Genomic DNA, 144,179 nt, shown 5'->3' on the forward strand with positions numbered 1-144,179 from the left:
TTCTTCCAGGCCCCAAGTGACTCCGAGGTCAGCGCAGTATACCCTGCGGCCGCCGAGTGCTACGAAAACAGACTGAATATGCATATGACGCGCGAAAGACAGCAGCACGAACTGCAAGTCAAACACCAGGAGCGCCAACTGGAGCAGGAGGACGCCAAGCGAAGGCACCTGGACGAGGAGCACGAAATGAAGATTGCCATTTTGAAGCAAGAGCTCGAGTACTGGGAGAAGAAAAACAGTAGCATAATGTAGGTATCGCTAAAATCAGTTACCCACTCTTCTATCAACATAAAGTAAGCTGCCTTTTGGACATTTATATTTCTTTGGTTTTTATAACCATTTTTTTTCGTTTGTATTCTCTGTCAACTATACTAAAGACGTGTTCCTCCAGATAACAAATTGTCCATTTCACTTTCGCTTATTTATACCTGCCATCCTAAAAATAGGAAAAAAAAATTTAGTGCGTTGCCGATATTTCAATTTCGAGTAGTCATCAAGTGATTGTAGAAAAAAGAAAAGTTTACAGCCTTCCTGAACAACGACAGTGCCCGCAGGCTATTGTAGAACATAGGCTGTGCATCCCTAATTAGTTTGCATGATAGCGTCCATTCATCGCAAAATTGTTTCGTTGCACAATGAATTGGATGTAGGACAAGGTAGCATTTTGGCAAAACGACGTTTGAAGAATAATGAGCACACTACAACCTCGAAGTGCGTCCGTGTCAATAGACCAAACTTTTGGCAAGTCGGCCGTTTTGCGGCCACCGGTGCGCCATTTGACGGGCATTTCTTAGGGTCTGCGCAACGAGCAGACAACGACGCAGTCACACGTTGTTGTTCCGTGCCGCGCGTGCATATCAGACGTCCCAGCGGCATCAAAAATCGGTAAGTGCCATTTATTCAGTATGTCAGCAGCGCGAAGTTTAACAGTGCTTTAAGGAGAACGTTCAAAACGTCCGAGAGCTGTCAGGTTTGCAAATAAATTCCGTTCTCAACACGCTAAGGTGGCGTGCCACCCTACGCACGCTATGCCTTCGCGGGGGTTGCCTATGAGACTACGTTTCGCCGCGCCAGCAGGACGCCCGACTTCATTCTCAATGATGTTTATATTCTTAATTCTGGGCAGGTTGTTGTAATTCCCTTTACTTTCGATGCAAAGAATCTGCTCGTCGTGGCGTCACTACGCCGTTGTTGGCTGCATCAACAATCAGCGTAAACGCAAAGTGCTCATACAAGAAACGTGCGAAGTTCACCACGACAAAAGAAGTGTTTGCATGAGCGGAATCTATTCGCTGCACAAATTTCCTGCGTCCCTTGAGTGCCGCCGCGAATGAGTCGTCACGCTGAATCGGAAAGATTTCGAACCTAGCAAATTTGCGAGGGCAAGTATGCTCGTACGCTCATTTGGGAAGCGCTGTTTATTCACCCTCATGCTTAATCCCTATCGCGCATTTCTGCGCTCTGGAGGCATTCTCTGTTCATTTTATTGACGGGAAGCGAACAAAAAAAAATTCCCCCGCATTTCCCCGAGGGGGAGAATGTGAAAGTGCGAATGCACGGTTGTCGGCCCGCTTGCGGCGCTTGCGCTCGGCCCCCGCAGCCCACCGCCTCGCCGCCTTCTCTTCCATCTCTTCCATCAGGTTTGTAGTATCACGTGTACACCACGCAGTTATCAAGCCGCTATAACGCCGCTGAGTCGCCAACGCACGGCGCTGACGACGTAGTTTGAGTGCGTTAAAGATATAAGGCGCGTTCTGACACCGATATCAGCGTCGCGTCCGTGGCTTATTCGGTAGAGCGTCGGGCTGCGGCCCGCAAAGTCCTCGGATCGAAACCTGGCGCCGGATGCTGTTTCTTTCTTAAATATAGAGGAGCACTGCGGACGCCGACGCCGCCGGCGGTGGATGGTTTGGGGTCGCTTATAAAGAGCATTCGCTCTTAAAAGGCGAGCCGAAAGTGCAATAGCAGCGTCGCGGTGGCGGAGCACGCCCGGTCGTATTGGTAATTACATTGCTGTTGGCGGTTCCCACCCGCAGCTGAAACGCAAAAGTTCTTTTCAGCAACCCGTGAAATCTTGGTGAACCTAATACGTTACTGCTGTGTTTGTAGCCGGAACTTGTGTTATGTGGCGGCAAATACATATCTCACGCTCCCGCACACTCAGACGTTAGTGGTTCGGTATATTCAGTGAATGACTCCGATCGCGTAGAGCAAATTGATAAGCATGGAATCCTGCTGCTGGTGTGCGAACGTGCGTCGGTGCTTAAACCAGGCCATGATATATTCGATTTGCCTGTGCAGGTCGTAGACGTTACTTGCTCACAAAAGTAAAATATGTTTTAACAATATCTGCCACCGCATAACAAGCTTATAAATTTGCTCTACCACGCGAACAGAGGCATTCGCTGAATGTACCATACCACTGACTTCTGGAAAACGACAACAGCAACTTAATTACCGACACGACCGGGCGTGCTCCGGCACCGCGACGCTGCTAGCTATTTCGCTTTCGGCTCGCCTTTTTCGCGTACCTGTGCTGCACCATTTATGTGTCGGGTTGTTTCTCTTGGCTGCCCGTCAATAAAATGAATAGAGAATGCCTCCAGAGCGCAGAAATGTGCGATAAGGATTCAGTATGAGGGCGAATAAACAGCGCTTCCAAAATCAGCGTTATACCGTACTTGCCCTGGCAAATTTGCTAGGTTCCATACTTTTCCGATTCAGCATGACGACGCATTCGCGGCGGCACTCAAGGGACACAGAAAATTTGTGCAGCGAATAGATTCCGCTCATGCAAACACTTCTTCTGTCGTGGTGCACTTCACACGTTTCTTGTATGAGCTCTTTGCGCTTACGCTGATTGTTGATGCAGCCAACAACAGCGTAGTGACGCCACGACAAGCAGATTCTTTACGTCGAAAGTAAAGACAATGACAGCAACGTGCCCAGAATTAAGAAAATAAACAACATTGGGAATAAAATGTCGGGCGTCCTGGTGGCGCGGCGAAACGTAGCCCCACAGGCAACCCCCGCGAGGACGAAGCGTTCGTAGGATGGCACGCCGCCTTAGCGCGTTGAGAACGGAATTTATGGTCAAACTTGACAGCTCTCGGACGTTTTGAAAGTTCTCCTTAAAGTACTGTTAAAATTCGCGCTGCTGACATACCGAATAAATTGCACTTACAAATTTTTGATGCCGCTGGTACGTCTGATACGCACGCGCGGCACGGAACCACAGCGTGTGACTGCGGCGTCGTCTGCTCGCGGCGAAGTACCCAAGAAATGCCCGCCAGATGGCGCACCGGTAGTTAAAAAACTGGCGGCGCCCACTGCACAGTGGGAATTCTTGTCTATAGCGCCCTGAGCGCTGCTCCACTCGGGTAGTCTACCGGCACACCAGAGCTGCCATTGTCGCCACTTCCTCGAGGTGCCTGGCTGACATGTACCTCCTCGTCGGAGTCCTCCAAATTGTCATATGCATCTTAAAAGGGAACAAAACGAATTATCACCGGCTAGTTTTGTTTGTACTGAACAAAGATGTGAATTTTCGCATTAGTGTTCCGCAATTTGGCGATGTTATGCAGAATGCACGTTGCTGCGATCACAGCCTTCGATGTTTCAAGGCAAACCTCCATTTTCTTGATCAGGCACCGGAACCGGTTCTTCAGCTGCCCATTCACGCGTTCGATGCCGTTTCGGGTGGACTTATGCGCCCTGTTGTACGCATCTTCGGGAGTGCGCGTCTGGGCTGAAAGCACGGGGGTGAGAAGGCGCTGGAAGCAGGCGTATCCGTTGTCGCCCAGGAGAACAACGTTCACTTCTTGCAAGGCTGTTCGCTTGACTATATTCCAATGAAATGCGCTTTACATGCACAGAGTGAATCTCGATCGAATGTCCTAAAAACTACGCACTGGAAGCTATTCAGCGGAGGTGCCGCGCTGAATGAAAATAATACATTATAACCTGAAACAGATTCTCTTTGTAGATTAAGGAAATCATCGTACTAGCGAATACTAAGCAGAGCAAGAAATAAAACAGGCGACGAAACACACGCTAGCGTGTGTTTCGTCGCCTCTTACTTTTGTCTCTGTTTAATGTTCGCTAGTACGATGATTTCCTTAGTCAGTAACCAACTCGCCCAACTTACCGCCTTAGTTGCTCTTCGTAGATTTTGTTCCACTTAGGGCAAGTAAGCAAGCCAGAAATTGGAATATTGCGGGAAGAGGGGGAGAGAAAGGGCTCAAAAGTGGGTGGCGTTAGGAGCCGCCACCTCATCAAGCCCAATGGCTCTACGGGGATGGGGGCGTAAATATAGCCGGGAACGTGTGAACAGCAGGTGCAATTTACGAAGAGAACAATAAAAATATCTGCATGGTGGCAGCTCTGTTGCGAGCGCAGGCATGTCGCCGCCGTGCGAAAGGAGGGAAAATTTAGGCAAAGGGCCCTGCAACAGCGACGAGAAAAAACTGGGAAACAAGACGGGAATAGAAAGTTTGGGGCAGACGTTCTCCACCACCGACAAAGGAGAGGAGATGGTGGACAGCTGGGGGGGAAAAAGTATGGCGGGCGCTAGCCACCGCGAGAATTTGCACTCAAATACAAAATAGATGGCAAAAAGAAGGCCCAGGAGATCAGAATATGCTCTGTGCGTCTGTTGTGGGTGGGAGCCCATTACTGATTTACATGACATATGTGAGGCAGTGCAGGTGATTAGTGGCAACGTGTTGTAATTTTGCAGAGGGCGTTTTGTGCGAAACAGGTTTACTGAGAAAAAGAATGAACTTTTACGGTTCAAATGAAAAGCGCTGCCCGCATTCTAAGATTCAAAAGGGCCGGCCCGCCTCGACCCACTGTTGACCAGAAGCTATGTGGCCAGCAGAGGGCCCGGCCAATACTCCTCCTACGCTCACTCCTCCGGCTACTGGTCGATTAATTTAAATTTAAATTTAAATTCCGCGCCTGGACCTGATGGTATTACGACCAGTATGTTGGCCGTTCTTGTTGGGCATGCTTCCCCGTTTTTGCTGTCCGTGTTTAATGCGTGCCTATCCCTCGGCCATTTCCCGTCGGTCTGGAAAGAAGCGAGGGTTATTTTTCTTCTGAAACCGAACCGCCTGCCGCAAGACCCCTCTTCATACCGCACCATTTGCATTTCATCTCTACTCGGTAAGTTACTGGAACGCATGCTGAACGGTCGACTTTACTTTTTCCTGCACACGTCCAGCCTACTGCACGAACATCAGTATGGATTCACTCAGGGACAGAGTGCGACATCGGCGCTGCACAACCTGCGCTTGCGTCTCCAGGCTTGCCGTGAAGAGGGATCGTTGACTCTGCTCATTTCATTGGACTTTAAAGGAGCGTTTGACTCAATTTGGCACCCTTTCTTGCTTTACTTCCTGCGAGCCCGCCGCTGCCCTTTTAACATTTACCGCTTGCTTGAATCCTTCTTACATGGAAGGTCGGTGCACTAAAGAAGTCATGCGGGGAGTGTGCGTGTCCAGACAACGATGGGCAGCCCCCAGGGCTCACATTTGAGCCCGCTATTGTGGAACATCGCGATTCATGACCTACTGTGCCTTCCTGTACCACCTAATGTGCATATTCAGGCCTACGCTGACGATACAGTAGTCGTAATCAAGGGAGGTACACGGCGGGCGCTTGAGAATCTCGCCAACGAGACTCTAGAGAAAATATTAAAATGGACGGGTGCTGCGAAGTTAAAATTGAACCCCACCAAGTGTACATGTCTGCTGGTATCGAGAGGACAGAGAGGTGCACAGCGGAAGCCGACCATTAAGCTGTGCGGCACGACTTTGCGGCAAGTCACTGAGATGAGGTTCTTGGGTGTGGTGTTCGATAGCCACTTGACCTTTGTTGCCCACACGAATCATTTGCGGAACCGCATTGAGAAGATGTCCGCCGCCCTCATCGGTTTTGCGCGTCTTCATTCCTTTCTGGACCGCAGTCACCTTCGCCTTCTTTACCACAGAGCAATTCTGCCGACTGTAACTTATGCTGCAGCGGCATGGTGGGGTGATCATCACCACCATTTGTTAATAGCTAAAATTCACTCCTTGATGCGTTCGTCACTGTTTGTGGTCACCGGAGCTTACACCACAACTAGAACCGCGGCGCTGGAAGTATTGGCAAACTCCCTTCCGCTGTCGGTCGTCTTGGACATCGAAACAGGTTTTTTCGATTTGTTTCACCGGCGGCAGTCCACTGAGCTGCATGGAACACGCACTTCTCTGGACCTGCTGTCATCCCGCTCTACGCTTGGCGATTCCACACCGCAGGATAGACTGCCGTACAGCTGAGAAGATAAAGCTGAGCCCTGGTTTACATGCGTACACAGACGGCTCTTTTACCACGACATCTGCCGGTGTAGCGTTCGTTGTGCTCAGCTCGTCTGATGAGGTTTTGGTGACGCAAAGGTTTCGAATTTTGCCACCGACCAGCTCTTATGGCGCAGAAGCTATTGCCTTACACCGTTTGTTCCTCTACCCCAACAACAACAAGCCCTCCTGTCCCGTTTTCATTTATTCTGACTGTCTGTCTTTGCTTTTGGCTTTAGGAGATCCTTTCAACCCCTCGGAAACTGTTCATGAAATTCAAGTAAACTATCAATCACTGGCTTCTTCCGTTCCAGTCTCCCTCTTCCACGTTCCCAGCCACTCCGGTGTGTGGGGCAATGAGCTCGCCGATCTCGTCGCTACAAGTGCGGCAACTAGGGGTGCAGAAGTGGAGGGGCGTACTTCGAAGCGAATTGTAAGAGCACGGCTCTTGAAGGTAGGTCGGCTGGAGTGGCAACGTAGGTGGAGCTCCGACAACACAGACACTGAGTTGTTTCGATGGGTACCAAGTGTTCTGGCCATACCGCCATTCTTTCCTCCGCCCCGAAGACTCGCCCAACTTTTAACCGGACATGGACGGTTTCCCCATTATTTCCACCGGGTGGATCTGCTGCATAACAACACGTGCTTCTGCGGACTCAGTGCTCCTTCCATCAGCCACTATCTCCTGGATTGTGCAAAAACAGTTCCCTTTGTGTCCAGATTAAGTCGCCTCGTTCGCCTCCCACTGGAACCTCCTTATTTGCGTCAGGCACTGGACAACGCTGAAGCGGTGAAAATTATAATAGGACTGGTGGAGTTTGTCGGTAACAGCATGCCGGACATTTCGCGACAGTGAATTTGGCATCTAGTAGCCGATACCTGTTGGCTCTGCACGTGACATCTGCCTTCCCCTACGACCTTTCGGGCGACGCCTGAAGGTAGAGACATGTGAAGAAGACGGAACTCAAGTTCTACAGCTTCTGGAACTTTCATGGTGTCAACTGTGTCTGTACAGTCATCCGCTGCATAATTCTTCCCGACGCTGCTCCTTTGTGCTGTGCTCCTGCTGCCGTGTGTTCAAACAGTGCGTGCCGAAAGTGTACCAATATGGGGGTGTATTTAATTTTGCATTCTACAAATTGGCTTTTACTACAAAAAGTATGTTTGGGTTATAACCCCTGTTCATTTATTTTTGATTGGCTGCAAACCTGCCATAGCGTTGCTGGAGCGGGTGTTGTTCCCCAGGTTATTCTTTTTATTTTTGGGAGGGGGGGAACATGGAAAAAGAATTGGAAGAATTGGTAAGACGCATGAGGAGACTTGAAAAGTGAAGTGGGAATATTGACACTCTTGACTTGAAAATGTACCTGGGCGTCGCCGAAGCACACACGCGTGTGTAGGCTGTAGATGACAGAGTGGAGATTGGTTGAGGGGCGGGTGAAGAGTGTGGGAAGCATCTCGCGCTGCTGCTCTTTCGCAAGGGCGTGCGCAACCTGCCGAGTTTCACTCACGCTCTACAGACACGCTCGGTATCAGAGGTCACACAGGGGCTGGCCGCTCTCAATGGGGATGGAGACGGAGAATGCTGAACGCACTTGAATAAATTCCCCACTGGTGATTGCATGGGGCAGATATGTCGCAGAATGCAGCGTAGCGGAGCGATTAAGGGCTCCTAAGTGTTCGATTTTTTCTTTCATTATAATAGCTAGCGCTTCCATCGCTTCGCCACTGGCAAGGGGTGCGGAAAACATGGAAGTGTAGGGCTCTATGTCGGGCGAAAGGAAGGAGCCTCGGGCAGGACGACCGTTCGTCGCAAGGCAAAACCAGATTCTATTTTGTCAGAACCAGTGCGACCCCCGTGTCCTCGTGCGCTCGCGCGGCCACGCAGCCTGTGTCCATGTCCATCGGACTGCTGCGCGAGGAGCGGCGCTCGATCCAGCGATGTCGCTGGAGCTGCCGCTACAGGGCTCCCCCCCAAGAGAGGAGCGGGAGTGACGAGCGAAAAAGTCATGTATGTTTCCAGTGGACACGCCGAGGTCGTTTTGTTAAAGGGGGCAGAGCAGGTTCCAACGAAGTGACTTCGGGCGGCTCGAAGTACGCGGGCTTCAGGCGTTCGATTGCCACGGTGTCTGGAGAGCCGTTGATGTCCAGTACAAAAGTAGTCGAGTGACGTTGAACGACTGGATAGGGGCCGAGGTAATGTGGGCGCAGTGGTCCTCGGACGGGTCCGTAGCGCACGAACACATGCGTGGCAGTTTTGAGGCCAGGGTGCGTGTAACTCGTCGAGTTCTTTGCAAGGCGTGTGGGCTGAGGCCGAAGGTGTCGAAAAACCTCTCGTAGGTTATCAACATATTCACTTACAGGGACAGGTTGCGGAGACTCATCGAACAAGTCCGCTGGCAAACGCAGAGGTGTACCGTAGACCAGCTCAGCAGACGTGCACGAGAGGTCAACTTCGTACGCGCTCCAGATTCCGAGAAGCGTCAGTGGTAGCCGTTGGACCCACTCGGTGGGGCAGCCGTGTGCAGTGAGTGAAGCCTTGAGGTGTCAATGAAAGCGCTCCACAAGGCTGTTCGACTGCGGGTGGTACGCAGCTGTTCGCAGACGAGTCGTTCCGAGAAGACGAAGTAGTTCGGTGAACAGGGATGACTCGAACTGCCGGCCGCGATCGATGACAACGGTGGAAGAACATCCGTAGCGCGACACCCATGTAGACACAAAGGCTGAAGCTACTGTGGAGGCCGTGATGTCGGGAAGAGGGCAGGCTTCGGCCCAACGGGTGATCCGGTCAACACAGGTTAGAATGTACCGGTAACCTTGGCAAGGGGGTAGGGGGCCAATGATGTCAACGTCAATGACAGAAAAACGTTCATCGGGACTGAGGAATGGCTTGGCAGGGGGAACGGAATGGCGTTGAACGTTTGAACGCTGGAACGGCGTGTAGGCTCGTACCAAGTCTCGAATGTCAGCGTTCATACGGGGCCAAACGTAGCAGGACGCAATGAGTTTTTGAGATGCCCGAATGCCGGGGTGGGCCATGTTGTGTATGGCGTCAAACATGCGGCGACGATGTGAGGCAGGTAGGAAGGGTCGAGGAACACCTGTGGACGTGTCGCAGACGATGGTTACACCACGAAACGGTACATCTTCAAGCTTGAGTGCGGTAGGTGCTCCACGTAGACGGGAGAGCTCATTGTCGTTGTCTTGCGTCGTAGCCAGTTCTTGTACGTCAAGCGGGTCGGTAACTGCTTCCAGCGTTCCTGGTGAAATAGCATTTACATCGTCCATTCGACTCAGTGTGTCTGCAGGGGAATCGGCCACACCACTGACGTGCTGGATGTCGGACGTGAACTCCGAGAGGTATGCTAGTTGACGCACCTCTCTTGGAGTGTAGAGGGTGTCAGGGCGGTTCAAGGCGAACGTGAGCGGCTTGTGATCAGTGAAAATCGTGAACGTGCGTCCTTCGAGGTGATGTTTGAAGTGACGAACAGCGAGGTACATGGCTAGCAGTTCGCGGCCGAAAACGCTATATCGTGTCTGAGCCGGAGTCATGCGCTTGGAGAAAAACGCTAGCGGTTGCCATGCACCTTTAACTTGCTGCTGAAGGACAGCTCCGACGGCAGAACATGACGCGTCGGTCATGAGTGCCAACGGAAAGCTCGGATTTGGATGAGCCAGCAGTGCAGCGTCGGCGAGAGCGCGTTTGATGGCCGTAAATGCCCTTCCAGCAGCATCGTCCCAATAAAGTGAAGTGGATGACCGTTTTGGTGGAAAGCAGCCTGTCGAGAGGTTCGAGCAGCGTGGCACAGTTCCTAATGAAGCGGCGGTAGAAATTTGCCAGCCCTAGGAACTGGCAGAACTTTGTCACTGACGCTGGCTTGGGAAAGTCGATGATTGCATGAGCCTTGGCGGGGAGTGGACATATGCCAGTGGCGTCCAAACGATGACCAAGGAAATCGAGGGCAGTGGCACCAAACTCGCTCATGGAAACGTTGATGACGATGCCGTGAACAGCGAGACGCTCGAAGAGAAGGCGAAGATGCTTCAGATGCTCTTCCAGGGATGTGCTGGCCACCAGAATGTCGTCAACGTAGGCGTGGACGAACGGTAGCCCTCGTGTGACGGCATCAATGAAACGCTGGAATGTTTGTGCAGCGTTGCTTACACCAAATGGCATGCGCAGAAATTCGAACAGGCCGAATGGGGTTGTGATGGCAGTTTTGGGGATGTCTTCTTCTGCCACGGGAATCTGGTGGTAAGTACGAACCAAGTCTATCTTAGAGAATATCGTGGCCCCGTGGAGAGTGGCGGTGAAGTCTTGTAGGTTGGGTAACGGATAGCGGTCAGGAACGGTCTTGGTGTTCAAGGACCGGTAATCTCCGCAGGGGCGCCAGTCACCAGTTTTCTTGGGCACCATGTGCAGTGGTGATGCATGGTTACTGGATGATGGACGGATGATGCCCAGTTCCATCATGTGCTCGAATTCCGCTCGGGCGACTTTGAACTTGTCAGGCGCAAGCCGCCGTTGTCGAAAGAAAACAGGAGGGCCAGTGGTGATGATGTGATGACGGACGTCATGACGAACAGGCTGAGTCCAGTCAGGTTGTGCTGTCATGGTTGGGAAGTCCCACAGCAAGGTGGCGAAGGGTTCATCGGCAACTGTAGCACAGGATGGTGCTAAATTAATGGCTGCCTCCGCTGACACACCTTGCACTGAGAGGAGTGTGGTAGCATCAAGTAGACGCTGCCGCTTTAGGTCGACGAGAAGGCCATGTTTTGCGAGGAAGTCGGCACCGAGGATGGCGGTGCGAACGTCGGCGACGAGAAAAACCCACCGGAAAACTCGGCGGAGCTCCAGGTTTAGAGTGAGTGAGCGTTGCTTGTAGACGGGTATGCGCGTGCCGTTCACTGCTTGTAAATGCGAGGTGGCACGAGAACACGATCCGAGCGTGGAGCGGGCAAAACGCTAACCTGGGCACCGGTATCCACGAGAAACCTCTGTCCGGTGGTGTGGTCGGTGACGTGAAAGACGCGACATGCCTGTGTTGGGCCGAGATCGCTTGTCGCCGTTAGCGGTCGGCCAGGCCGTTTCCCGCCCAGGCGCAGGGCAGACGGCAGTGGCGGGCATCAGCGCCGAAACGCCGGTGGTAGTAGCAAATGCCCGGGTTAGGCGATTCACTGGGTGGGCGCTCTGGGCGCCGTCGCTGCGACGACGAGCGACGGCGTTTACGGGAACGTTGCGGCGAGACATGGCGGCGTGTTGCGGCAACGATGATCTTCTCTAGACGATCGCAAAGGCTGTCGAGTCTAGATGAAGCGGCGGACTGACTGGACGCTGAAGCGGGGTTCCTGGGGCAGGGAGGAGACGGAGGCTTAGCCGATGCAATAGCGGTCACTTGAGAAAAGGGGGTGGCGACCTCCATGACTTTGTCTGCCAGCGCGGCGAGTGCCTGCAGGTCCATGGCTGCGGCAGTGGCGAGCACCATTTGGACGTTGGAAGGTAGGCCCTGAAGGAGAGCTCACGCAGCAGTGTGTCATCCATGGCGTGAGAATGCTTGCCAAGGAGTTGCTTCATGTGCCGTAGCAGTTGGCTTGGCCTGCGGTCGCCGAGCTCCTCGGAGGAGAGAAGCTGCTGGATGCGCGTGCGTTCCGAAGCAGCTGTGCGCTCCAGGAGTGCAGCCTTGAGCTGGTCGTAAGGCGCTGCGGGGCGGGTGTGGTTGAACGAAGCGAGGATGTCGGGCGAGAGGAAGGAGCCTCAGGCAGGACGACCGTTCTTCGCAAGGCAAAACCAGATTCTATTTTGTCAGCACCAGTGCGACCCCTGTGTCCTCGTGCGCTCGCGCGGCCACGCAGCCTGTGTCCATGTCCATCGGGCTGCTGCGCGAGGAGCGGCGCTCGATCCAGCGATGTCGCTGGAGCTGCCGCGGCAGAAGTAATAGAAAAAACAGAAGAAAAAGCAGGCATGGCCGCCGTTTTATTTTTATTTATTTTTTGTTCTTTTTTCTGCCACAGACCACGCCGTCCCGTGATGTTTCGCTGAGGGTAGCGACCCCGCCACAGAAAAGAAAGAGCGGGAGTGGCCAGCAGTCTGGTGAATTGGGCGAACACCGCCCCGGTGAATTGTCACAGGACTGTGCGGGCGAATTCTTTCGGCTACGAGGGATGACTCATCCATCCGTTCAGGAGCGGGCATAAAATATTTTGCGCAAACTGTGTGGATGTCAAAGCTGTGATGATCCTCGTTCCCGTTTGTGAGCCGTGCGACGGTTTTTGGTGGCCCTTGGGAAAGAACAGCATGCAGTCATTTCTACGGCATTTTTTTATACTGTTTGTTTTGACAAAAGCAACGCAGGAATGCGCACATGAAATGTGTTTCTGCTATCACCGGACATCTCAGCGGCATACGCTGATTTCGTTTCCCTAGGCTTCGATCGTGGCGTTTCATAAGTGGTGCGCTGAAACAGATACATTCGCGAGGCTCTGTTCGTCTCGAGTGACTCTTCCGGAGTTCGAAGACACAAGAAAAAGGTAACGTTGCAAGCACGTGAAGGGTTCTTTGAGCGAGTTTTTATCGCTCCTGCCGTACGCGGCGCGTGAAATGAACTAGTTGGTTCCCAAAGCCCTTGCTTGACTGCTTTCATTGCTCTCTGTTTTCAAATTATTCAAGTAGAAAAGTTTGATGCGTACTGCGTTAATTGATTGTGTTCAGCTTTCAACAATGACTCGCACTTCATTACAGCGGTGTTGCGTTCCTCCCTAGGCACCCTTTGTGTTTAATGGTGCAACATTAGTGAGCCTTGTATTTTAAGTCAACATACCCATTGCGAGAGCGTGCAAATTTTATTTACAATGGCAACAAATTTCTTACGGAGGTTGGACTCCTCCCAGATATGGTTGTCGTGCGCGCTGCCCCGCTACCGCGCAACGACGTTCGGGACCTTCTCCTCTGCGTCGCAGACCAGCTGAAACAAAAAATTGTCTGCGATGTATTGCGCTTTTCAGCCAAACTAGTAAGTTCGGTCACCTGACCCTTCAAGGAGAGGAGGTTTTCGCGGCAGATGTAGAGGGCCTGTGTGTTTTCTCCGGGGTTCTTTATCGGTGTGTGTGTTCCGTCGATAGCGCCGACGACAACGGGGAAACTGAACTTCTCGAAGAATACTGTAGCGGTCTCTCTTTCTTACGGCCGGCTGGTCGGGAAGTGGACGAATTGCGATCACCGCTCACGCACCACCTGCAAAACTTAGAGCACAATCCTTGACTGCGTCCTTCTGCCGTGAATGGCCACCTCGTAATCCTGGTAAATGCCCTTCGCAAAGTAGACAACGAATAGAGAAGTTGTAGAAGGGGCGGTACGGCACCAGATGTCACAGTTCTTGATTCCAGTCTTCCGCTTAGCAAATCCGTCAAGCTCACGACAGCCTGCTGACTCACACGTTAGCGTCGACGAAATGCTTCCTGGCTCCACCTTTCGAGCGGTTTGAGGTGCTCCCGCAAGAGTCGAGACGCCTTTCAACGATGAAATTCATCGCGAAATTCATTAAAGTGGCGGAGCTCATCTAGATGGCGTAGTTCGGCCATGTTTAGTCACTGCGAAAACAAGCCCAGAGAAAGACAAACATTTTCCTAGTCGCGCGCTAGTTAATCACGGCTGCTGGACCCTAACCACGATCTGTGAATACGACCAACGCTAGTAGAGCCGATTAAAGGGGTCAGGGGATCATATTTAGTCAGTGACGTTGATTAGTCGGCCGCTAGTCAGGCGTTAGTGACGAGATGTGAATAGACGGGCTGTTTAATACGGACTGCCCTGTTGGGAACTGCGGCAAAAGAACTTGAGAGAGAGAAACAACTTTATTGATACTTCAGGATCAGGAGAGGGGGGGGGGCGGTCCAGAGGGCCACCACGACTGCCAGGGCGCGGGTGCTCACCAAGTCTTGACTCAATGCCTCCGGGTCGCCCAGCGCCTGCTCCCAAAGGGAGGTGTAAGGAAGGGGACGAAACGGGTCTGCTGGGCGCTCGCACAAAGAATGATAGTGCCTGTTGAGGGCCCCGCAGTCAAGGCATGTTGGGGAGTCATAAAGATTGGGTAAGCGTGAGAATGCTGCGTAGATTGGGGGATGGTGTGGGTCTGAGGACGCACAGGCAGTGAGCTGCGTCTAGGATGAGTTGGGGATGGGGTGGAGGGTACTGGCGGCGGTTGGTATCCCTCGGTATCATGAGCATAATTCCTGTTAGCGAGGGCCGAAAGTCCCGCCAAAGTCGCTCATTGAGCGGAACTCGCCATTCTGCGCCCGCTCGTTAGCGATACCGGAAGCAAAATCTCCTCCTCTTCGACAAGGTCGAAGTAAACGCAGCAGCAGGTACCGATTCGCGCCGTACACCCAAAACCCAAACGTTAGGTCTACGCAGTACACACCACAGTACCTGTGGGTATTCCAGAAAAGGGGTGCGTACCTCCAGAGTAGCACATACTCGCCGTGTGAAACTGTCGTAACAAAGAATCAATCATGAAAAAGGTTTGCGTTCAGCCATCGTCATCGTTAGACGGAGGGGGCACGATTTTTTCCACCTCTATCGTTTCCAGCATAGTAAAGAGAGGACGCGGCCCTTTCAAACTACATGCTCAAGCTTCCAGGTGCTTGGTAACTGTCATGAGTGATGGAATGCAACACCATCCTCCCCGTCACCTCTTACACTTTCTGCCATCGTCATTGGTGTACAACCATCACCACTTCAACATGCAGCAGCGTCTGGTAGCGCTGAAAGTAGCGGGAAAGAAGGCGCGCGGGCCTTCGTTTCACGCAGAAGTATTAGCAACTGTCTCTGCCCTCCTTAAGCAAGATTCTACCGAACAACAAGCAACAGCCTGAACTGATTTCCTCTATGTTTACGGTGCTGTTAGTCGTACGACAACATCTTCCTACCTCAGCCTCTTGCTACGTTTTAGAAACCCATGCTCACAAGAAGGTTGTTTAGTTAGGGTGACCGCAGACGCATAGATGCGCTTGATCGAATTGACGGACACTCTCACAGGAATGGCATGCGATGGTCCGATAGTGGAGGTTCTACCGCCCATAAATTTCTAACTTAGGAATGCTCCCGTAGATTTTTCCTACTACAAAGCATGCTTAATTCCACTACCGCAGACTGCGGCTCGAGCACCTCTGCTGCTCATACAACTGCAGTATAAGCGAGTCGCGAGCTTGGGAAGTCACCGTTACGTCTATTCGCGCATTATGGCGTGCCAAATTGACATTATTACTGGCACCACTAAGGCCTGTCCTACGTGAAACCAGAAATAACCGAACGTACTGTTCGTCTGTTAATGGTTTTCATCCATTAACGAGAGTACATAGAAGTGACGTGCAATTTGTTGAACCTCTGACTTCCCGCTCCAGCAATTTTGTAGTTCGAGAGAAAGAGAAAGAGGCAGAGAGAGAGGGACCGTGAGCAAACATTTATTTATGAAAATCGGGGGAGGTTAAAGCAGCGGTTAAGGAAAGCGGTCTAGGGCAGCCGTCCTATATTCCCGTAAGCCACGTGTCACGGGCGCTTTGCTTGGTCCGTTCAACAATGCAGTGCAGCCTGGCCGCTGTGCATCACGTGCTCCCAGGGCTCGCAGGTGGATGGTAATTGGATTTATGCTGCAGAAACTTCCGATACCCTGAAAATTTGTTAACTTCAAAACTAGATCGTCTCCTGTGCCAGCTGCCTTGTGGCCTTCCCCTCATTGTTCTCTAACCTGCGCGAATTTACACTCATTGCGGTGTTTCTCAGTGCCTGTTCTGCGCCACCTTCTCTTTTTCTCTTTCGATACTAGAATATTCTAATTTGTATAATTTTATTTCGCATTTCTTTCCCACTCTTTTAACTTCTATTTCGCTAGGCACCAACATTTACTGCCATGTCGGAAATACATTCAGTTCTAATTTCTTTACATACAGAGTAGCGTTTTCCTTTCTAGATTCCAGTTCTTGCCCAATCCCTGGCCAAGCCTGTGGTTGTGAGTCTTTTTCCGGGAACACCAGCGCCGTATACATTAAACTATTCCCGTAAACACTTCGGGAACTGAGAATTCCGCGGGCAACTGTAGACAAGGTCGGTTGACTGTTTTGAGCAGCGGAAAGCTACCTACCGTCTTCGACATGGTAAAAAGAGCGACAAGGCGATTACACAAGAAGAGGGAGTTACACAGGATGAGGGCTAGACATCAACTAGGACTTTATTGACGACAAAGGCGGTATACACATAATTGGGCAGAAGCGCTAAAAAACACAGATGGTACAACTTCCACAAATAGTGGGACTGTAGCTGTAGATATGCTTTTTTATTGTGTGCAAAGCCAGAGAGGCTGTGCTCACGCACTCGTCATTTTTCTTGTTCATACAAAACGCCTCAAAGATTTTTTTGCTGTTGAGTTTCAGGGCTGCTCAGGACGAATGTTTCCTGCAAGTCCGGAAAGCAAGAACAACACCGGCAGTGATCTGCCATATTTCCTCCCCCCAGACCAGGGCAGGGCGCCAGGCAAAGGGCCAGGGCAAGCTTGAATCAACCTGAACGCAAGAAGGAGCGGCCTGTGGTCGTGCCACACGTACACAACGTGACCCACCGCCTCAAAAAATTGACAGGAAGATGCGGAATTCAGGTTACGTTTTCGCTCCTATGCACGTTTGCACGTACGTGCACAATCGTAAACAAAAAATGGCTGCGGGATACCTCAGCTAACATTGAATATGCACAGCAAAAGATTGGCTTAGTCTGGGTGAGGCTTCGTTTCTCCTGGTTAAACTTTGATTTAGCTGTATTCCCGACCATGCCTCAAAGCTGTTCGGCTCCGTGCAACTCTCACTGAAGGAGGCCTGGTGAACGCGGAGTTCGTTGGGGCGACCGCGGCGAACATGGCGTTCATTCACGACGAATGAAATCGAGAGCTTGACGGAATCCCGTCTGGTCGGGAGGGTACAGTAGCAACAAAAAAGAGACGCCGACCATTCCAAACAATATGTACTGACGTTTCGGATTTCAGCACGGAAGCCTTGTTCACAATAAATGCATCACCAGAAGTGGATCGTTTCAGTGGGCTTGAATAATCGCTGCAAAGAGCGTGCGTAGATGGGGTTTAGATTTCCGTCGTTACGATTGACCGTGTTAGATTGGTCTGAATGATTATTGATTACAGATGTAGCCATGATGCTGTCACTTTTTTTAAACCAAATCTTTTTAACTCTACCCCCAAGGGTTCTATACCGACCGTTGGTGTCAACACGAAACTCTAGCGAAGAAATAAAAGAATGTACTGGCACCGCTGGTAATCGAACCTGGAACTACTACACTAACAAAGCGAGAGCCCGTTGTCTTACCGATTAAGTAATGAGCCCACGCAAACACGGGGAAGACAGGTGGTGTTCTCACCCAGCACATCTACGGGTTAACCCCCTGCATTCTCGCTGAATGCAACGTGAAAGATTCACGCGACCTCTCGCGCCGCTGTGCGGTCCGTACACGTCCCGTCTAGCGGCCCTGTGCGCGGCTTGCGCATGTGCTGAGTTAAAAAATTAAAGAAAGCTCGCACCAATGCATGGCATCTCACTTCTAGTACGCCAATGTGCTAACGCCGGCGGCCTCCAGAGTTCACGTACAAAATCACAGCTCCTCTTCGCCCGCCCTCACGCCAAATCAAGGAACACATTCAAATACTCCTTGATGGCCAGGGCTTCACCCCAGCCCAGCATAAAGATAATGGGCCTACATCTCCAGGCCAATACCAAAAGTGACGTATCCTTGCAGCGCCTCAAACACATCATTAATCAGATCATACACATGCTAAGGTGAGTTGCCACAAAGAAGCGAGGACTCAAGGAATCCGAAACCCTAATTGAAACCTCTGTCCTGTCGAGAATCACTTACGTCAACCCCCTGTCTTCCTCAGCAAGGAGGACGTAGAGATGCTTTACATAATGATTAGAAAGGCGGTAGAGTAGGCCACTGGCCTTCCCATGAGTGCGTCCACGGAGTGGCTGCTTAGCACGGGGCTCCACAACACGGTAAAGAGCTGATAGAAGGCCATCTTTCTAACCAGAAGCTCCGACTCAGAACTGCTTCGGGTTGCCGCATGCTTCACCACATTGCCTGGCTAGCACAGAACGTTCCTCCGATTGATGTACTCCCGGATTCTTGGCGACTAAAACTAAAGATGCTCCCTTTGCTTAAAAATATGAACCCCTCACATGACGAGGGTCGCCAAGAAGAACGGGCTCAAGCGCTCAGCAACACCTTCGGTGGTGATCATGCAGTTATCTACACAGACGCCTCCCAACATCGAGGACAGCAATACGCCATCATTGCGGCTACCCCCACAAGCAACATCTTTGCGTGTACCTCACTCAAGACCCAAGAACTGACGGCAGCATAAGAGGCAGCCATCACCTTGGCTCTCACTCAACCAGGGGTTCGGAAGGTAGGGACCGATTCCCAGCCAGCCTCCCGGAAGTGCTAGTCGGGTTGGGTGCCCCGACCTGATCTGCTGTGTGCTAAAAAAACCACTCCCGAACCGGTTCCGTTCAGGACATCCGGACACCCGCTCACGCTTCCATGGAGGGCAGCGAATACGCCCATCAACAAGCCTGCGCCTTTACCTCCCGTGCTATGGAGCTGCACGAGGACAGTCAGCCGCTTGTCTCGTTCAGGGAGATAACCCAGCATTATCACCTTTAGAGACAGACACTACCTTCGCCTTACCCTCACCTTTCTGGTGAACAACAAACTACCCTACGGCTCATACATCCGGCTTCTTCCCACACCCGACGCGTATTCACTAAATCCACCTGAATCGCTACGACGCTGAATGTAAATTTTTCTCAGAAGTAGGAACACTCCGCCACATAATCAGGGTGTGCGACTTTAGCCCTGAGCTCCGTCCTCTCTTTCCGTGAACTACCCCATAAGGGAAGGGAGATAGTGTTGTCTAGTACCTCTTTGCCAACCCAGCTTCAGCTGGTGGACAGAGCGCAGGCGGCGCGGACTGCATATGGGTCCCAGCGAAGAAGGAACCACTCCCCTGGGTCGCACTCTAGGCCGTACATAAATCTGAATTCATGTATTTCCTCCCCCTTCTCCTCCTCCTGCTCTTCGTCATCCTCCTGCGTTTCTGCCGCAAATCTCGTCGCCTGCATCCGCGGCGCAGAAACGGAGAAGCAAGATCGTGTAACACCGGGTTTCATCTTCATTTAATTTTATAAAAAGAGTTTCCACTCATGTGCTACACCAATACAACTCAACCAACCACCGTTCATGCATCATGGATTGATTTACCCTTACCAAGAATATCTCTTTGAAGCAATAACTTGTGTGCTTGAGTGCATTTCACTTCCCTCTGGGTTCACTATTTGTACACCGACGTGAGTAAATATGAGTGACGTTGCATGGGTAATCATTGTGGGTGCCGTTTACAGCTTTGCTTCAGAAGGGTTCTTTCGCGACCGTTGATGTTAAAAGAAAACTCGAGCTAACAAATACAAGAATCTACTGGCACCGCTGGTACTCGAACCTGGAACTAGTACACTAACAAAGCGAGAGCCCGTTGTCTTACCGATTAAGCTACGAGCCCTCGCAAACAAGGGGAAGACAGGTGGTGTACTCACCCAGCCCACCTATGGGTTAACCCCCTGCATTCGCGCTGAATGCCACGTGAAAGCGTCACGCGACCTCTCGCGCCGCTGTGCGCTCCTCCGCCCATGGCCCATGTAAGGGCTCTGTGCGCGGCTTGCGCATGTGCTAAGAGTTAAAAATTGAACGAAGCTCGCACCAATGCATCGCACGTAACTTCAAGTACGCCAATGTGCTACAGCCTGTGGCCTCCAGTATTCACGTACAAAATCACAGCGCCTTGTCGCCCGCCCTCACACCAAATCAATTCAATTAAATTCAATTTGTTCAGCATTATTAACAAAAAACAACAAGAATAATAGGGCAAGAACAAAAAGCCGCCATGCAGCAGCTTGACAAAGGTCCTAGCCCCTGAGTTTGACAATCTGCACATTGGCAACGACCACTGAAAACACACAAGAAATGAAACCAAAAATTTCTAATTAGACAACTAGCAACTAAATATTCAGGAATATATAGTTCTATGTAAGCAAGGATACCAGGATATACAAGTACAAAAGGAATTTCACATGAATTTCCTCAAACATAAATTACACAAACTTTAAAGTTTGGCAACAAACAAAATTACTGCATTAACATCATGCAGACCGCGATGTGCAATATATTTTAGTATCGTTAGCCAAATACTGTAGAGAAAGTGGTTATAAATTACAAAGATATTTCCTGAATTCTTTAAGGTTGTAATTTGTTAAATGTTTATATTCATTAAGAATGTGTGGCAAGTTGTGCTGCAGAGACTGCAATTTAGAGTTATTACGAAATTTCGGCATGGACCAGATATCGCTATTCCGCGTACACAACGTGCTTGTTCTATGCTTAAGGGAGGCCATGGTCGTCAAAAAATGTTTAAGAGAATCGGAACTAAAATAAAATGCGCGTAAAATTGGAAACCGGTACATGTGTTCTACTTCGACTAAACTGAGGTCTTTGAAGGCTGTGTCAGTTGAAGCGAGATATTCCAGGTTAGCAATGTGGCGGACAAATTTCTTTAGAAACGTAAAAATTTTGTTAATATTCGTTTTGCTTGTAGTTGCCCATACCAAACTGCAATAGTTAATATGCGACATAAACCAAGCATGGTAAATTTGAATCTTCGCCTTCGCAGGCAAAAGCCGTCTACAGCGAGATAACACTCCGGTAACTTGAGCGAGCTTTTTACAGATTGTTACTACATGTGAATCCCAGTTCAAAAAGTAAAATTAATTCCTAGAATTTTGTGTTCTTGGCTAATAAAAATTTCATTTCAATCGTATTCAAGGACATGATTAAGTTGTACAGGTTTATTCTTTTCCCGAAATATCATAACTTTTGTTTTATTGGAATTGATTTTTATGCGATTTATTTCTGACCAAATAGAAAGCTTGCGTAATATTTCATTACATTTCATTCCTAAAGTATTAACATCAGGCCCAGAGATTATTATACTTCTATCGTCTACAGAAATTACAAATTTTACGGTGACATCAATATTCACGATGTCATTGATGTACACATTAAATAGAAGCGGACCCAATACGCTTCCTTGGGGTACGCCATGTATGACCAGTAAATAAGAAGATTTGTAACTGTACAACTGAACAAATTCTTTTCTGTTCTTTAAATACGATTTCGTCAACGCGAGAGGTATACCATGAATTCTACTAAATAATAGCTTATCTAATAAAATGCAATGGTTGAGATGGTCAAATGTTTTACTGAAGTCTATAAAGATACCAAGAGTAAAAAGATTGTTTTCAATGTTTTCTAATACGTGTTCTTTAAGTGTAAGTAAAGCTGTTTCCGTTGATTTTCCTCTTGTGAAACCAAATTGTGCATCTGATAATATATTTTTAACATCAAAGAATTTTGATATGCGAGTAATCAATATTTTTTCTAGACTATTAGAATATACTGGTATGACCGATATTGGTCGATATTTGGAGGGGTTATTCGGATCACCGCTCCTGAAAAGTATAGTCACCCTGGATTCTTCATATCATCTGGAAATACGCCTGACTGAATGATCAACTAAAAAATATGAGTCACAACAGCAGTGATAAGCGGCAAAACGTATTTTACTGATTTTATTTGTATGCCATCTGCGTATAACGCTTTACTATGGTTCGAAGTCATAAATGTTGTGTATATTTTTATTTCATTCGTGCTCTGCAAGTGCTACGCCGGACAACTCGCAGTTATTGTGAATTATCTTTGTGGGTGAAGGCTTTTCTGTTGGCGTCCTAGCACGTCATTTATCAGCTTCCAAACAGCGTCAGGGTGTTTTTGCTTGATATCAAAAAGCGTTGTTAGTAGTAGGCAGTCTTTGCGGCTCTAAGTTCATCATTTATATTGTTTCTAGTTTTTTTTAACTTTGAAAGATCTCCCGGCAATCGAGTGCGCAAGAAGGTATGAAAAAGCTTGTTTTTGTTCCCTATCAATGCTAGCATTGAGAGCGTAACCCATGGTTTTTTATTCTTTTTGACTGCTTTATCTTTCTTAGGGGAAAATTTGCTGTGCATATTTCTATGAACGCGCGATAAACTTCGAGTAGGCCGTAGTTGCATCTCTTATTTCAAACAAGTAAGACGAGTCGCATGCACTTATGTCTTGTTTGAAGGATTCCATGAGCAATCAGTTGTGTGTAGTATGGTCAACGGCTCATCTCGATGATGCCTAGTTTTGCCTTCAGTGTAGGACATAAAAATAGCTCAGTGGTCACTGACGTCTGATGAAATTGTACCGGCTTCAAGGAGAGTATCGATATTTGCGATTAAAAGATCAAGGCAGCTGCAGGTGGTTTGTGTTACGCGGGTAGGCGTATTAATTACGTTAACAAAACCGGCACAGCACAACCTGTTTGTGAAGTCATGTACATTAGGGTTGCTGTCAAATAAAGGGACACATTCAATACTCCTTGATGGCCAGGGCATCACTCCAAGCCCCAGCATAAAGATCCTGGGCCTAAATTTCCAGGCCAATACCAAAAGTGACGTATCCTTCCAGCGTCCCAAAACAGCAATAATCAAATCATACACATGCTCAGGCGAGGTGCCACCAAGAAGCGAGGCCTCAAGGAATCCGATACCTTAATTGATGCCTTTGCCCTCTCGAGAGTCACTTACATCAACCCCCTGTCTTCTTCTCAGCAAGGAGGACTCAGAGATGCTTTACATAATAATTATAAAGGCTGTATAGCACGCCCTTGGTCTTCCCATAAGTGCGTGCACGGAGAGGCTGCTTACCACGGGGCTCCACAACACGGTGGAAAAGCTGATAGAAGGCCGTCTTTCTAACCAGAAGCTCCGACTCAGAACTGCGGCAAGTTGCCGCATGCTTCACCACATTGGCTGAGTAGCACAGAATGTCACTCCGCTTGATGTATTCCCGGACGCTTGGCGAACTAAAACTAAAGATGCTCCCTTTGCTTAGAAATATGAACCCCTCACACGACGAGCGTCGCCAACAAGCACGGGCTCAAGCGCTCAGCACCACCTTCGGTGGAGATCATGCAGTTATCTACACAGACGCCTCCCAACATCGAGGACAGCAATACGCCATCATCGTGGCTACCTCCAGAACCAACCTCCTTGCATGTACCTGACTCAAGACCCAAGAACTGACGGCAGCATAAGAGGCAGCCATCACCTTGGCTCTCACTAAACGATGGGTTCGGAAGGTAGTGACCGATTCCCAGCACGCCTGCCGGAATGGCCAGTCGGGTTAAGTGTCCCGACCTGATGTGCGTGTGCTAAAAAACCACTCCCGAAACGGTTCGATTCAGCACATCCGGACACTCGCTCACGCTTCCATGGAGGGCAGCGAATACGCCCACCAACAAGACTGCGTTTTTACCTCCCGTGCTATGGAGCTGCACGAGGACAGTCACCCGCTATTCTCGTTTAGGGAGATAACCCAGCATTATCGCCTTTAGAGACCGAACCTTCGTTCGCCGTACCCTCACTCACCTTTCCAGAGAACAACTGCCCTACGGCTCATACAATGCGGATCCTTCCCGCACCCGACGCGTATTCACTAAATGCACCCGAATCGCTACGACGCTGAATGTAAATTTTGCTCAGAAGCAGGAACACTCCACGACATAATCAGGGTGTGCGACTTTAGCCCTGAGCTCCCTCCCCTTTTCCGTGAACTACCCAACAAGAGAAGAGAGATGCTGTTGTCTAGTACCTCTCTGCCAACCCAGCTTCAGCTGGTGGACAGAGCGCAGGCGGCGCGGACTGCATATGGGTTCCAGCAAAGAAGGAACCACTCTTCTGGGTCGCACTCTGGGCCGTGCATACATCTGAATCGAAGTATTTCCTCTTCTTTCTCCTCCTCCTGCTCCTCCACATCCTCCTGCGTTTCTGCCGCAAATCTCGTCGCCTCCGTCCGCGGCGCAGAGACGGAGAAGCAAGATCGTGTAACACCGGGTTACATCTTCGTTTAATTTTATAAAAAAAGAGTTTCCACTCATGTGCTACAGCAATACAACTCAACCAACCACCGTTCGCATGATGGATTGATTTAACACTTACCAAGAATATATCTTTGAAGCAATAAATGGTGTAGTTCAGTGCATTTCCCTTCCCTCTGGTTTCACTATTTGAACAGTGACGTGACTAAAGTTAAGTTACGTTGCATGGGTAATTATTGTGGGTGCCGTTTACAGCTTTACTTTCCGACCACATTCACAGGGTGGATTGGCGCGATTTTTTTGCAATAAGTTTCGTATCCATATTTCGGTGCCTCTGCAAAGATAGCCCAGTAATAATTCCTCAGGAATCTTGGCCCTGGATGACTGCATCAAAGGAATTCATCAGTTTGCAGGAGTTAATTAAAAAGGCAGTGAAAGGGATATGTCCTAGTTTCTGAAGTCATTGTCAGAGGTTGCAGACTTACGAGATCAAGGAATCGCGTGGGTCAGTGGGGATCGAGCTTGTGATAAAGTGGTGCCTTATTCCTGGCGGAGTTTGTGGGTGTAAAGAGATAGGGGCGTGATTCATTGGGCTGGCTGAAGATGCTTCTAGGTACTTCAGGCATATGAAAAAGTGGATTGTGGTCTACCTTGCATGGCGGTAGTGAGGAGTTCATTCGGGGTGATAGACAGATGTGATTCGGGTCGACTGTGTCACTCTACAAGATGGGAAGAAATAAAACTTGAACATTTTTGGTGCGAGGAAAAATGAGGTGATGAGTTGGCGTTCCAGTGAATTTTAGTAAGCGAAATCCCAACTGATTAGAAAGTTGACTACCGTTTGTTAGCAATACGTGTCATACATAGGTGATCCCTTGGAACTGCGGGAGGGTCACGTTTTTCAATGAGGGTGGCGCGAAGATTAGTTCAATGTGTTATAGAAACTTCGCGCTCAAACTAAGCAACGTTAGTTGATTAGACCCTTGTGTGACTCAGACTGCCACTGCCCAGTTTCCGAGATATTTGTATTTAAGGTCTTGAACGCATTTCCAGAGTTTATTTATGTCGGAGTCCATATACTTTGTTTCAGTGGCGTACAATACAAATCTGAGTTTTAAAGTGGTCGACGTTTGGGGGAGATACAAGTTCTTTCGAGGATATCGTATAGGTTGTGCATCTAAAGCGTACTGGAAGAAAGTCCAGTGGAGACGAGGATTTCTTTTTTCTGTTCGTCGTCTTACAATAAGGGGAATTAAAATCAAGAAATGATCTGTTCACCGCGTGGTTTTGTATGAAGCTCAGTTCTTCGTTAGTGCCTTAGGGAAACAAGCTACATCCGCGACGTACGCTGTTGGGGAGCATGGAAACCAATATCGGTGATACTCGTTAACTCATCTCAAGTTCTAAAGCTGGTAGTAGCTGCCCCTCCACTTCATAGTGTGGCACCGAGGGCTGTTGTGACAGAAACTCATCTCAAGTTCTAAAGCTGGTAGTAGCTGCCCCTCCACTTCATAGTGTGGCACCGAGGGCTGTTGTGACAGAAACCACAAAAATTGATTTGTACATTACAGTCCCAACCGACGATAAATTGGGTCCAAGGCAAATGACACAAAGTGTAGCCATCCAGCCACCATTGTATGCTTGAAACTTTAATAACTGATTTATTGTAGGGTGATGCAACAATTCCGTTGCCAGTTCGGTGATTGAAAAGAGATCGCTACTACTCCGTGAACACCGACTTCCACATCTCGACATTCAACTATTTTACTGCCGACAAGAGTCGACGAGAAATACAGAAATACAAGAGTCGACAAGAAATACAGAATAGCCAGCAGCGTCGGCCATGGACATGTAGCTTGCTGTTTACAAACTCAACTTTGAAGAATATTGGAAGCGTCGGGCCTTGTAACAGTACAGATGCATCGGGTATGTTGTAGCAGAAAGTTCAGACGTTGGATCTGATGTTCTTTTTGAGCGAGGATAATACGCTCATGTTGGATGCCACGATGGTTTCATTGAAGAAGACCTCAGAATAGATTCATTGTCTAATACCGTATGAGAACTTTACGGGAGGCATCTTCCAATAGTCGCTTTGTGAAATATTTTGTTTATCCAGTAGTATGATGTTACACGTTGGACTTATCTTTGAGTTTGGACATATTTGTGGTCTGTTTCCGACAGCTTTGCGAGCTAGTCGCTCCCAGTGACCACCACAGCAGACTGCCTTCGCCGCCTAATGCAGGTGGCATTCTGAATGTGTGTGCGATGTAGCAGTGCATTTAGCTGACGATGCGACAGGTTCTAGTGTTACTAGAGGACAGAACGATCAGAGGCAGGCGGGTGGGTTCCCTCTGAAATTCTATCAGTTGAACAACGTATTTAACACATCAGTCCACTTCTCTGAATTGCTGGTTTTGAATCTAAAGTTGTAAACTTCCTGGAAGCATTGCTATCTCAGAAGGAAGAGATGTCTTGGTGTTGGTCCTAAAATGCATTTGCTTAACTGAACCGGTAATGGGCCCGTTTCCGGTGATTTGAACCTTATCAGACTATATGATGCAACGCGGAGGCTGTTGTTGGGAAGAAGGGTTGGGTAGTGCTTCGGGACACAACTAAGCTCTTAAGCGATGCGGCCCACTTAGTCCCATACAGTGCAAAATAATGTTGTCACCATACCCGTTAGGTACCATTGCCACATAATTTGGTGATTGATTGAGAGGGATTGTAACTGGCTATTTCCGTTGATAGAAGGCACCTATAGTGGTCATGTGCGACCTAATGGTGTAGGCACGTTCTGCGTGGTATGCAAAGCAGTACTGGCTGGGTTGATAGCGTAGCGAGCACAATTTTGTATGCTTTTTCATCCATGGTACCGCATGGCCTCTAAGACGGATGTCTTCAGGTGGTGGCGCGCAACTTGAAGTGGCGTGTCTACGCCGTGTCCTGATTGGCAGCATTGAGAAATGGGGCTGGACTCCTTTCAAGATGATGTGAAATTAACAGTGCTGGCAGCGTCCAGACAGAGGGCACCGACGGAGGTAGCTGAGCCTCCGCCAGCTGCCTCCCAAAGGCGCAAGCTGTAACCAAAAGGCGCGGGCAGTGCCATAGGCACCAATTATGAAGGCGCGTTGGTCTAAGGCTTAGCGATGCATAGATGCTTCAATAGGCGCCCTAACATGCGAGTTAGGATTCCACGGAGACATCTTGTGCCGACAAACGAAGGCCTTCACATGGTCGACGACACTGGTTATTAGTGTGCTGAAGAGGATGTGGCACCTCAGAGGGATGTGTCAACAGCGACGAGCCGCCCAGCACCATTCTGCTGGTGTCTTTTACAGAAGAATGTTTTGATTATGATTTGTACGAGATGGGCAAAGCGCATACTTTTTGAACCTCCTCACGCGTGAAGGAATGAACGAATATTTTACATAGCCCATGCAGATGGCAAACACAAGCTCAAGCAGAGCAACTTCGTACGTGCTAAACGCGTTTGACAATTTGCGGATTTATCTACATCCTCCCCGCCGCAAAACTACATGATGTAGTTAGCCCCGACCGAATTCGCAAATGTATGACCAATAAAGTTCGCACGTTAAGGAGCAAACCGGCTTCAACCTCCAACAACAATAATGATATCACCTTGTCTATAGTCGAATTAGAGATCATTTTCACCATAACAGGAACCCTGTAACTACCCTCATCTTGGGAGAGTACTTCAAGTCTTGCCCTGCATTGACTGTAGGATTTGCACGTATTGTTATCGGTCGCCATGGTTCAATGTTTGAGTCTTGCTAACTTCCCGCTGATAATAATAATGTCTGCAGTCTGTATGTGATAAATTGCTCCATGCCAGGTTTATACGTTTCACTGCCTTTTACGATCAGTTTGTGCATTTTTGGTACATCCACTGTCCATGAATTTTCTTGATTTTGGCAGGACCGCGCATGGTCACGCTGGGCCATGGCTGTGGTTCTCTCAAATGCTTACCCGCTTACAGTGAGCTTTTCCTATTAGTGAGAACTACTTTAAACCCCCAACAATGCAGCAGGCAGTTTGCGGAAGAATATATTTCTGTAAATTTATGATACCATGTTCCAATTACTTCTGACTGCAGCCTGGCTACACTTTCGTCCTCCATACATATGGTTTCGCAGCACCGGGATGGAAAACTTTCGTCTCTAGTATGACGCAAAAAGAGGAAAGGAAATGTCTGGTTCTTTCTCACCGTGGGTGTATTGTGGTGCAGCGTGCTGGGAGGGCGCACGCTCCAAATGTTAGGAAGCAAGAGAGAGACAGAACTACGCGTACAAAAACGACCCCGTGAACAGCACCGAGTGTCCGCACGCTGCCACCATGCTGCCGGCGCAAGTGTCAACGGCGGGCGAACCGTGCAGCCCGTCCCTTGAACTGGCTTTGCGTAGCCACGTGGGTGGTATGTAAATTACTATTCTCATCATCGCAAGACACGCCTGGGTATGTCTGCATTGCTCATCATAAAGTGGTGCGTCAAGTGGCGCATACTTGCGTAACACTGTTCAGAAACACCCAATTATACCCGCGCGATAAACCAATCCTCCATCCGCCGCATTGGTGATTAGAGTTTCTTGTAGTTAGATTGAATAAATGTCGATCGGAAAAATACAGCGCCTGTCAACATTTAGATATCCTAATCTACCAGTTCAAAAATACACTTTGAATTCCACATTCAATGCGTTAATGTACAGCAACGAGTCGTAATCTGAAATCTAGGAGGCACAGTATTCAAACATTATCACAAAATAAACAAAAAACATAAAGCTGGTGCCTTCGCAACCTGCGCACAAGTTGATATGATCCGTGAAGGGGGACGCTCCCCTGTTATTGTAAGCACCATTCGATCAAGCGTGCTGCAGTTCAGGGAGCTATCCCTCCAACTTCGCAGAAACCCCCTGTACGGGGCCTACGAAAGATTCACAATAGAGAACTGTCGGCTCTGTTCAGCCCACAATTTAAACTGCTTTTTTTGTGTTTGAAGGATTGTATTGTTTCTGCACATGCAGCAGGAAACAAAACAATACCTTGACCCAAAAAACCATCTTTATTCAGTCCGGACAGTTGAAAACAATCATCGCAGCCGCGAGACCTACTTGACAACTAATCCTATATTGGGGAGGATTCAATTGCGCAATAACAAAAAGCATACAAATAGGGCAGAAGCAAACAACACATTCCATCGGGCACCATAAGCATCTTCTTGCGGATCTCAGTATGTTCGATTGCCGGTTGATTTTGAAAGAGCTGCGCCCTTTCAAAGATGTATGATAGTGAAACCTGTGCAGAAACAAACGCGTGGAAAAAAATAATCAATTTTCAATGACCGGCGACGAACCAGAGTATTACAACACTCCTTATGTGCTCTCCTGCCAGCAAACACTGCTGATGTAGAATCATCGAAGTAAAGTTAAGAAATGCGGCTCCCTTCTTTGCTGCCGTAGAGGGTGAAGTTACATGAATCATTTGCAAATAAAGCTAGAAATGTTTACTCATACCAAAAAACTGGCTGCGCTGTCGCCATATTAGAGAGTTATTTAGGGTAGTAACAGACTCATCATGAAATATAAAATGAGGTCTAATTTATGAGCATAGTTTAAAACATTACTTTAGTGACGGGATGTTTTTGTGGAGCAATAATGAAGTATTCAATCGACACAAATATACGGTCTATATTTAAAAATGTATATTTACCGCCTCTCAGCGATTAATTCAGCATCACTATCCTTCTATACAAACGTCTATAACCAGGCGTTTGTGCACCACATTATAGCGGTGTGCTGAAACAATGATAAAATATCCGTAAAGTGAAAAAAAATGTGAATTTTTATTATGGAATTTTCGCCCTTTTGCAATGATTACTCGAGTAAAGTGTGTAGCGGGCGTATTCGTGCGCATCACTCTATACAATAAGTGCTTCATTGGTAAAAAAAGCGACTTCATAGATTTACGTCCCAAAAAACAGTGTTTTGGCATTGATATTCCCTTTGGCTGCATTTAGCCTACAGCCCTTAATAAAACAAAATCGCGCCAATCCACCCCGTGAATGTGGTTGGAAAGCAAAGCTGTAAACGGCATCCATAACGATTACCCATGAGAGGTCTTTAAATTCACTCACATCGCTCTACAAATAGTAAAACGAGAGAGAAGTGAAATGCACATAACCACACCATTTATTACTTCAAAGAGATATTCTTGGTTAGGTTAAATCAATGCATGATGCATGAACGGTGTTTGGTTGAGTTGTATTGGTGTAGCACAAGAGTGGAAACTTTTTTTATAAAATTAAAGTAAGCTGCAACACGGTGTTAGACGATCTGACTTCTCCGTCTCTGCGCCGCGGACGGAGGCGACGAGATTTGTGGCAGAGAAGGAGGAGGAGGAGAGGGAGGAGGAAGAAATACTTCTGTTCAGATTTCTGAACGGCCCAGAGTGCAGCCCTGGGGAGCGATTTCTTCTTCTGTGGGGCCCATTGGAGTCCGCGCGGCCTGTGTTCTGTCCACCCGCTGAAACTGGGTAGGTAGAGAGAGCATGGACAGCAGCATCTCCCATTGCTCTTGTTGTGTAGTTGACGGAAAGAGAGGAGAGTGCTCAGGGCTAAAGTAGCACACCCCGATTACGGGGCGGAGTGTTCCTACTTCTGAGCAAAATTTACATTCAGCGTCGTAGCGATTCGGATACATTAAGTGAAGACGCGTAGGCTGTGGGAAGGAGCCCGGATTGTATGAGCCGTAGGGTAGTTTGTTGTTCTCTGGAAAGGTCCAGGTAAGGCGAAGGTACGGTCTGTCTCAGAAGGCGATAATTCTGGGTTATCTCTCTGAACGTGGCAAGTGGGTGACTGTCCTCGTGCGGCTCCATAGCACGGGAGGTAAAAGCGCAGGCTTGTTGGGCGGGCGTATTTGTTGCCCTCCATTGAAGCGTGAGGGGGTGTCCAGATGAGCTGAATGGAACCGTTTGGGGAGTGGTTTTTTAGCACGCGCAGTGCAGGTCAGGACACCCAATCCTACTGGTAATTCCAGTAGGCGTGCTGGGAATCGATGACTACCCTCCGAACCCCTGGTTGAGTGAGAGCCAAGGTGATGGCTGCCTCTTCTGCTGCCGTCATTTCTTGGGTTCTAAGCGAGGTACACGCAAGGAGGTTGGTTCTGGAGGTAGCCACGATGATGGCGTATTGCTGCCCTCGATGTTTGGAGGCGTATGTGTATATAACTGCATCATCCCCACCGAGGGTGGTGTTTAGCGCTTGAGCCCGTGCTTTTCAGTGACCCTCGTCATGTGAGGGTTTCATAGTTCTAAGCAAAGGGAGCATCTTTAGTTTTAGTCGCCAAGAGTCTGGGAGTACGTCAAGCGGAGTGACATTCTGGGCTGCCCAGCCAATCTGTTGAAGCATGCATGCGGTTACCCACCGAAGTTCTGAGCCAGACCTTCTGGTTAGAAAGATGGCCTTCTATCAGCTCTTCCACCGCGTTGTGGAGCCCCGTGCTAAGCAGTCTCTGTGTGGACGCACTCATGAGAAGACCAATGGCCTGCTCGACCGCCTTTCTAATCATTATATAAAGCATCTCTATGTCTTTCTTGTCGAGAAGAAGATAGGGGGTTAACGTAAATGACTCTCGAGAGGACAAAGGCTTCAATTTATCGAAAGGCACCGGATTCCTTTAGGCCTCGCTTCTTGGTGGCAACTCGCCTGATCATGTGTATGATTTGATTAATGCTTTTTTTGAGGCGTTGCAAGGAGACGTCACTCTTGGTGTTAGCCTCCAGATGTAGGCCCAGGATCTTGATGCTGGGGCTTGGAGTGATGGCCTGGTCATCACGGAGTATTTGAATGTATTCCTTGCTTTGGCGTGACGGCGGACGGCAAGGAGCTGGGATTTTTTACCTGAACACTGGAGGCCGCAGGCTTTAGCACATTGGAGTACTAGAAGTGAGATGTCATGCATTGGTGTGAGCTTCATTTAATTTTTGTAACTCTTAGCCCATGAGCAAGGTGCGCACAGGGCCGCTAGACGGGCGTGAGTGGTCTCGTGACGCTTTCACGTGGCATTCAGCGAGAACGCAGGAGGTAAACCCGTAGATGTGCTTGGTGAGTACATCACCTGTCTTCCCCGTCTTCACGTGTGCTCGTAGCTAAATCGGTAAGACACCGGGCTCTCGCCTTGTTAGTCCATTAGTTCCAGGTTCGATTCCCGCCGGTGCCTGTAAATTCTTTTATTTGTTCGCTGGAGTTTTCTGGTGACACCAACGGTCGCGAAAGAACCCTTGGGGGGGTAGAGGTAAAAAGCTTTGCTTTAAAATTGTCAGTTGGAGCGAGGGCAAGCGACGCACTGTTCCTCGTCGACTGGTAACTGACAACGACAACATCCTTCATAGTCTTATGACCGTAGCCCTGAACATAACTCTGAACAGCAGACATTTGAACAGACTATTTCAAGGCCTAACGTCGTCACCCGGAACAGGCACCTTGACATCACCGCGTACGCCGGTACGCTCAACGTATGAACAACCAATGTTAACGCTAAATGCGAGGCTAGCACCACAGCCAGTATTATGAAAGCCCAATGAAAAAAAAGGCTCTAACATAGTGGCTGGCATGCGCTACGCTTCCAGAGGCCGGTGCAGGGGCCCGAATACGCAGGCGCGCGGGCAAGGTGAGCCCAGCGACCCCTCACCGGAACAAATGCGCACATGCCCAATCGGGTCCCGGTAACTGCCTCCGGGAGCATAGGCCGCGCCGGGCACTAAGCTAAAACTCTGTCATGACAAGTGCCACGTGAAGCTGACCACCAATTCCCTAATTTCAATGATGGATGCGATGTGAACATCATAATACGCCAATCTCACAAATCCCTCAGAGGGATTATCTTGTCACAACAGCTGTGAGAGGTTCCTCTGACCATAGTCCGCATCAGTAGTGTCTTTCCCCTCCCCCCCCCTTCACCCATATGATTGCAAAACTGAAGAAAAAGCGGTGGTCCTTTGAGAGTGTACCGTGGCCGTATCATCCGGGCGGTTGCTTGCTGAACGTGTCCGTGAAAGAAGTGCACCGTTTCAGCTACGATATCCACTGGCGCCCAAGCGGGGTCTGTGGTTTGAGGCACGACAGATCACTGCCTTCCTGCTGGGCAGTGTTGACGAGAGGGTTGAGCGCTCTCTTACCATACCGGTATTGTGAGGCGTCAGATGATAATTTTTAGATGCGACTGCATCTCATTCACTCGCCTTGTCCCTCCATACGGCGTTGTTGTCCGTCCACACCCCTCCCCCTTCACTAAAAAAAAATAACTGTTAGCGGCTCCCGGATTCGATCTCACGACCCTGCGGGTGGAACGCAAGGTACATGGTGCTCTTCCCACTGCTCCACAAAACCCAGACAGCATCGAATGCTACGAACACGCCTTATATCCTTAACTCATTCAAACTGCGTCAAGAAGCTACTGATAGAACGCATGATGGGGCAATGATTAACACTTGCAATAAAAGAAAAGAGGCTCCCACTTACAGCAACAATGATGGAGTAAAGGTCGTTGCGACAGCGAAGCCCCAAGCATACCACTTAGAGAGATTGACCAAGCTTGACCAATAAAACATAATAATAATCATAAAACAATAATCATGCGCGTTCCGGACACGTTTCACGCGATTTCAGAATCAATCCAACGGAAACATCAAGTGAACCCCACGATGCGTCGCATCTACACAGGGTTCCCCTCGCGGGGACGTGGGCGCAATTTTTTAAGTGCGAATGCACTTCTTAAGCGAGCCTGAATCGTCCGCCGCCGTCGTCCGCATAGCAACAGCTGCGGGTGCGCGCGCTCCTCGTCTTCCTCCTCGTCTTACCTAGCAACGGGGGGAGATGGGCGCGCGCTACTCTCCTCCTCCTCTCTCCGCTCAGTGACTGCGGGTGTTGGGCGCCTCCTCTCCACTTCGGGCGGGAGAGCTCTCGCTCGCGTAGCGGGCGCTCCGCATTCCGACGCGTGAGGGCGCTCGTGTAGCCCTCGCCGTAACGGCGGGCGCTACTCTCCTCCTCCTCTCTCCGCTCAGTGACTGCGGGTGTTGCGCGCCTCCTCTCCACTCCAAGATCACGATATCCACCGTAATCGCGCAATCAACAACCGTGCATTCGCACTTACACACTCTCTCCCTCGGGGAAGTGCGAGGGAATTTTTTTTTGTCTTTCGGTCCATCTCCCAATCCGTGCACAATGCTTTCCGTTGAGAACTCAGGAATCCGGGGCCGCTGGCTAAGGACTCGGTTGCTACATGTTCCTTCTACAGTCCAGCACCAACGGGCAACGATGTTTGCGTCGACTGAAAAGGGAGCAGCCGGGGTCCACCGGTCGTTGGCATGCTTTCCTGAGTGACTGGGATTATTCTGGAGACTGGCACACCCGGAATGTGTTTGAAAGGTGGTTATAGTGAGACCATCTTAAAGCGAAGCTGGACGAGCATCTTGAAGGCCAGGTCATTGAGTCACACTAAAGCTTCGAGATTGGTAGAATCCACTGTTATACTGCCTGAGAACTCACCGTACAATTTGATGAGCTCGGCATTGCTGCAGAGATGTCGATCACCGGGGAGTTTCACTCTGTCGTACTTGTCGTCGAGCATTTAGCGATCCTCATTTAGCAGACTTCTTAGACCGGGTATTCGAGTCGAAAGCTTGGGTTTGAGAGGATTCATTGTTGTGCCATTCGTTCTCGATCTTTGCCGTCAAGTTTAGGACCGTAGGTTCCAGACGATTTCTTCCCTACTTGCGGCGCGAAGTGGCGGAGTAGACAAAAGGTTAAGCTCTACCATTTTTGCGTAGAGAGTCCATACCTTTTCGCTCGGGATTTCAGCACCAAATGTTAAGAAAGGGACGGGCGAAGAGAAAAAAGACTGGAGGCCCTCGTTTTGAGCTGCCACTACTTCTCTTCCTAATACGATTTCATTCTTGTTTTGAACATCCAGTGTCATATTCTGGTTCAGAAGGAACCATGACCTTTTTTAACGCCATTAAATCATGTTTCAGCTCTGTGCCTGTATATTTCTCAAAATTTTACGTAAGGAGAGAAAATAAAAAGCGCAGAATTCTCTTTTTAAAGCTGAAAATTATGTCTGTATGAAAGTTTTGCACCGCTTGTAGATGTCGTTTTACGACATCAATCAAAATTTCAAGCTCATGGTATAAAAAGTAGCAAAGTTAGCCGTGGACACCCATGAGCGGTATGTATCATCCCTAAATAAAAGTACTCGGCCTTGTTGCTCCCTTCTAAACTATGCTGTCGCCGGTTCCTCATCTATGTGCACCGTATGACCTTTGCACAATCTGCGCCCCTCCTACTACACAACACTTCAACAAGCCGTTCTGAACACAGGCCTTGCGATTTCTCTCCTGGTCATATCGTGCTTGGGGAAATATAACTAGCTACATGGCCAATTTAAAGAATGTTTATCCTGATATCGGCATCTCTAGGTCTTTGTGCCGCATGCGGTAAAATGTAGGCTCATTTCTAATCTAACTGTTCTTTGCTATCAAATATGAAGAAAACACAACAACTGGCGAATCTTTCACTATATCGCGCACGGCTTGAACGATAGCGATGCTGCAGCATTTATTTATACGGGAGCATGTGAGGCCACCGCCACGCATTTTTTAAAAGTTTGAAATTGTTTGATTGATATCATCGTGTTCTTTATGTCAAGCATTACATCGGCGGTAGCACATTAACTGAGCTGGGGCGCAGCGGCGGCGCGCACTTGCACGACGCAAGCGTAGCGTTCCTGGAGTAGCGTCGAGGTTCCGCGGAGCAGGTGCTGAGGAATCGCTGTGGCGTTGTTGGTTGCTAGACAACGCGATGCCCTTCTTGTGGTTTTTGCCAGTTTATTTTTTAAGTGCGAATGCACTTCTTAAGCGACCCTGAATCACGCGTCCACCGCGGTCCGTCCGTCCGCAGCCTAGCAACGGAGCTAGCTAGCGTGCCTAGCAACGGCGCCGGATTTCCGACGCGTGAGGGCGCTCGCGTAGCGCCTCCTCTCCCCCCTCGCCTACTCTCCAGCTCGCAACACCCTCTCTCGGCGCGCCAGCCAGGCCACTACACTATATAAAAAAATAACAGCATCCGGCGCGCGGTGTTGATCCGAGGACGTTGCGGCCGCAGCGCGACGCCCTACCGACTAAGCCACGGAAGCCTTTTTTTTCTTTAATGCCGGTCTTCGACACAACACAGAAACACAAAACAAACTTATTCACATGAGCAACTCGAGCGACAAGCCACCAACCTATATAAAGGCTGATGTCTCTCTAAAATTCCCTAAGCACAGTCAAGGGCTCTATCCTTGACAGCCACTTAGGAGTATATGCCTTGCGCTTCTGGACTTCTACGTACTGGGATATAGACTCATGAAAACATTGCCGCGTAGGGCGGGCCTCCACATCACCGTGGAGCCAGGCCATGCGCGAGCGCCATATGCTATGCAAGGCCACCAACATAACGAGGTCCAAGGGCGCCCCCTCCTCGTTTTCGACCGCTAGATAGTGTATGCCATGGGGGCTCAGCGGGAAGTCTTTATGAAGGGGCCTCTGGAGGACATCCCACAAAAATACCGCAGCCCAACAATGCAGAAAAACGTGCTCTATCGTTTCTGGTTGTTTACAAATTGAACACTGAGTTCCCCATGGCACAGATATCCCTCTATCCTGCATCCAGGTTCCAACAGACAAGGTGCCTGTGTGTAATTTGAAGAAAAAGGTTTTCACACCAGAGTGAACCTCCATTCTTTTGACGCGCTTTAGCACATTTTGGCCTGGCCCAGCACGGTAATTATATCTATACATAGGGACGGGGAAAACAACATCGCAAATGTCCTTATACAGTTTTTTGCGTGTCACAGAGGACAGGTACTCGCCAGAAAAACGTGCGAATAGAAAACGGGCCGTCATAACTATTTCCTTAAAATACCCATACACGCCACCTGGCATGCACCATGTTGATACTACATATTCCGGCATAGCACGCGCCAGCCGTACTTGCATGACACTCTGCAAGAACGGGTCACGAACATCTCGCCAAAACAAAAACCGGTTTACCAGCTGTCGCACATAAAGGTGCGCCAGCCCCAAGCCACCATTTCGGACTCTCCGAAACAGGTTTGTTCTGCTGCACCTCTCCCATGTTGAGCCCCAAACGAACACCGCAAATACCCAAGCCACGGAAGCCACGCTGATTTCAGAGTTAGGAACGCTCCTTATATCTTTAACGCATTCAAACTACGTCGTCAGCGGCGTTGCGTTGGCGACTCAGCGGCGTTATAGCGGCTTGATAACTGCGTGGTGTACACGTGATACTACAAACCCGATGGAAGAGATGGAAGAGAAGGCGGCGAGGCGGTGGGCTGCGGGTGCCGAGCGCAAGCGCCGAAAGCGGGCCGACAACCGTGCATTCGCACTTTCACATTCTCCCCCTCGGGGAAATGCGGGAGACTTTTTGTTGGTGTTGTTAAAGCCACTGCGGGAGCCGGGGACGCTGGGTGGTCACGGCGAGGCACGCACCCACTGGCGCTAGGAATTTTCTTAGTAATTTTGAAGCATTACGCTCCAATCATAACGCCAAGCTACAACAGCTCCGCTGTGAAAATGCGTTTGGGTGACCGAGTAGCGTATGTGAACCCCTTCCCTGGCCGTGGGGGGATTTAGTAGTGGCTATTGATAAAAAATGGGGCCTTCCTGTTTATTCAGGACCTCCTTCTTTTTTTCTTTTCATGCACAAATTTTGTTGCAATTACCGCAAGCTGTCTAAATTTTGAAATCACGGTGCGGTCACAAGGAGGGAGCGCTAAGCATTGCAGGCACTTAAAATAAGCAGTGTCATAACAAACGCAAAACATTTCAGCACAGGCAACCAGCCGGCAAATCAAAAGTAAACAACGGCTTTCATGAAGCCATATCTGGGTTAAAAATAACGCACGTCTGGTGTACTTTGGAGGTGTCAGCGTGCTTAGTGCAGTTGATTTTGAAACGCCGGTGACAAGTGGCGTGACAGCCAGAACTAAGGTCCATGCGGAGAAACATATAGCGTCACAGTCCCCTTTGCGAACGCATGCTCCATCGCACAACCAGTTCTTCACATGTGCAGTCATAAGTTAAAATAGGGACACTGAGAAGACACACGCCGTAGACATCTTTCTTCAAAGCAGGCAACCCTCGCTTCGCCAGTGTGCAAAGGTCGACGCTAATGCCTCCGGTGAAACCAACGGTGTTTCATAGCTGTTCTCGTAACCGAGAATCGCATCCACTTGTGCATACAATCGAGGCCATGGCGAAGAAGCCTTTAATAATAGTTTTCTGTTGCCAGCAACTGATGCAAGGGGTGGCCAGAGCATTGTCCTCGTCCCCAGACTGCGCTTGCACGACTCCCGCGTCGACTTCACCCTCAGCGAGAATATGCTCGGTATCTCTGTTTCCTGGCAACGACCACATAACCGGGCCGGCCGGAAGATGCGCGGCAGTCTCTTCGAAACGTGTCTGTGGTGGTGCCGGCCGTGATAATAAAAGCCTAGCACCATCTGCTGGTCCACTACAATTGCAAGCTAGGCAACACGGTTAATATGTATGACCGAAGTGTCTGTCTTCCGCCTTTGCTTGATACATTTTTAGAATTTCGATCATCCGTCTGGTGATGTCCTTAGAAATCAAGTGACAAGCAGCATGGCGGGCCAGGCTCTGTGCGCGAAAGAGCGCAGCCGCGCCGTACCCGACCACCCGCTCTGGAATAAGACCACTGCAGCAGTGCTGGTAGCACCAGCAGTGGTAAGCTGCCACTAAATAAGAAAGCGAGCAAGCAACCAAGCAACAGCAAGCAAACAAGCACGCAAGCAGCATAACCAGCTGGGGCCCCATCGAGCAGCGGCAAGCGACACCAGCACGTAGCAAACAGCAAAAGCAGCAGCAGCAGCAGCAGCAGCAGCAGCAATAGAAGCAGGAGCAGAATTAAGCAGCTGTAGCACCAGCAGCAGCAGCAGCAGCAGCTGCAAGCAAGCAAGAAACTAGCGGCAACCAACAGCAGCAGCCGCAGCAGCAGCAAGCAAGCAGCAGCATACGCAGGTAGGTACCATGCAGCAGCTAGCTGCTGCAGCAAGGGAGCAAGCAGTTCCTTACCTAGCAGCTGCCGCAGCGGCAAGCCTGGAGCAGCTCCAACAGCATAAGAATGCAGGTAAGCCAGAGCGGGAAGGGGGAGCAAGCAGCAGAACCGGCATTAGCAGCAAGTAATCCAGCAAGCAAGTAAGCCGTAGGCAGCAATTACCAGGCATGCACACACCCCTGCAATCAAGAGCAAGAAACGTAGCATACAACACACTAAAAATTTTTACGCCCAAAAGGGTGCTTCAGCTTGTCGCCGCAGGAGCACCCTAAAAACTGAATATTTTACGCCCTTTAGGGTGCTTGGATTTTGTCGCCGCAGGAGCACCCTTTGTGAAGCACCCCAGAAGACAGGTGCCTTATAACACCCTTGTCCACCTAAAAGTATCCTAGGGTGCTACTTAGCACCCCAATCTGTAGGAGCATCTTCTGCAAAAGCACCCACATAAAGGGGTACAAAACGGGTGCGTCATCCTCGGTTCCCAAATGGTGCAGCAGGTGTGAGACCACATATTGCACAATATCACACACGATTATGGTATGAAACATTCGTGCTTTCCAAGCTCGGTTCTGTGAGACATTCCATTGAAGCTCAACATCAGCTGATAATTTCCTTGAACTTGTGTCACCGATTGTTAAAACATCAATTTAAAGAGTCAGGAGCCACATCTCAGTACAGAGTTATAACTTTAGAGGTAGTTGATTATCCAAAGCTTCGTAAAAAACCAATTATATGTTCACTTTGCCGAACAGCAGTACACATCCTTCGAGATTCACTGCACAGCCTAACCATGCTGTGCAGTGAAAGCAATTAGGTGTGCAACACTTCAACCACACAAAACTTCCTTGAACATTAAAACCCTTGGCTTCTTAGTATTGCATCAAACTTCCAATCAAGGTAGCTACCTGCAATGTTTAGTGCCTTATTCTTGAGCTGAGCAGGAAGGTTCAATATGAAGGAAGACCAAATGCAAAATGTATAGTTTCCTCCGTAATGCGGCTCATAATCTACTTATAAAAGTTGGGTACCCAAGCCATTTATTTTCGTTTGCATTATTCTTTTTGCTTTACAAAAAAATATTCATATGGTACAGCACTTGCAAGGTTTGGTGGTATATGGAGATTTATAAGCATACCTTTAGTCTAAATGACCCCACATAGCAATAACAAGAACTGCAAACATCACAGAACAATGTATACAAGTTCCCTGGTGAAGCCCATGGTTGAAATGTAATGTCATTGTTCAGAAAACATTATTTTATCATGAGACTAGCTTGTACATGGTGCCTTGCATTGTGTCCCTGCCAGTGGATGTGGGGTCATTTGTCACTGTTGCAAATGAAAAGCCAACAGCCAGGGCCCATTAGTTTTGGCTAGTATTACGAGGTGCCTCACGGTAAGCATTCTACGTCGATAGACTTTTTTAGAGTTGACTAGAACTGAAATCAGCAAAAGATTCTCTACAAAACATGCAGTCTATCCACAGCTTTAGGGTTTGCTAATTTCCATATTTGGGTTTCTTCTGCCTTTCTTAACATTTTTCTTTTGATAAGAAGGTGCACAACCAAAAGCAAAAAGCTTTTCTGTAAACCTTTGGTAGCTATATAATTGTTACAAAATATTTTACTCTAAATATGGCAGCTTAAACTGAGAATATTTGCATTTAAAAACAATAAAATAAGTTTAAATTGATCATAATTTTTTAGCTGTTTTTACACAAAACTGTACATGTGATATGAAGTCACCACAAGGAGGGCTTTGGATTAGGTTTAGCAAATTTGGGACATTTAAGGTGCACTGAAATCTCTACACATGCACTTTTTCACTTTCTGTATCCACCAGAAAAATGGCTGCCAATTCAGACCGCGATTCTAAATAGTAGTTGACGTGCATTTTAAAATAATCTCAAACATTATAGCCACAAAATTGATTTTTACAAGTTGTAGACATTGCCCGTTACACCAGACATTGGACTACACTGTCAAGAGCTTTGACATCTACAATGACGTCTACAAAGCAAGCTTATACTGGTAGAATGTTTCATACCATAATTACTGTGTGTTCAGAGCTCACGTGTGAAGTATGGATACTGCTGCTTCAGCAAGAACCGAGGATGAGCACCCTTACTGTTTCTGAAAAAAAATAACAGAGGAAACAAATATTTATTTCAACTTCATTTCTACAAAAGACCACCTCATGAAGACTGGTGATGGGGTATTGGCTCAAAAAAAAAGCAGTGAGCACTTATATAAATGCTACAGGGAGCCTTCGCAGCCAAAAATTGTTTGAGCACCTAAACTAATCGCTGTTCAACAAACTCAAAAAATGTTTCAATGCATAAAAAACCAGTGGTAAACACAGGAAACAGTTAAAACAGAATGACGGCACAAGTTTGTCCCGTCGTTCTCTTCTGTGTCCTGGGTTTTCCTATGGTTTTTCATCCAGTCAAACATGTACCAGCTAGCCCAGACCAACACCTTGGTATCATAAAAATATGGATAGTCAATCCTTACAGAAAGTTGAAAACAAAAAGAAAGTATAAAGTAGGTGACAAAATTAAAACGACAGCAAATTCGTTGGCTTTTAATTTTAAATACTAATATAAAAAATAATGGCATGAATGAAAGTGAGCAGCACGCGAAGTACCTTGTTGCTAGCCCGACATTCCACTTTGAAGCAAAATGTCCGCTTTCAACACTACATAGGCTAAACATGCAATGAGGCATTCATTTAGGCACACAAAATATACCATAATTGTTAAAAAAGCTACGAATTAGTTGAAAAAACCTGACCACAACAAATTGGAATTAGTGACTAGATACAGTTTCAGAAATACACAGCGACATCATATAAAAATATATGGTTCCCATACAAAGATTGATCATGACAAAAATTCAGGATTACATTTATCAAACTGGCATCAATGTGCAAAGCAGCTTAATGAAAGAAGACGGTCTTCACTAAAAACGTGTTAATATTGAGAGCTCATGTGCTTCCCTGCAAGTTGGGTGTGTAAACCCACCTAACTAACCCGCTAACTAATCCGCCTGAATCATCACTTGATAGACATTGAGGAATTTTACGAATTGGTTTATTGTAGCGAGCTGTCTAGTTTATTTCCCTATTTTTCTTGGCATTTCGTGTCTAATTCTAAATTTGGTGACTAGATAGCTTTTACTATGGTCATGCACTGGTGACAACGAATATTTGATTTTACTTTAAAAAAATTTCAGTTTTGTTTTATTGCTCACCAGCCAACGATCTGAAATATCAGAGGCGCTTAAAACGTATGTTGGCATTTCCTTCGTGCACTGTAGTACAACTAATCATGACTTTTACCATAATTTGTTCCCAAATCGTAATATTTGGAAAGTATTCAGCCGAATGAAAATGTCATTTCACAAGCATGCACAATCAACAAGGCCTCAATGACTCTCACGACGTGGTCCACTTGTTTCTGTCACAAATAACCTGAGTGCAGACACATTCCACCGAAGACGAAGGTAACATGCCCCTCTTGGGTGATGAATATTTAAAAAGCCTTACGAGTAAATTTTCTGCTGAGCACGTGAAATTGTGGCATTAAAACAAAAAATCCCTCTGCGGCATCTTTCACTTGGAGGAGCGCTTGGCCACAAACTTTGAGAAGCTGGAAAATGCTCCATGAGCCGCTCCAGCCAGCAGAAACGATGCAGGACACAAGTTGGTAGGCGGACAGTTGGCATCCTGCGATTGTGAAGATATTTCTGTTTAGTAGATGCTCTTCTTTTTGTACCACTGTTTATTTCACCTTTAACAAGCAGCTGAACTCCTTAACGTTCGCATAATGAAATGTTGCAATGCGGAACAGTTAGCAGGGTTACCTCAATTTTGCTTTTCTACGAATTAACACAATGTAGGTAATCTGCACACAACTACAATCAAACTGCAATTTTCACCTACTTCACTGCTAACATCAGCGTTTGACTGCTCAAGCACAAATACACATCAGACATGTGAGCAATCTGCTAAACTTATCCCCACAAACTGAACAATCAGGCATCAGAAATCGGCAAGGAAGGAGGTGTCACGTTTAAATGGCACTTTTTTCGTTCAAAACATAAACAACACCTGGAAGCTTGAAGCGTGAGAGGGGGTCTTTCACGCTGACAATGTCAGAACATAGCTTGCTAGTGGACACGTGCACGAATGTGTTTCTTGAAAATGCGTGCGAAAGCTTGATTGATGTGTAGGACGGGAATTGCAGCAAGTTTTGACACAGGCCTTGTGGACGCTTCTGCCTGCTAATGTCAATGTATATTCCTGCTAGTCACCCTCTTCGCTTCTTTGTGAATATAATGCTTTAGGCATTATATTCAGGACAAGGACTGCATCAAAACATGCAGCAATTACCTACGTCCCACACATCGGTGAAACTCTCGCACACATTTTCAAGAAACGCAGTGCATACATCGTGCATGTGCCCACTAGCAAGCTGCGTTCTGACATTGTCAGCGTGAAAGACCCCCTCTCACGCTCCAAGCTTCCGGGTATTGTTTATTAGATTCCATGCGCTGAATGCAAATCAGTGTACATTGCCGAAACGGGCAATCTGCACAGAAGATTAACGCAGCACTGGAACGAAGTGAACAAGGGCCATGCAAAAACAAACCCACTGGCAGAGCACCATGAGAGGACGGGACACGTGGTCGATTGGAACAAGACAAAATTACTGACAACTGAGTGCAATCTATCTTCTCGATTACTGCTCGAGTCCCTAATCGTTCAGACGACGCCCAACATTATCAACATAATGGATGGCTATCTGCACCATATCTATGCAAACTCATTGCGCCGTGTAATGCCCAATATATAGCTTCGTTTTCCACGACACATCCTCACCGTGAACAAGCACCAAACCGTTAAATGGCTTTCTTGACTTGGTCAGTGACCTACGTTTCATCATTGCAATAATGCTTTTTTACCTGCCTACACGGCATTCCGTCAAACACTGGACTACACTACATGAGCCATTGCCGTTCTTAACCTGCACCAGAGTATTTCACTACTGCTATAAGATAGACCCATAAACGCACTTCAATATGGCCTTTATATTTAGCCCTTGGAAACATTCTGTATAATTTCACCTTTATGTTGCATCTGCTACAGCAGCTGGTAATATATCAAAAACATGAAAACAAACTGTGGTTTAACACGCCAAAGCTACAGTTGGGATATGGGAAGCACTGTAGGGGAAGGCTTCGCATTAATTTTGACCACCTGGGTATTTTTGTGCACAACAAAATCTAAAAACACGGGCGTCTTTACGTGTTGCCTCCATCTGAAGAGTGGCCACACCAAGCGGTATCTAACCGACATTCGCCTCCACAGCACACCCCCCTAGCCACTGCAGTGGGTTAAACATATAAAATAAAGCGAGTTATGGAGTGCAAATGAAAATATTAATCACACGTCTTATTTTCCCAATCGATCTACCTTTTGAAATTCACCATGCAATCCCCCCTCCCCTACCGGCCTACCAAAACACCTTTGTCTCAAGAGGTAATCAGGCTGTTGTTAATGAAGTAAGTATTTACAATTCGAGACTTGCCACCGTTAAAGTCATGCACTTTGTTTTAGAGATAAGTGACATTAGCCATTTGCAGCACCAGGAGTTCATTGTGTTAAGATCAGATTGAAAGCATTGACGGTAGTAGTTGAAAGAACTTGTGTGATAAATTACAACATCATCTGCAAATAGACCTACATGGGAGGATATGCAACATGGAAGATAGACAGGGCCAAGCAACCTGCCTGGGGGGACAACAAAGTGGCACGAGCAAAAGAAGTATATAGTTATTAGAAGTAAACTGCATTTGAAAAGAATGAAAATCTTTCACTCAAGTGAGGACATTAGGGTGAAGTTTGAGAAGTAGTCTGTGGTGTGCAATGCGATTGAATGCTTTAGAAAAATCGAGAAAAACTACCGCAGTTTGTAAGCCTGCGTCAATGGATCAATGTAGATCGTGAACAAATCCTGAAAGTTGTGTTTCTCAAGTAACCCTTATGAAAACCTGGTGATATTCGAATGTGATATTGTGATTTTATAAATAATTAGCGACCTGGGAGTGGATGAAATGTTTCCCGACCTTGCATATGGTGCTTGTTAGGGATATTTAATGGTGAAGTACCGTCTCCTGATTTAAAGATTGGTGCTACCTCGACTATCTTCCAATCATTGACAATAGTGCCTGTCATGAGATACTGCGAAAAAAGCGCTGCCGGAATTCTACAGACTGCGGGATGTACTTTTCGGTATAGTATGATTAATACCAGTATGATCTGAAGTAGACCAGTTTGTATTGCAAGTTCAAAACCATATCGAAAGATCCTAAATGTTTGCTTGGCTTCATTACACACGAATACTTGATTCAAAGTCAGTTCAATTTCTCTTCTTGCCCTTTAGTCATCGGCCCCAGATTCTCTTCAATATCTCTGGTAAGCAATGACACGCTCCAAACGCACAGCACTGCTTCATGAAAATGTTTCAAATAATCAGAGGCCACAGCACTGCTAACAGGTATACATCATGGCAGGTTCCACAACATGCAATAACTAACCTGAAAGTACATAATCGGTGGGTGCACCGATATGGCAGCAGTGCCTGCACTCTAAAAAAATGGTAGTCAGTAGTGACTCATTATACAGAGTCATTGGCTTGCTACAGAATTGACTACCTTTGGACTCTTATGGGGAGGGTCACCAGACTCTCTTTCAAACAGAGTCCTGGGACTCTTAGGGAGGGAGTCGTGACGAAGAGTCAAGAGTGAGTCTGCAGGACTCCTGAAGATTAGTCACGGTGACTCCAATATAGCAAACAAAAAGAGTCCGCTTGACTACGTTATGACCCAGTAATAAGAGTCGTCCTGACTCTGTTCGGAAAAGAGTCTTGTGACTCTGTTAGACAGAGTCAAAAAAGGGTATGAAGGACTCTGTAAAAGAAGTCACCTCGACTCCTAATTTTCAAACGAAGAGAGTCGTCATGACTACTTTGCGACCAGTAAAAGTAGTCACACAGACTCTCCGTTTGGCTAGAAAGAGCCCGCTTGGCTACTTTGGCTACATGACCCCAGCCAAGTTGCCCTGACCTGCTGAAAGGGAGTCCCGTGACCCCTGAGATAGAGCATGCAGGACTCTGCAGCACAGTCACCGAGACTCAAAATCTGCACAGAGAAAGTCCAGTCGACTATATTGCGAATCGACCAAACAGGATCCCTTGAGGGGTCGAAAGGGTATGCATACATCCAAGAAACATCAATGCAAAGTACCAAAAGAACTATTTTATTGAAATAAGGCCTACAACCCTTTAAATAATGCATTGGCTCAATGACTAGAAAAAATGTTACAAGAAATAAAAATCATGGGTTTTTGTCTTAGACTACATATACACGACTAGAAGCAACTGAGAAATACAAGATTCAAAATTATCGACTTGACAACATTTGTCTCAAATAACAAAAACTTGTAACATTTAACGGGACAGGCAACACTTGAGCTCACATATACAAAACACAACCCTACAACAGTGATCAGCCATCTGCTGCTGGCTCAACAACTTAACAAAGTGATAAGTGAATATGAACACAAATTTTCTTAAAACCCCATTAGAACAAATATTCGAAAATGTCACTTTAGACAACTAAGTGAAAAAAATTGTAGAACAATACAACTCACAAGTCGAAAACACGGCAATAAAATACACAAAACAGAGTTCGGGAGTGTTATTACTTAATAAAATAGTAATCTTGAACACATTCATATTTAATGCTTACAGTTTGGTTCGGCTTAATGAAACGGCCACTTTGACCACTCATACCCAATGCAAATGAACATTTGCTAAATAAAAGCACAGAAAAACGCGGGACATAGAGAACAACCACACAGGACGAGCGCTTACTAACAACCGAGTATAATGAAACCAAAAACGACAAATCCCGACACAGCGCACCCTTGTGCCGCTTCATACACACAAAACTGACGTAATTCAACAGCAATCGGGAAGAAATCAGCGATCACATGCGCCGCAACAAATTGCCCGATGATCCGCGCGAATGTTAACAGATCGATAACATCAGCACCAAACATTGCGAATCCAAGAAAAGCCTTTTCACTGGACGCTGTCTTCAAGACAGGCGAATTCCTCATTAAGAAGGGCGACGGATGTGGCGCTTACACAAGTTACATTCTTATAGCACAAAAAGATAAAGTAAGCCTCTGCTACCTCGGGTGTACGTTGCTGAGGGTGCCCAAACAGGAATTGTTTTTTCCAGCAGAGGCACACAATGGTCAGATAAATGAAAACATGGGGTCCTCTTCAAGGAAGACGAGTGTTCTCGAAGGCGGATGTTCAGGCACCTGCCCGCCTGGACTACGTAGGATCCACCGCAATCAAACGGGATTCGGTAACCGACGCCTTTCGCGCATTTTACGAATTGTTTTTTATACCTGACCCCGCACCTGTCTGCCCGATTTTCTTTCGTTTGGTTGACTTTTCTTGCAATAGCCCCACACAAAGCGGACAATTTGTTTGGTGCCGAGAACACTACCTTGACATCAAACCTCCCCGCGACCTTCTTTATTCGGTGAGCCACGCGATGGGTGTAAGGTACAACCACCTTCTTCTCATCCCGACCGGCCACTTCACCATCTCCCTCAGTGAGTACACGCGGGCGCTTGATGTCTTTTACAACGCGTTGCAATTTATTTTCACACGAACTGCCATGTTCACCCTCTGCCGTGTTCCCTGGCATCACCTAAAGAAGAGAAAAGGAAACAAAAAACCGCAAGAGCAATTAGCCACTTAACAAAAACTAAGAGCTAGATTCATTTGAACCTTTGTCTAATAAACAGCCCTATTAGAAAAGCCTATTTCTTAGAACACCTTTGAAATGTGGGCCCTGTCAACTGAAAAAAAAAAATGTGGTTGATCCCTCTCATAGGGGTCGGTAAACTCCTCATAGGAATCGGTAAATCGGTAATCAGTAAAACACAAAAGTGATCGACACGATCAGTTGAAAGTCTGAATCGATATGAACTTGCACATCGTTATTTATATTTCTTCGGTATGGCACCGTCAGCCTTATCAACCTGGATTGCACACAGGATTGGACACTGGATCGCACCCAAATGAAACCGCACGTGCTCGCAAACCATGCGAACGAAACCGAATGGGTTGCCAGCGAATCGTTTTGCCAGGTGTTTTTAGAGTGGCTTTTTTGCATAGCTTGTATCGCGCAGAAAGCCAACAGGGTGTGTTCAGATAAGGACAGCCAGAGTGTTGCCATGTCCATTTTTTGTTTGAGATGAAACTTTAATACTGTGTAGAACATTGTATTTTCACCATGGAACTGGCATTAGTTCAGTGAGAAACACCATTTTTGATTTATTAAAAAAATATTTAGAGCGCGATCGGGCCGGCTACTTTCCACATTGCTTGGTGTGCCAACTTTGAGGACCCCTAACACGAATCGAAATTTTTTCCAAATTTTTCTAATTTTTTAAACAAATATTTGCAAACTTTTCTGCTGGATTCGGGAAAATTGAATTTTCGATATTTATATTTTTTGGAGAAAACTTAGTAGCGAGAGCAATGTCGTTCAAAAGTGGCACTTCTAAAACTTTTTTTTTTACGCATCGCCCTAAAGTGTAGTTTTTTAGACGTGTTTACGAGGGGCTGCTGAACACTTCATACCCTTCTCAATGCTTTACAAAGAAAATTTATTAAAATACCGCTCCATGAAACGCGACCAAAAATGAAAATTTGGAAAAAAGGTCCACACCTTTCGACGTCATTTAAAAAAAAAACGTTTCTCAATTTTCGCTATATTTACACAAAATGGCACTCAATTCCTGAGTATTCTAGAAAGCTAAACATTTGTTGCATTATGTTTCTTCTAATTCGGAAAAATGATTGATGGATTCTGGGGTTTAACGCGCCGACGCAACGCAGGCGATGAGGCGCGCCGTAGTGGAGGGCTCCGGATTAATTTGGACCACCTGGGGATCTTTATCGTGCGCCGAAATCTCGTACACACGGGCGTTTTTGCTTTTCGCCTCCATCAGAAAAGCGGCCGCCGCGGCCGGGAATCGAACCCGCAACCTCGTGCTCAGCAGCGCAATAATTCGGAAAAATGAGGTCACAGTCAACACATTTTATTAATGTCCAATCAACGGTTGGGTAGCAGTTCGCAGTGAAAAAAGACAAATAATTATGGCTGTTTTTTGCAGTTTAGAAAAAGAAAGCGACTGATATAAAGAAAACTGATGATCATAGTATTCATATTTACCCATTCTTCAACTTGTTAGTTGCGGTAGGCATTAAAATAATTGTGAGGCTTCTGAGCTTGTTTCTTCCATCAGAGTAAGGCTACCATTTTATTTCGTTATCGCATTGCCCTAGCTGCGTCAAACCCATATGTTTCATATTTCTGACGCTGCTTAATCGCACATTATTGGTAAGTTACCACATTTATAAGCAAGTAACCTCACTGCTGTCACTGAGAATATTTGACATGCGATCGTCATAGTCAAATGTGTATTTCCGTTCTACCTTGTACATGCGAAGCGCTAACTGCAAAACAACTTCGTCTTCCCAACTGTCCGTCTTTCAGCCTCCCGGGGATAATAAATAGATGTGCTTCTTGAACATTTTGTTTTTAGCTGTTGGAAAGATAAACTTTTATCCCACTACAAAATCTGCCATCCATTACTTTGGACACTTCAAGGTTAAGGGGAAGGTGCAGCTTTCTAGTTCCAGAGATCTTCAAAGATCCGACAAACAGTGGTCAGAAGCTTTGCTTGTGCTGTAGGAATTACTTCCCGACGAAGATAGAGGATACTATTGACCAGAGGCAAAAAAGTGTTCACGTGCGTTGCGATGTCGAGAAAGACTACGACTCTTTGAGGAAGCACAGCCTTGATTCGGCTCATGCATGCTTGGGGTTGGTCGAAATCAAGCGACTTCTTGAAGAGCATGCATCAATATGCGCTTTAATAATGAGTATAAATAACGGTGGTGCCACCCTATTTAGGCATCAGTTCCTCGAGGTGCACAGAAGTGAATGTAGGGTCACTAGTGTGACAAAGTGGCTTTTCTCTGGAACCGGACATGACAAAAGTGCGTACAACGGCGTGGAGAGCCTTGTGAAGCATCAAGCTGCTGTGCATATATTGCGTTGACCTTCAACCGAAGCCGCACAAAGTACAAAACAGTTCGTGGACAGCATCCTGAAAAAGTGAATTTTGTCGTGCTATATCTTGACGATGGCGATATTGCCACATGTGAGAACAAAGAAGAGAAAAGCAAAAATGTTCCGCCGGTACTCGGCATCCCGTATTATCCCGGAAATAGCGAACTAGAAGGCTGCACCTTCCCCTTAACATTGAAGTGTTCACAGTAAAAAATGGCAGATTTTGTAGTGGGACAAAAGTTTATCTTTCCAACAGCTAAAAACAAAATGTTCAAGAAGCACATCTATTTATTATCCCCGGGAGGCTAAAAGACGGACAGTTAGGAAGACGAAGTTTGATTGATTGATTGATTGTAGGGTTTAACGCGCCGACGCAATGCAGGCGATGAGGCGCGCCGTAGTGGAGGGCTCCGGATTAATTTTGACCACCTGGGGATCTTTAACATGCTCCGAAATCTCGAACACACGGGCGTTTTTGCTTTTCGCCTCCATCAGAAAAGCGGCCACCGCGGCCGGGAATCGAACTCGCGACCTCGTGCTCAGCAGCGCAACGCCTTAGCCACTGAGCCACCGCGGCGGGTAGGAAGACGAAGTTGTTTTGCAGTTAGCGCTTCGCATGTACCAGGTAGAACGGAAATACACATTTGACTATGACGATCGCATGTCAAATATTCTCAGTGACAGCAGTGAGGTTGCTTATAAATTGAGTAACTTACCAATAATGTGCGATTAAGCAGCGTCAGAAATATGAAACATGGGTTTATGACACAGCTAGGGCAATGCGATAACGAAATAAAATGGTAGCCTTAGTCTGATGGAAGAAACAAGCTCAGAAACCTCACAATTATTTTAATGCCTACCGAAACTAACAAGTTGAAGAATGGGTAAATATGAATACTATGATCATCAGTTTTCTTTATATCAGTCGCTTTCTTTTTCTAAACTGCAAAAAACAGCCATAATTATTTGTCTTTTTTCACTGCGAACTGCTACTCAACCGTTGATCGGACATTAAAAAATGTGTTGAATGTGACCACATTTTTCTTAGTTAGAACAAAAATAATGCAACAAATGTTTAGCTTTCTGAATACTCAGGAATTGAGTGCCATTTTTTGTAAATATCGCGAAAATTGAGAAACGAAGCGGTATTTTGATAAATGTTCTTTGTAGAGAATTGAGAAGGGTATGAGGTGTTCAGCAGCCCCTCATAAACAATTCTAAAAAACTAGACTGCTTAGCCTTTAGGGCGATGTGTAAACAAATTGTTTTTTAGAAGTGTCACTTTTGAACGACATTGCTCTCGCTACTAAGTTTGAGAAATATTTTCTCAAAAAATATAAATATTGCAAATTCAATTTTTGCGAATCCAGAAGAAGTTTGCAAATATTTGTTTAATTAGAAAAATTTTGAAAAAATTTCGCTTCGTGTTAGGGGTCCCCAAAAGTTGGCACACCAAGCAATGTGGAAACTAGCCCGGCCGATTGCGTTCTAAATATTTCTTTTATTAAATCAACGATGGTGCTTCTCACTAAACTAATTCCAGTTCCATGGTGAAAATACAATGTTCTACACAATAATAAAGTTTCATTTCAACGAAAAAATGGACATAGCACCACTTGGGCTGTCCTTATCTGAACCCACCCAACATTAAAACGGGTTTCACGAAGAAATTTAACGTACAGGTCATGCAGCAAAGCCACCTTTTCACACTTCCAGCAAGGTTTAGCAGAAAGAGTGAATGGGGTGGGAAGGTTCTTGGAGAGCATCAGGGAGAGCTTTGCAGACCCCTAAAATTCCCTCGCGGACCCCAGGGGGTCCAAGGACCCCTATTTGAGAATCACTGCATTACAGAAAGGATTTTTAACAGAGTACCGCAACCTACGAACTGCACTCCGTTCTTGCAAACTTCTTAGATTCTATTGAGTCTGTATGCATAGACAGCGTAAAATGTAGTAAAAATTTTTAAATTGAAAAACATTACAATCAATTATTTGAATGCTGCAATTATTATTTGTGCAATACCCAATCGAGCCACAGCTAATGTTGTACAAAGCGATGTGGCAGTCGTTGCACCATTTCACACTCCAAAGCACATGCTCACCCCGATCATAATTTAAATAACGTTGCTATCTTTAGCCACCTAGCTTTTGGCATTCCATTTCACTGCATGTACAAGACTCGTGCAACTAGCCCAACAATCAGGTAAAAAGTACCCAGCACACCTCGCAGGGGTGCAGTGTGCGCCGTAACCTAATGGACCTTTTTCCAGTACCGGTCCCCCAGCGGCCACCAAGGTTAACCTGAACTGGCAGTAAGGCATGCCCCAAAAATGCTTGGCTTTCAAGGAACCTGAGCACGAATTATCCTGGTCCTGCAGTGCCTCCCGCACTCACCCGTCACCCGCGCCTTTCACACTGATGTCACGGTAACAGGCGCACGCTCGCGTGACTAATCTGCAGTGGCCGAAGCACCCCCTTTTCTTCACTTCTGTTTTCATTTTTGTTGCTCCCTCACTGGTAGCCAAGTGCTCGCAGCGTCGTCAGCCTGAAACATTTTTGCCCCTTTCCTTTAAAAGACTTTTTGTGCGCACGTATGAACCCACATCAAACTTCCCAACAAGAGCGAATGATGATATATCATCATACCCAATACTTACACTATGAGCTTGTTTTTTTAAAAAAACTTATTCTATTTGATTTTTGGACTTGCTGTAACCAGTTGCTGGCAGCCTGCCTGGCAGCAGAGCCAGAATGAAAAGGTTGTTGGTGCGTCTTAAGGTCTGTTAAACAAATACCGGTATTCGGTCTAGCTAGAAGACACGTTAAATACACCCCCATGGTCATGGTGTGCCGGTGCTGAAAGTGAGGTTCTACGATTCTATTTGGCCCGACGTCCTCTTCAGCGGTGCTTTACCTTCATGCTCTGTAAATTGTGTGTTCCCTGTATTTGGTTGTAAAATCAAAGGCCCTTTAACTTGCAATGTCAACAAGGGCCACAAAATTGTGTTACACTCGTTTTTTATGCCCATCATGTGCACAAGAAAGCTTGTAATCTTAGTAAGGCTACATTAATGAGGCTAGACAGCTCAATGCGAAGAGAATAAAAAGAATTGAAATAAGCAGGTAAGGCAGCCGGCCCTGCTGTACAGCTCCTGAGGTGGTTGAATGTTCCCAATGTGCGTAAAGCGGACTGTGCACAGTCAGAGTTAGCACCCAACGCAGCATTTCTTGCGTTGGTATAACCTTTAAGCATCACGGGCATAACTAGGATGCGAAATGTAGTTTGACGCATTAATGAGAACTGCTAAAATTTTAGTCATACTGGCAAGATCATATGTTTAGGTAATATGCGTCCCAGTTTTGATAAATTCACTGCTTGAGCCTGTTGGTTCATTGCTGCAGAATGCTATAACACCGAACACAAAAAATAAACAAGATGACTGGCTAGCTAAAAAAGAGGGGTGATTTGCCTTTTGTAACCACTATGTTAAGGCCTATTTCCCGATGAAAAATTTTGTTTATGGTTATTCGAAGTTGATATATCTTGGGTATAAATGGTTTGGCCAGATGCTTACCAAAATAGAGGCGCAACTCACTATTTCTCCAACATTGAATTGCTTTTTTTTAATGTCTGCAGCTTCTTAAATGCTGAGCTTTGTGAACAACAGAGCAGACAGTGCCTTTTCAAAGTCTGAAAGTGCTGATGGCATCACGTCTTTATACACACGTCTAACAGATACACATGCTATCCTCTCCTACTAAAATTGTTTTATAGCGCCATAAAAGAATATGGCTTAATATGAGAAACTGACGTATGTCAAAGGACAACAACAAAGAAAAAACACCCAGAAGGCTTGTCTTCTGTAAGCGCTTGTTCAAACCTTCAAGTGTTATACACTGAAAATTCATTTAAATTGCAATATTTAGCCTGACAAATAGCTTATAAGCTATGAAAAAGTGCGAATTTAAGAATGGCTGCCAAAAGAAGCATCATATAAAACAAGTAAAATACCTGCCGTCAGCTTGATTCACTGGTCCGCAGCCTTTGCACCAACTCCAAGTGCACGCTAGTGCACATACTTTCCCTGCCTGTTTACTTGCTGCCCGTGGCGGGTTGACCTTGAACAGCTGCCTGGAAAAGAGGGCAGGCACGATTGATTTTCTTCATGCTGCTTACATTCATGCTGTACTGCCTTCTATACGGTGTATGCACTGGCCACTCAGCCACAAAGTGGTGCCAATATTATTTGTGTGGTTTGAGAGCTGCCCTAGCAGTGCAGTCGTTTTGCGCTAGCTCAGTATCATCCCCGAACGTCCGCTTCCTTATTTCTTGCCTTGATCCAAAAGACCATGTCTGGAGTTACAAAACTTTTTCTACCAAAGCTTGTGACAATATTGTATGTGGTAGGGGCATGTGCAATGAGCCATTCATATTACCATTTCCCCAAGGCCTGTAGCGTGCTTCTTATGGAGTGTGAGACGTTAAGGAGCTCTAGCAACAGTATTCTGATGCATTGAACGCGCGACCATCCTCAAACTGGGTTTCTAATGACGTTAAGCGATTATGCAAACGGTCTGGGTTGAAGTGCTTGTGAGGTGTGTATGCATTATAAAGTGCGGAAGGGACAATTCACTAACTTGAGGTGACAAAGATTAGGCCGATTGTTTCCAAGTGTTTTTTTTCGATGCACATGAAGCGGAAATTAGAAACAGAACACGCTCCCGGAACAGCCTTGGTCATTTGAAACAGTCGAAAGGAAATGGTTGGAAGCCCACATTTACTAGTGGCCTTGTATAGCACATTCACTTCAAAACACTCAAATAGCCCAGGGTGATGCCGAATGCCCGAATGGGTGCGCATAATCCATAAAGTACACTGCATGAACTAAATAGTGAAAGTTTCACGCACTAATTAGGGTTTCAAGCATGTGGCGCGGCGCGAGATAACAGTGTCAACGTTGCATCGTCCTCACCTGCAATTAAATGTGCACAGAAGACTTGATATTGATTCACCCCATCATCAATGCCTTCTTTGTGAATTCGTTGCATGCGGCCATACCGTCTTCGAACGGTACCCTATTCTTTGCTTTGAAACAGTCGAAAACCTGGCGTTTGTTTTCATCATGCGGCCTGTTTCAGGCCCGCGGTTCTAGAAGCATGAACATGCAGTCTGGCATCCCGAAGCAAAAGAAAAAGCCAGCTACTCGTTACGACAAGGCATTTGCAAACCGACGAATGAAGCAGAAAAAAAAGCGCCACACACAGTGGTTTTTGCGAACACCTAGCCTTATACCATGTTTTGCGTCGGAGAATGCGCTGTCTGTGTGGCAGCGTTTCACAGTAAAAATAAAGTCAGCCTCCTTGCGAGTGTAGCCCCGCCGTGCGTTTTAGGGGCCAGTGCATACACCCTATACGCTACTAGATGCTCTTTTTTTTTTAATCTGAGTTCTTATGCCTTCAGCTAAGCCTGTGATATGTCCCACACAGGTTCCATTTTAGGTCCCATTTTAAATGAGATAATATGAACACTGCACGTCCGAAGGCGAGATAACCTTCGGTCATTAAATGTAACAGAGTGGGATCCCTAGAGCAGGGAAGCGTGGCAGGGGCAGCAGAAAATTAGATGGGCAGATGAGATCAAGAAGTATGCGGGGATAAATTGGTCGCAGTTAGCACAGGACCGGGTTTTTGGAGATCTATGGGGGAGGCCTTTGACCTGCAGAGGGCGTACATAGGCTGCTGCTGATGATGATGATAAATATGAATAATTTATTTAAATATACCCACGGCACTCGAGAACCCCATAATATTTTGCTCAGGAGGACAACAGGTTTCTTATTAAACAACCCAGGTTATTCTATGTTCTTTGTTTGTCTGGTTCATAGTTTTCATACGAAACCTATCGGAACTACTGAAATTCCTGCGCTCTACTGCTGATTGAATATCGTGGCAGACACAATACCTAAGAAAAAAAATTTGTTAAAAATTTAAGAAATCGTGTCTGCCCTACATGTCCAAGCTTTACCAAGAAAATTCCGGGCATGATAACAAATGAACTCAGCACCTAAGTATACGGCAAACAAGAAAATAATGCTGGGCCTGCTGAAAAAGTAAGTAACCTCTGGAGAAATTCAACTGTGGTAGCTGCTGGCTCAGCCTACTCCAGGTCGAGTCCACAGCACACGAGTACCAGCAGGCAAGTTCCCTCCCTAAGGATCGTCAGCCCCGTGTATGGTGCCTCTTGCTACCAAAAAACAGCGGCGCCACTATTAGATGCTGCCTGCAAGCAATTGAAAACACTTGTGATAAACCTTGCCTTCCAGTGTTTCGGTAGTGGTATTTAAAAATAAATCCCGGGCTCAACACTCGACAACTTGCTACAAGGTGGGCAACACTCCAGATTAAAAGCCAACTGCACTCAAAAATGTGACCTCTTGAAAACCTAATTTCTATTTAGTCTGCCTAAAAAGACAGCAAGATACAAAATATGACAGCTGACATACGCTTATGCATGGCACAAATGACCATAAAAAATCAGCGACTCTGAAACCGAAATTGAGAAGCGTGCAGACATTACAACCAGGCTGAAGTAAAGTCGCAGACAGCAAGCCAGAGCAAACATGCGCACAACAGCTTCACGTCTGCAGCAGGTCTAGGAAAAGCCCACCCAGCAGAGCTTGACTGGTTCCCCTGGCTGGCTGGAGGACCAATCGCCTGGTTGGCTGCAATGTCACTTCCGCTTCATCGCTGTTTGCACGATCCGCTGGTAGGTCTCACGTTGTCTGCGATGAAGTTTATTTTCTATTTTTTAAACATTTCCAACTGATTATCAAGGAATTTCACAGGGCTACGAGTAATGTCGCAATTGGTTTGTTGATACGCACTGTACGTCCAAAATAAATTTTGCCGATGCGAAATTTGAATACAGTTGGCCTTCGATTGGCCCACCTGGAGTTTTTTTTAACATGCACATAGCATGTACACAATCCTTTTATTACTTCACCATCAGAAACACGTGTTACAGCCAAATATCAAACCTGTGACCTTGTGCAAAGCAGCAGCACGCCTTTGTCTCTGCGCTACTGGCAGGTCAACGAACTATTCTGAGTGGCTTGAAGGAAACATGCACGCAATTCACTATTTAAGCAAGTCCCCAAAACAAATCTTAGAAATGTAAAAAAACAAAAAAAATGGGTCCATCTCTCCGCGAGGGGGACTCGAGTAAATGCGTCGCATAGGGGGTGGGTGTATTGCGTTAACGTTTGTGTTTGGGGGGTTGGTGGTATCACGTGTACACCACGCAGTTATCACGCCGCTAGCACGCCGCTGAGTCGCCAACCCACGCCGCTGACGACGTAGTTTGAATGAGTCAAGGATATAAGGCGCGTTCGTAGCCTTTGATTCTGTGTCGGTTTTGTGGCGCAGTGGGAAGAGCACCATGTACCTCGCGTTCCGCCCACAGGTAGTGAATGCGTTGTATCAGCAGCTTCTTGACGTAGTTTGAATGAGTCGAGGATATAAGGCTCGTTCGTAGCCTTTGATTCAGTGTCGGTTTTGTGGCACAGTGGGAAGAGCACCATGTTACTTGCGTTCCGCCCACAGGGTCGTGGGATCGAAACCAGGCGCCGGTAACTATTTTTTTTTGTAGTGTAGGGGGAGGCTGGGTGCGGACAACACCGAGGGACGACGGGTGACAGTGCGAGTTAAAGAAATGCTCTGCATTTAAAAAATTATGGGGTTTAACGTATCAAAGCTACACCTGTGCTATGCGGTGTGCTTTTGTGCAGGGCTTCGAATTAATTTTGAACACCCAGAGACATTTCACACGGTTCTTTTTTAACAGTCATTGTTTACACAGTTCCTTTGAAAATTAGATCTGATAATCTACTGTCACGGACAGCCTAAGCTGAAACGGCAGTACGGGAGCCACGAGATGCAAAGTTGGCAGGAGGTAAAAGAACAAAGTAAACCCCACCTCGTGCCACCAACATACACCTACGGGTTGCGGTTTATTTTGTTCTTGTTCTCAGTACTTTTGCTGTGCAAATATTAAATAAAATACCTCTGGACAGCCATTACAGCATTTCTTGCTGGCTCTGCAGCTGTAGTCAAACAGTGCAAAATTCGCTGTGATAAGGTCGACATCTTTGCACTGGCTAACAATAGGCTCTCATCATGAATCAACGCAAATGGGCAGGGGCCCTGTAATTGCTCTGGGGCAGTTACTGGTTCCATTTAAATATTGTTGTTTAGGTCGTCAAATTGCACTGATATATCCTTTGCTTCTTTGTGGCACCTAGACTCGTGGGTCATAAATGAGCCAGCTGACTTCAGCACGCTGACACAGCCTATGAAAGAATGCACAACAGACTATCCTGTTCTTGAAGTGGTCCACAATGTGTGGGATGGGTTTCATACGTCTTGATTCGTCGCTCCCACATGACGGCAGAGAATACAAAAATGCAACATTGTTTGTTCGTCCATCCTGATTTTTTTTGGTGTCTGAAAATATGGCTTTTGAAGGCTTTGTATTTCCTGAAAACCACACCGCGCAAGCTAATGGGACAAGGCACAACCCTAAGTACACTGCTGTGAAATGCAAAATGTTCAAAGCAAGCGAGACACGCAGGAAAGGTTTTTCTACACCAGTTGCAGCTTTTCATCCTGCATTGCTATCTGGACATGACAGTATTATTAAAATGTAAAAAGCACTGCAGCCTGTATATGTTCTGTTCTTCTGTATATGTTCAGTACGTGAGCACTTTTCGACACCTGGGAGACATTTAGCTGTATAGTTACATTTTTGGCGCACCTGTACCTTGGTTAACACAGAAATGTGTTGCGCTGGTTCCGATAGTGAGCTACGCCTTGGACGATTGAAAGAGATTCGTAAAATCAGAACTGGCAGCTTGACTGCCGCAAAAGATGTGCGAGTAAAACTTATTACAGAGTTTTAGCATAGCGTTATCGTGTTTACGTTACCGTTTACCGTGTTTGTGGGAATAGAGTGCGCAGCGCGAGAGTTACCGCGAACGGTAAATTACCGACACAGGCTTCCCCGTCGCCAGCGGCTTCCGGTAACACGGTAAACGGTAACGCAAACACGGTAACGATATGCTAAAACTGAAGAAGCAACAGCAAATACTCGCCGCATGCTCGTAAGCGTGCTTCTCAAAGGACTTTACACTGTAATGAGAACTGAACATGAATGTAGGGCTCGAACAATTTTACTGGACTGCAAAATACACCAGAAAACTACGCGCCAGTTATGGCCAGCGTAGGTTTGAAATGGACGCCAATTACAACCTCCGGCTGTTTAGAACCGCCAACCAATTTGATATGCTCTCCCGTGCCAGATGAACTAAGCCCCATAGGCATGTTTTACAGTACAGCTTGTCAAGTCATTTCATGTTTCATTCGCCCAGTTATGGCCACGACGCCGATAACTCGTGTGAGCGTGCGAAGCTCGTAAATGTCGCGCTTGCACCACGACCAGCCTCGAGGGGAAAGTGTTAACACTTCAAGGAAAGAAAAACAGCGCGCTCACCTTCTCTAAATGCACGACGGGTGTCTCGCGGCGACGTGTCAGTATCCGCGCGTTAAAACACGGCTCTGAATTAGGGGAGAACAAAGCCAGGTTCAACCAAGGCGTTGGTTCAATGCGCCCCGCGACGCAGTACTTCAAAACATGCAATGAAATGACGCTTACCTGCTGTCACGCTATCTGCCGACCGAGCGATAACTGCAAACGTGCGAAAGATATCAAGAAAACACCGCAAACACAGCGCGAACAAAGACTTATCGCGCCCAAACCCCATGCCACAACCGCCAGAGGAAAAACAACACATACCACGCGCGATGGACGAATGCGGTGCCGTGCGCACGACGAGTCCTTGAGAGCAACCAGTGATGAAGTGCGGTAACTAGCGCCACCGCGATTGCAGGTCACGCTTGAATTTTGTTTCTGCGACGCATTGTAGACAAAAGATACTGCCGCGAACCATGCATTGGATATGTTTATTTATGTTTTGTTTTTAACGATCGGCTGTACCCGTTTGTGTTATCTGCATCCCAAGATAAGCGCGTGTTCCACTCTTTCTTATGCCGTGCGGGTTATCCTATTTCATCAGAGAAATTCATTGCCGCACCTTCCTTTTTAAAAGATCTTTTTTTCCCACGCACAATTGGCGATTGGAATAAGCTTCCCGAAAACGTCGTTTGCGCATCTGGCGTTCGATTTGACACAGCTCTAAGGTGTTATCTGCGTGGCGACATTGAAACCGGTGTTTCTTGAATTGCCGTGATCTTGTTGCTGTCAATTATTTGTTTTTTGTTTTTTTATTCATTATTGCTGCTGCGTGTTGCTGCCCACTGCAATGTGCGATGACCGCTGTGACTCGTTTTATAGAATGTCCATTTCTTTTAAATCTCGCCTTTCGTCTTGTTTCCTTTTTCTCTTTTATTTATGTTGTTTGCCTCCGGCTCTGTTGTCGTTTGATGTTGTACAAGGTTCTTTGCTGCAAGCTTTTAAAAGACGCGTCTGTTGATTTTTATTTTTGTATATTAGGAGATTCGTGATCCCGTTTCTGCACTGGACACTTTTTATGTATCTCCTACAACAATGCTCTCTGAGCGAATGTAGTAAGCTGAACAAATAAATATTGATAGGGAGAATTTTTCGCCCTAACGTCACTAGCCTACAATAGTCTTCTTTGAGCTACAGTGTTCTCCGATGTAATTCGACGGTTCCAGCAACACTCTCGCGATAAGATAAATGCCGCAGAGCAGACGCCGCGGCATTTGATTCGGTGACACTCTCCTGCGACGTCACGACGTCACTTTGTTGACGGCAGCTTTACCGCTTGTGTATTCATTGAGTTGTTAGGGGAGCACAAGTTCGCTCCAATAAACCGTTTTGCCTTCAAGACAACCGAGTCGTTTGTGGCTACGTGACAATACATTTAGGAGGTCTCCATCACGACTGCAGGTGACGCAATTACGTTCTGCTAATATCTCAGTTAAGCCAGATTCAATTTTGTTTTCCTCACTCTTTTTGTTGAATTACGGAAATTGTCTTCGTTTTCTAAAATACGGAAGTTGTTTACGTTTGCTTATGGACACTCCCTACGTTTTCTCAAATACAAAGCAGCTTACGTTTTTTTTCATGTAGGCTTTGTCCGTAACAATACGGAATTTTTTAACAGTGTATGCCGAAATTTGGCAATAAGATAGACGCCGGCTTCACAACGCGATAGACTCGACGTTTGATTCCGTCGACGTGAAGCGCTTTTTACTTTCACTTCGACCAAGATCATTCATCATCATCGTCACAGAAAGTTGGCTTTCCTGCAGGGCGAATTGGCATAAAACGGCATCAGTTAGGGCACTGAGGCTTCGCTTTCAAAAAGTCTCGAAAACATTGAAAACACGAATAAAAAATCGTGAAAGCGAACCAACTGCGTAATGCCCTGCTTCCGCACAAAAAATACGAGTTCGCGGAGTTAACAGGTGTAATCGTGATAATAACGTAAATGAAGACCATTTATAGAATTATCCATCAAATATAAAAAAACAAAAGATACGTGAACATCAGAATGAAATGATAACAGTGGAATAACGAAGTAACTGTATGCATATCTTATACACGTGTAAACCAATGTACAGTGCTCAGCGATTGAAACGCGATACTGGGAGCGCGTGGCTGCCGGTGCTTGTTGCGCCACAGGTGAGCGCTTGTGAAAGCGAGCTGATGCATTGTGGTATACGGTGAGGATGAGAGCGTTCGTGACGCATGCTGACTGCATCCGGCAGACAGCCCTTCAGTGTGTGGTTCTTGGCGGCGTCATAGGGGTGCTACATGCCATGACTTCAAAACGCTGCGCCTGCGTGCCCCGCCGCGCCGCGCGAAGCTGGGTGAGCTGGCACCGCGCGCGTTATATAAGAAGAATTTGAATGGGCATTTATCGCGATGTGTTATCGTGGCGCGCATGGCACGCAGGCGCAGCGGTTTGAAGCCATGGCATGTAGCACGCCTATGGCGGCGCCAAGAACCACACACCGAAGGGCTGTCTCCCGGATGCACTAAGCATGCGTTACGAACGCTCTCACCCTCATCGTATACCACAATGCGCCAGCTCGCTTTCACAAGCGCTCGCCTGTGGCGCAACAGGCAACGGCAGCCACACGCTCCGAGTATCGCGTTTCAATCGCTGAGCACTGTACGTCAAAGCTCTAAAACATGCATATTATATGTATGCCTCAAAGTATGCATGCATGCGAGATTCTTTCGGAAGCAAACGAGTCAAAAAAGAGTCGATGAAACGACGACTCTGTTGTGTGACTACCTTTAATCGTTTACCGGAGTCAGCAAGTTCCAAGAAGAGTCGTCGTCGCTTTGACTCACTTTTGACCACCTTTTTTCTTAGAGTGTGGACCGATGTGTCGAGCAAATGCGCTGACTTCTGAACGGTGTGGTCCAAGCGGCCAGATGATGGATGAATGACCATTCCTGGCGGCAAAGCGTACGGAGCACGAACGAAAGGCCAGGCAGTACTTGGGTACAGCAGGTGCAGTGTCGGTTGGCGAAGGGAGGCCCTGGCAAAGCCTTTGAAACTGGACTGGAAGGCAGCTGACCCAGGACAGCCAGCAGCAGAACCTGCAGGTGCATAATCTGTGAGTGTGCTGACACTTGCTGAAATACAAGAAGAGCACACACAAAGCACAAATGCTTACATCAAGTAGATTTTTAATCGTTTAAAGACAGTAACCTCCAAGACACTAATAAGAACATTCCCAGAACACCCCAAGTGAAAATTAGGTCACAGTAAGAATGTATTAGACCCGCAGGTACTGTGAGTGGGGTATGCATGATATATGCAAAGCTCACTGCTGAGCTAATTTGCAGGGAACGCATGCTAGCAGCTCATCTGTATCCCTTGCTTTCCAATCGGAACTGGTGTGTGATAGTTGAGGCTCCTCCATTTCAATGTCTGACTTGTACCTGCACGTTCAATTCTCCAATATAAATCGAGTTGAGTGAGTGCCTACAGCTTTCTTGTTAGTCTCTGTATGGCCTGCGGTTTTACGAAAATGAGAACTTGCGAATTCGCCAATTTTCTGCACTAATTTAAACAATACATTTGCCTCTGATATCAAGCCCCAGACTTCCCGAGAGCTACTCTGACGGAATCAGCAGGCGTCTCGTAGGCGTTGTGAAATCTCCCCCACTGCCCCGAGACTATGCTAACTCCCTGCGAGGCCACATGCGCGCATTTCACCTTCAATTTGCACGTATGTGAATTCTTCGCGGCCCGAAGACCGCGAGGCGTACGGTCGCCGGTCTCGCGAGCGCAATAGCTGCGAAGCGCAGCGCACTGCACGGAATTCGTGTAGGGGAGGGGGGGGGGATTTCAACCCACCTACGAGACGCCAGCCAAGGAATCAAGTGTACGCTTTTTCACATGCACTTCCAGGGAACCTCCTGTTCATGTTATTTCTTGTTATACCGCGGGTATTCACGAGGGAGGACTAATCACAGCGTTGTGCCACTCACGCGAAATTGCGACTGCGATCTGCAACCGCAAAGGCACTGTTTGAGAGACACATAAACAAACGCCCCGGTGTTAAAGAGCCTTGCGTGATGTGAAATTATTAGCAGCCGTGTACCACAGCGCGAGCATCGTAGCCAAGGTCTAGCTTCAGCGTAAATTGATGCTGACATCTGCGGAAACGGTGGACTGGGCGCCACAGAAGTATACTAACTCACGTAGGCTCTCAGAGCAAACGAGATGGGGGTCTAGCGAATTACTGACCCATAAACACCAGAACTCGTTCCAACCAAATACAGAATAATAAAAAATGCGTACTTACCCGAGAAAAAACGATGTTTCCAACGTACAATTCTCCTTCACTGTCGTATTCATCTCCGGGACACGCTTTGTTCAGATGCAATGTGATCCACTTCTGACGCGCAGTATTTTATGCGGCGATGATCGTTCTTCCGGAGTCCCCATGTTCAACACACGCGTAGGTTGGAAGGGTAGACATCACCCATAAAGCTTTTATAACTAAGATTAAGGCTTGATATAAATAAAACTGATCAAAGCGCGTCAGCGACCACTCGGCTCAAAACGCCATGAAAAAACACACAGAAAGTGAGAGATAGTTGCCAGACTCAAAATGCAGCACCTCTATGTTTGGCGAAAATTGTGTTAGTATTGTAATATTGGTAATTATCTTTATGCTTTCAAAGTCTGAAATGTGTTTATAACTTAAATTTAACGTTTTTAAACGCAAAAGTGAATACATATAAAGTAACTGACATACATACTGATACTGTAAAAAGGTTTTGACGTTTGTTTTGGTTTTGTTTTCACGGCGGGCTTCTCAAGAGAGAAGGTGCGAGAAAACGAGCTACGTTTGGTTTAGAAAGAGGGTGGTAAATGTCGGCGTGATAGAAAGCAAGGAACAGGCGCTTACCCTGGTCCTAAAAAAAGAGCTAATGTAACCCTCACATAAAAAAAAAGCTAGGTTCGACGAGGATTCGAACCAGTGACCTACGAAACAGCAAACGGACGCGTTAGCACTCAGCTATCTCGGCGGGAGGTAAGAAGACGCCTAAAACTACTCTATACTTACGTAAGTTGTCAACGAATATTGTCCCTTGTGTTTAGTTTATGCGGCATTTTTGAAATTCTGGTTGTCCTAACGCTTGTTTCTCACGCACCGGTCTTGCGGACGAGGCCGCATTGCTAGCGCTGCAAGCGATTGAGCCAAAGCTCCCTTATTTGACTCAAGAAAAGCTATCGCAGTCAACCCGACCTTTCCTGCGCAGGCCACGGTAGCCACGAAATAAATGGAATGTGCCGTTAGAATTATGGCGTTGATAACGCTTGTTTGTCCGGCACCGTCTTGCAGACAAGCAACGTCGCGCTAATACTACAAGCGATGTCACTCCTGGCATGTCAGGCGCAACAAACCCGTCTTGTAAAACGACTGTAACAGTGCGAAAACCTCTGAGTTTGTAACAAGTGGGGATTATTAGAAAGCGACCGAAGCATGCGGTGGCGGCGACGTAATAGGTACAGCAAACAGGTAGGCAGAACGGCAGCGACGAGCGAAAATGATTTTACACGACCGGCCCCGTCGGTCTGCGCAAAAAAGGAAGATAGAACCCCTGCATACCCGCCCTCGAAGAAAGCTGTACAGCCGATTCAGTTTGTTGTGGACGAAGAGCAACCGAGGCTGCAGCCACCAACGATTGTGCTTGCCGTGGTATGAGCCAAAGCATATCTTTACATCGTTATGTTATCGTCCGTCTGACTGTTACTTATTGAAGGGAAAATTCAGAACACAAACGTTGACGTCTAGCGTCTATGCCCGACATAGACGCTGCTGTTTAGGCCCTAAAAACCACCTTCAGGGCGTCTGTCGGTTCTGTCTGATGGCGCGCTCGCGCCGCTGATTACGAACAAGGCGTCTGTTGGCGTTCACTGATTGTGTTAGCGAGCCGGTAAACACCATCATGGTTAAACTCCCTGTTGGAAGACTACGCTGTTGGGACGATAGAGTGCCGACAGAGCTTCTTATTGGCCCCACAAACGCCATCAAGGTTAAACTCCCTGTTGGAAGACTAAGCTATTGGAACGATAGAGTGCCGACAGAACTTCGTATTGGCCCCAGAGGCGTGCTGTGAGCCCAAAGAGAAAGTCTTGTTGGACTTTTTGCCCGGGGCATAATAATACGGGAACAAATTCTTAGGTAAATTCGATTTCGTTGAGGACACCGATGCCTCGCGTAGAAGTTTTATTTATAGGACTACAAGAGGCATTTTGTAGCCTTCCCTTCCCGTGCACCCAGACATCGAAACGAACCTTGTGATACACTCGAAGAAGTAGATTAGTGCAGAGTGGAATTTAAACATTCAGCACGTTTTGTTCAATTTACGAACAGCAATTTTAGAGCATTTCCCCTGGTCTATGGGGAGAGTTCATATTTAAACCTCTCAAAGGGAGGTGAAATCATTAGCGCACCCAGGGTTTTTGTCTAAGGGGGGTTTGAAATTTTCACAATATAAAATATAATATATATTAATGTAAAAGAACAAATATAAACACAAATGTAAGTACTACAAAAAAATAAAAATAAATAACCACAAAGAATAAAATATATAAAACTATAAAGAGCAGCAGAGTTTTTATTAATTCTTACGCGAAAAAATTACGCAATAAATCAGCCGCCATAACCTATACAATTCGCCTGCAGAAGAAATATAATAACGGATGCCCCTTCACATAAAAATAGAAGATACGCGAAGCCTTTAGCCATTGCCCGAAGCCCCGGACCCAAGGTTAAAAGTACAATTTGAAGGAAAGGATGACGGGAGATGAGGTTTGGGAGGAAATACAATTAATGCCTTCTTCACTGGTGAAGTCAAGCCAAGAGTAATGCACGAAATCTGTTCGTATAGGCTGGCACAATTTGCACTGAACAGTCCAATTAACACATATTTCCGAAAGCCTATTCAACAAAACATCATTGTTATCCGTGATCACAGGTTCACAGGTATATATATATATATATAAAACTCAGGCGATATATATATAAAGGAAAACCGAACCCTTTTTATTCAACAGGAGAGGGAGGGCTCGTACAGTGCTGAGTGTTGAAGGAAAAACAGTTGTTTAAGCTTTCAAATGAAATAAAAAAACTTCGATCTGATCTTGTTAGATTTGATTTGAGGCCAGAAGGCAGGCTCGACAATACTGAGTCCCAACCTATGGGAAATTTCAGCGTCTTTTTTTCTATAAGGCGACGAATGATTCAAATCTCGTGATGGAAATTCAGCACAGAAGTTCAGAAAGTGGTATAATCTGGCCCTACAAAAATTGTGCGACTATTTGCGGTTTAGCGTGGGCTATGAGGCGTGACGTAGGGGGGAGGGGGGCTACGGAATTATTTAAACCCCCAGGGATTCTTAAGCATTCAGAAATTTCCTCTCCAGGGACACTTTTTGTGTCATTAAAATTTTTTCTCATTATTTTTCTTAAACTACTTCAAGTTATACGCAAGTTGGTCCGCACTGTCTTAAAAGCAGAATCCTAAAAGCTCGTGCTCTAGTTTTATTTTTTAATTCCGGTCATACAATCTTCTTTTTCGAGATTTAACTGCGAATGTTCAACAATAAGAGCTTCCGCTACTACACACTGCGCTCGGTGAACTTCGGTTTCGGTTTGGTGGGAGAGGCGTGCGGAGGGGATTGGGTCGACGGACATCTGGGGGGGGTGGCAACCCCCAAAACACCCCCCGTGGGTGCGCCACTGGGGGAAATAGTGCGATGTGCGGTGTAAACATTCAGCCTGTTTTTGTGCAATTTTTGCATGCTTGCATTCACACACCGTTCTTTTGGCACCCTAACGATAGGGTGCCGTGGTAACACCCCAATCGAGAAGAAATACTTTTTAGCACCCTTTATCGGTCCTAGCACCCTTTCAAACTGTTGATTACACCCCTGAATTTTGGCACCCTCGATGTGGGGTGCCCGAGCAATATTTGGGTGCTTGAAAGGTGCAAAAAAGGTGCAAAATGTTCAGTACACCCTTCTAGCACCTTAAAGGCTGTAAAATGTTAAGATTTGCACCCCTTAATTTGTGGCACCCTCATGATTGGGTGCCGGAGCAATGTTTTGGTCCCTAAAAGGTGCAAAAAGGGTGCAAAATGTGGAGTGCTTCCTCTTAGCACCTTAAAGTGTGTTAAAAAGTTTAGTGTGTGCAAGCAGCAGCAGCATCGGCTGTAACGGTGTAAGCAAAAATGCGGTGGTGGCGGTACCAACAAGACAGAACGAGGAAAGCAACGGCAAAATATGGAGACGAGGAAAAAAAGGGTCGCTTTAAAAATGTCGGGTGGCCAGTTCCTTTCGCCTGTCCTTTTAATCTCCGTTCGCTAGACACAGATGGTGCTTTGGGAAAGACACTATCCATTTATCCCCCGAGGAGCTGCCTTGACGGAAGCGATAAGCACGGCCTGATGTCACATTTTAATGGCGCTTTCTACGAGCCATACAGCATCCATTTAGGTTCTAGTCTGTGACAGGCGGAAGAAGTCTTTCTGTGGCCGCATGTGTTATGTTCACTATAGAATACACATAACCAAACAACAAAGAATCCTCTGATGAGGATCGGCCTCTTGCCCTTTATAAACCGTCGCGGGAGGGATTGCCGTTCCTTGACGGAGGATGGTGTGCCATATCGTCCGAAAAAGTGCCGGGAACCTGATACCCAAGCCGAAGCCTCCTAACGAACAAAAATATTCGCTGATAACGCGTGCCTAAGGAAAGCATTCCGGGATTTTATGGTTCAAGTTGCTATTCAAGCTAGCTACTTCTGCGCCAATGGTCGAGCATCTCTCAGAACCACCCTAGGTTAGCGCGCCAGCAAACAGATTTTATCTGCCACCTGGGCAGTCGCAGCCAATGCTCACTACGAGAAGACCGCATGCAGTACCTGCGATGAATTACTTTTAGTCTCCAGCACCTTTCGCGCCTCACCAGGCGCTTCTTAGCGGCACATACCTAAGGCCATACTTCGGAGCTTTCGCATGTTCTTCCCCGTCGCGCCTCAATAACCCACCGAGGCGTCGCTTCGAGAAGCTGATACAAGTACGTACACCGGCACCACTCGGGGGTTCTTTCCACCTCACCTCTTCTCATCACAGGGTTGTTTCGCGGCATTGCCGGAATTCCTAAACGCGGTAAAAAAGGCCTGCATAATTCCCTACTCATATCAAAATAACCGTGGACACTTTCGACAGCTACGTATCGGTGACTAGTGTGCCGTTGTCTTTTGACGCCTACTCTTCCTGGGCTCTTGAAGTTTCCATCTTTTGCACACACTTTCCTGGCGAGTATTTCTTTGAGGGTCCGCACTTAGCGGGAAATTCCTGTAATGAAGTCCTCTCGTGAGTTTTACGAGGGCCCTGAAAGAGGCTTTGCCGTTACTTGCGTGTTCACATTTTCAGGTAAATCAATGTTCTGTATTCACATTCTTCAAGCATTTTGTTAAAGTGATGAGTATTAGTGGAGATATTGTGAACCAAAACACCTCATTTTCGACCATGCCGGGTTTTCCCCTTGTTTCGTCTTTCTCGCGGCAACGCGTGGTCGCTCCGCTCTGATATTGCCCATGATGCCTGCCTTCTCGGTAACGCCTGCAACATCAGGCTGCGTGCGGCCGCTACTGCGATATTCTGCGCCGTCAGCACGGCTTTTTGACGGGGTCGTCGGCCTTTCTGCGTTGCATTTTCGCGATTTTTTGTTATTTGGCATACTGCTTATGAATCCCGCAAAATGCTCATGGCTTAAAAAGCAACTAGAATGAATGGGGCGGGACTTTACACTCCCACAACAAATTGAAATATCCCACGAGAAAAATACACGGCCACGAGACAGTGACCAAGCGGAAACTGCGACATACGTATGGGCCTCGTGTGCTCGTATGCCGGTGCCACTGATTCGCTCTGTTCCGTGCCACGTTGTGGACAACGAAGACAGAACTTCTGAATTTCGCGAGCCAGCGATGTCCGGTAGCGTCTCGTTCGGCAGTGTACAAATATCAGCTAAGGAAAGAAATAATGGCCGCCATTCTTTTGCAATGTCATAGAAGCAACGATATTGCTATATAAAGTACTCCGATTGCTATTCTTTTGCAATCGGAGTACTTTAATAAAGAACAAAAATTTCTCAAGGGCGACAGGAAAGCCATTTATCAAAACAAAATCGATTATATGCAATTGGAGGTGTGTTTCCGTGCCGTATAAATGCGCTGCCATGTCGCAGCGCCTTCAATGGAACAGCAGCGGCATTGCCCAAATGAAATATAAAAATAGAAAGGCGAAAAACGGCAAGTCCACTTACGAAAAGTAAGAGCACTGCAGGAGTGTGCGTGCCATGTGAGCGTGTGTGTGTGTGTGCATCGCCTCCTCGAAGCGATAATGTGTGTGACAGAGAATCCGCTATCGCTCCACGAATGGAGACACCCCTATGCACCTGCTCTTTGGGTCCCCTCGTCCCAGAAAGAGCATTGCATTACGGGGCATTGTTTCAGCAGCGCCGCCAACGATTCGGTTTGTTCGTCTTTAGCCTCGAGGTCCTTGTCAGGGCATAAATGCCATCATTTCGTGGACCGCTTAGAGAAGAGGAGACCGGCGACGCGGATTCCACGGGGCTTGCGAGTGCCTCCGGTGAAACTCCACTCAACCTTGTACGTGTCGGGAAGTGATTTTATGTCCGTTGTGTATGTGTATTGCGACAAGAATGATATGTGGCTTCAAGAGCCCTAGATTCAGGTTTGTATAGGCAGGTATTTGGATACTGAAACTGCTCTGCTAAACTCTACCTCAAACTGCTGACACTGCGATGAGCTCGTTGGATGGGCTGAGAAAAGTATCGCGGTGCTTTTATGCTATACCATCCAACGGTTCTCTCGTGGTGTGCGGGACAAGAAACTACCAACGCGGCGGAGCAACGCCACCTAGAGGAAATTCTTTTAGGTGGCGTTGGGCGGAGGCGGCGGCGGCGGAGGGGGGAGGGAGAACGGAGGATTTAACTCACGGAGCACGCTGTAGACATCCCGTGCACACAAAACACAAATTAGTCTAAATGGCAGTTTTTTTGCCTAAATACGTATTTTAAACTCCTCACGGCAGGCGGTCTGCTCCCACGTGTGGTATAGTATGAGGGTGGAAAAACTGCCAGTTTACACCGGGGGCCACGAGCCGTCGTAAATAGTGCATTTACCACGATTCTACATCCCCAGAAAACACAGTATCTAGCTGTGATTATTACTTTTGTCCTAATCGGATTATGCAAAACCCCCACGCCTCCTCCTACACTCCTTCCTCCTCTACGCCTCCTTAAAAAGTGGCTACCAGTAGGTGTCGTGTGTCGTGTGAGCTCTAACGTCCGCGCAAGGTTATGGTCGCTGTGAACTTGTGGCCGCACGAATGGATGTGAAATGTTTCGCGACAACCGAAGCTCGTTGCGAACATTGTGGAACCAGCCTAGGCTAACAGGGGACGCACTTCAACGTCACCACCCAGTAACCGACCTAGCCGACGTAGTACGCCAGCGAGCCGACGCTACGACTAAAGGCAGTCATCGCTAACAGAGGGTGGCTTGTTAAAAATGCCACTTGCCGTTTAAAAACGCAAAAAAAGCGGTTGTGCCTCTTCGAGGTGGTTGCAGGTAAGAATTGCACGTTTTTTATTGTAACCAACATTTTGGGAGACTTGTGCCCCTGTAGTGTGAAATAAACTCAGTGTGTTGCACGCGTCACCGCATGGGCGATTCTCCGCCACTGGAGGTGAGCGTTGTGCGTGGGAGAGAGCGCCGTGCCCGGAACGTCATAGGTGAGGCAGAACGGTGTGAAAGCAATGCGTATTTGCGCGGGTCTCGAGCAGAAAACTCACTCATTCACACTCGCGAGCAGACTGAAACGTGTCCACACTGTGAACGGCTATTTGACGTATTTGTTACGTTGTGTCTGTGGCTTATTGACCGGCGAAGGCATAGCCGCGGTGGCGCCGGCGCGTGCCCAGCTGTCGGCTCCGTTGCACAGTAGCCAAGTTTGTCACTGCGCCGGAGTCGCTGGATAGCCGTTCCGGTTGGCTCCTGGAGAGCCGTGCTGGTCATGCGGGAGGAGCAATGACTGGACTGAACTGGATTGGACTGGATTGGAAATCGTTTTAGCCGCAGTAAGCATGATAATCAGCTAATCCTAGACAACCAGGAAACCTAAGAATAACCAGCTGAACTTTAGCTCACCCTACGTATATCCTGGCATAGCCCGGCTAAGCCACTGCTAATTTTTTTAAGGAGGGGGGCGCGGCAGAGGCATCACACCGACCGAAATGTTCCTCAACTTTGGGTGAGGGCAGAGAGGGAAAATGTGAGTGGTAAAACCTTAAGCCCACTCCCATAACACTACCCGCGGGGAAAAGAGGGAAAGGAGGAAGTTTCAGAAGTCGGTCGCCAGAAGGGTCGCGCTCCTTTTCGAACAGCTTTTCATTTAGGCCAACTAGTGAGTGCAGGTGTCTGATGGAAGTGCAATTTTGCGTAGCTTTATTTCAACATTCAGACATTACGGAAAATCGGAGACAAGAGTTCCAATTGCGGCGTCATTACAATGCTGTTTGTTTATTTTTTTTCAGGTGGGATGCCCAATATGCGTCTGTATTTGTTGCCGTAGGAGGAGGAGGAATAAATGTTTATTCCACGAGCGCTGGAATTAAAGGGTTTTGTTATCCCTGTTACGCATGTGCTACTGCGTCTTCGTGGGGAACGTACCAGGAGGCGCGGCAACGTCAGCGCTTGGGAGGTAAGCGCAAGCAAACAGCGCATCAACGACATGCTCACCTCATTGTTTGCAAATGGGCAACGTGTTTTTTTCTTCGTTGAAGGGTGTTGTAGAAGACAAAGTTCTTACCAAGATACCTTGTATTCTCGATGTAGGTGTTTTATTGATTCAGCGCTTTTACTGTGTAATTAACGTGTTCACACGTATATCGCACTTGGGTAATTGCTATACAATAACTTGACTGTGTGCACAAAACAAACTTTTCACGTTTTGCCATTCGTGGTTTGAAGCGGATAAATGCTGGAAATTACGTTTGCCAAAACGAAAAATGAAAATGCGGCCTGGCTTACAGTAATTACATAAAATACAAAAACTTTATTACAGAAGGTGTACGCGTCAGTCAGCATGGGAAAGAAAGCAAGGCGGGGGGGGGGGGTGGCGTTACATTCTGCAGTCGACGCCTGAGGAGCGCGCGAACTCCCACAGATTAAGCAGCGTTTGCCGTGCAGTGGCGGGTTGCAGCGGGGTTGTGCACTCCACAAGCCGCTGGACACCGGGCGGAAGACACTGTAAACGGAGTGCTTGAAGGCCGGGACACTCCCAGAGCATGTGGTGTTCAGTGGGCGTGGTTCCTGTGGAGCTAGATGTGCAGGCAACTGCGGCCACAGATTGCGCATCCTCGACAGCATACTGGTGACGTTTTGGCACATACGCACGCCAATTGGCCAACACATCATCGGTTAGCGCGGCACCAGCCCGTGCCTTTTACAGAAGCACTTGTGCGCCACGGGGCAATCCAACGGGCAGGGGGGCGGGGTCTGGTGGAATCAAACTCCGCAACGACTGCTTGGACGCGTGCCTTGCTGCTGCCTTTGCTTCTGAGGGGTCGGGGACGTATAGTGCGAATGGGACGGGTACCGCCGGGTTGGAGCGGAGTTCAAAATGCTCGCTCGCGCACGCGTAAGCGGTCTCGCTGCCGAACCTGCGTGTCACAAGACCCAGTCTACCCGAACGACTATATTGCGTGTGTCCCGCAGTCTGCGACAAATAGTCTTGATGAGGTCGTGGGTGGTTCCGACGTGTGGGGTTTGGCCAAGTCGATCGAGGGCTTGGTGGCTGTCCGTAAATATTGTAAACTGGTGGTTGTCACCGGCGCCGTAATTTGCCTCAATGTGTTCGCAGCGAGAAGAACTGCCGCAAGGCGGGCCCGACATGAGCTTGGAGGGCGAAGAAATTGAATTGTGCGGGAAATGCGAATTTGGCCGTCAATACACAAAAGTGAAGGGCCCTATATTGTTTAATTTAGGACTGCTGTTGTAAAGATGGCGCCGGCTCGGAGTCGGAGGTCTGCGCGTGCAGCAACAGCGGCGCGCTCATGGTGGTTATTGTTACGGCCACGTAGGCGAGATAGTGGCTTTGGCACACGAATCAAGACATCTTCCCAAGGGGCTCGAACAGCCGGCAGTTACGGCTGTTTGTACTAAATTCCTCTACAGCGCTTATATCAAACCCCCAAAAACAAAAAAAAAAATGTCGAATGCAGGTCAACACTGCTCCCAACGTTCCACCTGAAAACTACCATCTGGAGGAAATAATATACTCTCAATGGCCCCTATGAAAACTCCCATTGTAGTGGCAGTAAAATTAAACTCCCATATGCTACGAAATAAACTGCGTAAATAATTGGAGTAAGGTGATACTCCCATTGGAAGGAGTTTTTAAAACTCCGAATAGGTACTGAGTTATGCGAAGAGTCATTTACGCCCATTCCTGCTTATCTGTGTTCTATGTGTTGCGGACCCAGCATTCCCCGCACGCCGCAGCATGCTCAGGCCGGCGTGCGCGACGGCGCAGCGCATTCCGTCGGCTTTGGGGTCTGCTTCAGCGGCTATTGTTTTGGGCCTGTTTTGGCGCAGCTTTGCGTCCATTGCGCGCTTCCTTCGCGCGTCTTGATTAACCTTTTCGACATCATGTCCTGGGAACGGAGAAAGAAGTAGTCGATGAGGGCAATGTGCCGGGCTGGGAGAGCGCCGGTGGGCGGTGCGTTAATGTCACTGTCTGGTGAGGAGGAAATGCCGCTTGCGGAGTAGCACAACAGATGACGCCGCGAGCGCGTTGCCATAGTTTACATGTTCTTCTACGGACGCGACGCACAAAATTCGTAATATCACCGAATATGTTGTAAGAATTTCCAGATTTCTTGCTGTAAAATAAATAAGCAGAAGTTCTGTACATTCTAGCAGCAGTTATTAACAAATATTGCCCTAGTTACATGCTGTACCGCGCTTGAAACGAAGTGCTACAAGGAATCCGCGAGCAGACGACGTCGCCCGACGCCGCCTTCCGGCCACAAGTGGTTCACACTCGACGCTCTCGCCTTTCACCGGCTTCTCAGATTTGCGCGCGCTTTTCATGTTGCACAAAGGCTAGTGTTTTCCATCCGTGCTTTCTGAGGATGGAGCGGAAATGTGTCGTGCCGAACTGCAACAGTGGCTGTGCATCCTGCAAATAAAAGGTTATTACTTTTAATGTTCCCAGCGACCCGGTACGGTTGGAAGTGTGGGCTCGTGCTATTCCCAGAAAAGCTTTGGGGTGTTGACATCTCATTACTGTTTGCGTAAAGCACATCGCGAAGAGCGACATTGAGACGCAGAGGTACACGGCGAGCTTGGTGATGAAGTCCTTCTAGACAAACCTATACGGCATGTCCTGTTTCCATACGCCATGCGGTCATTATTTCCGAGCTGTCCTAGCTACTTGTCTTCTGTTCGCAAAAATAGAAAGCCGGCTTTGCACTCACTGACCTTGATCCTGCGAGCCTTTTCGGAAATGAAGCCGCGCCCCTTTTCCCTTTGGCGCTTCGCGACAGAGGGCGTGTCGGCAAGCCCTGTTGCGTCTCCTCAATATTTCTTGCTCCGTGGTCCTGGGTAAGCCGGACCCGTTGGAATTAAATGGTCGCACGCCAAAGATACGTTAAGGATTGGGTGGCAGGGCGGTAGAGCAAAATGTAGAAACCATATATAGACATTTGCCCGCTAGAAAAGGCTACTTTTTGCGCACTGCTTGCCACGAATGGGACTCCGTTTTCTAAATTGGTCAATAATAATTTCCTTGTGTTTTAAGAGGTATTACAAAAGGTGCAGGGAGAAAGTGGTTCTTATAAATAGCGATCAGAAAAGTTACCTCGGCTTCCTCGCAAATAAAAAACTTACTAAACTAACTACTTTAAATCGGTATAAATGCGTATCACTAAGCTCCATGTCGAATTGTTTCGGTGTGTGGGTTTGTATTGGGTCCTAGTGTAGCCCCAAGCTAGCACGTCAGGGTGGCTAGGTTCTGCTGTCTCACCCTTCGAAATACTCTTCTCTCCGTTTTCTCTCATTTCTGAATCACTGTTCCGGCTACAGCGGCGGCGCAGTCGTGCCGGTGGAGCCCGACCGTGGCCGACGCTGCTGCTGAGTTCAGGACTCCACCCCCCTGCGAATTATAGGTGAAGGCTGGCAGAATTTGTGGTTTCACTCTTTGTAGAGCCACGTGTGTGAGTTTAAGTGACATCACATGGACAATTGTTGTGGGTGTCGTTTAAAGCTTTGCTTTCCAACCACGTTCACAGTGTTGATTGGAGCCAATTTTTAATGGCTTCAATATGTTTATAAACGCGTACTTATTGTGCGAATAATTTTGGAGGTAGATGCGCGCGAGGAAGCTTTCATGACGGCCTCTAAACGTTTATTTATCTTGTTGTTTGCTCGACATAGACGCGGGCACAGATATGGTAGAGCGCACCACAGAAGCTATAATTGTGTACAAATAGTTCTTTCCTCATTCGGAGTACCAATTAAAAAAAGGCCATTTGGAATAATGGAGATTGTTTCAAAAACTGATAGAGTTGTATGTGATGTTCGTGCAACTACTTGCCAGAGTGAATAATTGTGCTCGTGCATGTTATCTTTGCTAGCAAAAAATAGTTTTCGCAACAAATACCACTTCAACTCGTTTCCTTTCACCTACTGTGGCAGAAACGCACACTACAAGTTGTACGGGAACATATGTTTGAGATATTTGAGAGTCATTTCAATAAAACTGTAGATTCGAACCTCCGAACTGTGGCTGGTGTGTGTCCATCTGTTATTGTTGTGTCGCTGTGTAGCGTAAACATTTACGTTTCTAATGTTTGATTTTAATTCTTTTTTTATTTTGCTGGTATGTCTACGTACAATGAAAGTATGCATATTCGTGACATGCTTCATGTACTTTCTGATGCGTGAAAAGTTATACTGACACCAGAGGCAAATTCAGGAGCTACAAAAATAAGCACTGCTTCCGTTTTGTTGAATACACGGCATTTTTTTCGCAGCAGCCTTACGCCAAATAGCGTGCAGATACGCAAATGCACCTATGCATCTGTTCTTTTAATTCTTCTCGGGTACTGTGCGCTTTGTGCACGTCGGCGTCGATGGCAGCTCATCCGTGTACTGTCGTCTGCTTTTATTGGAGAAGGGCCACTTTCTAAAATATTGCAGCTTGTATTCCCGCACAACTCGTCAGCGGACTACTTCTATAAATGTAACAACTGTGAACGTAATAAAGCGCGGTAATTTTTGTATACTGATTTTCCGGTTGTTTAAATTGAACCCGTGGCGAACTGCTGCATACGTTTATCTTGTTATTTGGAAAAAAATCCGCCGCAGCTACCAGGTGGCACCACATGTTTATTTGAAACTGCTGTGCACGAGGCCCTTAGGAGTTTAAAATATGTGATTTAATGCCTAAAGAATCTCTTAAAAATGTGTTAGAGTCAGTATGCCCGTGTGCTCGAAACTGCATCCGTTTGACTATTGCATATTAGGCGCCTCGTTGATGTCCAGCTTGGTGATGTTTTGGTAACGCCATACAGGCGCGTACACAGGAAGTAGTAATATTAGGTTGTTGTTCCCATCGGTTCTAAACATTTATAACTCTAATAAAAAACGAGCATAGGGGTTGTAGGATCCGTAACAGGGCCTTCTTTATGGCGCACGTCATCCATCCGATCCCCCCTTCCGTCCACTTTTCCAGAACATTCTTGGCGAACCTGGGTTCGCTGTAACTGATATTACGAGCGGTCTCGGAAGAATACTGCGAGTTTTGGAGCGGCGCCTGCTGTTTGTTTGACACTGCATATGTTGGGACAAAAAACTCTGCCCTCGCCCTTGCCCCTGATGGCTTACAGGCTTTTTCTCTCTATAAACGCTGTTCGTCCACGTTTTTACACGCTCAGTGCTGCCAATAGGGATATGTGGTAGGTATATTTGTTGGCCGCCGCCCTACATTGCGCCCACATTGTGTCATGCTCAAGTGGGTGGAACGAAATTACGTTTCGTTCCATGTTTTTTACAAACTACTTTGTATAACCTACTTTATAAAAAACCTACATATTTTGCAACTTAACTACGTCACTATTTCTTTCTATGAAAGTACAAGTGACATTTTCCATATACAAAGCACCAGTTCAAAACTGAACAAATTGTGCCAAGTATACAAATTCACGTTTGAAATGGTAAATCCATAGCTCGATAGGAACCTTTTTTTTGAATTCGCGTATAGGATAACTACCATAACACTTATAAAACAGCCCAAGAAAAATTGGCTCCAATCCACGCTGTGAAGTTGGTTGAATTCACACACGTGGCTCTACAAAGAGTGAAACCAGAATTTGTGCCTGCCGTTACCTAGAATTCACAGGGGCGCTGTCCCGAACAGAGAAGCGTCGGGCACGGCGGGCTAGAATGGCGGACGCCGCCGCTGCAGCACGGACGGGCGTCGGCAGAAAGAAAACGGCGAGGAGCGTCATTCGAAGGCTGACACAGACGAACCTAGCCATCCTGATGTGCCAGCTAGGTGCTGCATCACGAGGCGACACAAAGTGGACAACGAAACAATTCGGCATGTGAGCGTAGTGATTCCCATTTATACTGATTTAAACTAGTTAGTTTAGTGAGTTTGAGAATTGCGAGAAAGCTGAGAAAACTTATAAATGCAGAGCATTTCTTTAACTCACGATGTCACCCGGCGTTGGCATGCCTCGGCGTCCGCAATAGCCGTTCCAGGTGCGCCCTCTCCCCCACTCCTCCTCTTCCGCATCACGCTACCCTCCTCGCTCTCAACAACAGGTTCGCACCCTTCCCCCTACACTATATAAAAAAATAATACTTACCGGCGCCTGGTTTCGATCCCACGACCCTGCGGGCGGAACGCAAGGTACATGCTGCTCTACCCACTGCGCCACAAAGCCGACACAGAATAGAAGGCTACGAACGCGCCTTATATCCTTCACTCATTCAAACTACGCCAAGAAGCTACTGATACAACGCCTTGACTACCTGTGGGCGGAACGCGAGGTACATGGTGCTCTTCCCACTGCGCCAGAAAAACCGACACAGAATGAAAGGCTACGAACGCGCCTTACATCCTTGACTCATTCAAACTACGTCAAGAAGCTGCTGATACAACGCATTCACTACCACCAACTCCCCAAACACTAAACCTTAACGCAATACACCCACCCCCTATGCGACGCATTTACTCGAGTCCCCCTCGCGGGGAGATGGGCCCTTTTTGTAATAGCTATTTATCAGAACCAGTTCCTCCTTTCGCCTTTTGTAATATTTATTAAAACACAACCGAATTGGTATTCACCACTTTAGAAAAGGCAGTCCCAATCGTGGCAAGCAGTGTGTTTCTCTCGCGTTTCTCTAGCAACCTGATGTCTGTATGTGGTCTCTATATTTTGTTTTGCCGCCCTGGAAACCAATCGGCACACTCGGGCGGCGGCGGCGGCGGTGAAAGGACGCTTGCCTTATCTGCTCTTTTTTTTCCTGCCTCCCAGGTTGGTAAATACTCTTATTAATCAATTGCCCTTGCGTTACGGCAGCCGCCGTTGCCCCCGTGCTGCCAGTGTCCTGTGCTTTGTTGTTGAGTTCCGTGTTGAGCTGAGTGCTACTGTGTGCTCCTGAATCGAGTGCCATGGCACACACATGCCAGTCCTGCGATGAGCCCCTGCCTGACGACGGACGGCTCCTGACATGCAGCGAATGTGAGTCCTGTTACCATATTGGTAGTTGTTTTGGTTGGTCGGAGTCAACATTCAAGACCAAAGGCGAGAGTGGCCGTAAGGCGTGGCGATGCGCTGCGTGTCGCCCATCTAAGCACAAAGGTGGGGACAAAATGAACATGGACCCAGAGCTAACTGCCTGTTTAGCAGACATAACTAGGAGGCTCGATGCTTTAGCAGAGCTGCCTACTCAAGTAGGGGAGATTAAGAAATCCGTTCAGATGATGTCCGAAAAATATGACGAAATCCTAAATCGTCAAGCAAAGCAGGAAAAAGACATATGTAGTTTAAATAGGCGTGTTGGAAAACTAGAGACTGTTTGCGCTTCCGCAGAGATCCAACACCTGAAAGCCACTGTCAATGACCTTGAGTTTCGTAGCAGGAAGCTGAACATAGAAGTGCACGGCATCCCAGTCGCACCAAACGAGGATCTGCTGTGTAAGCTAAATGAAGCGGCCAAGTCTGTTAACCTCCCAGAACTGACTGTGAACGACATCGACGCAATTCACAGGCTTCCTAGTAGACCAAACAAAACCCCCGGAATTATTGTCCGATTTTTCCGGCAATCAACCCGTGATACGTGGCTGGAAAAGCGAAAAGCTCTCAGAAATAATTCATCAACTGTTTCAATCACTGAAAACATGACCAAACACAATCGAGAGCTGCTTCGCCGGACAAAAGAGTGGGCAGAAAGCAACGACTACCGTTTCTCCTGGCATTGTAACAGCAAGGTTCTCGTGCGGAAGAGTGAGCTTGCCAATGCCGTGGTTATTCGTTCGGCGGCTGACCTCGACAGGCTGACTATGACTTAACGTGCCAGTGTCCCCGATATTTCTTATCGCTTTTATTTCGTCATGCTTCCTGCAAGTGTGCAGGTAGACGTCACAAGCCTTAAAAACATATATGATACTAGTTGCAAAAAAAGCTTAAGCTGCGTACATTTCAACCTCAGATCAGGCAGAAATAAGCAAGATGAACTCGATCAATTTTTTAGTGACATGCAGGTACGGTTTCATGTTGTTATGTTTTCGGAAACGTGGTTTGCTTCGCAAGAGGAGGTGTTTGCATTTCCGGGGTACAATTCGTACTATATGAATCGTAAAGACAGAAGAGGTGGTGGCGTAGAAATGCTAATTTCAAACTTAATGGATTCTGAACTGATACCTGAATTTAGCAGTATCACTCCTTTCTATGAGTCGCTTGTTGTCAGATGTGGTAATTCAGTTTTTTGTGTGTGTTACCGCCCTCCTTCATGTAATGTACATATGTTTCTAGCCTTCCTGGACTCTCTTTTAGAATATGTTAATGAAAGAAAATACACAGTTATACTTGGAGGCGACTTCAACATTGATATGTGAGCCAGCAGCACTACTAAATTGGACCTTGAGTCGTTGTTAAACACTCATGCCTGTCAAAACTTTATAACGTCACCCACGCGACTCACTCTGCAATCAGCAACAATTTTAGACCTATTTATAACCAATTTAGACCATTCTCTTCTTAAAGCTGGCACTCTAATCCACGATATTAGCGACCACCTGCCTATTTTTATGTTTGCGACTCAATTCATCAGCACACCTAAACCACTGCGTTCGGAATTTTCTTACAGATTTATTACCCCTCAAACGTTACAAGCTTTTAGAGACAGTTTAAGTGGAGCAAATTGGAACGATGTATTCGCAGCAGAAGATTCCAACTCAGCTTACGACTTATTTATGAAAAAATTGCCCCCACCTCCCCGAAGGAAATCGTGAGGAAGTGCGAATGCATTTCTTGCGCCGAGAGTACACGGCGTAGTAATTCTGACATCGCCTTGAGAGGCGCCCAGCCAGCGAACGGTCTAAACTGGAGCAGAGCGAGCAGGAGACTGTAGCGAGAGAGCGCGCGCGAGCCGACCCACGGAGGTCTGGCGGTTTATCGCTGCATATAAAGGGGGGTACGCCGCGCTGAGCGCGCCGAGCCAGGTGGCTGAGAGAGAAGGCGGGCGCGCGAGAGGGAGGGGTGCGCGCGCAGCTGCAGCCAGCGAGGAGAGAGGAGGAGCGAGCGAAGAGGGAGGGGGACGCGCGCAGCGGCGCACGGCAGCTGCCGGGAGAGGAGGTGGTGCGTGACGTCACGGCGCGGGTGAGGAGAGGGATGCGCGCGGCGCACACCGCCGCGCCGCGAGGGAGCGGTGAGGGCGTGGCGTCACGTGGTGAGTGACGTCACTGCGCCGTTGCTACCGAAGCTCCTCTCCGCTCTGCGCCGTTGCTAGGGAGAGCAGGGCTGCGGACGCCGCCGCCGCCGGCGGTGGATGGTTTGGGGTCGCTTATAAATTGCAACGCACTTAAAAACCAGTCATCTGCACTGCTTACGGGAGCGGCAATCGAATATCGGCCACAGTGCTAAGCCTAACACATCTATAGGCGGACCTGTAGGCAGACCGGCCGGCTGCTCCCAGTGGGCGTTTTCGTACCCACTGTCTCGAGCGTCGCACGTCGTTCTCTCACCGCGGCAGCAATTTCCACTCGCTGCGCCTGCATCACGTCCAGTGTCGCTTTTTAATTAAGGGGCTCACGAGATCACTACGTGCACGGAAACAGCCGGTGACGCGGATTCGACAGTGCTACGGCAGCTCTGCTCCGTGATATCCGTCCGACGGTCACTTGGTCAGCTTTGTTTACACGAAATCTCTCGTTTCGCGGCACCCGCTGAAACCAAAACTGCGAATGGCCGCATTGAAGACGCCTCTGAAAAAACAACCGTCGCACGCTGAAGCAAATGAGGTTTTCACACGTGATGAGTAGGTCATTAGCTACTGATAGTAGTAGTAATAGTAGTAATATTTTATTTTCATGTCTTGAAATATACAAATCAACATCGGGTCAGCCCAAGCCGTGCAAGGCTTGTCGGGCCGTACCCGGCAGTCAGCACAGGCAATAAATGGTATTAGTTGGAGGTAGACAAAACAGAAAAATTTTTGCGCAGATATTTTCTTAGGCCACGCAGAGAAGAAATAGGAAATATCTCATCGGGTAAGGAGTTGGAAATGTTTGAGACGTAGTGAGGTCTAACATAGGATCCAAAACGTGTGTAGCAACGCGGTACGTTGTATAAGAAATCGAGGACTATGTCTGAACGCTCGCACCGGCACATGAGGGATAAACAAGAGCCACACCAGAAGTTTTTTTTAAATAATCGTTTGAGAAAACAGGGCCTCAAATATAGGCAGACTGAAATAAGTGAAGCAATCAACGTTAACGGGGATATCTACATTGTAGGCAACACTGACGACAATGTTTTTAATATACAGTTTACTTTTGAACGCGAAGTGAAAGAGCAATGATAAACCAAAGATATCCCATATCTGAGAATGCTGTAAGCGAGCGAGTGCGCAATAAGTTTGCGCGTTGGGACTGGCATGAAGGAACGAACATTATATAAAACTCAAGATACCCCCCGAAGATTGTTACAAACGTAGTTCATCTGGGGGTTCCACGTCATGTCGCTTTCAAAATATACACCTAGGTACTTCTCGCTTGTCGAGGAGGGAAGAGGAATACAATGGCAATATTTACACCTTGAGTTATGGCGTAGAATGGGCGTACAGTCAATTTTTTTTGTGAGGATTACGGAAACACACACATTTTGCTTTTTGTGTGTTAATACAAATATTGTTGTAGGAATACCAATCCATAACCGCAATTGCATCTGTTTGAAGGGAGTGAATCGGTGAACTGTAAAGAGAGTGAGTAGACAGAAGAACAGTGTCGTCTGCATACTGATACAGGCGACTCCTTGTTGTGACAGAACCCAAATCATTGATGTACACGTTAAACAACAATGGCGACAAAATACACCTCTGGGGCACTCCTGATTGCAAAAAAAAGTTTGGAACTCGAGAAACCATTTATCCGCACAATTTGAGCCCCGGTTGTGGAAGTAGTTTGTTAAAAGTTTAAGAAAAGGACCCCGACAACTTACAAGTTGAAGTATTTGAAGCAATAATGAATGACAGACAGAGTCAAATGCTTTGCTGGCATCCAGGAAAAGAGCACAAGAGACCTCATTATTATAGAGGGCGGAGTAAATATGATCACAGATTTCTTCTAAAAGCATTGTAGTACTCTTTCCTGCCCTAAACCAAACTGAGAATCAGAAAGGAGGTTATTATTTTCGAGAAAAGGACTCATTGTACGAAAAAGATGCTTTTCTAAGATTTCTACGATACAAATTAGGATAGATAGCGGTCTGTAATTCTCAATCATTTTAAAGCTTGCTCTTTTCTGGAACGGCTTTACCAGGGCGATCTTAAGCTCATCAGGGATGAAACTATGTTCCAGAAAGGAATTGAGCATAAAGATTAATACGTCGCATGTTACGCTGAAATTTCGTTGAAGTTCAATCACGCAAATACCGTCTATTCCTGGTGCGTTTTTACGCTTGAAACTAAATAATATGTCATGCAAGTCAGCGCAAGTTAAGGGAGGCAAGTATGCCCAAGTGACGTTGCTATTCAAGGAACGCAGCGCTGCACCGGGGGAAACCTGTGACCGATTCGAAGGCTTCCAAAAGTGTTTATTAAAGTCATGCACGGAGTGCCAAGATTACGGAAGTGTTTTTAAATTGTTAAATCGATCGACAGTTGTGTTTTCCGGCCCAGTAACTGGTTAATGGTTGTGGACGTTTTCCTGGGGCAGAATCGATTCTCGTAGAAGGATTTGTTAAAGTGCGAACGTTTCGCCAATCTCAACAGAGCTGTAACTTTATTTCGCATAGATCTAAACAACATCCTCAACTCGGGATTAGAAGAGCGCTGACAGCGCGTACAAATCGCGTCACTTTCTTTTATATCGCAACAAAAAACCAAGATGCAAAATTTTCTGTCACTGCCTCTTTAATGCAACTGTGCCACGCCTGAACGGTGCGTATGGCTAAGTCACCGGTATACCAGACGAAGACCTACCGCGTGTTAAATAAATGATTCCTACATGGTATAAATATTATGTGGCCGATATACTCAACCTTCCTTGAGTAACGCTTGTGCACTAAGGCTCTCTGAAGTCCCCACCATATCTGATGTACAGCAACAGCACTGTTGCGGTCCGCAAAAGTGATCCCCAATGTGCGCCAGAGTCCGACTGCGATTTCGCAGGGCGGCAGAAGGGCTAGGCGTACTTTTGTTTTTCGCTTTACTCTAAAACCTGTGGCTAATGCTGATTCTTTATTACCTAAATTACATTCCATATCTCTTCTTCTGCTCCTAACTGAGCACAAATTTTCCAAAACGGTGTCGGCCGCACACGCATATAGGCATGCAGCTCCTGGGAAACGAAGCCGTGGTAGCACACGACCAAAGCATCGTAAGCCAAAATACCGATCGCATTATTACTAGTGTTCAGTTGAATAAGCTGTATGTTTAGTACACTTTAGAAAATAATTAAAGAAAGCTGCAATCGTTACGATGGGAATGTTGTCAGGGAGAAGTTTTCGCCTCTAGATCGATTCCCGCGGCGGCCCGTCGGCCGAAGGTTCGGCCACCCGGTTTTGTCGCCGTCTGTGGTCGGTGAACCAGTCACAAAGAGCGAGTATACCCTCGATGGGAACTAGGTCCGGCCTGCCGAATGCGACTCTCCGCTGGTGACGGCGCTAGTTTCCCTTTCTGCCGCAGCGTCAGTCGTGGCGCTAATCATCGGTGAAAGACGAGCCGCGGCTACCTGCCGTGGTTTCAATGCGGTGTGAGTTCATGAGCGCACCGACGGCCGAAGTCAGCATCTTCACAATTTATACTAATATGCGGTGATACGTGAGGCGGAAACTCACCAATATAGGCGTCACAGACTAACTAGTACAGTGCAACCACGATAATACGACTTCCAAGGGACCGGAAGAAAGCGTCGTATTACTGGGGTGTCGCACGAGAGGGGTGCGGGTAAATGCCGGCCTGGTAGCCGGTCTCACGCAACTGGTGGGCTAAAAACGTACTTAAACTGCTATATTTGGCACGTTCTCGTGTGATTTGCGAACCTTTAGCTGAAATCCCAAGATGAAAATTGGCCGCGTATCTGCTCCTTTAGTTGCAAATGTCGTCAAAAGACTATAGTGTTTGTAGACATCTGCCAAGAAAATGCCCCCCTTTGCTTTTCCGCTCACCTCTCATGCTGTTCCTGTACCGTCGCGCTCATTCCAAGGTAAACACACTAAAGGTTTGCGCAAGGCGATTTGAATTTACCGCATTCCACTGCTACAGGCCGGGTTCCTCGATTCCAGCACTGCAGTACGGCGGAGACGCGCGTGAATGGAGGCGGCCGACTAGAAGGTTTATAGAGCCGCGTGGCCGTGCTCCACGTGCGTTCCAAGCAGAACGTGGAACCTAGGCCTGACAGCACCCTTGCTGTCCTCTGGAAGCTGCAGCAGATAAAGAAGCTAAATGAGGTCCCCACGGAAGTGGAGTTCGCGCTCTTAACCTATTTGGCTGATCACCTTTTCTTTCTTTGCGAGAAAAGGTTAATTATTTGTACATGAGCACATTACTTTCACTTAGTTTACCTCGTGATGCTGCTTCAAAATGGAAATGTTAGGTGGTGTATAGTACCTTTCTGTCAAACATTGCAGGTGACGTGCCCTGAAGGCAAAATACACTTGAAGGGGAACGAGTCCACGGGTGGGGCGTATCAGTTCCTATACAGCCTCGACCAGGGAAGTTTGAGCTAGCCCCGACCGCAAGTGGTCTGGCTGTGCAAATTAATATACACATTTGTGGAAAAGGCACTGCAATCACCGCATGTCCGATACAGCAGAAAAATTTGTGAGGTCCTGTCAAACACCGTGTTCCCACACCTTCAGACTGTCCGCTGATGTGGTGCGCCAGCATCAGGGACCCGTACCGCTGTCATGAGCTGTGCGAAGTGTTCTTGGAAAAGCTATTGAAGCCGCTTCTTGCTAATCGGTTGGCGACGTTAATAGCTCTTTGGAGAATCAACTGAAACTTTCGCGAAAGGTTCTCTGCTTGTAAAGCTGGTTGCCGGTGAACTGTAGGCGAAGAGGACTTCCATATTTTCTGACAAACATAAAATCCACGTTTAAATGTTGTATTATATTTAACTTTTTATGCCCTAGAGATTTATTACAGTTTAATTGACCTTCCAACTGTACAATAGTTGGGCAATTAGTGTAACTAAAGTAACGACTGCCCCAGTTTTCACCATTTCAACTGCATCCTGTTCTCATTTCCGTATGTTTTGGTTCCCACCTAAGTAGTGTTCTTGTTACAATAAATCAGTTCATAGTTGCGTCCGCCCTGTCTACTTTCTACTTCATTCGTGTGTCCTCTATAATTTTGTGTACCCTGTAGCGCAGTCGAAAAACACTTCCCAGGCAAATGAACCAATAGACCATGAAAGGTATGAAGATTATTCCAGTTTTCTTTGGAAACGCAGTTAAAGCAAGGTGTGAGCATATGCAGTCACATTTGCCAAACGCGCATCGAGAAATGGGCATGTACGATACAGCATGACACATTTACGTGATTTTTGCGCACGGGGAAGTTATAAGCTGCTACGTAATAAACAGAAATGCGATTGCTCAGACTAGCTTGCCACGCCAAATATTATTGGTGAAAGCCTTGGGAAATTCTTTAGAAAGAAATCCGGCTATGGCGCTCTACGTTAGCAATGCGCCAGATGCTAACGTCGCATGTGGCGCGCTAAAAGGAAACCAAATGCAGCCCTGTGCCTACTTCGGAAATACAGTGGAACCCCGCTGGTACGTCCCCGGACTTACGACGACCCGCTTCTTTCGACGGATCACGACGGTCTCGGCAAACTCTCCATACAAACAATGCATTAGAAATCGCAATGAAGTGACGCTTTGGTACACGTGGTCCGCTTCATACGGCGGATCCTCGCGCGGAAAAACGGGCATTTTTCGCATATTTTACACCCCTTGGCCGCCTCGTCCCGACCTACATCCTTAGCACCCGTTCGATACTTCTTGATGTGCAGATGTTCTCATGCAGGTGAGACCGCTTGCTGAACAGACACAAGAAAGCATGCGGGTACGCGTGTGCGGGAGTTAACCTTCGACGGCCCTACGCGGTAGCAGAAGGCCGACGTTCCAAGCACAAGAAGTCGTAGTTCAGTGTTCAGGTGGATGGTGGGCCGTGACGTTGAAGCTCCCATCGAGCCGCCGACGAATGCGAAAACACTACGACGCAACCCCACGGTGTGCGCGGCGCTTGGCTGGTGGGCTAACTGGGACACCTTGGCGGGGAGGGGGGCAGAACATGCGCGTTTATTTTTTTAATGACGATAGACTTTCTTGGGCTACTTAAACCCAGAAATTTTGCTCTGTCTGTACGTCTGTCTGTATGTCTGTCTGCCCATCTGTCCGTCTGTCCGTCTGTCTCTCTGACTCGATTCAGCCACACGGGCAAAGTAAAATTGATATAGCGCAATAGTCTTATATACTCATCGCCACACGTAAACGTCTAAGCCCGCTTTATATGTTTATACTTGTCAACTTTGTTGAACAAGAACAAGACATTATGCAAATATAAGACAGGAAATTAGTACACGAGAGATATTTAGTGTTCTTTTATTTAAATATTCATGGATGCTTGGTTTTTCGATAGCAAATGATATTGTACATCTACTGCAGAAAACCGCCGCCTCCTGGCGGCCTATAAAAATCACGCGGCAACAGCAACGAAAGGTTCCACTAGCTAGCTGCACCGGGTAACTTCCGAAGCTGGCCTTTCGCTGACGCAGCTGACAGATTTGAGTGCACTCTGGTAGTACTCTGAACCGGTGGGCGCATTTCACTCGTGCTGGCCTACAAAATACCGACCTGCACCACAAATCGCGCTTCTTCAGTGGAGCAGTTTCGGGAACACGCGACGGCTAGCTTAAACTAGATGTTCCACAAACCATGACAGGCTTCTCGGCTGTGAAAACAGCTGCTCTGGCGTCAACACGGTCGTTACCGCCGTTACACTGACGAAAGCACCTGAAAACCGACTCCACTGGATCGCTTTTCAGGGCTCTCGTCAGCACGTACCTAAAGCTCAAAAAGTAGGAGAATCAGTTTGGATTAACCACAAGAAGTTATTTATGTGGGTGCGTAACTATGACTGAGGAAATTAAATCTCTAAAAAATTTCTACTTGCCCCATTTTACTTAGAAGATATTCCACGACAGCGACGGTCGACTTCGTTGTCATAACGGTTGCTTCATGGGTCTCTTTTGCAAGGAATTTCGTCCCAGCCTCCATGCTCTCATGTTGGATGTCTTCAATATAGGGGACGAAATCAACCTCGAGCCACGCTAGCCTCTCATCATCCCTTGAAACGAACGGCGCTGCTCTGAATTTCCACCCAGAAATATCGTGGAGGTCATACCATCGGGCAACATACTTTATGAACGTAATGTTTGACCAACAGTCTCCGAATTACTTAGCGCTCTTGTGGGACTGCGGGTTGCTCGGAAGGTACTCAAGGGTGGTAATTACTACCGGAGAAATTATAGCCGCACCACGACACACCATCTTTTTTTTCTAAGTTGGTCGGCTCAACGTCAGCTCTGGTCGAAATGCGCACCGGATTCACCAGCAAATTCTCTTGGATGTCGTAGAGCTCTTTAAAGGAACCATGGAAACAAAATACAAGTTTATTTTATTCGAAAGACTTTGTGTTTTATAGGGCCCCAGCGCTTGTCCGGATGCAAACGATGTTTTCTTCACTGAGAAATAATTCAAGTTAAGTTAAAATTTTTATTTTCTCGCTAAATTGTGCGTTTTCCTCGTCTACAATGACATCACAGAAACCGACCGCTCTGCAGACAATTGCGGCACGGCCGGACTGGACTCTCCTCCTCCTGCGCGGAGCCTCGTTTACTGTTAGCCAACCTAGATGGCGCCAAGCCGTTTTCTGCGTTTGGTTTGTTTTTGTTCAATGAGAAAATTAGCATTTCGTGAAACAGTGCTCGCTCGACAAATATGGTCACGTAAGACACCGTTGCTTGCATCAATCCGTAGAGATGTGGTCAATCGGCCAGTGTCGTCTAAAAAAATACAAAGCGCTGCAGTGCTGTGCAGCTAAAACAAGGACAGTGCTCACAGTACCTACAGCAGTATGCATCGGTACTTCTACGTTTACATGTTATTTCGTAACTTCTACTGTTTAACTCACCATTCTTGCTGATATAAAAAGAATGTGCCCAAAATTTAAGAGCAAATAGCTCGTTCGGCAAGGTTATAAGCAGTGCTTAATTTGCGTTTGCTTTCGCCGGCCTCCGCCAATTCCAGAGCTGACTCGAATGGCATCATAGATTCTGTTGCGGAAAATGACCTAGTGGGTCCCACGACCATTCCTTTTTTTCCTAATTATATTGCTTATTTGAGCCAAGTTTACTTTAAAAGTGGTGTCACTATGATTCTAACGAGGCGATCTTTTGAATGAACCAAACTTGTCTTTTCTCTTCAAGGCTCCTTTAACAAAAAAAAACACTTCAAATTGACCCTACTCCGTCAGAGATTTCCCTTTCCAGAAGGTTGGTTATAAGGTTCTTGATGACGTGGCTTGGTTCTAACGACAGGAAAAAGGGTGCTCCTTCGCGCATGGGGTGCGGCACAACAAGCTGCAGCGTTCCGTCCTCCGACATGTCCCGAAACATTGCGGTGCTGGTCTGATGATTGTCCGAGTAAATGATGGTTCGTTCTTTCGTTGTTGTTGAAGATGATGATCTGCGTTGGTGCCTGATGGTTGCGGCACTGATGACACGACGATGATGGTTGATGGAGGGTTTTTAAAAGACTATATATACACAGAAGTTATATACAGAATATTGACAGACTGAAGTAGACAGAGTAAGAAATAAAATGGGGTTCTAGGTCAGCTAAGACTTTGTGCACGCGGCACCCCCGTCAGCGACGGACCCTGACCTAAAACTACCCAAGTGGTGAGATCATCCCTAGCCTGTCCTGGCTAGCCCGGCAATACGCTGGCTAGCAATAATGTGCATAGCACATTAAAACCCTGAGGATTCGACCCCGAGACCTCGTGTCTCGTGGTTTTGATGGGTTACTTAGGCTCCACCCCCGATGCACAGGCCAATCAGTATCTCCCGGTTACCTGATTGAATGTATAACACAAAATCCGGGCCTAAACCGCGGTGGGCAACGCCCCCCGGAACCCTCAAACGCTGGTCACTCTCTCCCACCAGAAAAACAAGGAAGATATCGAAAGTAAACCAAACAAATACGACTAACACTCAGACACCCGGGGAAACACGTGCACGCGCCCGGGGCAAGCTTCTACGCACGCGGCTTGCGTTTCCCGTTCCCACGCCTGCACTTTACGCGTATAACCCCTTGTCCAAAGCAGGACCACCACCACAAATGAGGGGTGACCCGTATCCGTTCCTCTTAACGAACGCAGCGAGCCCTCGAGGCTCCCCGCCATTGACAGGCGATCCTCGGCAGAAACCATATGGGACGCGCGGACCCCGCGGCGCCGCATTCCCAACGAAACTTCTTCGCACTTCCTTACTGTGCGCGCGGGCCAACAAAGACCAAACCACCGCACCCTGACTAAACGCGCGCGCAGGCGGCCCCCGAAGCAACCGCTACCATGTCCGCGGAACGCGAATCGAGCATCCGAGCCACGCTTTCCCACGCTCGTACTGTGCTTTGCAACACGCCGTTCAAAACAACGTCACAGCCCAGCTAAGGCTCAACACAATTCATCTCCACGCAGGCGGCATGATGCAAAGGCTGCCTGCTGTTGACAGGCTGGTTGCCATAAAGCCCTTCAGGCGCCCTTCAGGGAACCGCCGCTTCCCACGCGTTCGACTTTGCAGCGTGGCTGGCGCCTGCAACCCTTACACGCCCGTCACAAGATTCACGTAAGGGCCCACTGGACACTACGTGAATAACACAAACTAAAGGCAGGCGTGCAAAGCGACAACGAAAACACTCATGTACTGAAAACACGCTCACACGAGCATGCATGCACACAAACCCTTCGAATAAGGACCCTCCCAAAATAATAAGAGTTCCAAACGGAGAAAAAAATGTTCGGTGTAGCACCACGTTCGCTACGCAGTGTACAGTTCGCTGTGCTCCGCTAGCGAAACACACACACAGCCGGTGCCAGACCGCAACGTCTCGTATCGCTGTTTTCTTCAGCAGCACGACCACTCATTCTTGCGACACGAAGCTCTCTATTGCACAGTAGGGTTCCCCCGCCATGCACCCGCATGCGAACACTGCCGCTCCTTTAGGAATACAACACAGAAAAATGAACCCCCTTCCGTACTTGCATAGAGCTGCCCCTTGGCGCAACTGTACCTCGAGCTCAATCTGGCCACCGAAAAGACACACCTGACCAAAATACCCCCAAGCCACCCAAAATGAGCGCCTGACAACCGGTGTGTATTCAACCTGCGCCGGAGAAAACTCTCCGCGCTTGTGCATGAAGCTACCTCTGCCTCGACAATGCGAAACCTCGCGTGGAAGGCCCTTGCAAGCGAACAAACGCTTGCCTGCTCTTAAGGTGTCGGTCACTGCAAGAACACCTGAGCTCGCTTGCCCCTTCACGCGATCTTACCGCCGCGACACGATGCACAGTTTCGAGCGGCTTGTGCCCTTGCTCCGCCGAGCCCTGTACGCGCCTCTCGTCTGCTTGCTGGAGAACAATGCCCGAGGGGCATGTTAGCCATACCAGCGCGTCCTGCTCGACCCTGTCGCTCTGCTTCTCTCGCGGAACCGCGACAGCTGGCTCCTTCCGACACTCCGCGTCGTCGAAAACACCTCGCGGGCCGAGCGCTGCAACCCTTACAGTCCGCAAGGATGCGCACAATCAGAAACCCTGATTCTTGAAATGCTCTCATGACATGAAGGGTCATATTCAGAAGAATGTCATGTTTATGTTCTTTGTGAAAAAGTAACCTGCCGGGATAACGTACGCCGTTGAAAGACCACGAAGCACAAAACAAAAAAGGCTATTAACCACTTCGCTGGCACGTGCTGGCCCTTCGCACTGAGCATCGATAAGGCCAAAGATCCTGTTGACTTGTCGATCGTAGATAAGCTTCTGATGTATTGACATTTCATCCACGATGGGGCTGCAGTAGGCCTCGTTATCTGAACGGAAACCTTGCCTTTCCGTCGGCAGCCGTTCTCTGATGAGGCCTGTGACTCCAGTTTCGCCTCTGGACGATTTAACTAATCTTGAAGCGTGCTTCTGCAAGGTAACTTCAGAAGGTTTTTGGAGCGCACGTGGTCGTACCCTTTCCGAGAGCATGCTTTCTATAGCACGCACTCTATTGCCATGTTGTCGCTTATTGTTGTCTCTTGCCATGTTGGTCTGGCTTTGTCGAAACGATCCACTTGCTCTAGTAGAAACCTAGCGGTTTTGTCACCCCCTTCTGCGGCGTCCCGAATCTTCACAACTGCCTGTACAGCGCGATCCTCCTCGAACATCTTCACTTTTTCGCGGAATTCGTCGCAGCCTTCATGCACTTTTTGTAGTTTTTCGTTTAGTCGGTTTGCTTGCATTTGAAGGCGGCGGGCATTTACATTGTTATCATCGATAAAGCCTGCCAGATCGAACGGAGTCTGGCATTCTTTAGTACCAAAATTACGTTTACTGCGTGATTGCATGTCCGTCAGAGCATAAAGGATTTTGTGTGCTTCTGTCGGTGAGTGCGGTAGCATCAGTTGATCTCTTTCTTCATTCCCAGTTAGGGTTGTGGCGGCGCCCCAGCAGCTTGCGTCGTCTGCTGTGGCACCGCCTCAACCCCACCCGTGAACACCCCAGCACAAAGACTGTCCGTTTTGCCGACACTCCGTCTGAAGAGGGGGGGGGGGGGCTATGTGGCGGCGCCCCAGCAGCTTGCGTCGTCTGCTGCCGCAAACGGGCACGCTCCAGGAACGATGACGCTGGGGCTGAGCCACGAGTGGCGAGTGCTGACCACGCGCTTGCGGTGCGCGCTGGGCACGAGCGTGGAATAAAGCGGGGACCCCAGTTCGGGTCCACGGCGCTGTAGCGTGCAGACGTGTGTCTTCTCATCTCTCTGTCGCCGTCGCGACAGGGTCGTTTCGTTTTGTGCAACCATTGTGCTCACTTGCCCTTCATTGCTTGCTTGAGATGCCGACGCACGCGCCTTGAGCAGCGGCCGAAGAAGCGCCCTCCTCCTTTTCGGGCGTCCCGGCTGCATGTACGTTGGGTACGACGGGAATCTTGTCGGCACAGCTGTTGGTAGCAACAACTTGCGCTTCAATCCCACCTTGTACTCATACTCTTTGAAGTGCAGCGAGCAAACAATAAATCTGCAGCTTGGTTTCCATTGGCTGCTCTTGTCGATCCCTTGACGGAAGATGTTGTGCAGCCAGGCGTCTCGGAGTTGGTCTTTGGCTGGGACCTCGTAGTAGCCGGCGTCCAAGGTTTTCAATGAATTCGACTTGCAGCGCAGCACGCAGCAGTTCTTCGCCATTTCATAGCCATAAGCTCACTAGTACGCTATATTAAACGTGTAGTGCGGGTAATTCTGCGAAAGGAAAAGCTCAAAGCGCTCACGCGAGCTTCAACACTCCCGCCACTGCTGCTTTTTGCGGCCAAACCGGAGTCTGCGCCGATACGTGGCGCCGCACCGCGACTATAAGCGGCAACGGTAAACTTCGCTTCCCTGACCTCGCCCGTCGCCGACGCGCGATGCTGCAAGCCGCCTTAATCCTTCCAACCGTGTTGTCTGCCCGCATTATTACGGTTCCACCCTCCTGAAGTTAACATGCACAGATTATTAAAAATGGAAGCTGAGCTAATTCGGTGCTGTTCATAATGAAAAACGACGAGCAGCGTAAATGCTAGACAACACAGAATCACGCAAAAATACAGAAGTTCTCACTCGCAAGCAGTTTTTATTAAATCTATGCGGCCTATCAGACTTCATACGGGAAACTCGACCGGACATGCGAATTTAAAGCACGATTCAAACGAAACGCCGAAAGAAAAAAGCAAATCACGAACACATTAGCGATAGCACGCAAGTGTTTCTTTCACGCAAAGCAATCAGGTTCGCAGCGCATCTAAGCATTTTACGTCCCTGTGTAACGAGTAAATAACTAGTTTACTGACAAATGTGACCTTCTACTATTTATCGGCATTTGGGGACATTTGGTTCGGAGTAAAATTACCGGGCCTGAATTCAAACATTAGACAGCCCTGGGGCTGCTGAGCCTGTGTTTGGCAAGGTTAAAACACGGCCGTTTTAAAATTGTCCTTCAATTAGCATCGTGAATGGCAGCAGTAATGGATTTTTATTTTCTAGCACGAACGGACTGCAGTGTTTAAACCGTATAGCATTGTAACATGTTGTGCAGGCATATTCTCGAACATGGCGAGAACAGGGTTGCGGGAGCAGCCGCATCGCATTCGTCCTTTCAAACCGCTAACAAGATTTACCGCCATCAAACAGATTACATTCTTAGACATTGAAGACATATCTCAGCCGTAAATTGTGGTGTTATTTCCCAGATACGTGTATTACAACGCGATTGAACGACGTTTACAGGAACGACGATGGTCGACATTCCGTAGGCGCCCCAAAGAGAGGGCCGCGGGAGCCGTCACCGATGTCTGGCGCCCACACTAAAAGTAGCGGCGGCAACTGACAACGCCGCTGTCACGTGCCTGCCCAATGCCGGTGCGTGAATCGGCAGGCCCACACTGTGGGCAGGCCGGACCTAGTTCCCATCGAACGGCCGTGACAGGGTGACCGAAAACTAATGCAGAGGTGGACCTACACTGAGCCTGCACCTTTACAAAACGAGGAAGCAAGTGCAGAGGGCGCGCGCGGCACCGGCAAAATAAGAACTATCGAGCTGCACCCCTTCAACTGATGCAGCCAGTGTCGCCAAATCGAAGAGACCTTACCGGGAGATTTGATCAAAAGACGTGTTTTTGTCGCCATTAGCGTCGTGTGACAACGCGGAATTCCAACTCGGAAGTGGGCGTCGTCGTAGTGTCGACCTAGAGTGACCGCGCCTTAACGAGAAGCGTGGTACTAGAGTAAAAAAGTTAAATACAGACGAACACGATAGCTTGCAAGCGTGCTGCAGGAAGCACTAATTAACGAAAAGTTCCGCCGCGACCCGCTGAGACGCTTCGTTTCGCTGTAAGTGTGGGAAAAGAACTCATAGAAAAGGCGGCACTTGTTGATGCACATGGGAGAATCCATCCACTACTTTCGTTTATATTACGGGGTCGAAAAGCACGCAGAAAAGGGAGGGAAATAAATGACAAACGTTCTTTTACGAGCTTTTTGCTGCACGGGAAAAGTTATACTTTGCCCAGATGACGTTTACCGCCCAAATTAACGATTGCACTTGTTGTTTAAGTGTGATAAAAACGCAGTTCAGGACTCCTATAAGTGGCACATCATACTGGTGTCTAGCCTGCCGTACGTCAGACTTTGGGATGCTTTGGAGCCTGCAAGAAGAAGCTCTGCGGAATCTTTTTTTAGATTTGTATCTCACTTTGCAACATTCTGTATCACCTAATGGTCACCGCTGCTTGTTCACGCTGCGGGATGTAACTATAAAGTAAATATGAACGATTGATTGATTGATTGATTGATTGATTGATTGATTGATTGATTGATTGATTGATTGATTGATTGATTGATTGATTGATTGATTGATCGGTTGATTGATTCATTGATTGAATAAGTGAGTGGGTGAGTGAGTGAGTGAGTGGGTGAGTGAGTGAGTGAGTGGGTGAGTGAGTGAGTGAGTGAGTGAGTGAGTGAGTGAGTGAGTGAGTGAGTGAGTGAGTGAGTGAGTGAGTGAGTGGGAGGTTTAACGCACCGACGCTACACAGGCGATGAGGCACGCCTTAGTGGAGGGCTCCGGATTAATTGTAACGTTGTTGGCATGTTTAACGTGCACCGAAATGTCGAACACATGGGCGTTTTCGCGTTGTGCCTCCGTCAGAAAAGCGGTCACCGTAGCCGGGAATCGAACCCGCGTCCATAGACTCGAAATATGAAATATTTCTGTTTTTTCGTGCTGAACAAAAAAGTGGTGTTAATAACTTTTCGCCGCATATGAATGTATATCTGAATATATCTGAATACATCTCGTTTTATTAGTAACGCCATGTTGTTTTATTCGTTGGAGCGACAGCTACTCTCTGAAATCTACTGTAAACAGGTTCGAGAGTGGTGTGGTGTCACAGCAGATGATAGGCGACCGGAAAGAACAAGGGACAATTGGACTGAATACGGAAGAAGTCTATCGCATTTCTTAAGGAAGATGAAAGGTAACGGTAAGAGTGTAAGGACTGAAGAACGAGAGAAGTAATATAGTTCCGTAGCACGGGGGGGGGCTCAAGACTTAATTTTCGACGGCATTTGCACCGAGACAAACAGATATGCGGCCATGTTTTTTTGCTCCTATCAGGCTGTAACAAAAATGTTTGCCCTATTGAGCCCCTACCACATGTTAACGATTAAATACTCCTGACGATAAAAAGGTGTAGGCAGAGTAGTTCGTGCTAGGAGGTTTTATTAAACGTTAGCGATTTTCACTTGATTATGTGTGTAATTTTAAAAATCTCCTCCGCGCTTTTACTTCCTCATATAGTGAAATTCCGAAATTTGTTTTCGAATGTGTGTGGGGGTAATATTTGTAAGAAAATCCCAACTGGATATAGGAACAGCGTGAACATATGACCGCCATTCCAATCCGCGCAATAGCATCCGCATTTCGTGAAAAGCCCTATACGAATAGGTCCTTTTGGCGAAAATCCTGTAAACCAATTTTTAGAGACTTGCATGGGTTGCGGTTTGAGAAAAGCACTGAGGAATGAAAGGGGACGCGCGATATGAGGAATTATCGATACGGTTAAATAAATCATCTCATTGTTAGCAGCTGATGATCCAAAGCGCCGGCTAAAGCCATTCGCCCTAGAAGCGTCCTCGAACAACCCAGATAGTATCCGCTGGTTCAGAGTTGAGCAACGCGGTCTCTCGTTGTTCTGCCAGAATTATTCTGCGAGCATATATATTGACCTTCGGGTAAGCCTGAAAGCCAATCTGCGCTTGGTGCGTCCTTTTGATGGATCGATTGTAGGGTTTAACGCGCCGAGGCAACTCAGGCGATGAGGCGCGCCGTACGTGACGGCTCCGGATTAATTTTGACCACCCGGGAATCTTAACGTGCGCCGAAATCCTGTAGACACGGGCGTTTTTACTTTTCGCCTCCATTACATCAGAAAAGCGGCTACGCTACCGCGGCCTGTGGTATTTTTAAAACACTTCCCCAGATAGAAGCAGCTATACGATACACGGTTTGGATAAGAATTCATTTAAGTAGTCGTAATACGGTACACAACATGTAATTAAGGGACGGGTGAGCGGGGTAAAGCGGACGAACCCCAGACGGTAACGATTTCAAATGTCCCCGACTGCAGCGAATCCCTGCGCGACCGTCAGAGAATCGTCGGAGCGGATTAGTAAGTGTTGTGTTAGTAAAGATGCCTGCTCGAACGGATATGAATCTCCGTGTACTCCAAAGCTCCGTAGCTGCGTCGGCGAAGAAGATCGTAACGGCCCCTGATGGGCGAGATGTTACCGGCCCATTCGTTCCAGTGATGTGCAGTGACATGGTGACTGCGGCCGCGGTGCACATTTCTTCTCCCAAGACAGATGCCGCTAGCTTTAAAAAGCCAAGCGCTTGTGGCGTTCCCTAAGATGCGCCGTTTCCCATCCTGTATTGTTAATCCATGATCCTCGGGCAGCAGGGTGCGCCCACTCATTTTTTGGTCAGGCCAGAGAAGGAAGATGCCCATACCAGGTATATTTTGCCGGTCCGCGCGTCGCTGCGGAAGCCTGATAGAAAGACTCCCCCGCCTCCGGTGAAAATAGCCTTCCTGAACATTTTAAATTGACAGACCTGAAGTGACCCGCCACGTATTTGATTTTTGTCAACCCCGTCATTGCCAGGCCATGGCCGCTTTTTCTACCACCTCCGGTTGATTCGTCCGAAGCGAGCCAGAAGCGATGGAGCTTTACGGTAAATCGTCCACCGTGGGAGCCATGGCGCCGCGGATCTTGGCATCGGCTGCGTCCAGGTATATGCCGTTCTCTGATGTTTAGTTGTGTCTGTGCAGGGCACATAATAGTTTATCCCGGTTCTATCTTTTTGGGGTGCCAGTTTTTAAAATGCCAGCCATAAACCCCCGCCTCCCCCCCAAGCATGGCAGAAACGCACTGCCAAAATTTTAAACCTTTAGTGCCAGCAGATTGTGTGGGTGCTTATAACCCCGTTTGGCCTATTTACTGCGTCAATTGTGTAGTTTAAAAATCTCTGAACCGCCTTTAGCGGTGCCATGAGAAGAAAAAGCCAGCTTTAAACCAAAGTGTCAGTACAACGAATTTTCATGTACCAAGTGCCAAATACACTTTTTCAGCAATACCAAAAAGGGCCCAATATTTTACAAAAACCCAAATTCGCCTTATAAGCGTATTCTAGACTGAATGGGTAATGTTCTTTTCTCTGATTTGCATGAGTTACATATATGAGAAAAACAGTTTTAGCAATGCCTGCAAGCAAAGTCGAGTGGAATTTGTGAAAACGTAATTTTTCGGCATCAATTCCGCAGAGCTGTACTTTTAGAAATCCTGCCGAAGTGGGGCCACACGCACTGATTGAAATGAACTCCCTTAGTTTCCATACGCTATCTTCATAATTTTTGACTGGACGTTCACGAATCTGTTAATCAGTCAGTCCATCCGCTCTTCTATTTAGACGTGTGTGAAAAATCACGTTGTCCTTTCAAATCCTAGATGTACATGCGACCACTTAAACGTATGCGGTGAACACATGGGAAATATTTGAAACATTAGCGAGATTTTAAGGTACTGCTACGGACATGAACATACGTTGCTTCAAATTAGAATTTATTGATCCGTTTCGAAGAGTGCACTATGTGCATTGCTTGCAATCGGATAGAATATAAAAAACAACGAAAGGCATTGTTAACACAAGAAGTTCTTTATTTTGACTGTTTTAGTTGCCCAGGGGGTAATCTTTACAATAAAGAAAACACTTAACTTCACTTCAACGTTTATTGCACCATGTTTTAAAAACAGACATTGCGTTCCCTATGCTTGTTTATGCGTCAGCAGCAACATTACTAGGCGGGAGCCTCTTCATTTTTCATAAAACCAGATGCGGTCCGAGAAACTAAAAAGGGTCCTTGAAAAATAACGGTTGTTATGTTATATACATGTGGCCTCGGAATAATTAGCGCCGGAGCTTCGATTGAGATAATCCACTGTCGGATTGCGTGCTGCTCGAACTAGCACCATCGCTGCCGAACAACGATTCCTTGTTTTGAGAGTCACTGTTAGAATCCAGCGAACTGAGGAGACTGCTGGACTGTTTGGTCTGTGTGATTTCTGACAAAGATTCAGACTTTGTGGTACCCGTGGAACCTGCGCCTTCGACACTTGATTGGAATGAACTACCGGAAAGCCCACTGCTAACAGTTGGCACAGTGGTTCCTGATATGGTTTTTGTCGTCTTTGTTTGGGAGACTACCACACTTGATGATGGAGCACCTTGCGTAACCGACCCATATAGTGGCTGGCGACTTAGGACTACACTGCCATCGGGAGCCTTCACGACGTATTGAGAACTTGCGGCTGAGATAGTGCCTCCAGGAAGACCGGATCCGAATGTAGTGAAGCCAAAATGGCCTGGCTGGCTGCCCAACTGCAGGCCATTGGTCACGGTTTCCCTAGCCCGCGCAACAACGCTGCCTAGATGACTAGACTGAAAGCCGCCAAAGCCAGGCGCTACATATGACACGCCGGGGTGATGGCGCCATACCCTGAGCTGCCAGCGCGTTCCCGGAGCTTCATGCCCCTCTACCACATAGTGCGGGTGTCCTCCGTATAAGGAGGTTCCAAGATAGTAAGGGTGCGTTGCATATTGTGACATGTAGGCTGTACTTGTCGGCACAGTGGCGTAGCCTGAGTATACCCCTGTTCCACTCGTCATTGTTGCAGCGGACTGGCCCTGGGTACTGCCATACACATTACCCGTCGGGACAACATATTGCTGATTCAACAACGTTGATTGGTCTGATACCCTGCTCCCTCCATTAGGGAAATAAGTCTGAGGGACGAACTGGGGATAAGGCTGGGCGAAGGGCTGGCCGCTGGTAGCTGTAGAAATGCCATTAAAACCGAGCATCGCCGTTGTCTGTGGCTGTTGGGTAAGCTGCCTTGTGACTTCTAGTGTGGAAGCTTGCGCCGGAAAAACTGGCATTGGTGCTGGCGCGGCTCCTGCACTCATTTGGTATGCCGTTGAATATGCATTCGCTTGTGTTACCCCGTGAGGCCTTGCTTCAGTATGCGTAGCGCTTTGAACTGATACGAGTTTCGAGAGGTGTCGCGGCTGGGTTCCGTGCGTTGAGACTGGGCCATGACCCGAATTGAGCAATGCCTTCGTGATTTCTTTTCTTAGTTCCGATGTTCTCTCAGTAGTGGGCGCACGTTTTGAAAGTTCAAGAAGGGCTTCAATCATTTCTTCTTTCTTGGAGCTATCATATAAACCACGTGACCGTGATGGGTGGCGGCGGTGTTTCTCTCTTTGCAGAATCTCAGCCAATGGGCTGTATTCTTTGTTCGATTCTGGTCTCCGCAGGTTTTCAAGCAGTTCTACGACCTCCTCGCGTAGCTCACTGGGACCATTTGGGCGAGATTCAAGTGGTTCCAGCGACCGAGGAACATGTTTCCTGCTGCGCTCCAGAAGCATAGAAATGACATCTTGATCTTTGTTGTACCCCAAGTTCCTATGTCTTCTGTTAAACACAATATCTTGCACAATCCTGTTGTACACGCGCGAGTTAGGCCGAACTCCAAGGTGCCTGAGTAGGACTATAACGGTACGGTAGTCTCCGCGCCGCAAGGCTTTATTAATGCGGTGCACGAGTGAACTACGGCGGCTTGTAGGTTTCAGCAAATACCGCAATTTAGCTTCTCCGAGCACTCGAGCAAACTTCTCACTCGCAGGCACGGGCGATTCATCTAATGAATGCCTAGGTCGGCTTGCTGTTATGATAGATTCGAGGAGGGATTTTATATTCTTCGATCCCCCCAACAAGGGTTCAGGGTTCTCGGAAACAGGCGTTTCACCAGATGGCACACTATTTTCGTCATCAGAGAACATGTATTGCGCACCAATTGAGCTCCTTGAAATGTCTGAAGACTCTAACGAAGGGTTTTGCATAAGACGTCCAAGATGCGACTGTGGGACGATATAGAAAGGCCACGGGTTTCCAGGAAGCTGACTCCTTACAGTAGGCGCCCACGGGGAATTGTATGGTGTATTGAAAAGGGCGCCATTGATGCTGCTAAGGTATCCGGCATAGGGTGAGCTTAGGGGATTGTTTCCTGACCTAGAGATACTCGAAAGGATAAGTTTCTGAAGAAGAGCAGAAGCCAAGGGGGAAGATTCCCCACCAGTCAAGAGGCTTGTTAAGGGGCTTGAATTATCTTGGTTTGATGTGCTACTAGTAGATAACATACTTCTCAGCTTTGTTAGACTATTTACGCCTTCCGTAAACCCTCGAATTTTCTCCAATATCTTACTAGACAATAAGTTCCCATAGATATCGCTACCAACAGGATGAACTGGTACTCGGTTCAAAATATCTTGTACTGGTCCAGGCAAGGCTGGAAGGTTTGGATATTGAAGGCGAAGCTTATAAAACAAAACTTCCGGATCAAGTACCTGAACGTACGGGGGATACACACCAACTCTGCGCGCAAGAACCCACTTCCACTGATGCCGCAATCCAGCCGTATAACCTGGCACCTCAACTTCAAGCCCCCTGAGTGTTGCGGTGTTCGATGTTTCCATGGAAGCGGCTGTCGATGGAACAACAGTCTGTTTTGTAACCGTAACAACTGGCAAAGATGGGCGCACGCTCTTTGTTACAGCCACAGTAGATACCGTTTTTGTGGCTGTTGTTGTTCCAGGGGCATTCTGTCCACCTGAAATTCGCTTTTGTTGAACAGTGCGCACGATGGTGGTAATGGGATTGCGTGTAGCACTCTTGGTGGTTTGAAGTGTAATGACGCGGGATGTTTTTCGGCCGATGCTTGGATTTCCACCGAGCATAAAACCATTTGTTCCTCCCATAGAACCGCGGTTGAAGCTAACTTTCACGGTCTTCGTTGAAAAGAGACCGCTGCCACCATTCATCATGTGACCAACTCTAACAGTGGGATGTTGTTTAATTAAAATTCTTCTCACTGTCTTAGTTGGTCCCTTAGTAATGATCAGTCTTCGCACAGTGCGGGTTGTGACTGTTTGTCCATTGGGTCCGCGGTGAATGAGAATTTTTACGTTAGCATTCCTAACTCCCCCTGACATATGAGAGGGTACAGCGTTACCGGAATAGAAACCTGTCGTCGCACCGCTACTGGAACTAGTGCCCTTGAACGCGAATGGTTCGACCTCAGGGCTAGGCGCGATTGGCATGCTGTTCTTCGTGTCTGCCCCTGATTGCACAGTAGAAAATGATGACATGAAATTTCCTTTAAGCCCTTCCTCGGCTGCTGATTTCCTTCCTTCCTGGCTCACACTTGTCTTGACGCTTTTAGTCGCGCTCACGCCTTTAGTGGTAATGGTGGATTCTCCGTTCGACTCTACGGTCTTGGTAACGGTCGCTGAAAAGAAAACGTTGTTTTGATTAGAACAAAATAGCGCATGCTAGTATTTTTTAAACTTTTGTAAATTGCATATTAAGCAATTTATGTTTCACTATTTAGTTATGGGTGTTTGCGTTTCAGTATGGACTAGTCAAAATAGAAATGTTTGCAAAACGCCTATATTTTCCTTACGTCGCGCTTTTCGTTTTACCTAATGGGATATCAAAATCACTGACTGTTCTTCGGCAGCTCAACTAAAATGTCCGTAAAGGTTCGTTCTATCGACGGACCACATATACACGGATTACAGAGCAGCGGCTGGAGTGGCGCCGTGTTGGTTGGTGTGACGCCACTCGCCATTTCTTGCTTTCTAGAACGCGTCTCTCGCCATGGCCTTCCATGTGGCCGGGTCGCATAGTTACTCACCGGGGCGCTTTATGGCTGAATTGTGCAATTATTTTGAACTGTCCCTTGGCCCGCGCCCATCTCGGATGACTAGATATTGCGTGTCAACCTTCAGGGACTACTTACTTCCGAAAAATGGCCCATAAAACTTGCCCCGTCGCCTAAGCTCTTGTTCAGGCGTTTCATTGCTGTTTTGCGGCATTTTTTTACTATTTCTACGTACACTGCCACCATATGTATTACGGGTCGGCACACTGCCGCCCACGAGGAAGTATTATGCACCCCCATTACGATGTCAACTTCCCCTCTTTGTTCCTTTCCATCTGAATGCTGCCATGGCAATTTTGACCTGAAGTGGGGTTAGACAGGAACAAAGCAAGACCGATTTCAGTTCGCATCCCTACCCCGCCCCCCCCCCCCCGTGAGCACACTTAGCGAGATGACATCTTAAATTACTTTCTTAGCCCCGCTCCGAAAACAAAACTGCCTCCGCCTCACGTCCACCGCTCCAACCCCTGGTGCCCCGATTTGGCGCACGGCTCTTGCCGAGTGGGCTTCATGCAATTCAGCAGTCTACACCGAAAGGTTTCCGACCCCTTATGTAAATTAAAGGGACCCTGCAACACCTTTTACAACTTTTTTTTAAATCCTAAATGCTTGCAGAACGTAGTCCCCCCACACACCCAGTACTTAGATTAGGGGTCGCAAAGTACATCAGCTAAAAATTACTGCTCTATACCCCTCGATAACGTGGAGACTCGCTTGAAAGATTTTTAGATGCGGAGCACCATATAGTCTGGGCATGTCCCAGGTCGGCGTCCGCACTCACACTGCGCATGCGCACCTCTCCTCCTTCCCTCTCTCCCACAGCTGCGCGATACTCCCACCACTTCTTCTCTCGTACCAGCTGCGTGCACTTCGCTTTCGCTTCTCCCGCGTTCTCGCTTCTGCTGTCGCGGCGCATGCTAGGCGCTTGCGCATCTCTCCTCCTCTCGTCTCCTCTCCTTCAAACTCGAATGTAAATGGGGTAGCACGCTGTGCGCGTTCTGTTCAGCGCTTGCTGCGGTTGACTCCACTTCACTCCGTTCTTCCGATGAAGTGTGATGGAAGCAACAGTCCCGTAAGTTAGTGGGTCCCCCAAATTCGACTACAAACACAACAGAAACACAACGGAACTCCGAAATGCTCCGCATCTACTCAGCGTTCCCTTCGGGAAGATGGGGCAAATTTTTTTCCCCCTCTTTCCCGGTCTTGACTTTCTTCGACGGCTCGAATTATGCCGATAAGGGCAAGTACCCGCTGTCGGCCGGTTTTCCTCCTGTTGCAGCAATGAACGCTTTTAGATGCGACGCCTCTCTTTGACTCGCCTTGTCCCTCCATCCATCCGTAGTCCGCATGCCTCTCCCCCATTCTCCTCGCCACTCCAGCTGCGCGGTAACGCCGCTCTCACCGCAGCGCCATCTTGCGTTAGTGCTCGCTCCCCTCGCCATGCCAGCTGTGCGTCAGCGCGCGTTAGCGCTCGGTTAACACGTGCGCATGCGCTACAGTCTTTCACTCCCGTCACCGTTAACGCGCGGTACATATAAACGCGATAACTGCGCCGCTCCGCCCAGTCGCTCAACCGCCGCCGCTCCGATGACATCCGATGACCACCGATGACTTGAATGGACTAACAGGTCGGCTACCGCGATGGTCGGCGCAACCGTAGCACCGCCCAGATGCGTCGCATCACCCCATGGTTTCCCCGCGCGGAAAGATGTGGTCAATTTTTTGATAGCAACTTAAAATACCTAAAAAACAAAGCAGAAATGGAAGGCGTATCTCGTGCGACAAGCAAATAACGCAGTGCCGCTCCGTGTGGGCGATAACTATACCTTCCGCAGTGGATCCAGGCGCAAAGGAAAGAGTAAAAGCGCTTATCGAATGTGTTGAAGGTTCCCGTTGAACAACTTTCAGCCGCTGGTTGCCCCACGTTTATCTCATGAGCATTTACAGAATCGTTCGCATACGGAATAATCACTGAGTTGGAAATATCGTCCAAGTTGCAGCTTCCGGCGCAAGGCAATTGCCGCTACGGCGTAGCTCTGGTTTCGCCAACGTGCATAATGCAGGCCGGCAGTGCGACGAAATTATGCTTACCCAAGCCAGGTTTCTGCGCTCGTCACGAGTACCAAGGCTAGTAACAAAAGGTTGATGTGGGCGAGTTGGTACATTATGCTAAAACAATCATTCGGCGCTAAAACAGGAACTACGAAGAAACATGTGATACACTACACACTGCCGATTGATGGCACTGAGTTGTGTATTATGTGTTTCGTCTTAGTCCCTGTTTTAGCACCGAGTGATTGTTTTACCAAGGATAGGTTAGTGATTGCGTCTAGTGGCGCCACTCCGGGCACGCCGGAGGTGCGATGACAGGCGTTTGGTGCTATTTTTATAACGCAAGTTTAGAGGCTCTGCTCCGGGGCAACACTGATATGCGCTAGCGAAAACAAGAAAAACAATGTGGGATTCACCGAAGAGATCGGCTTAAACAGACTGGATGAGTCGTTTCATCGCGACAATACGCATGCAACGCGTAAACACAACAGGAGCCATGCATTAGAACATGCGTGCCGAGGCAGTTTGGCTTGCACTACACTACACTTGCTGGAAGCCTGCCGTTACGTTCTGAAAAAGTCACAGTTCCCTTGGAATAAAATTCCTTCTTTGGCGAATGGCGATCCAGCGTAGCTTGTTCTTTGTGTCGCTCTCACAGTGCGGAAAGTGGTGCATTGCGTAAGGCCGCACACACGGACACTCTTTGTAAAGTTGCGGCCAGCGAGACTCGCATGGGTATTCACCCAAAACTTTGAGCCCTATCACAGTTGCTACATTCGACTGCGGAGCAAGTTTGCCCCCATGATTTCCACATTTTCTAACTGCGCACTTCGCTGACAACCATGCTAGCCTACGGCGGAAAACTAGGCCGCTGTGCGGCGATAGGGGCGCCTGTTTAATGAAGGTCAGGCCAACTGTCCGCCGCAAATTGTAATAGTACTCAAATTCACTGAAATGGTTCTACAACAAGCGGCATTACCTTGAAATACGCCCCTCAACTTTGCATACCTTCCCAAACCTGCAAACTGTGGATGCCATTTTCAATTGTACATGGTCCCTAAACTCTGTGCAAACAGGTCTTCTTCGAAGCCAAAAAAATATAAAATTATATTACATTCGTCAAGCTTTTGACGCTGCGCAAATTATTGAACCCCTAAACATTCGCAGTGGGGTTTTCAGTGTGGGGATGCATATTTCAGAGGATAAAAATTTCTTCATTACCTCCTTTAGCAGTGACACTAGTGACGTCACGCTTCCTAATTCGAAGGGGTACTTTCGAAGTCGGTTGCACCTGCTGGGACCACTGATCCTCCTCCTCGTACCGCGTGAGGCACTGTCCGTTCCAGCACACTCCTTGATTGCCATGAATCTGCGTCGTGATGTTGTTGATAACGTACACGTTCAAACAATTCCAATTTTGGTTTCAAATAATAATTGCGACGAATAAATTCATAATAGAAAACTCCAGCCGAGTATTTTATTAATTGCAGACAAAAAAGAACTATAACACAGTATGTTTCTACACGGAAGCTGACTTGGTTCACATGTAGTAACCAATTTACACTCAGACCTGTTCCCCTTGTGATGGCGATAATTTTACGAGTGGGCGCCGCAAATGCGTTTCTTATGATATAGTGCGGTGATTTTTTATGTTAAAATAATACACCTAGGGTTTCCAGTAATTCTCGGTGTAAAAAAGGTGCTTCAAAACAATTTGTTAAAGCGTCGCTCTTTAAAGCTAGCTCGCGCTTCCCTTTATTCTGGATCCCACCAGAAGCGATTCTTCTGTATAGCAAACCTCAAAAAGCAATATACTGTTCACGTCAAAACCTCTGGAGTGATTATTTGTTTCTTAGCCGACATAGCGGACAGAGGACCTTCGACAGTGTCTGCATATTTGATGGTCAGGAAAGAAAACAGGGCCTAAATTTTCCCGATAAATCCAAAAATGAGACGAAGGATTTCATTGTTCTACAAATCATGGCATAACTAATAAAACAATAATGATTTTCCATTCATTGCCGTTTTCCTACGAAAAAAAAAACACTGCTTTTTTTAAACGTATTGTAAACGTAGTCTGTATGTGTATTTCAATATTCCCACCCTATTTTTTTGTTTATTTAAAAGAAATTCTTAAATATAGGTTTCCAAATATTTGAGTACGTCTACAGCCAAGCCTCGGTAAATTAAGTTTCTTTTACCAATTTGTTTGCTGTCATGATGCCTGAAGTTGCGATTGTTTTTCGTACCAGAGAATCTATGTGCTCACGAATTTTATTTTTCGAGATGAAGTTTTATTCGGCCTTAACAGCTTCAAACTATTAAATCCCAATTTTTCTTTCCGAATCTGCTTCTGTTTCTATTTAGTTTGACCTATTAGCTGGCAATAAGACGCAAGCGACAACAAGAGCAATGAATAAGGTGAAGTTGCAAGGGGTCAATTTTGAGCTTTTTCAGCCAAGCTCCAGTAGACGCGGTGGCGTCTACTTGTGCTTTGGGAAAGTCACCTGTGGATTTATTAAAGCACTTTTAAGATGCAACAGTCCCTCTTTCAATATGTTTTTGATTATGTACATCAAGGCTTCTCTGTTATGTGGCCTGAACCCCGTCAGAAGGCATGGCCTTAACTTTGGAAACACGTTACTGTTCTGCTAAAACGCAGTTGGATTGGGAAAACTTCATTGGGGCCTGCAAAGAAAGTCCTTTTGCTAGGTCTTTGTGACAATTGGCCTGAGTCGTCACCGCAGATGTAGCTAACCCTGCTAGAGGAAAAGACGCTTAAGTTTGTGCAAAAGGCTTCAAGGACAAACTGACCGTTTTAATTATCCTCGCTTGCGGCTTTTTCGGTTTAATGATAACGTAATAGGCGTTTTGTCTATAGATAAAGATCATCGCTTTAAATTTTTATAATGTATATTTTATTGCCCGATTTCGCTTTCTCCGCAGCTCAACTACAAATTGAATTCAAAATAGAAATAGCCATGCTCCTACACTAATTTCTTTAGGTTTTATTTGGACAGCCAGAATATATCTCTCTGGAAGTGTTCGGAGCGTTTATTGCGAATGAACATAACAGGGGGCATTATTGGCCCCTTCGACTAACTCTTACATTGTTGTTTCGACAGTTGCGGTCCTGGCTGTGTGTAGGCGAGTGTATTTTGATTACTTTTGTATGGAGAGTCATCAAGCAAATTTTTTTTATGGACATCTTTCGAAGAATTAACTTTCGCACAAAGTTTAAGTAATAAGTACTCGGGACATTCAAGCGCGTATTCGCGATTTCTTTTTGTGAAAGGGCAGAAGGTCGTTGAAACCACGAGAAATTTCTGATGGCCTTCTTCTCATAAATTATATTTGCTACATAAAGGTAAAATTCAAAAACTCACAGAGGTAACGCCTGCCTATGAAATCTAAGAAAAGTTTCCAGCGGAAAATTTCCTTAAATAAAGTTTCAGGCTTGGGAAGTTCACAAGATACGGGTACTGCTCTTACCTGACAGTATGTTCCATCATTCTCCCATCCGATTCGGTATTGTGGGTGGTAGCCAACGTGCTGGACGCAGATGTACCGGCACGGCATTGCCGCAGCAGTCTATGCCAAAAAAAAGTGTTGCTTAGTTTTTTACCGCTCTCTATTATAATATTCTGCACAATTGAAATGCAGGGACAAATATCTAAGTAGACTGCGAAGCGTTATAAGAAATGAAAAAGGATACCTGACAGGTTTCCCGAATTGTCGGGGAGACTTGCGAATTTTGATGGTTTTGTATGATTGTACGGCGCAATAAGAAATCTCCCTAAGGCGCGCATGTGTTTGGGAAAACTCACTCCCAGTCTGAACATCTTGCGGGAGCGCTACCTCGTGAATACAATTCAATTCTACACTAATTTATGTTGTTATAAATGAAGAGCTAAAACGTGCAGTCGGCCATGCGCGCAAGTTGAAGCGGACAGTACCACATAAATGCTGAATGCCAGAGGCGGATCAGCACAGTCAAGAAAAATTGTTTTCACTTCCGAGCATTCCTCTCTGACACGTCTCTTAGCCGCATTATTTTGGCCAAGGGTCGCAGGTGCGAGCACTGCTGCGTTCCACAGTATTCCAAGGACTTCCTGAAAAGGGCGGCGTACGGGAACGCAAAGATTTAGCAACTGAACAGTGGTGTAGCCTCTTAGTACCTCGAAGAGACCATTCGGTTTGTGCTTTGTTGTAGCTAAATTAAAAAGGCTTGTAAATAATTGCGTTATATTGCTACTCATTTTTATATCCCCCCTCCGCAAGTAAGATCTCCCTAGTGCCACCCCGGCGAAACTGGAAGGTATGGAAAAGAGGTTAAGCAGACCTGTTTGGAATTAGGTTCGACGTTCGTAATTTAAACTGAACCCATCATTTTACGTACCTGCAGTAGAAATCCACCTATGAGTACATCGGTAAAATGCGAACTTTAACGAATTATATTGTTCTTTTTTGTAGGATGGAAATACAGCTGTTCAGAGCAGTTCTGGCAAAATGCAAAGTGTGTATCTATGAATTTCCGCAAAGCAGGTTTTGTTTGTAGGGCGCGATTTTCTTTTACCATTCAAAGCATTTTAACACCTAGGTGGATAGCTGCGGCAGCGATATGTTTTTACGTCAGCATTATGTCCAAGTGACTCTGCATGTATTCGCGCTCGAGGGCGCTGCGGCTATATTACGCATAAAACGCTAAATTCGAAAAATAACAGCCCCGGAATATTTATCTGATATTTTTTTAGGGCCAACGTCTGCCATGTTATTATGGTTACGAGAGGAAAAAGAAGCTGTATGTGGGCGCTGCTTCCATGAGCGCTCTAAAAGCGGCCTTGTCAATATTGTAAATACATCGTTCTCATCAAACACGGTTGGTCTCTCGTCCTGCCGTCACGTAACAATATATAAAAGCCTTGCTGTACAGCCTCAAAACTAAAGTGATAGTTTTACATGGACAGCAAAAGCACAGTTACTAATACAAACTGACAAAACTTATATATACACGTCTGTATAACGTATGAATATACCAATTGAACTACACTACGCACGGGGTTCGTTCATACGCCCAAGAAGTAAGCAAATTGTCCATTTTAAACTAAACGAAATGGGAAAACCCAATGTATTTACACTTGGTTCATAATAACAGCTCACGGGGCGTCTTTTGTAATATTAAAAATATCGTATATTACGCCCGTTACATCAAAGCCACGTCGAAGGGAGCAAACATCTCGTCAAACGTTTCCCGCCGCAGAACACGAATGCATGTATGGTCGAAGCGGTGAACAACACAATCGAGCAATACGTACAGTCATTATAGACCAAAAATGTTCTAAAAGGCGGTACCCAAATAAAGTCACAATAACACAATGTCTTTTTTTGTACAGCGTGCTTTGTCGTGTAGAAAAACATGCGATTGTGTAAAAAATTATAATCCGTCCCGTGATAATTGGATTCATTGGGTAACATGTTTTCTTTAGCAGAACAGACGTACAGGGACAATGCAGACAGCAATACTGGGCCTGGCGCCGTTTTCTCCGCATGAAAAAGCTGCCGCACAAAACAGGCTGACTACACCCTGCAGCTCATAGGCTCGTGGTTCTCATATCACTCATAGACAAACCTTCACCCGGCGTGCGCTGCACAAGCAACACAACGCCGTCCTTCAACCAAAGCAGTGCAGCCATGGTTTCGCATTCACTGTGTTTAGGTCGGGATCGTTTCCGAGCGCACAGGACTGCCCAAAAGTGTGAATTTCGAAAACACAATACATCCTCGCCCTTCGATATTTCTCAAGCAACCTAAATCCGGTTGCGGGGTCTAAAGCCGCAAGCATTATAACTTCCCCTCACCATCTTCTCATACCCCTTCACTGCATCACCGTCTTTTCGTCTTCTTTTCCACTTTCGTGTCTTCGTCTTTTGGGGCCATAACTTCGACACGAAGTCTAGGGAGACTTCAGGCCGCAGCTTCCTCACAATCAGAGTACTTCATGGCGGGCATGCAGTTTACATATTCACCTACCCTTGCCGCAACGTTCACGTGCCGCGAAATAGCAAGTCAGCACTGCACGCATTTGCAAACTACTCTTGTTCCGCAAGTGGTAGAATGCTGATGTATCGTGGTAGTGACGTAGTCGTCTCTGGAGACACAAATTGTACCTCCATTTAAACCAGGATGTATCAAATTGTCATTTAGAATAATCGATTCCCTTAATTAACCGTTATTCCACGCACTACGTTAGCACAATTTTGTCGTTTTGAGGGCGTTTTTTTTACTCTTCAAAGCGGCGGACTCTTTTTATGCCTGACAAAAATAACTCCGGTTTTTGTACAGTGGGCTGTTTGCGCCTTTCGTTTAAAAAAAGTTCCAGGAAGACTACGGAAATTGTGGACTTCTATAACGACGGAGCCGTCGAAAACGTAATGTTTTTTAGTACTCCGCGTTCATTACTTACGGAGCCTCGGACACACAGTTTCCATGCATGCAGTTTCCGTCTGTCTGTCATCTTTTCTTGAGCTGTGACCAAACAACAAAATTTGCCTGACTCCAACTCAGCACTCATAGGACAATGTAATTGTGGGCGCAATATCCAGTGCGCAGCGGAGTGTTATTTATAAAAGGTTGAAGAGGGCTTCACTCTTTGCCTTGTACCTCCGAAATAGATTATGAGTTCACCCGGCCTACGAAATTGTTGATTGATTGTGGAGTTTAACGCGCCAACGCTTCACAGACAATAAGGCGGCCGTATTGGGGGGTAACCGCATTAATGTTGTCCGTCTGGGAATGTTTAACGTGAGCGAAAATCTTCAACACGCGTGTGTTTTTGCTTTTCGTCGCCATCAGAAAAGAGGCCGTCACGGCAGGGAATCGAATATGCGTCCTCGTGCTCAGGGCCTGCCAAATTGTGCTTCTACATATTTCTGAAAATTGTCACAAGTAGCAATCTTGTATTTTGAATGTTCTTCGACCAGCGAGGAGTGATATCTTTCTATGCTAAGGCAATGTCTGCGAAACTTCAGAACGGCAAAGGCTTGTTTTATGCAAAACTTAGAAGTTTTAGAATGTATTATCACATGCTTACAACGGTGTTTTAGTTCTGAATTCGCACATAGGATATCAGGCGCCCAATAAAGAGCAACAAAATCGCTTTGTTCACGGAAAGTTACCTGACAGTTGGAGACGCTCTCTTGATGAGCTTTTTTCTTCTCATCTCTATCGCCCTAATAGCCCCTAGCAAGCCGCTAGAAGACTAACCCAGGACCTACTACCCAAGAATATTCTTTGTGAGGTTGAAGCACCATTAATGTCGAAGGTGGACAGGAGGCGACATTATTGGAAAGCTTCAGTTTACGTTCGACCACCCACGCATACCTACCGAGCGCCGAAATTACCGCAGGAGTATGTTTTCATTTTGCGGTCGCCCTGGCGGAGGTAAAAACAAAGTCGTTAGGCGCAATCGTCTAACGCGTAAACCAGTCAGCTACCATGAAGGATTCCTCGAATGAACAACCGTTTACCAGTAACCCGCAGTTGCTTTTCAGGGGAAATGAAACTGATAGGAAGGTAATACTACAAGCATACAGAAGTCGTCTTCAGAATGACTGAAAGGCGTTGCAAAGATGTTCTAGCAGTGTACTACTGAAGATACAGCACCCGATGCCTTATTAGTTCTTCAGAAGGAAAACGAGTGGTAATATTTTTGCGGGCCATAAGACTTTACACATAATAAATTGAGAAAGTGAAAATCGTAGACCTATACGGTTAGTATTGAAAAGTCATCCCCCCATTGAAACAGCCGCATGTAGCTAGAAATTTACTTGCTGACTTCACGAGGAAGACCATGTTGTCAGAAGGGACACTTAACTGTCCTTACGAAATATTCAATATTGGCAGCGGATTGTTCAAAAGGGAAATACATAAGTTGCAAAATTCTTCTGTCTGACATCTGTCTGTCTGACATCTTCAAAACAAACATTATATTAGAAAAGAGAAATATATGTGATGTAAATAAATGGCTGCCGATTACGATACCCCCTAATGCGATATTTGGGCGCAGCTGTGTAGCTGTTTTGACTGTACAAAGTATGTTGAGGCAAACAATTTCCGACGAACATATTTGTATGGGGTCAGAAGACTTGTATTCGCAGTGGTTGATGGAGCACATGCGCCGGTTGCCTCGCTCATTGTTCAGCACTCACGCCTGATGGCTGAAGTGCGCTGACGCAGCACTGACGGGTGGGGTCTCTCGAGAGCAGCTACGAAATATGTTGAGGCAAATAATTTCCGACGAACATATTTGTATGGTTACAGAAAAATTGTAGCTGCAGTGGCTGAAGAAGCACATGCACCGATTTCCTCGCTCATTGTTCAGCACTCACTCCTGATGGCTGCAGTGAGCAGGCGCAGCACTCACGTGTGGGTTCTCTCGAGAGCAGCTATGAGCCTCTGCGTCGGCGGAGTGTCTCACGAAGGGACCGCAAACTGCGTCTTAAGGAGACGCACATCATCGTCACGCGCACGCCTCCTTCACGTTTTCCCCAAGCATCCCGTAGTCGAGCGCCTGTTGCGGGCACAATGTACTGACCCATCCGCCCCCCCTTCCCCACCTCTGCACACTTTCGAAGAAGCGTCTCGCGCCGCCACGGCGAACTGACCTCCCCTCCCAATTTCACGACAGCCTACTCCTCTGCTTTCTTTCGTCGCTATTCGGATTTGCCATGGTTCTCTCGGTCACCACGACGCCGAGAGAGAGAGAGAGAGAGAGAGAGAAAATGACTTTATTGAGAAATAAATATCCTGCGGAGGTGGGTTCAAGTGCGACGCAGGGCACCCCGACCCCGACTATACTGTCGTCCTCGCGACGATGCCTCGGCCCGGGCTTTCGCGCGGGCGGCGCCACAAAGGTCTCCGGGGGTCACCCCCCGTTCCCCTCGCCTGTGTCTCCCTGCGCTTCTGCCGGCCGAGAGCCGCCTCGAAACACGACGCCGACGCGGCTAAGCCCAAGAATGGGCGCCAATGGGCTGCGCCCGAAAGTAGTACCACCTTTCTTTCGAACCCTACTGGCTTTTCACGAATATGAACGATATACTTCGAAAACACAAGTTTTGTCTTTGTATGTAAATGGAAAAGCTCGCGGCGTACTTACAAGTTGCACAGGAAACACTCGTTGACAACTTTGCAGGTGGGTTCCTTTCACGCAGGTGATAACAAATACTGCAACAATAAAAAACAGCCTTCCGTTAATCAAGCCGCAGGGTGTTAAATATCTTGTTAGGATAATAGTAATATTTCTTTAGCCGCCACCGCGTTCCACGCACGATATTTTTCAATGAGGCAGTGCACATTACACGCATTCCTGAAGGCAAAATATGCTAAAATAAAGGACAAACCAGAATTCTACCTCTGTAGAATGCTTGGTGCACACACGCACGCCTTTGTAATACATTCATGTCAATTCTTCGACGAAAGTGCGCCTTCATAGCTTGCGGAATTCTGACTTCTGCGTAATTCTGACCAAAACTTCAGACTTCCTATTTCGAAGTTTAGTAAAGGATTTCACCAATAAATTTAACTGAAGTAAACCCCCGGTGCTGATCACTTGTTATAATGAGTATTACGAGATACGAGGCCACATATTTACCTTCCACACCAAAGCGAGCATAGTGCATAAGACAGGTGTGAAGCGCGTGCGCTTCGCAATCCGAATTTTTGTGTATCATGTCTCAACAAAATATGTGAACATTACACACTGATTCCTTGTTTCAACCAGGAAACATAAAATAAACGTATCCTCTACAAGTGCCGAAGCGTCAAAAAATATTATTAGTGGGAGCACTGGGTTATTCGCGCTTTAAAGTCAAAAATATATTTTCACGGGCGTATTTACCCGTCCTATCCAATTGCACCCTTCGTAAAATTCTGAGTGCGTGCTCGACAAAATCAAATTCGTAGGGGCGAATATTAGCACTGAAATTCGGCCTGTTGCATACAGTGGCATGACAGACTTCCTTCTCCGACGTGCTTTTTTTAAGGACGATAGTTTTCTCGGTCCACTTCAAGCGGATATGTTTGGTCTATCAGTCTGTTTGTCTGCCTGTCTAACTCTCGATTCAGCCATCGGGCCAAAATTTGAAAATATTCTTCATGGAGGAGCGTATGCAGTCATGTTCCGTCATTACGAACTCGAAGGGACCGTGAACATTTGCTTTTATAATTCAAACATTATTCTTAAGCGGACGTTTCTTTCCATTGCGCGTTACAAGAGACCAAGATTACTGTTCGCCTTGGCCATGAAATCTGTCAGAATTGAGTTCATATTTACGAGAGTGTAGTGTGTAGGCAAAAGCTTCACCAACCGCTCACTGTGGTAGCATTGTTCACACTTTTTAAAATTCGGAACAAAAAGAAATTAAATCCGCATATTTGAGGAAAACAACTTATAATGGCTTACATCAGAACCCCAAAGGCTCGTTTTATGCAGAACGGAAACCTTCAAGTTTTAGCTAGGAGCTGTTTTCTTTCATTTGAAAAAAAAAATATATTTTAAATTGATTTTTGCCGTACTGGGAAAAATACGAGATGCCAACTATAGTCTCACCTAAAAATTAAAGAAGAACTCGCGCCCGAGCAGCGACCTAGTGATGGTGTTTCAAATACCGAAAGTTTCAAACATATAGCGCACGAGGAGTGCGACACGGGATATTTTAATTGTTTTGAGCAGTAGTCCAGCGTATCCTTCTCGGGAGGCAAAAGACCGAAAAAGAGCATTTGGAGTGGACGGGGACATAAGAGAGGCATTTACGTAACAGGGAGGGTAGAAGACTAACGTCTTTCGAGGACTTTTGCAGCGAAGTGGGCATATGGGTGGTAATTTTCTCTGTCTACTCTCGATGTCGATGGTGACTGAAGGAAGCGAGCGAAAACAAAGCCCTACTATTTTGGAATAAGCGGGTTCTCACAATTAAAAGTGACTGCAACACTGCTGGCTATATTTGCACAGGCACTGTTGGTTTGTTGTGAGAGATTTACAAAGCCACAGCGCCGAATATTGAAACCCCGAGATTTAGCAGAAACACCCTTATTCAGTTACACCTACTTCTTATGGGTGGTAATATCACCGGATGCATAAAGATAACAACCTAACCAGGGCAATCAATAATGTACACTAAGCGAACAGGAACGGCCCCGGGCTATTTAGGCCAAAAGTCGCCACAGCCTTTGTACATTTTTCAAGTTCCTTCAAGTGTCACATCTTGATAACTCAACAAGACGCTAGCTTCAGCTACCTGCGGCTCGTGCTGACCATGCAGATACGGGAAAATATCTGAGATCAGTTCAAAAACTAAATGGGAGAAATATGAAGTAAACGTATGAAGTGAAGTAATACAAGAGACACCAACTTAACAGGGTCTTGCATAGGGTTTCTTCAAGCTGCGTTTTCAAGCTAAGAAGAACAAAACACCTGGATTCAACAGGTCAAGTGGACAGAAAGGTAATGTTTTGATGCGAATAAACTCGGCAGCACACGCATCAGATAACAATTCGACAAAAGAAATCATACGAGTGAAGTACGTAGAGGAGAAATAATTTTCTTAAAATTTCTAGGCTAATGGTGGGCTGTTAAAAACCATTTAAAATAAAACATTTCATAAATAGATATACAAAAAATAAATATGAAAACTTAATATTAGTATACTGCGCTGCACTACTTGCCTCCGTGTAAAAAAAAACAAGAAAAGGTGGAGGGTTAATGCTAGCAACTTTTAATTTCCTTCCACTCGTGGGAGCTAGTCTAAATTTTATAATGATCCCTGCAAATACGATGATTGCGCAACAATTTAATTTCTCATACATAATTGCTGAAGGTAGCCTGTTTTACATAAACGTTTCCCTCTTCCTACATGGCAACAGCGGTAATACTTGATAACTTGTTGGTAGTTCTAAAATACCTACACTTTAACACAGCCTTCGCAAGCGCGTTGAAATTCAACTCCATGTAGTGGCGTTTATCGTAAGCTTGCATCTATGAAATAAAAACGCTAAGTAAACCCATGCATGTTATTTGAGTTGTGAATGTGAAAGCAATATTTTGAAGGAAACGTTCTGGGGATTACGTATCAACGAACGGATACGCCAGTAGTGCGAATGCCGCTGTAGCATAGAAGGTCCCACGGCACTGGAAGCGACTGCGGAGGCGCACCAAGCAGAGCACTCATGATCAGAAATAACTCCGGCAGTGGCGGGCGGTGCCTGCGCTTAAAGCCTCGTGAAACGTAATGTATATTTATTTGGGAGTGACCAGCAGCAGCACTAGGCCTTCTTGTGTGGTGCACTGGAAAGGCAGGGTGACTCACGGATGAAACAGGCAATAAAGTATGAATGCTGGTTGAAAAGTGCAGTGAATCACGAAGTACAGTGTAGCGCCACGCACACACGCACTCACGAACACGCACACACAAAGGCACAAATTACGCGTGTAAGATAACATTACAGTCACGCACACTAATGTGTGCGAAGACACGGTTCACGACGAAGTACAGGCATGTGCAAGGACTCATCTTCTAATCACTCAAAGGTCCCATCATGCTGAAGAATACCGATTGATATATATGCATTGATTTGTATAAGCTCATTGATATGTATGCACGACACATACGCGCGAATTAACACATGCACACACACATTCAAACAAGAACGGGGACTCGAGATTTCTTATATACCATACTAAGCGGGCATGAAAAGCCTCAGATACTTTTTCCTTAATAGTACGTTTGAAAGACCTAATATTGCAAGAAAGTCGTCCAAGGATACACAAATATAATCATTATTATACACGCTTGCACACGGCACAATGGAAGCAGTATCTCTGTTGTCGTTACGTCAAGGCACATGCGGGGACGTAGTGATCGCATTGGCGCCCTTCCGAACACAGATCACTAATTTGGGGATGTCAAATTTGGAGTGGATACACTTGAACCGAAAAATAAATCGCACTTCGAGCGGCGAGGCAGTAATTCTCTCAGGTTAAGCAGCTTCAGGACGCCGTGTAAGCGTATTATTCATGTGGGGTGTAGTGGCGAGAAAAGATGCGAGTGAACCTTTTATGCACCCTCTCCAAGCGCAAAGCGGACGACGCACTCGTACAGTTCCAGACTGCCGATGAAAGCTCCACCTTCGGAATAACAAGGGCTTTAACAGGGCTATTGCAAACATGATACACTTGAGAAGTTGAGAAGTTCTTTATTGTAGAAGAGGTCGCACCCAGAGGCCGCAGCAATGTGCCTGCTGGGTAGTTAACATCAGATGAGAACCGAGGTTTAGAATACATCAAAGCACCCAAACCTCGTCTTACGCTTACCTTGTTTATCATCTGAGACTAGAGCGGATACGAAATGGTTAAAAGGGAATTCTTCAGACTGTATGTAATGGCAACTGTCTTGAAAGGATTCATGTCTAGGTAATTATCCTTGCAATAGTGCTTAATCGCGTCTACTGGTTGAAGCTGGGCGCAATCTGCCCGTGATAACTTTCCACGGTAAAGTTTCATGTTGTCTGCAAGCTGCAAGGGAGATAAATGTTTTATAATGAACTGTACATCACTCACAAATAAGTTAACCCGTAAAGGACCGCAAATGGACCCCTAGTTACAGGTGGGGACATCGGGCGGGTGAAAATCCAGTTTTGTGTTGTACGCATGTCACATATTGAAGCAAAAGAGGACGTAAGGTCGGTGAACCCACATAGAATCTTACAATATACACACTAGACAGGAATCTGGCGCTAACGTCTACGCGGCTCACATCGCGGCCCTTTGGGTCGTCAATGTCCTCCATTATGCCGCACGCTTGCTTTTCTTTCCACACTGGCTTGGTTTACAACGTTTTATTGCACAGACTACTCAAACAAAACAAAAGTCTTGAAACATTCGCTACTACAAGATATTTAGGCGAGTAATTACAAATAAAGGCACATCAAGAGTGCGGTTACTTAACCCTTAGTTGACCATTGGGTATTACAGCCTGAAGTATTGTTGGAACAACGCTGCGCTGCAGGGGCTGCCATGAAACGACAACCTCATATTCTTCCCCACTTGTTCCGTTAGACCGCCCTTCGTTCATTGCTTACAAATGCTAAAGCTTCAAAAGATAACAAATTCGGAGCAACTACTTATATCTAACTTAAAGAGAAGCGCCTTAGTTGCTTCCGAAGTTCGAATGTGTATGTTGAACATATAATGTTTTGATTGCATATGACAGCATTGAAAAACGCGGCATTCATGCCGAACCTTACCCAGAAGCGAGAATAGCGGCAGGGACCTTGTTAACTGAGCCATCGCCGGTATCCGCAGCAGGCGCTCCTGCTCACCAGGCGAGGGCGATAGGGTGGCTGGTAAAACTGGCGTGTCCGCCTTGGTGCCTTCGGAGCGTAAGCTTTATGTCCTCCTTGAAACAATTTCAAAAGCAAATTGCCTGTCTCTCTGGAGCACACAATTACGTATGCAGGATACAGAATGTGCGCTCTCGGCATTCAGCAAGACAAAAAATAACAAAAGATGATTTTTCTACGTAAGAAAAAAAAATCGTCTCGACGTCTGCAGCCCATGTTCATGACAAAGTCAGACTGTTAGCTCTATTGTGAGCGAGGCCTCAGGTTGTCAACGCACAGACGGATGTAGAGCTGCTGCATTTAGAGCCGCTCGAATCCCCGTCCTGAAAACAATGTTTTTCTCCATGCAATGCATCTTACACGGACAGGAAGGGGCAGGTCACCTTGAAATGTGCCTCAGAAATAAACTGCTGTCCATGTTCGTTAAAATGGAAGGCTTTGCGAAATACTTTATTGGGTACCGGCAGAGATACGACCAGTGCTGACGCGAGCTTTGCGCCCTCATGTACCACTGTACGATTGATTCTTCCAACGGAAATATTTCATTTACGTGACAGTTCTCAGCCTCTTATTGTTCAGAGGAAACGCGAAGCCAGTTTTCTAGCAGGCGAAAGGTTCTAATTAACTTCCAATTTTACATGATTTCAAACGGGCAATTTTCTGCGGCCGCTGCTCAGTAAACTCAACAAATGCAGTAGATCCCTCTTTCATAGGAATCGCTCAAACACGAAAGTGAAAGGTGCCTTAACAGGAACAGTTGAATGTTAAAGGAACTTCCTTTCATGTGCAAAAGGGTCGTGAGCCTGACCCCTTCAGAGAAAGTGACGCCGACATGCAAAAAACAAACAAACAAAAAATGACTGGTTTATTCCGGGACAACAAAATTAAAAATGACATGCACAGAAACAGCAACTTGAAACACAACGGTCATGAGAACAACGCCACAGCGGAGTGTGCCTGAATTCACGCGCGCCCGTGGTACATCAAGGCGCTGGCGTCGAGATGCCTACTGTCGCCGCTCATTAGCGTCGTGATGCGCTACTTCGCCCCGTCTGTCCTAAACGGCAGAACCATTTGAATGAGTCATTGCGATGGACATAAGGCGCGGTCGTGGAGCTGCTCACGTCTCCCCTCATCGCACAGTCGGTAGAGTGCCACGTACCTCCCGTTGTGGTGAGACTTCGAATCCCAGCATGGCTTCGAATCCCGGCGCCGCAGCGCCACGGGCACTTTTTCTGGCGACGTCACTTCCGTGACGGATATGGCGTGAGTGAGATCTTTGTGTACCCGGGAATAAAACACTTTCGTGTTAAGAGGGCAAACTGAATGCCCTCACTAGGAGGGCTCGCAAGCAAGCACTAGGGATAATGATCTCCAACCCACATACGGCCTCATGGAAATGGGAGTACACAAAACGGTAGACGAACTCATAGAGACCCACAGAAAGCCACAACTGTACAGAACCTCCAAGACCAGAATCTACAGAATCACTACAGAATCTCCAATCAACGACAGCCCTGCCATAAAACCCATCTGAAGACCTCGAGACCGTGAACTAGACGGGAACGAGCTCACCCACGGGCAGGTCTCCAAACTGACGCACCATGCCCTAATCCTGGACGAAACATAGGTACCCGATCCAACACACGTTTACAGGTCCCTTACTCAACACTACATAAGCACCAGACGCACCCTTCGCCACCCACACCGCTCAAAACCAAACAACTGCCACCAAACACGACACCAAACGACCTCGCTTAAACGGATCCAGAACATAACTGACCCAACCAAGTATTTTACAGCACGATATATCCATACGTATACAACCCTCTGTGTCACGTCCTCGAGCGCTGGGCCATGATCAAGCAAATGATGTGGGAATGCCCCCAGACACATCCTGGCAACTTTATAAAAGACAAAACGCTGGTAGGCTGCAGCCGCAAGTTTCAGGTTAGCCACTCAACTGGCCCTTGTGAGCTCGTCGTCGAGGCCGGAGACACGTAACATTGCCTCCTGTCCATGGCACAGAAAAACCCCTGAAGTAACAACCATAAACCCAGCCCGAAAGGAAAAGCCGCCATCAGCGAACCCGATTCGGTGTTCATCAACGGACAAACGTTTCGCACAAAATTGAGTCTTTTACTCTTTTTTTCTCTCCCTCTTGTCACTGCGCGCATAGCAGTGAGGTGAGGGCGCGCGTCCATTTCGCTTGGGTTTTTTTTTTCTGAGAAACGGTGCCGTGATTGAAGTATATTTATGTTCATCTTTCTTGCACAACGACGGCTTCTGTTCTCTAAACAAATCATTGGGTATTCTGCCGTTATAATTCGATTTGTTACTGCACCGGTTAGAATTTGACGAATGGAGACTTGTCAGAGAAGTTCACTTTTTAATACAGTGGTCGCAAACAGGTGGAGGGTGGAGTTTCATTAAGCAGACACGGCAAGGGCCGGAAGGCAAATTGGGGCAGGGGGATGTTGGAAGGGGTTTTTTTTTTACCGGTGTGAGGAAATGAAGTGAAGACAATTGGATTAAGTGTGAAGATGGGGCAATGCCAACTGCAGGCGATCTTGCTTACTACCTGTCTAACCTTATTTAAAGGGGCCCTGAAAGGCCTTTTGAGCACAATAAATGAACTAGCGCAATCGTTAGATTGGGTCGTCAACATCATCTGTGCCAAGTATTACTCTTTTACGCGCAGCGGAAAGCTCACACTTTTGTTGCAAAGTTTGTCGCTTTTTTCTCACCCTTCCCTTCGTGTTTTTGGACGCCGCCATCTTCACATGTCTACGCCATCGATTCCCAGATGTTCGTCATGAGCTAGACATCCTGCTATAGGGCGACGTTTTATATAATCGCCTTGAGCAATTAATTTAATGGCCTTAGGCTGGATAGTGTAACTCAAGAAATCATAATCTCATTTCTTTTTATATTGTTGTTACCACACGTAATAAATTCGTTGTCGTAGTAGCGGCGTTGGCAGCTTTAAGGAGCGAAGACAAAACAGTAACGTTTAAAAGTCTCTTACGCAGTGGCCCAGGGGCTACGGGGTTGTGCTGCTGAGCCCAAGGACACAGGTGCGATTTTTGGCCGCGGTGGCCTGTAGTCTAAAGGATGGCAAAACCGAAAACGCCCGCGTGATGGATATTTTTGTTCACGTTAAAGATCCCCAGGGGGTTAAAATTATTCCTAAAGCTTCCGCTACGGCGCACATCATCGTCTGTGTGTCTTTGCGTGTTAAAACCTCAGTGATCAAGGAACCAACGTTTAGAACATGCTCTTATATACCAATTTGAAGGTGACGATCAATTTTAATAGATCGTATTTTTTACGAAAGGCGAACAGGAGCACGTTTGTAAGCCAAGGACCATGAGGGATGGTGTGGCACCTAATAAATTGTATTAACGTTGTGAAGTCGTGAGCATAATTAATGATTGCCTCGGAAAATAGCTGTAAAGCAATATCAGAACTTGGTACTCTAAATCAAGATTTAAGAATTTTTAACGATCAAATGCAAATTGCTTTTGGGTTTCTGTTTGTTAACAGCACAGATATTCAAGCTTTTGTTTCCACCGTCCAACATCACCGAATAAATATTGACCAGTAGCCTTACGAACTGTTCTGTAGAAAAAGTATTTTAAAATGTGCACTTTTTTTAGTTTAGGTTGTCCAGTGTATTACTTTAATATGCACAAAATTTGTAAATGTTTGATTTTATTATATGTATGCCTTTAAATTTGACTACGGACAATTTTGATGTTACGTGTTGCTCTTGCTAGCACCTTATACATAACCCTGTTGCAGTACTAAGTTATTTGCATTCATAGATGCCCTGTTAAGCAAACATTACACTATCTTCCCGTGGGGAACCCTGATGAGGATTCGAAACGTCATGGGGGTTCAGTATGGTTTCATTGTGTTGCCGTTATGTTGAGTGATCTGGTGTTCAGTAGCGCCAGAGCGAATTCCGTGTCCGGGTCCACACCGGTGGCAAAGGCACGCAAGTACCGTTGTGTTACGGTGAGTAGGCGGTGGTTCTCGAGGCGCTGAAACTCGCCCATCATGTTCTTGTCGATGTTGTCGTCTTTGTGGTAAAATCGGTAGTCCCCGTCAGCGCTGGTGGGGGAAAGATTGTTGACGTCGGTGCACCGGCTGGAAACGACGTACACGCCCTCCTCTACGCAGCTTTGTCTTCTTCCCCTTTACTTCTTCGGCGGTTCCCCTACGGAAAAATGACGAAGGTGGTTGAACGCAAAGCTATCTGTTGATGGATTCTTTGGTTGGCCAGTCCCTAGGGGCATCCTGCCACAATCATCATCGGAGGTGCTGCGGACGGGGCACCGACGCAGGACATCCCCCGGAGCAAGAGATGCGTCGCATCTATAAAAGACACGAGGAAGAACGATGAATGATCGGTGTATTCTGTATGCCACGCCTCTATCAAGTGTGAAATACTGTTGTGTTTGTTTTTAACCTCTTCCCCCCCTATGAAATGCCCATCACGGTGCCTTAGGGTACTAAAACAAATAAAATTAATAAATTAATAAATACCGAGAAAAAATGCCGAGCCACGTGACCGTGCGCCTCATGCGGAGCGCCCGTCGTCGGTCGCCTCGACCTTCGAGAATACTCGGCCCAGGGTTCATGGCGCGATCTCTCGCCTGCTATTCTCCTAGCCAGTTCACATGCGTTCCGCCTTAAATGGCGAGCACAGACTCTGAGTTAGCACTAAAGAGGCCCAGTTCATTAAGCTGGCTGCCGTGTGCTCTAGCGCGCCCGCTGTGCACTTTGGGAGAGATGCGAAACTTCGCGGACAAAACGATCCGTGCCAGCCAATCATGAGATTTCAGCTGCAAGTTCGGTAATTATGTGAGGTTCAATAGCCTCGTCTCCGACGAACGAAGAAGGGTCGCCAGCTCTGCTGTTTCTCCAGCCTCGCACCAGGAGTCCAAGCTGGGCCATTTCTTTTATTTGTGCAAGCAAAGAAATTCGTGGAAGGGATCGCTAATATCACAGGCGATAGTGCGTGCTTGCGTTGTATAATCGTACTGAGAAAACAGGGTCAAGGAAAGTTTGGGAAGAGTAATCTACAAGAGGTGTGTTTTTTTTACTCATGGCCGTAGCTACAAAAGCCATTGGTATAGTTCGAAGGGTTGGGGTTCACAGGATCAAAAACATTGATTTTTACGTCACCCATTATGAACACATCTTTGTTTTCGAAAGACAGCTTATCAAGCGCAAGAAAAAAAACGTATTGGCGAAATTAGCTGCGTGAGAAAAGGTAAGCGGTAAACGGGTCCAAACATTGTCGTTTTTGGATTTTAATATTCGATTGGATAGGGCTCAAGCCAGACGGACTTGCTTTGGGGAACAGTGGTATTTACATCATTCTGTCCTCAATGGGTAAGCTGTTTTCAAGCAGAGATAGCAGAGCCACCATAATGGCTACTTATACGATCATAGTATTGACAGCCATAGTCGGCAAAACCGTACATATCGCGACCATAGCAGGTAAGCCATGTTTCAAATTACCCATAAATGATATTGAAAGTATGAAAAAGTGAGGAAACCTTGTTGGAGTTTTTTTACGGCAATGAGCGCTGAAATTAATTCCGCTGGAAACATTTGTTTCCTAAACATTAAGTAGGTTTGCCGGTGCAGTCAAATTGATAACAGAAACATACAGAAGGCAACAATGCTGACAAACGTAGCATACCACTCGAAAAGTTCCAAATCGCGGTGACTCAATTTCTGAAATACAAGACTGTTGGTTAATTTTCTAGCATATATAATTTCAGTTCTCCGTACTTACAAATATCCAGTTTTTCTCTTTATTCAGCGAGCGTGCTTTTCCGAGCAATCTCTTTTTTTTTCTGATGTAAGGTGTTCATTGATAAAAATGGCTGTATCCTCGCAAATAGCTATGGCCCGGTTCTGCCCATGTGTCTCCTGGCTCGGATCTTATACTCTACAAATGTATTTCTTGGCCCCGAACTTGAACCTAAGCTAGGTCAAATCTCGGAAATAATTCCTTTCACGTTGGGGCAATCTCCCCTTACATATGTGCCAGTGTCAAGCCAGCGCCTCTGTGGTAGTGCTCGGCAGCCAAATCTGCCGCTTAGCCAGCAAACGTGACCCCTGAGAAAGGCGTTCCAAGAGGTTTAGTAAAAAACTAAAGCGCGAGAATGGCCTCCACTTGTGCAAGAATGTACGCGAGCCCTTAATTTTTTCTTCACTGTGAGATTCATTTGCCCTGATAAAAAAAGCCAAAAACAGTAATAAAAAATGTGTTACCTAGCCTTCTACGGCCATAAGAAAACAATACCACATAACCTTTATTTGAAGGGACCCCTCAACACTGTTTCCAACTTCTTTTCGAAATCTTGGACGCTTGTGGTCACCCAACACACCCAGTACCTAGATTAGGGGGTCGCAAAGTACCTCAGCCAAATTTTACTGCTTGATGCCCATCAGATAACTTGTAAACTCGCTCAAAAAACATCTCTCTTTCACGGCCTTGACGTTCTTCCCCACCTCTTATGAATGAGATTGGTGTCATTTACTAACCGTAAATACTTTTAATTTTTTGTTAGATTCACGGTTACAAAAGTAGTTACTGAGGCCCGATCTACTTAATTTGCAATTAGGACCATCGCTATAAATATGTCGAAGATAATTGTACTATTCCCCGTTTTCCAGCACTTCACTACCACGGGTAATTCTGACACCTTACGTATGTTTATTTTGTTGTTTTTTCATTTGTATATTTTTTAACGGACGGACGAGCTTTCAAGTACGCGTGCTCAAGTATGTTGAGCCGAGGTTATCCACACTGATTTAACGCCGCAGCATCGTCCTCACATCTCTAGTAATTCGTAAGGGAACATCCTCTGAACTCCTCCAAATAAATATATATATAAGTAAAACTTTGTAATAACTAAGTTGAAGGGGGAGTTGTAATTACTTCGTTAAAAACGTGAGTTCATTATATACAATGTTCATAGTATCTACCGCTAATTAACAAAGAAAAGAGGATCTACTCACCACCGAACCTCACAGCAGCCGCCACGAGAGAAAAACGACCGTGGCGTAGATAAAAACCAGCGAAAAAAAAATAAGAACAGCAAGAATCACAACTTTATTCTCGGGAAATGGCTCTTCACTGATAGAAACAGCACATCAGCCGTTGCGGCTCACTTTACAGAAAAGAAATCCTTGATGGATTGCTGCCGCGTTTTCTTCAAACGAATGATGGCTTTTTCAGCTGCAGCCGCTATTTCTATTCCTTCCTGGCCGTCATCATGCGCGCCAAACAAGCGGCGCAGCAGGTCTGCCGCATCCAGCGCTTGTGCGGACGTCGGTACGTCGGACTCGCCGACATTAGGCTTAGGGCTGTCGTCGCACTCTTCATTAGGCACCCCAGTCACCTCACGTACAATGTCCTCCTCTGTTAGCTCCTCTGTCGTTACCGCGTTAGCAGCGGCACTGACGTACGTGTAGAAGGTGTCGCAGTCGGGGATGACACTGGCGTGAAAAAGAGCGTCCCACGACGCCAAGGATTGGTCGCCTGCGGCACCCTCATTGACGGCAGCATCTAGATCGTCGCTGTCACCACTGCTTACGCCAAATTAGGCGTGCCGGAAGCAATCGGCTATCGTGCTTGCCGAAACATCCATCCAGGCACCCTGTAGCATGTCGATCGCCATGTACAGGTCGATCGTCGTCTCGCGCTCCATGCGCATGTTCACGAGAATTCTGTCAATCACGCGCTTGTGGCAGCCAGACTTGAAGCTCACTATAACCCCTTGGTCCAGGGGTTGCACAACAGCCGTGCAGTTTGGGGGCAGGAAACATAACTCGATGTTCCGGAGCGCAGTGGCAGTGTGGTGGGCCGCGCAGTTGTCCAGTACGAGGCATAGCTTCCGGTTCTGCTTGCCGACCCGCTTGTCCCATTCCTACAGCCACTGTGCGAAAATGTCCCTAGTCATCAATGCTTTCCGGTTGGAAACATAACTAGCTTGCAGCTTCCTTTTCCCTTTGAAGCATCTTGGCGACGCACTTTTGCCGATCACGACGGCTGGCAACTTTTCCGAGCCGCCCATGTTTTCACAGAGCAACAGGGTGACGCGGACCTTGCTCTGCTTACTCCATTGGCAGCGTTCACCATTTATAGCCAAGGTTTTTTGCGGTAACATTTGGTAAAAAATGGCGGTGTCATCTGCGTTGAATACATCTTTCGGGCTGTACTTTTCCGGTAGCTGTCCAACGTTTTTGTTCACCCAGGCCACAGCAGCTTCACGGTCGACAGATTGAGCTTCACCGCTGACTGCCCTGCCGACGATGTCGTGGTGCTCCTTGAAACGCTGCAGCCAGCCGGCACTTGCGACAAAATCGTCGTGTCCATTGATGCATGCAAAGTCTCTTCCCTTCCCCTGCAAAACATCATGCCGGCAGGCGTGCCGCGCGGGCTAAGGCCTTACATCGCATATACGGCAGTAACCCCGACACCCTCTATACAGATGTAGCAGACTATCCAGCCATAAATGCCAAGGTGGCAGCGGTAGCCGACTGGAGGGGTGAGACGGTAACGTCAGCCACCATACGCTCCGGGAACAGCACGGAGGCGGAAGAATTACGCTTGCTCTCGCTTCCAAAAACCATTTAAACACGGCCTTCTCTACTGCTTCGAAGGCTGGGGCTCGGAGCTTCTTCCTGTCGCCTTTGACGCCACGTGCGACAGCACCGGCGACAACTTCCTTGCTGCTCAAAATCGTGGACAGCGTGCTCAACGCTATGCCGAAATCTTCGGCCACTTTTTTTTCTTCGCGCCCGACTCAACGGCTTTAGGCATGGCCGCCTTCTGCTCGGTTGATAATGTTTTGCGCTTCCGTTTGCCGTTGCCGTCGTCCATCTTCTTTCTGCTCGCAAGGCCGATCCGATTGAAAAGCTGACACTCGAATGATCGCAGGCAACGCGAAAAACCGCGGTTGGCGCAGCGCCCCAAACATGCCCGGACGCGGAAGAGCGGGCGGGCCGACGCATAGAGTTTCTTACAGTACATACTAGAGAGGAATCTGGCGCTCGCGTCTATGCGGCTCACATCAACGTCGTCTGTGTCGTCATGGACCGCCATTATACATCGCGCTCGCCTTAGTTTCATCATTGGCTTGGATTGAACCATTTTACTGACCGCAAATTTAAACAAAGTGCCACAAAAGCGCGAAGAATAGTGTGCAATTATGTAAGTGTAAAATAAATACAGGCTGTTTTAAAACTATTAAAAAAGGAAGTAAAGCGTTTTTTCTGCCGGAACGGTTGTTCCTGCTATTCCGCAGGCCAAGGTTGTAGTTACGAACAATGTTAATATTTGGGGGTAACTGATTAGAGACTGTGATTTTATTCTTTTTACCATTATTTAAAATATTAAGTTGTTCGAAGAGTTTAGAAAGTTTTTTCAGCTGCCTATGAAAACGTTGCATTCGTGGTGAACCAGTGCACCAACCGCTAGCTAGTTTAACAGGAAAAACGAGAACGTGGCATTAAACAGTCGTGGACGATGACAAGATAGGACGCATACAAGCGCCCGTATCTGTCGTATCTTGTCTTAGTCGCAGTACGTTTTGTTTCTTCTTTTCGTCGGCTACAAATTTCGCGGCGGCATATTACCCGCTCAGTCGTACGCCCTTCGACTGGGGCACGAGCAACGTCAGGTGCGATCACGCATTGCCGGCTGTTTCACCGAGCACGGCTACCACAGAAACGGAAGGATTTCGGCTTCCTTGTACCTCGTCAACGTGTTAGTGCACAGTGAAGAAAGCAAATCCCCAAAACCGCTTAAGAATCCAATTGTCATGCCAAGTTCAAGCCAAAAAGGAGGTCTTTCCATGAACCCCTACGACGACATGGCTTACAAGGTGCAGCTTACTCTCTAGTATACTTACTAAGAAACTCTATGGGTCCACGAGTTCAGCACGGAGGGGGAGGCTGGCCGACGCGCCAGTTCGCGCAGGTTGCCAGGCGGCTTGTTGCCATTTTAGCGCACGGTAGTTGGCGGCGGCCCTGCGAGCGGGAGTTTTCAATTACCTCGTCCGTAATGAGACGTTAACCGACGCGCCCTATAAGACATTGACCTGTCGGTCGCAAAGCGGTCATTAAGTGCTCGTTTTGGGGGGAAAATGGTTCGTTATACCCATTGCAAGGACATTTTAGCTTCGATAAAACTAGTTTTTTCTACTATGGGAATTTCTAGGGGAATTTCGATTGCTTGTTATATCTATTAGTTATATACCGTTACGTTATAACGAGGTTTTACTGTATATATATATATATATATATATATATATATATATATATATATATATATATATATATATATATATATATATATATATATATATATATATATATATATATAATTTTTATAAAAGGTCCAAGTAATTTAGGTGGGATATTGCATTCTATCTACGATTTTGTTTAACGAAAATTTTGATTGGCCGTCTAAAGAATTATCTTGACCTTCTTTTTTTATGTGCCTAAAATAACCAGATGACTTTCTTCTAATGCATTGTCCCTGAGGCTTTCGAGTATGCGCAGGTGTCCACTAGGTTAAACGTATTGTATTTGAATTATCGTCTGCCAATTCTGTTTTTTACTCTTTTGATTACATGAATGTCAGAAATGGTTACGTGCTTTTTTTATGAAGCCCTTGCTCTTAGTTGTCCGCAATTCATTAAGGCTTTGTGCCCTGGTGCAGAGAAATAATTTAGGAGAGGTGCGAAGCCGCAGAAACAGGAACGCCTAAAGGGAGATGTACAGGGCACGACCCCAGCTACAACTGAAATGTATTTTAACCCACGACCTCCAGAATACCGGTCTGGTGCGTGGAGGTCTGGAGGTCGTGGGTTCGGATCCCACCTGGCGGGCATTTTTTCTTCACTTTCTTTCTTTCTTTCCAAATTCTTAATCTGTTTCAATGATCTACCACATCCTCCCCTCTGCTTTCCGAGGTTTTCTCGACTGCCCACCCTTATTTCTGTGTTATATATATATATATATATATATATATATATATATATATATATATATATATATATATATATATATATATATATATATAGTAAGGAAATGAGGGGCTCGTTGAGGAAATACAGAAAGATAGGGCAGCAGTCTACAACGCCAAAGGAGGCATAGGGGTGTGGTTAGGCTCTTCTTTTTCACTACGGTTAATGAAGGAAGGAATTTTTTTTATATAATATACAGATGAAAGAAAGAAAGAAAAACACGCGCCCAGAGTGGGGACCGAACCCACGCCTTTCGATTACATGTCGAATGCCTTACCAATTCGGCCGAATTGGTAAGGCATTCGACGTGTAATCGAAAGGCGTAATCCTTCATTAACCGTAGTGAAAAAGAAGAGCCTAACCACACCCCTATGCCTCCTTTGGCGTTGTAGACTGCTGCCCTATCTTTCTGTATATATATCCAGAATAAGGGTTGGCAGTCAAGCAAATCTCGGGCAGCAAATGGGGGAATGCGGTAGCACTTGGAAACAGATGAAGAATTTTTTCATTCAGCAAGACCACTTTGTTTCTGACTCAAAAAATTCTTCATCTGTTTCTAGGACCCACCGCAACCTCCCCTTTGGTTTCGGAGTTTTTCTTGACTGCCAACCCCTACTTTCAATATATATATATATATATATATATATATATATATATTGAAAGTAGGGGTATATATATATATATATATATATATATATATATATATATATATATATATATATACCATACACACATGTAGCTAGAAAAATACATATGGAATAGCTTAAATGCCCAACACAGCAAACGGAAAGCCACCATTAGGACAATAAATCTTCACTTTGACAGCGCATTCGATGCACCTTTACTTGTGAGCCTATCTTTCTGTCTCAGTATTACTGAGCACTCGCCGAATAGTAGCATAGCCTGTAAGCCCAACTTCTGCCGTGTAATTACCAGGTTTGGGAAGGATGCGCTTACGCATGTCGTCGACGCTCATGAAGCCGATAGGTTGAAAAATTAGGGTGCTAGCAAACGTCGTTGATAATTTCAAGAGTAAAATTTATTTTCATAACGTTAATATGTAGTGGCTACTGTGCAAACGGATGAGTGTTTGTTACCGCCCGGATTTCTATGTTTTCACATCACATGCGACCGCTTTTATATGTGCACATTCGAATAAAATGTGAATGGTAGTCGGAGGTGTAGCTTGTCATTCTCTTTTTATGCCTCTTTTTTTCGTATGTTGTAATCTCTTTTTAAGATTCAACTCAAACTAGTCCCCGAAACCATCCTGTGGTTTGTAATACCTTGCTAATCAATTTGTGTATACTTAAGACTACGCAATGTTGACATGGGTAAAAAATTTCGGGAAGGGCTCGGCAGCAGTAGGACAAAAAAGTAGGATATTAGGAAAATATAAAGGCAAAATGCAAAGCCTTTCACCCTCCGGAAAGTAATATTTTTTTTTTACGTGGCGACACATCGCTGCCGACAGTTGTGCTGCCCCTAGGTTTAATTTACTTGTGCCTCATAAGGGATTTGCACTACAGCGTTGTCACAGCACTCTTCCATTATGAAGATCATGCGGAGTACTTCTTCAGTGTTTTTCTTGTCCATATGCAGTGTGGCAGATTTGCTGTGCTAGGAGTTGGCCCGACGAGTTAACTAGTCACGTGCAAATCACCACTGACTGCCATCACGGCACTGTTGACGACTGAAGTATTTTCCCACAGCTACATCCTTGCCGCTGATTTTTGGATTACACAAACTCAGAAGAGCTGAGAGCATGCAAGTTCATCTACTCCACTTTGGGGGAACTCGCACTGCTTACAGTAAAAGTGCATCTGTTTTAGAACACTTCCACCAGAAAGCAACCTTAGGTCGGCTCAACGGGTCATGGAATGAATATGGTTGGAATGATGCTCAGGGACAGGAAACAACCTACGTGATCAGAGAACAAACTAGAGTAGAACATATCATAGTTCAAATAAAGAAAAAGAAATACACTTGGGCGGGCCATGTAGTGAGATCAACGGACACCCCGTGGACAATCAGGGTAACAAAGTGAATACGAAAAGAGGGGTCTAGAAGAAAGGGAAGGCCACAAACCGAAAAGCAAGGATGAACTACAGGAATTCGGGAGCAAACTCTATACTCGAGCAGCGCACGACAGGAGAGGTTGGAGGTAAGTTAGAGAGGCCTTCATCCTGCAGAGTACCTGGGTCGGCTGATGACGATGATGATGATGACGACGACGATTATGAGTATCCGCGGCTCTCATTTGTGCGGCATGGCACCAGTAATGACCGCCTTACTTACACGTTGGGCATTTTCAAAACCAGCGTGGGTGATAAGTGACGTCTGCAACACTGATTGAAACCCGAGCTGCCTTTCTTTGTATTCTGCCAGCATGAGTCTTATGTTTTGGTTGACGGAATAGAGCCTGCTGGGACCCTCTATAAATGTACCGCTCTTCAGTTATATCAGAACAACCGATGTTTGCAGGCTTGGTCGTAAATTCTCCAGCGGTGCATTGAAGGTCACTTTCTGTGGTGTGGTCCTGTAGTACAATACAAACACGGATATTTATGTTTTGGAGTTTCCAGAGCCGCACATCTTCAGTTTTTTTGACGTATGCTTTTGTTTTTGTCCGCATCCTTGCAGTCTCTGGTTGGTAGTCCGAATGATCGAAAGAGTGGCTGATCACGCCTTGGAGGGGAACGGGAGCGTAGACTGGACGCCACATTACCTGTAGTCATTCAGAACAGAATTTTTGCGTTAATCTATTTCCTCAGGTCGCGGCGAAGGGGAAAATGTTCCGCGTCCATGGTGTAATAATCTTTGTGCGGCACTTCTGGGATACCTTCAAAAGAGCGTTTCCACTTACGGCCGTCATGCCTGCGATAATAAAGCAGCCTGACCAGTTCTTGTGTCAAATGTACGGCAAAATTACCAGTAATATTCTGCTTTGCCGTTAATGTTGCCATCTATTTGTGCGGGTAGTTACCGGTGTTTAGGCTGCCTTTTCCTCTCTGCGCAGTTTTCCACGGCAAAAAATGAGGGAAGCTTGTATTCACGCCTAAGAAGTGAAGGTAGCGATGCTGTGCGCAACCTTCACTATAAGTCCACGATTGCAGCCGATTTCCTTCTTCGCTGCCGCAACGACGCATACTCCATCATTGTTGCTATACGTGTGACATGCTTCATTTTTTTGGAAGTGATAATCATTAGGGATCAGCTTGGAGGGGCGTAAGCAGTGACGTGTATTTCTGGTGTTGAGCAAGTGTTTATTTTTTTATTTATGTTCTTATGTCAAGGGCCGCTGTCGTAGAGGCATTATAAGTCGTGCAAGGTGGTACAAGGTGGTACAAGTGGTAGACGAGTACAAGAAACGAGGGAAGTATGGAGGGAGTTCGAACATTCTAACAAAATTTTAGACAGGTTCATTGATAGGAAAAAAATTACATAGCATCACGCGTTTTACATCGAGAATCGGTAAGTATCGAAGCAGCTTGTAATAAAAAACGCTGCAGTTCAGTTGTACAAAATACGTACAAGTGGTATTCAAACTACGAAAAAGAGCGAAGGAGTGGTATATACGACAAAAAAGAACAGATGGAAACTTATAATGGGTATGCAACACTCCAGTATTCCCGCTGCACCGACAACAATAAAAACACAATTACGGCGAACGCTAGAAGCTTTCCAGTTCCTAGCAACTGTTGTTGTCCCGATTAGGGTGAACGCAGGTCTTTTTTGGCCAATCTAGGCTAATCTCCCGAAGTGGGTAGGCTTGGCTTGACAAGCATGCGCCGAAGACGCAAGGTGGTCGTCGTGCGGCACGCACACACGAGCGCTCGCCTACAAGAAATAAAAAAGTAAGAAATACCAGTAAAGAAAACGTAGGCGGTAATCACGGGTGCGTAATTGTGTTGTGTTCAGTATTTTCATGTTCGGATTTTTTTTTGTGTGTCCACGAAAAGTTTGGTTTATTGGGTAGTTGTTCAACGTTTTTCAGTCCAAGTTAGCCCCTTGACAATAGAAGAGACAAAACGTTCAAGACTAGACAACCACTGAACGTTTCTGCGACTACCAACAGGTGCTTCGCCATTGTTCATAGATTTTTTTAGAGTTCTATTTAAGACTGAGTTGGGCTTAGAAACGCGGTAAAGTAATCCGCTCGACCAAGTCTCCGAACCCCGTGACCAATGGGGAGGGCACGTATTTTCACAGAAAAGTTCTCGTAAGACCTCCTACGAAATTGTCGCAAGGGTCACCCCTCAGAAAGGCGTATTCTCGCGGAACAGTATTTACGCAATCAGTAATATTGTTTTGAATACACAGGTACTCTCAGCAGGATAGGTGAAGCACGTTAAACAACCTCAATGCCCAATGTGCACGCCAGCATGGTACCCTCCGTGTGTTAGCAGCCGATCTCTGGATAATTGGTTCAGTTAGGTCTGCTTACATACTTTTTCTACATTTTAAAAGTGCGGATTTTCAACCTGCCCTCATTGTATTATAGACGGGTGCTTGATACACCGCTGTTTTTCTCGTCTGTTTTGACTGAATCGGGTTGAACAATGGCTACACAAAAGGCATAAAGAATCCCGCAGAATGTTACAAGGTTTGATAAGAATGGCAACATTGACGCTGCTGGGAGGCACTTAGACAGGTATGTATATTAGTATAAACTAAACCAGGTAAATTGTAAGCCTAAAGATTTCTGTGTAATAACGCTTAATAACTCGTACGACGGAGAGGGCGTTGTGGAACATAATCCACCTATTCTCTATCTGAGTGGAATCATTTTGGTTGTTGCCAACGCCAGGCTGGCTTAGTTCGTTGAACTGCGCTGGAGTGAGATGGACAAGAACAAAGGCTCGACAAAAACACGGATTGGGTTAAAATGGCTCCAAAACCTGCCGTTCCAAGGCAAGTTAGCGCATAGTGCCGCCAACCATGAGTGCGCCATAGTGTACAACAGGCTATCTATTCAGTGGCTATCTATTTTCCTCACTTGAATACTTTTCGTGCTCGCAATTATCATTCTTATCCGAGCAATTGCAATCACCGTGCACTAAAAAACTCCCCCTTGTCAGATTTGAGCCAGCTCAGAGACTTTGTTTGTACCTGGGCAGCACCTTAGCCATTGTACCGCAAATGCGAGTCTAACGGGGCAAAAATAAGGACAGAGCATGTGACAGGGGGGTACAATGCCGTTCAAAAAAGGTTGCGCTCGTCCTTCACAAAAAAACAAAAACATCGGCACGACAGCTGGTTTGCCTGCTGTCCGAATTCATGCAGACAGATGGTATTCAAGCAGCGATCCCTTAAAGTACAGCGATGCAATTGTGACCCGCACTGTTTCACATAAGCGGAGGCTATATCTGAAGCAGTCAATATCTGCGTACCTTCACGTCCCAGTGTCTATTTACTGTAAAGAGATTCGTTCGCAAAGGATTACTTCTGAGAAAGTTCGTTTAGAGGTTGGTGTGATTAAATGATGTGCTCGGGAGGAGCGGCCTTCAGCTCAGTGCATGCTTGAGAAGGTTACCTGGACTGGCAGTGGTTTGGAATGCAAGCTGAGGAACGTAACACAAGAATATTGACCGTTTTAACAATATACAACTTCCCAACATGAAGCTCAACGATAACATTTCTAGCTGTAAACCAGCGTAGTGCCAATGAACGCAACGTGAAGCACAGAGAATATCTCCCTTGTTAGGAATAGTCCCTTTTATTGCTACAACATGCCTCCATCCAGAGATACAAGCGGCAATACATGGGGTTACGGAGTCATTCCTTCAAATAAAAAAGTAGAAAGAACAAGAGCCGAGAAGAGGCGAAAAATTGCTGTCTTCAATAACAAAAATTGCAGTTAATATACCAGAGAAAGCGGGGCACGTTTAGCAGGTACTGTTGCAATCTTTGTCGACGAGATTGCTGCCACCCTGCACTTTGGAATATCGTTCTGAGCGGAAATCGTCAGCTTCTCAAAGTTGCTGGCTCACAGCATACTGGTGGTATTAAGATCAATTTTGTCGCAGCGTATTATGAACTGGTGTCTTGGCCAAAATAATAGACTTTACCAGTATACTTGAATACACCATGAAGATTGGCGTTCACTTGAAGAAGGCGCCCTTGGTCAACTTCCTCACAGCGCCCCAGAACAACCAATTATTCCGAAAAAGTTGTAAACTTCAGCGGCTAATGAGTCCCAGCATACGATTTAACTTAAAAATTTTGGCTACGCAGGACGGGAACCATTGGAGTGCGTGACATTTTTCGTAGCGCTGTGTCCCCGCTTGGATAAAATATTTCCACCCCTCGAAGGATGCACGCCGTCGTTCCCTGTATTTGCAAACGTGATCGCATTGTTTTGTCGCTCTTAAGAATATGTTGTAGACACTCTACTAGGATTTCTTACATTCTAACTAGCTTAAGAAGTGCGCACCGAAAAATAAAACCAAGTGCTTGAAAACGCCAACGCTAGCATGGTTCATGGGCCCGTTTATGCAGATCAGTTATAGCAGTTTTGAAAGCCGCTTACATTTTCTTTGGTAATCTCAGTGGCGCTGAAGGAGAGCATCTCGCATGGGGTGGCCGATGGGATAGTTTCTATTTGAGCCCAAGCTAAGCCATGGCACAACTCACACTAAAGCGACTAGAGTTTACTTATGTTCTACGCCGCAACAAAAGCCGTAACTTATTCCTTCCATCCCAACCTACTTCAATTTGCTATCACCTCGCGTTGTACGGGTGCCGGAACGCATCGTTATACGGCAGAGCAAGGAGAGCAGCTTCTAAAACCACAGCTGCTCCGTTAATGACCTCAAAGGCAGCGGTGACGACCATAAAGTTTTATACTAATATATACTACAGGGAAATCTGCCGCTGCAGTCGCGTGCCGCCGTTGGCGGCGCCATTGCTGCTAGCGACGTTCCTCGCCTGCTTGGCTTAGCTAGCCATATGGCTTCTTTTTGTCTCGAAGTCAAACATTACAAAAAAGGTACCATTTTTTTCGGGTTGATCGTGCATGAAGCTTCTACATATGCATTGAAAAATTAGCCTTTGCGGAGGTTCAATTTTATAATAACAAAACAAGTTTATTGAACCTTGTACCGTAATATGGTTGCTTGTTTTGCAGCCTAAGCCAACTTTTCAGCCTGTTCATGAGCCATGCCAAGGACAAGTGGAAGTTGCCTGCCCGTTACATGACGAAACGCTCGCTGAAGCGCGGCTCCCCAAGACAGTGGCGCCAGATTTCTTTCTAGTATATATAGTAGGAAACTCTATGGCCACGACCTCTACGCCTAAGATGGCGCAGCTTCTAATCTCACGCTGCGGGGCAAATATTCTGTGAAGGACAAAATTTCCTTCCTTCCTCGCTCAGGCTTTTTTTCGAGTCATAAATATAGCGGCCATTTACAACTTCAAGGGCAAATTTACCCAGTGAAGTAAGTACCTATGTCAGATCATATCGCTGCTTGCAGTATCACAATAATCACACGCAACTCTTGATTAATACGCCGTGCTTCTACCTAGAAGTAAACCAAAGAGAATCATCATCCTAAACGAACTTATAGGTCACAGCACTAAGCCAATACCTTCAGACGCCTGTAATTCTTGTCGGGGGAATGTTTCCGTAAACGCTGTACCCACTATAAATAACAAGAGCACAGTGGTGAACGCGTAGGCGCGTTTAAAACACAGGGTGGCATCATTTATGAAACAGTGGCCCGATGTTTTACTCCCAATTGTTACAGGTGCTGAGTACCGACAGAACGCAAATGTGGCTGCAGCTCACGTCTTGTGGCGCCTTAGGATTAGGGTATATGAGCGTTACGCGAAATTGTCTGGTCGTCGCTGGCCCCGCTTTAGTAGGGATTATGGCATGGCTTCTGATTAATGCCTGCACTACGTTACTCTGACGTTTTTTATTTCAGTGTGTTTCTGTCACGTTTAGAAAAACAGGGTCTCTGTAGACCCCCTGAGAGGTGCATTACACAATCAGCGAAGTCAGGGTGAGGAGCAGGAGCGAACACTTCGTTGGCGCACATTGTGATTTTGACCGGGTGTTGTAATGCTGGCAGTCGCACTATTATAACCACACAGCCATTTATATTCTGGCGGCGCTCCAGCGGCGATGGCGCTGGTGCTGAGCGACCACCAATGAGAGCGGGCCACGCGTCCCCGGTGCGCAAGCAGCCACGAACGCCACGAGCGTGGAATAAAACGGGACCCCAGTTTTTGGGTGCACGGCATAGCATTCAGACGTGTCTCGGCTCGTCTCTCTGTCACGTTCGCGACATTGGTGACCCGAACGCTGCAACAGAGTGAAGGAGCCAGAATGGACCCTCCTCGCGACACTGACGGCAATTCTGCGTCCTCCCCTGCTCTTCACATGGCATCTCCGCCATCGCCTAAGGTTTGCCCACCTTCAGCGCCGAGCACCCCGACGTGTGGTTCCTGCAAGCCGAGGCAAGTTTCTGAATGAGCCACATCACGTCGCAAGAGACCCGCTTCAGCCATCTCCAACAGTCACTACCTATTGAGATCGCGGTCCAAGTTCGCGACATCCTCGCAAACCCACCTACCACAAACCCTTACGACACATTGAAGGCTGCCATCTTGAGCTGCACGACGCCTTGGGGACGGCCGCATTTCCAGCGGCTGCTTTCTGCGGAGGAGTTGGGTGATCGTCGACCTGCGCAGCTCCTTCGCGAACTGCAAATCCTGCTCGGCGACACACCTTCCGCCACGGACTCCCGCTTACGGAAGGAACGTTTCCTACAACGGCTTCCCTCGTCTGTGCAAACGATCCTCGTGACGGTTTCTGACCTTCCCTTGCCACAATTGGCCGCGCACGCCGACAAGCTAACGGAAGTCGCCACATTACCTTCGCCACATCACCGCTCTACAAGAGCGCGTGCAAACCCTGGAGGAGCTTGTCGCGTCTGCTGGCTACCGCTCGTCGCAAGGGTGCAACAACCGTCGGTTTCACCGTTCTCCCCGTCCTTCGTCACCGCACGCATACCGTCAGGAGTACACAACGCTCCAGCACTCTCGTCACACTGATTCCTTGTGCTGGTACCATCGCCGCTTCGTTGCAGCGGCGCAATGTTGCACCCGTCCTTGTGGCTGGTCGGGAAACGCGGCGACGGATCGTTAGCGGCGACGACCGATTCCCCAGCCAGCGACAGTCGCCTGTTCTACATCACGGATGCGACGAGTGGACAACGTTTTCTAGTTGACACTGGTGCTGAAGTGAGTGTGCTCCCCGCTAATTCCTATGACCGCACTCAACCACCCGTCTGCCATCTGCAGGCTATTAAAGGGACACTGCAGTGAATTTGTGAAGCTCCCGTTTTTGCTTGCACTGCGTAGACTGGCTCAAATTAGCACACTTTTCATCGTTTATCCGGTTGACAAATCGGTAATTATAATTACAAAGCGCGAAAGAAGAAAAACTACCATGCGCGGTTTGCGGCGGCCGCACCAACTAGAGCTGTGACGTTGGAAGGAGCGGGCACCGTGATTGGACGATGCTCAAGGTGAGCAACCAAACAAGTTTCGGTTTCGGTTTCGGTTCTGTAAAATACAACCGGTGGCGTTGTTGGATTGGCATTCTCAATAACTCAGTAATCATCGTACCGCGCTTCTGCCATGTTGTCAGCTGTAAAAATGCATAAAGATAAGCCTCCCAGGACGGCTTGGAATCGTAGCATTCACTAGCCGAGGCCTACGCAGTGCATGGACGCCCTCCGCGTACCCGCAGACGCCGAAATGTCATGCGCTTTTCCCCCATATTTGGAGCTTGCCTCACTCATGCCTGTACCGTAAAAAGCGTGTTCGCACCAGGCCAAGGGTCTGTTCATTCTGGCCTGTGCCCACTGCCTACAAGCAGTCGGTGCTTATGGTAACAGCACGCCAACGAGAACTCGCTAGCGCGCCAGTGCCAGCCTGCGCGCGTTCTGTGAACTAGTTCGTGGAGCCATGAAGTTGCAGCCAAAAAAAAAAAGGTGAACCTCAATGTAGAAAACATCGGCAGAAAACGAAAAAAAAAACTTACAAAAAAAGCACGTACCCGCGGGGACTCGAACTCGTGACTTGCAAAACACTTGCGGCGACATATCTAGCGCCCCAGACCACTCCGCAACGAGACAGGCTCCACCGACCTTGGTAATATAAGGTATATATTGTACAACAAGTTTGCACTTTTATTTAGTTTTGGCATTTCACGCAGCTTCGGTGACTAATTGTTGTATTGCGCTCGTGCAGTAAGCATCCCCCGAGTTTCCACAATAGCTCACGTCTAGCAATTGCATTTCGTAGACGGAAAAGCGTCCACGGATGCGTAGTCGTGCTGCTGACCGCTGTGCTTGTTCGCCCAGCGCAAAAAAGTGCTTCCCGCACCCTATTTTTACGCTCTACGGTAAAAATATTAGTTGATTTTATTTCCTTAGTACATATATTGACTTCGCTGACTTCTCCCGCCTTCAAGGGGCCTTATATTTTCCTACTGGCGTACCAGTCAGCCAAGCGTCGCATGTGCGCTTGTGCAGCGCCTGTGTGAAGCGACCTTGACTTGGAGCTAGATACAGTGTACAAACTAACCAAGTAAAGAAAGGCCCATTCTTCCATTCACAAACGTGTCCTGGCTTCGTTTCAACTGAGCGAACGAATTGCGACGACCCGCCGGCGGCCGGCGGACGAAACGCTGGGCCGACTCACTCTGTCTGAAGGCCGGGGAGCCGTGCAGTAGCGCAGCCAATTGCGAGCTCGGCTCCTCGCAACGTCACACGAAAACGCCACAGAAAATGTGCGAGCGTAAAGAGAGGAGGACAGCATTTTCTAATTAATTTTTCTACTAAATAAAATCGCGTAAACGCGCCCAGAGTGGTCGTAACATGGCCTGGGGACTCCGGACTACAATTTGCGCAAGTAATCCAGCAATGTTTACATATCACTTCAGTGTCCCTTTATAGTCCAGAGTTTGACGGAATACCGTCTGGTCAGGTAAAAGCACGGTTGTGACGATGAAACGTAGGTCACTGACCAAGTCAAAGGAGCGGTTTGACGATAGCTTCGTTTTCCACGCACATGCTCATTGTGATCAAGGAACCCATAGGGTGTACCGAAACGTCAAACCGCTTCTTTGACTTGGTCAGTGGCCTACGTTTCATCGTCACAACAGTGTCCCTTTAACAAGTCCAGCATCCCGGTGTACAGGAAAAAAATCCCTGATGGTAAACATCGGCCTACGCCATGCGTTCCGCGAGATTTTCCTCGTGGCCGACGGGAGTCACGCCATTCTAGGAGCCGATTTTCTTTCGCACTTTGGCCTCCTTGTTGACATGGCCAGAAAAAGAATCCTGGACGCCGCAACCGGCCTTTCTGTCACAGGCCGATCGTCTACCGTCTACCCCTTCGCCTTTACGCTTCTTCGCGACCTACCTTCTCCGTGCCGGGAGTCGCTGAATGAGTTTCCTTTCTTGACTGCACCTCCCCACTGGACAAAGCCAGTGCAGCATGACGTCGTTCTGCTGATCATTACAACCGGTCCCCCTACGCATGCCGTGGCGCGTCGCCTTGCTCCGGAGAAAGATAAAATCGCGGAGCAGGACTTTCATCACATGGTTGAGATTGGCATTGCTCGCTCGTCCTCGAGCAACTGGTCCTCGTCGTAACACCTGGTCCGGATGAAATCTGGTGAGTGATGATACTGCGCTGATTACCACTCCTTGAACGTGGTCACTGTACCCGCCAGGTACCCCCTACCTACTATACAGGACTTCACCAATAACCTCAGCGGATGTACCATATTTTCAAAGCTTGACCTCCAAAAAGCCTGAAACTTTGAAACTTTGAAGCCGCCCTTTGAAACTGCTACGAGCGCCTCCTGGAAGCTTGGAAAGAAACTTTTCCAGTGACGTCATTATGACGACACCTTTTGTTTCTTATTCGCTGCGGCCTCACGATGGTTGCAACGATGGTACCATTGTATCTGGCTCGCCAGTCGCACGTCGTGAGCCCCCTACGAGGAGCGTACGGCATTAACCCGGTCCTAATGATCAGTCCTAACCATCAGTCACATGCCAATGGCAAGCTCTAATTGTGCATGTGTCTCGCGTTTAAGCCTACGCCTTCGACCAGTCGCTTGCGATGTCATGTGCGAGGCGTAGCATCAAAGCGAGACGGGATAAGCCACATTCATGTCACGCTGCGGGAACGCATTGCAGCGTATGGGGTCCTAAGTGGCAACCTGAAGGCTACCCAATGCTACCAGTAACAAAGTGATGCACAGCCCACCACGCCGAGGA

The 144,179-nt window shown here is 47.0% G+C and overlaps 1 protein-coding gene across 1 annotated transcript; it reads right to left on the reverse strand.

Moving 5' to 3' along the window:
* Positions 1 to 52,202: 52,202 nt before the first annotated feature.
* Positions 52,203 to 120,933, reverse strand: LOC144164920 (uncharacterized). Its single transcript, XM_077695148.1, has 5 exons — positions 120,719 to 120,933; positions 115,575 to 115,642; positions 109,913 to 110,011; positions 107,711 to 107,789; positions 52,203 to 52,261 (listed from the first exon to the last, which is right to left on the reverse strand). Exons 1-5 carry the CDS (start codon positions 120,759 to 120,761, stop codon positions 52,203 to 52,205), a joined length of 348 nt encoding a protein of 115 aa, XP_077551274.1. The 5' UTR covers positions 120,762 to 120,933.
* Between the last annotated feature and the right edge of the window lie 23,246 nt (positions 120,934 to 144,179).

The sequence above is a fragment of the Haemaphysalis longicornis genome, unplaced genomic scaffold (assembly GCF_048455015.1).
Source record: "Haemaphysalis longicornis isolate Haplotype H1 unplaced genomic scaffold, Haemaphysalis longicornis Haplotype H1 scaffold_14, whole genome shotgun sequence".
Taxonomy (NCBI): Eukaryota; Metazoa; Arthropoda; class Arachnida; order Ixodida; family Ixodidae; genus Haemaphysalis; species Haemaphysalis longicornis.

Coding starts and splice junctions, on each gene's coding strand:
- LOC144164920 (XM_077695148.1), bottom strand. CDS start 120,761: ATGGCTCAGTTAACAAGGTCCCTGCCGCTATTCTCGCTTCTGG. Junction 115,643..120,718: donor GCCGCTATTCTCGCTTCTGG/GTAAGGTTCGGC, acceptor TTATTGTTGCAG/TATTTGTTATCACCTGCGTG. Junction 110,012..115,574: donor GAGTGTTTCCTGTGCAACTT/GTAAGTACGCCG, acceptor TTTTTGGCATAG/ACTGCTGCGGCAATGCCGTG.